The sequence below is a fragment of the Eleginops maclovinus genome, chromosome 6 (assembly GCF_036324505.1).
Source record: "Eleginops maclovinus isolate JMC-PN-2008 ecotype Puerto Natales chromosome 6, JC_Emac_rtc_rv5, whole genome shotgun sequence".
Lineage (NCBI taxonomy): Eukaryota > Metazoa > Chordata > Actinopteri > Perciformes > Eleginopidae > Eleginops > Eleginops maclovinus.
In genome coordinates, this window is record NC_086354.1 from 2,519,015 (window position 1) to 2,650,781 (window position 131,767).

The following is a 131,767-nucleotide window of genomic DNA, read 5'->3' on the forward strand; positions in this document are numbered from 1 at the left end:
TGGGTACCACGTGACGTCACTGTATAGAAATTGGTAAAAATGCACAATGTAAGTGAATAATAATAAGGTTAAGTAACTAGCAAGTGATTTTGTTCAATAAATGTGGTAAAAAGTACGGGAAAAATATGGGCTTGTAAAATGTAGTGGAGTAGAAGTATAAAGTAACATAACATAGAAATAGTCAAATAGTACCCCAAAATTGTACTAGAGTACAGTACTTGAGTAAATGTACTTCAATACATTACATCAAAGCTAACAGCTAGCGTTAATCCTTTCCTTTAGAAACGTATTTATTGCATCCGGCACATTATTGGCTGAAGAAATGTTCCATTGTTTATGAAACTGTTGCCAAAGTCAAACATGAATGACAGTTTGAAGGATCTATTATAACCATTTATTTTGGACAGAGTACAGTTGATCAAGAGTTTACATTCATTCAGTTTTTTGTAGATACTACTCATATTTTTAAGATTTGTACAATATAATATTCAAATGTGAAGTTTGAACATGCACAATAGAAGTATATAACAATACGAAACAATGACAGATGTGCAGTAAAGCATTTCATCATGTGACAAAGTGATTTGAGGCCGTGGTGCCTGGATCACGGAGTGAGATTAGCACGTTAGCTATCTTTGGCTAGCAGGTTTCCGGCTATTGTGAAATTGTTACAGATAGATCACCATGGTAACCAATGATACACAGCTAGCACCGATGAAGATTCAGTTCAGAGGATCCGATTGGAATACTGACCAATCAGATCACGAGCAACGTCCACAGGATCTTGACAAGGACAAAAATGCTGCATATAAAGTATTTACAGGCAAAAGGTACAGGTTTTGATATCTCAGTGTTTGACAATCCAAAAGAAAACTGTAACTGTGTGTCCTATGGTGGGGAGACAGATGACTGCAGGAAGTGAGTCATTATTTCTTGCGTGGCACCTTGTCACCCAGCGGTTCTTCATCCATCAGTTTCTGCAGAGACACCACAAAGGATGTTAGTGTCACTGCTTCATAGATGAAATACGAATAAACAGAACAGATCAGAGCGACAAACAGGATCTAAATACATTTGTGAAATAGATAAGGATGGTTTGTTTCATCTGGGGAGAAAAAGATATTACACAAGCTAATCAGATGAACTGCTGATCATGACTGATGGTATTGGTACCATTGGTACATTTCTCAGAATCAAAGTTATTCAGTAAAAGACATCTAATAGTTGTGTCTAAGAGGGGGGGTGTTTTGCTGTATGTCTTTAAAATAATGTGAATATGAGAGGGGGGGAAAAAGAGTGTAATGCAGTTTCACCATATAAACTCTATTTGTTCTCATATCAACGCTGAAGACTTCTCTGTTTCCCACTGCCTTTTAAATCAAATATCTATTCATGTCTTACATTGCACTGTGACTTTTATTCTTCTACTTTATTCAGTTATATTTGCATTTTATTTACCCTCTAAGGCAGCGGTTCCCAACCTGTGGTCCAAATCATTTGCAAACATTTTTTTTTCAAAACTCAAATTGAAAGTTGATGGTAGGAACTTTCCTACGGGACCACATTGATAATGCACCTGATTGGTTGGTTTTGGTAAAAAAAACAAACATCCACAGCTAAAACTATCCAAGTGTATAAGTAAGGGATGATGTGCAGCGAGGCGGTCATTACGGGGAAAAGAACACCTGACAGGCCGATCAGGGAGCCTGACGTGATCTCTTGCTCCTGGCTGAGCCTACATGCTGCATTTACAGCATTTTTTTATGCCTATTCATTTAATGCACTTGCTTTGGCTTGTTGTGATGTTTGGGTTTTTTCTGCACCATTGTATGTGTGATTTACCTCACTACATCTGATGCGTGTAACATATGTGCAACTGTTATGTTTAAAAATGTATTTCTCAATTTCTGAATGAAATCTTATTAATTTGCCCACTGCAGACAGCCCCTCACTTTTTAGTTTCTTGTTTCTGTTTATTACTGATGGCCAGCTCCTTTTAGAAATGAAAAAAAAGTAATTTGAGAACTTTATTTAGCCTCCGTATAGTTAATGGTTGAATGTGGGCCGTGGACATTGTTTTTAACTGGTAGGTAAAGGTAACTGCTGCTCTAAGGGCTGTTTTTAAAATGAATTTAAATGCACTTTGAATTGTCGTTGAATAGTGCTTTATAAATGAACTCACCACTGACATAGCCTCAGATTGTAATCCCAACCCTCCAAACAAGACATACAACTCAGATGCAACATGCACCTCATGGTGGCGCTAGAGATAAAGTATTCCAGAGCTGTGTCACTAGCGTGGCTAAAAAAAGGAACTAAACTCTTATTTATCAGTGAAACACACACACACACACACACACACACACACACACACACACACACACACACACACACACACACACACACACACACACACCTGGATGATATTTTACATACAGTAGCAAATGAAAACAGGTAAAAAATGAATAAAACAAGGTGTTTTCGCTTGTAATAAGTTAACAAATCTGCAGTCGGCGAGCTGAATCCCCTCCGCAGCAGCTCTGTGTGTCTGTGTGTTCAGCAGGATGTCTGCAGGAGGGACTTAGAGTTGTTGTTTATATAATACATATAATGTCTCTGTTCTAGTGGTAAACACTGAGAAGTGTTTCAGAAATAATGCTGGATGTGGTTTGGAACATAATATGGCGTTTAATCACGGCAGCGTTTAGCTGAGTTTCTCCCGGTAGAAAACTCTCTTCAGAGGAGAGATCATGACGCTCCAAAGGGGCGTGGCCAGCAGCAGCTCCAAAGGGGCGTGGCCAGCAGCAGCTAGTTAATTTAAAGCTACAGTCACAGAATCAGCACTTCAGGAACAGGGCTGAAATAGAGGGGGGTGAGGCATGCTACAATGGGGGATCTGTTTGGTATTTTGAGCAAAACACTTCACAGACATGTTGTGTATAGATATGACCCTACAATATATTGTTCAAATATAGCATAATAGGAGACCTTTAAGATTAAAACAAGACCCTATATCTCACTGCATTGTATGTTATTAAATAATCAGGTCAAGTGTGAATACATATTCTGACTAGATTTTAGACAAATAAAATTGGCATGATTTCAATTTTTTGCAGCGTGTATCATCTAATAATATTGATCAAAAACACGCACGCCCGCACGCCCGAACGCCTGCACGCAAGCACACACACACACACACACACGGACCTGTAGCAGTCTGCTGAAGTAGGTGAAGCTCTCCTCCCCCTCCCTGCGGGTGTCCTCCACCTTGTACCTCCTGCAGGCCAGCAGCAGCTCGTTGGAGCTGTAGAGGGGGGCGGGGTCGATGGAGTGGCTGTTGATCAGGCTCACCAGGTACTCCCGGTAGTGCTTCCTGGAAAACACACCAAAACGTGTTAGCACCACACGGCAGAGCGTCCTGCTCGCCTGAGTATAACATATTCTGATGTTATCGGTTCACTTTTTTACAGCCTGCCTCTTTTTCCAGATTATCAAAGATCCCCACCACCCCGGCAACAAACTGATCCGTCTGCTGGCGGTACCGCAGCATCAGGACTAAAACCACCAGACTCAGAGGACAGGTTCATCCCACAGGCCATGAGACTGCTAAACACCTGAGCTTGCACTATTTTTATTGCAGTTGTTTTATTATTTGTTTTATGTCTTGTTTATATTTATTTGCATTGTTGGGGAACCTGGAACCCAAGTGTTTTATGTCATGTGACATTAAACCTTTGAATCTTCCTGAATCTTAAATTGTCTTCTTTTTTTAAAAGGTAAAGAAATGGTTATCAAATATTTTGGGTCATCCCCCCCCACACACACATCCTGTTTCATGGGGGTCAACTTGTTCCTTCAAATTAAATGTAATCCCATTTTTGCTTGCAGTCATTTTGCACTGATTGAAATCTGCTTTAAGTTATATCTACAAAACCAATATTTGTCATGTTTCAGAACTGTTTTGGGTCAGATCACATGGGTAAGTAAAGCACACAGCTTGGTATTGCAAAGGCAGGTGAACCCATGAGGGGTTAAAGGTCTGACTGGAGAAAGCCCAGGACCACCCAGTACATGAAACATGATGATGATGATGATGATGATGATGATGATGATGATGATGATGATGAGGAAGATGGTAGAGACAAAGGAAGAGCAAATAATGAAGTCATACTCGCACAGTCCAGCGTGTCCAGGCTGAGTCTGAGCAGCACAGTCTGAGTCTGGCTGTTGCCCCCCCTCATCCTTTTGCTCGATCACTCCACACAGACCTGAAACAGGAGGAGGGGTAAACATAGAGAAAGAGTGACGAAGAGGAGAGGGGGGAATAGCAACAGACAACTTTGCTTGAGTCAACAAAACAAGAACCAAACGTTGATTTTTTAAATGTTGACACTATCAGACCTAAATTAAATTATTCAGTAAAGGAGTATCAAGTAAAAAAAAATGAGGTGTAAAATGTATAGTCACAGTCTTAATAAACAATAGACAGGATAATACATCAGAGGACAAACAATAAAGAATTGACAATATAAGCAATTGGGATTTCTTCCATATTCTTCATAGCTTTCCGTTATTAAGACATCCTCCTGTCTGAGTTAGGAGGTATGTGATCGATCCATTTTGCGTATCATAATCAAATAGCATGTAAAATGGCCTCTTTTATGGCAACATGCACAAAGCCTGATGAAGATAAAAGGGTTAACAAGTTGATTACCACCGTGGGGGTTTATTTTTGGAACCAGGAACGCAAAAAAAGCCCGACTCTGTTTGGTAGCTCATCCCTCTGACCCACCTGTCTGTGTTCCAGGGGGGGGCTCAGTGTTGAAGGTCACTCCATTATTCTGTAAGTCACAAAGACAAGGAGAACACGCTGTACTCAAAAGATTCAGTTTATGTACGTCAGCCTACACCTAATGCACCTGAATCTGTCTCGTCTCATTAGTCATTTCCTCATTAGTCATCCATCCATCCATCCATCCATCTTCTCCCGCTTCACAGAGGTAACAGCTCCAGCAGAGAGCCCCAAATTTTCCTTTCCCTGGCCACATCAACCAGCTCTGACTGGGGGATTCCAAGACGCTCCCAGGCCAGCGAAGAGATATAATCCCTCCACCTGGTCCTAGGTCTACCCCTCGGTCTCTTCCCAGCTGGACGTGCCTGGAACACCTCCCTAGGGAGGCGCCCAGGTGGCATCCTTAGTAGGTGCCTGAACCACCTCAACTGGCTCCTTTCAACGCGAAGGAGCAGCGGTTCTACTCCGAGTCCCTCCCGGATGACAGAACTTCTCAGCTTATCCCTAAGGGAGATGCCAGCCACCCTGCGGAGAAATCCCATTTCGGCCGCTTGTATCCGCGATCTCGTTCTTTCGGTCATGACCCATCCATGGCCTCAGATTTGGAGGTGCTGATCCTCATCCCAGCCGCTTCACACTCGGCCGCGAACCAATCCAGAGTGCTGAAGGTCACAGACCGATGAAGCCATTAGGACCACATCATCTGCAAAAAGCAGTGGTGCAATCCTTAGCCCACCGAACTGCAGACCCCCTCCCCCACGACTACGCCTCGAAATCCTGTTTATGAATATCACAAACAGGATTGGAGACAAAGCGCAGCCCTGGCGGAGGCCAACCCTCACCGGAAATCGGCCCGACATGCTACCGAGAACCCGGACACAGCTCTCGCTTTGGGAGTACAGAGATTGGATGGCCCTGAGTAGAGACCCCCTCACCCCATACTCCCGCAGCACCTCCCACAGTATTTCCCTGGGAACCCGGTCATACGCCTTCTCCAAATCCACAAAGCACATGTAGACTGGATGAGCGTACTCCCAGGCCCCCTCCAGGATCCTTGCGAGAGTGAAAAGCTGGTCAGTAAAGTTTCCTGGGGAGGCTGAGTAGTGTGATGGCTCTGTAATTGGCACACACCCTCTGATCCCCCTTTTTAAAAAGGTCGAACCACCACCCTGGTCTGTCACTCCTTCGGTACTTTTTCCAACTTCCACGCAATGTTGATGAGACGTGTCAACCATGACAGTCCCTCAACACCCAGAGCCTTCAGGAAATCTGGGTGGATCTCATCCACCCCCGGGGCTTTGCCACTATGGAGTTGTTTGACTACCTCAGTGACTTCCCTCCGTGAGATTGGAGTTGATCCCTCCATACTCCAGCTCCGCCTCTAACATAGAGGGCGGAGTTGCCGGGTTCAGGAGTTCCTCAAAGTGTTCCTTCCATCAGTTGAGGTCAACAGCGTCCCATCCTTAATGTACACAGCTTGGATGGTTCCCTGCTTTCTCCTCCTGAGGTGTCGGTTTTCCAGAACAACTCTGGTGCCGACCGAAAGTCCTTCTCCATGGGCTCTCCGAACTTCTCCCACACCCGCTGCTTTGCCTCGGCCACGGCTGAGGCTGCTGCCCTTCGGGCCTCTCGATACCTTGCAACTGCGTCAGGAGTACCCAGGGATAACATATCCCGGAAGGCCTCCTTCTTCAGTTGGATGGCTTTCCTGACCACCGGTGTCCACCAGGAGGTTCGAGGGTTACCGCCCTTTGAGGCACCTACGACCTTAAGACCACAGCTCCCCGCCGCAGCTTCGGCAATAAAGGCTTTGAACACCGCCCACTCTGGTTCAATGTCCCCAGCCTCCACAGGGATGCCTGAAAAACTCTGCCGGAGGTGTGAGTTGAAGGCCTCCTGGACTTGTGATTCCTCCAGACGTTCCCAGTTCACCCGCACTATACGTTTGGGCTTACCAGGTCTGTCCAGAGGCTTTCCCTGCCACTCGACCCAACTCACCACCAGATGGTGATCAGTTGACAACTCCGCCCCTCTCTTCACCCGAGTGTCCAAAACATGCAGGCTCAGGTCCGATGATACGATAACAAAATCGATCATGGACCTTCTGCCTAGGGTGCTCTGGTACCACGTACACTTATGAGCATCCTTATATTCGAACATGGTGTTTGTTATGACTAGCACAGAAGTCCAGTAACAAACCACCGCTCCGGTTCAGATCAGGGGGGCCGATCCTCCCAATCATGCCCCTCCAGGTGTCTCCATCATTGCCAACGTGTGCATTGAGTCCCCTTCAGGAGCCCCATACAGGACTCTTTTCAGGATTTTCAAGAAGGCCAAATACTCTGAACTGCTGTTTGGTGCCTAAGCACACACAACAGTCAGAGTCCCCCCCCCCCCCCCCATAACCCGCAGGCGTAGGGAGGCGACCCTCTCGTCCACTGGGGTAAACTCCAACAAAGCGGAACTTAACCGGGGGCTTGTGAGTATCCCCACACCCGCTCGGCGCCTCACACCTTGGGCAACTCCGGAGAAGAATAGATTCCAACTGCTATCAAGAAGTAAGGTTCCAGAGCCGACGCTGTGCATAGAGGTGAGCCCCACCAGATCCAACTGGTAACACTCCACCTCCCGCACAAGCTCCGGCTCCTTCCTCCCCAGAGAGGTGACGTTCAAACGTCCCCAAAGCCAGCTTCTGCCGCCTGAGTCTGGTCCGTCGAGACCCTCTGCTTTTACTGCCACCCTTCTGGCAGTGCACCCGACCCCATCGCTGTTTCCCGTAGGTGGTGGGCCCGCGGGACGGGAAAGCGGAGGTGTTGCCCACGTTTCCCTCCTTGGAAAACCTGGCCATCAGACGCTCGCCGACGAGTCCTCCTTCTGGGCCTGGCTCCAGAAGGGGACCCCGGGCTTCCTCCGGGCCGGGTATCCTCGCTTTCTTATTCAGTTTTCATGAGGTCTTTTGAACCAATCTTAGTCTGGCCCCTTACTTGAGACCAATTTGCCATGGGAGACCCTACCAGGAACAAAAGGTTCCGGACAACACAGCCCCCAGGTTCATCAGGGCACACAAACCTCTCCACCACAATAAGGTGCTGGTTCTCAGAAAGGCTGCTGGTTCATTAGTCATTAAATATGTAATCAGTTTACTGAGTTGACTGTGTGTGTGTTTGTGTGTGTGTGTGTGTGTGTGTGTGTGTGTGTGTGTACCTGCAGTAAGGTCTTCAGTCTGGCAGGTTCCCAGTCCCTCAGATAGAAAAGGCAGTCTCTGGGATGGTGGGCGTGTAACCCCGACACGCTGCACTCGTCCACTGCACAGGTCTGAAGAGGACAGGATTAGAGGACACATGTTCAGGTGTGTCTATGTTACTCACGTGTATGTAACCTAAAGCTACCGGACGCCACAACAATGGTAGTGAGGTTAGCTTAGATGCTATGGACTGGTGCAGTGATGATGTATTTCTGTAGGTTGTTAGCATCGCAAGGGCTCTCCCAACAAAAAGCATTCTTCATTAGGTTTTAGAATATTGCAGATAATAAGATATTTGGCAAAAACACATACAAGATGCTTACACGTTTGTTCAGCAGGATGAAGATACTTTTTGGAAGCATTAAATGCAATCGGCAAAAGTCAAAGACTAATGTAACAAAGTATTGCCAACTCCATAGTGAGGAAAGTAGCTGTTGGCTATTGACTAAAAGTCGATAGAAGTCGCTAAAGGCGTCATCACCTAATTTGCATAATTTACAATATGCATCTAATTGTAATGGACGCTAAAGGATAGGGGAAGGATAGGGGAATAACGTTGTGGGAGGGGCAAAAAGTCAGTAAAAAACACCTTCTTAAAATGACTTTTAATGCTTTGATCTATATTAAATAAATTAATGTTGTCTATGTATTGTTACCTTTTAGAATAATACATTTAATCAGAAGACCGTAATGCGGGTTTGAATTACTGGATCTACGTCCAACCCTCCTCCTTTATCTGAGCTTGGGACAGGCAAAGTGGCCCTGTAAGCCAGAGCGAGCAGAAAAGTGTCAAATAACACCAGAAAAAGTCTTTAGATTTCTCGCTAGTAGCTTTTGACGAAAAGAAAAAGAAAGACACCAGATTTAGCGAGAAAGTCAACAAGTTGGCCACACTGAGTACATCACGGTCACAGGATTTCACGTCGCCACTGAGCTAAAGGCAGCGGGATGATTTGTAGTCGTCTCATTTAGACACTCGTTAGCAACCGCCATTTTTATGAAACACTGAAGCTTCAGACATTCACCAGTGGAGTATTTACTGACATATTTTATGTCTTAGAACAAAACATGACTATCTCTTGACCACAGACATTATTTCAGGCTTCTAAGAAAAAACATGTTGAAAAAACTTTGAGACGAGGCAACCAGAAGTGCTCAAATGTTGACTAATATCCAGGTTTTAAGACTCATTCCTGGACCAGTTATATCAGAACTGGGGAGTATTTCTATATAAAGGCCTACCAGGCAAAGTTCACTTTCTACAATCTTTAAAAAAAAATGGAATAAAAGGTATTTATGAAAAATCATCTTTTGACTAGTATTTAAGATTTTAACTTGAATTGAAGACTGAATCTCATTTGATCATTTTAAGTATTTTAAAAGGAAGTTGTAGGATAGTAACAGTAATATGTGGACCAGCGTTCCATCAGACCCACCGTGTGGAAGGGGTTGTTGCAGCCGCTGCAGAACTGGTAGCGGCACTGAGAGCAGCAGAAATGCATGCAGCCTCCTTTAGACAGCGCATACTGGAAGCGACAGTTAGGACAGGCTGGGGGGGGGGGGGGGGAACAGAGAGAAGAGAAAGGTAGTGTCAGTAGATAAGGGACATTTTTTAGATATAATGTACAAAGAAGCAGACAGTTTGCAGGTTATTTATTATATGAATAAATGTCTTGAACCACTCTGACATTACACTTCACTTGAGCACCACCAGATCTGACTATCAAGCACATCCTTCAAAACCATAGTGACAAAACACTTTTCTTTAGAAATATTCATTATTAACAATTTAGTAATTTCTCAGGACTGAATGATGACGCTTTTCTTTATATTTAAATATTACTATATATTTCCCAAAATAGATATTTCAAACACATTAATGCTCATGCTTTAACTAAAAATAGCAGTTAGGTTTACAGAGGGATTAAACTGATTAAGTATGTTATGCATGTGTTCCCATGTGTTCCTATAACACGTGGTGTAACCATAGGAGCACATGTGTCACAACCTCGACACAAAGCAGGAGAACCCAAATGCACAACCCAGAGACACAGGCTTGAATGTAACAAAAAGATCTTTTAATAAAGATGAACAAAAATCCTTCAACCAGAGTAAGTATAACGGTGTAACAAAAAGCGCTCACAAGGAGGAAAAACAAAACGTAACAAAAAGAGAACTTCAAGATGAAGTCTACACTAGAGATGAATCTGAGCTTGACTTGAGCAGCACGACAACTCACTTGACTTGAATATTACTTTCTCTAACCTGAGGCCTGACATGACTGGACGAGTACACTAACAAGACGAACTGACACTGGGCAGGGGAGACAGGACTATTTATACATCAGGTGAGAGGGAACAGGTGGAAACAATCAGGGGCGGGGCAGATGCTGACGATGGTGGGAAAACACACAAAGGGAGTAAGTAACAGGGCCTAAAATGAGAGATAAGAGGTAAGTACAAAATAAAACAGGAAATGGAAAACGAGACATGTCATGACAGAAATGCTTAGACAGACATGAGATGACGTGAATACATGAAAACCTGACTTGACATGACCTAAATACGTGGTTAAATGTGAAATTACAGACATAATAGATAAACATACTACAGTTGACGTGACACAACATCATGCATGCACATGTCATTGCATCAGAACATGGTTCACGCTCCAAAACATAAAGATTTTGTTATTATGTTTTTATTTTATTATTATCCTGATTGATTGTTGGTCCCTACACTTTGTGACAAATTGGTGGAAAAAAACAAAATACCCACTAAGTTTCTTTTCACAGTATGTTACAATAGAAAGAGGCCTCGCTGCAGCCCCCCACTCCCTCTGGAACTCTTTCCCCAGACACATTCGAAATACCACTACCATCCAAAAAAGCCCTCAAAACTCTTTCAATTTATACTCCTCTACTCCAGCCCCCTTCTTCTTCTTAGCTCAGTCGGGGAGAGTAGGGGAGAGTGGGGTAAGATGAGCCAACATTTACTTATGTTGTTCTCTAGTCAATGAAAACAACAACCTTCATGTCAGGATGAATTTATGGTCAGATGACAACAAATGTGTAGTTCCTTAGAAAAAGGGTGTGGGTCAACTTACCCACTGGCTCATCTTACCCCATCCCCCCTATTGTTTTTGGAGGTTTTTTTTCTTCTCAGATTTTCTTGTAAAGCGTCTTCGAGAACTGGGAAAAGTGCTTGATACATTTTATCTATGATGTATTATGTATTATTATTATTCATTTATTTTGATGTGGTGGAGGAAAAACACCTTTAAGAACTGCAGCTGATATATGATACTGCCAAAAAGTGCGTGTGTGCGTGGGTGCTTACTGATGCCGTTGTCTCGCAGGTATCCAGCCAGGCCCTGTCTCTGGTACTCTGGATCGTTTTCTCTCTTCCAGGACTGGTACTGTTCACAGGACAGGCCAGCATGCTGAGACTCCCACTGCAGAGACAACACATACACACATGTACGGTAACCACCCGTCCTCTTCCTGGGTGAATCCACGCTTGAAAAGGAAAGACAGATGTTCCTCTGCTTTTCCTCTGTGCTGCTTGGTAAGATTCCAACACGGCCCAGAAGATCAAACCCAACTAGAGCCTAGGAGTCTTTAACTCAATTAAACTGACGGGAACAACATCTTAATAATAATACTTATATTTTTATTTTTGTTCACTTTGTATACAGTAACAAATATTTCAGAACATGAACTTCATATTCTTTACAGCGTAATCAGAAATACTTTTAATTATCCCGGGGGGAAATTGGTTGTTTTGTGACAGTTGTTCCATTTTATAATTAATAATGTAGAAGAAAACAAAATAAACAAAAGAAGTAAGAAAGTGTGAAAAAGACAAAATAAAGTAAAATGACCAATAAAACATCAAATAAAATAATGCATCAAGACATCATACTATTATTACATGTAATATTTGTTATCATACAAATCCTCATGCATTACATTAACACCATAGATAATTGAAAGGCTATTAATAATAATCTTACATATTAAACTACAAGTAAAAGGAGCTCTTTAAATAACCCTAAGCAGAAACTTTAATAAGTGTCTGTAAGAAACATAGGCAAGACATAATGGGTACTTTTAGTACTTAAAGTATATTTTGATGCTAAGACATTTGTACTTTTACTAAAGTACGATTTTGAAAGAATGCAGGACTTTTACTTGTAACTGAGTATAGTTTTACACTGTAGTATTGCTACTTATACTTTAGTCAATAATCTGAGTACTTTTTCTGCCTCTGGTCCAGACATTGTTACCTTGTCTTACATCATGTAAACATGTTTAGGGTCGAACTTCAATGATGCGGGGGAGAAGAGAAGATAACACATTTGACAGAGAAAGAAAAGAAGGACACCAGAGAGTGGGACACATAATACTCACAGGCTTCTTACACTGAGCACAGAAACTGTTGCGACACTGGAAACAGGTGACTTTCAGCTGGTCTCCATCATAGATGAACCCGTACGAACACTGAGGAGAGGAGAGAGGCAAGGATTAGAGAAGATGGCTGCAGGGATTCTCATACAGTATAAAGCCCCAGTGGACATCAGGTAAACATCAGCTATTTTAAATGTATAGACCACTGCAGACTGATTTACTGATATTGCATCAAACACATCTTTTGCAGCCAAGTCACACGCCTTTGTTTTAAATAACCGTGATAGGAGTAAAAGACCAAACTGTTAGAGTGCTAATTGTGCAGACACAAAAATAGAGCTCAGGCCTCGCTGAGTGTAGCCGTTATGTGTGTCTGTTGTTTTTTGTGTTATGCTTTGTTGTTTGTATATTGTATGTATACTGTGTACAGTGCTGTGAAAATGAATTTCCCCCTGGGGACAATCAAACTAAAAATATCTATAATCTATAAACAGAGGTTTTCTCATTCAGAACAATAATCAAATGTGTTAGATATAGGATTTTGGCTCCAGGGAATTGGATAAGGCCTTGTCTATAAAAACAGGGTGGAGAGGCTACAAGCCAAAGCTAAAGGCTAACATATTCTCAGCTTTTTACTCCTACACTTCAAGTAGGAAAACAAAAGGACCCTGTGATTAAAACCAGTAAAACACAGAATACAGCAATTTCACATTAATAATCAGTGTTTCCTCAGTGGACATAAGCCAGAAGTGCTACAAGCTAAAGGCTAAGTTTGCTCAGCTTGTTTCTCTGGAAACTTCATTTGGTTAAAAGTTGATTTAAAAACTACCGAGATCTTAAAGGTGTAGAGCCAAAATGTTACTAGAACTGAATAACAAGTCAATGTATGACAGCTTCTGGCAGACAACCAGAGAAAACTTATATTTGGGATAATGTAAGTACACAACTCATCAAAATATGTAACAATAAGTTATCTGTTTTTAGCCAGTAAACGTTACACAGTGTCTTTAATGTTATCAAGGCTTTCATTGTCTTCAAAAGTGACTCTCTGGGACTCACATGACAGCACCACAGGAACTTAGGGTCCTTGATGAGAGCCTGTTCCGTCAGCTTCTTGTGGAACAGCTCATAGACCTCTGGCTCCAGACACTCCCGCAGCTGAAGCACAAAACACAACAACAGAAGGTACAAACCAATCACTGGAGCTAGCAACAACCAAAGAGATGTAAAAGCAGATGAGCTGAAATATGCAGAAACACAGGGCTGATCTTTTGAAAAGGAACACCAGTCAAGTTTATCTCTACTCAGAAAACAACTGCATAATGTCTCCTGTGTCTGTGGAGCAGCTTCGTTAACTCATGTCAGAGTGATGTCATCATGTTTTTACATTTTGTCTCAGAGATACATTTCATAACTGGAAGCCTGCGTTACAAACTGGGGGTATGGGGGTTTTACAGTTCAAGGTAGCAAAGACCTAAGGAAAGATTCCATCAAGAAGCATTATGGGAAGTGTAGTGTTGAGTTTTTTCTCTAGGGACTTAAATTATGGATATTTACTATTTGCTGCTTCTACCTTGAACTCTTTTGAAGTCTTGTACAATTGTCTCGCTATCATTACAGTATGAAATATGTGACAAGTCATGACGACCAGAGTCTGCTATGACAAACGGTACACATTATAAAATAAATAAAAGTAATTTCAGAGCCCTAAACTGTACATACAGTAAGTCCTGGAGATTCCCCCTGCTGCCAGGACTGAAATATTATTAAGCAAGTTCCAGCTTCACGGCAGTATCAGTAACCTGAATGTTAACACTGACCCAGAACAAGCTCTCCAAAGCACTCTGAGTACGGGTGCAGCAGAAAGACAGAACTTATTGATGCAAGAAGCTGTTAATCATTACAGATAAATATATGAATCATCTATCGCTGAGCTCCCAGAGACACGTTGCTGCCTCTTGAGCTCATCAGTCTAAAGCTGTGTTTGATTTACATCCAGTTCTGATTGAAATTTGAGCTGCACATTAATCTTCCTTTTCTCTGTCACTTAAAAAAAGCTCTGTGGGAGTTTCACGTTAATAGGACTCCAAATGTCAATCACAAATAAAGAAACTGTGTCTGAGTTACATATTTACAGTAATTGGCAGAGGTGGGACCAAGTCACTGTTTGGCAAGTCACAAGTCAGTCCCAAGTTTTAGCAGTCAAGTCCAAGTCAAGTCCCAAGTAAAGACAGAGAAGGGCAAGTCGAGTCCAAGTCCAAGTCCCGAACTTTTTCAAGTCCTGAACAAGTCATCATGTACTCTTCACTCGATATTGCAATTATTAGACTATCGATCATCATTTTAACATCAATCTAATCTACAGTCTAATTTTATAAATACAGATTGAAATATGTTCAATGTTTCTGTATTGAAATCTTTTACAATATACACATGCACCCTAAGACCTTCAAAGTATCTCAGAGAAGAAGTGAGAGGGAATATTGGGTTTGAATTGTATTAGCACGGAAGGCACCAATGTGACCATAAAGTTAGTAAAGCGCCTTGACCAGTGAGGCATATGAGCTGAGTGGATGTCTGAAAGCAGTGCTTGAGCATGTTACAGTACGTAAACATGTTCCTTTAATTACAGTGAGAACTAACATGTGCCACAGTAATGTGGCAATGAGAAGGTTGTTTTTCTCTCAGGTGTTGCCTCTGTGAGTGTGTGTGTGTGTGTGTGTGTGTGTGTGTGTGTGTGTGTGTGTGTGTGTGTGTGTGTGTGTGTGTGTGTGTGTGTGTGTGTGTGTGTGTGTGTGTGTGTCAGTGTTAATTTTGGCAGCTATTTTAGATTTAGTCTTAGTCTTTGGACGAAAATGGTTATTAGTTTTAGTCACATTTTAGTCCTTTTTATCATTCATAGGTGTAGTCTAGTTTTAGTCGACGGCAACTCAAAACGTTTTAGTCTAAATGTTTTTCTCTCTATAAACTAATTCATTTAGGCAAATACAGGTATCTGAAATTGGAATCAAAGTGACAGTATTAAGTGTTGAAATGTGTAAAGCAAGAGAGAGAGAGAGAGAGAGACAGAGAGAGACAGAGAGAGAGACGCAGACCAGACGGACAGCTCTCGACTAGGCTTCCCTTCCGCGGCGCAATTGCATCTTTTCCGTAGATGAAATCCGGGAAAATCGTGAATATTAATGAGGGGAAAACCGGGGATTATCCAATCACGCTGGTTAGGTCCCTGATCCAATCCAAAAAGGCCAAAATCCGCCACATGATTGCATTGCTCGCGCTTGCCTGCCGGCTCTCGCACTTTACGGTCTTTGGGGCTTCGCAGGTTCGCATTGCAGGGAAGGATGTCCATGATCAGGAAATTTAGCTTTTGACTCGAGGCATGTCAAGTCATTACAATTAAAAGAGGCAAAGTCCGAGTCAAGTCTCGAGTTAATAGTATTCAAGTCGAGTCGTAAGTCATGCCGAATTTGATCAAGTCAAGTCTGAAGTCATTAAAATCATGACTCGAGTCCAAGTCATGTGACTCGAGTCCACATGTCTTGAATTGGTGACATTTCTAAAACCTGGTGGCAGGACATGATACATAATTAACATCTACTAATGCGTTTGTACCTAGGGTTGTAACGGTTTGGGACCTTAACAAAAAAACCATGGTACTACCTTATAAAACTTTATAAACACAAACACACGTCTACACAAACTCTGTAGTATAACGCAATTTCGGTGAACCGTTACAACCCTACCCGTGCAATTAACTCAAACGTTTTTTCTACGACACAATATGAATGGAAACCGATTAGCTCCCAAAGCTAAAACACATTCAATGTAGTTCAATATTGTCATAAAATAGCAGATGAAAACACTGTCAAAACCTTCATCAGCATTATTATTATTTTGGTAGTCCCAGCCTTAATAATGATAATTATATCTTTATTTGTCTAGCACCTTTCATGCAAAGATGTAGCTGAAAATGCTTAACAGAACAAGATGAGAAGCAGAGAAACAAAACAATCAATTAAAATAGGTAAATATTAGTTACAAAAACAAAACAAGCCAAATGAAAGATTGGTCCTTAATTCATTTTTTTTTAATCCTAGGGGTTAGCTGTTGAAAGATCCAAGCAAAGGCTGTTCCACAGTGTAAGGCCATAAAAACAGTAGCCATCCTCCCCAGATTTCTTGTGTTACACCATTGGGAACGTCTAGTGGAAGATCCGAGTGTTCATTCTGGGAATCACAATTATATTCAGTCACTGTTATATGAAGGTGCTTGATTATGCAAGGCTTTGTAGGTCAGTAAAATAACTTAAAGATGATTTCTAACTTCTTCAGGACACAGGTATCCAGTGCAGGGATGCCAGCAGAGGGGAAAACTGATCTATTTTTGTTGTATTGGATAAAATCCTGGCTGCAGCATTCTGAACTGATAAAAAAAGGTCACTGGGAAGAGTGGATTTACTCCTGTATTTACTTGGTTACTTGCTACATTCTCTGCAACATTTAGCTTATTGTATTTATTTATTTTTCTTACACGTATATCATTGACTTTGTTCTTGCACTATTTATTATTATTATTTATTTATTGATTTTGAATTTGTATTGCTTTATCTGTTATATATATTTATGTTGCATTGTTGGAGGAGATATTTCCATATCTACACTGTGGCTGTGCATATGATAATAAAGACTTTGAATCTTGAATCTTCATTTGTAAAATATCTCTAAAGTAGGTGTGAAGTTTTGAATGAATGCTGACCCAAGCAAACAGTTTTGACACTGAAAACCTGCTGATGACATCATAGAGGAAGCTATCATCATATCAGTGTTAAACCTCCCTCGCTCCGCTGGAGAATTACACCCCACATGATAGTCATGGCCTGCCGTCATTCATCTACTCATGGAATATCATACCTGAATGTCCAGGGTGGAGAAGTAGCTGTTGAGGTGCTCAGGGTCGTTGATGTTGGGCTCCCAGCAGACGGGACACACCATGTCTCTGATGTGTTTGTCCCTCACAGCAATGGTGAAGTGCTGCTGGAAACAGCCGCAGCACACGGAACACTGACATGACGTCAGGGACTGCATCTGAAGGGGGGGCGGGGGAAGGAGGAAATGACTGACAGTAACGCTGCAACACTCATACAGTCAGTGTCCAGCGGCGGTTCTGGACTAATTTTACTGCGGGGGGCCGGGATAGGGCCAATCATTTAATGAGCGGTGCATATATATATATATATATATAATATTAATGCAGCCAAACTTTGTTTCTATTTTATTTCTTAATATTTTTTGGCATTTCTTTAGTCACAAAATTTGTTTCAGCCACTTAGTTTCAATTTATTAATGAAACTAAGTGGCTGAAACCCAGCAACTTAAGCCCAGTTTACAGCACAGAATAGGTTGCAACATTTACATAAATTGCATTTTCATCGATTTGTTCTTTTGGAGGGGGGCCAGGGGTCCAAACTCAGTGTTACAGGGGCACTGGCCAATGTAGCCCCTCTCCTAGAACCACCCATAACAGCCCATGTGTCAATACCTTGCTGTGGGGGAACACAGAGAGGCAGATGGGACACTCTTTAGCCAGCACTCTCCGGATGAACTCCCTGTCGTGGGACTCTCTCACAGCCTGCACCACGTCCTCCAGGGAGTAGGTGGCGCTGTGCTCCAGCAGCAGGGACAGAGCCAGCTCACAGCGGCCCCAGCTGGGGAGATTGTACACTGCCAGTAACCTCCGACATATGCGCTGGAACAGAATAATTATTTTAAAAGAACACAAGAAGTTCAGACACTAGACAGCTTTCCAAGAATGTCAAATATTATATTGCAAAGTATTAGCACATAGCAATACCAGATAAATTCCATGATTCCTGAACCAAAGCAATAAATCACATTCACCACACACTTCCCTTATACTGTTTTGCATACTGTATTTTATAAGGAAGATTCCAAAGAAAAACTGATTCATCAGACCTGAAATGTCTGAGCTCTCTTAGCTGTCAAAGTATTTAGAGATACGGACCTAAAACATATAGCAGCTTGCATTGAATTGTCAACAAGACTGGTGGCACTGACTCTTAAGGTATAACTGCAAACTTCTGTACTTGAAACAATTATACATGGTGACATTTTAACAAACTAGCAAAGCGAGCATTAGCTAATGATAGGCCAGTGGGGCTCGGGTTAAATGGGAGCCTACCAGCAGAATTCACGTTTATTTGGGGGACAGAGACAGTTCCATTGCTGCCCCCTCCCTCTGGAAATCTGTCATTGAACACATCCGGGACTGCATTGAATGGTCTTTATTCGGATCTCAAATCAAAACTCACCCTTTCCAAGCAGTGTTTATTGTGTAATGAATACTGTGTGATTTATATTTCAAGTAAGCTGCACTCAAAAAACGGATTCTCGGCCCACATATATATGATGAAATATGGTGTTTCAACCTACACTCGAACGACGGACTTTAGGTGAGTGTTACTGTTTAATATTCCGCTGCTTAACAACACATAACTGAAGAAGAAAAGTTGTTTTAACGTGTTTATGCTGTACATACACGAATAGTATTGTAAGTAAATCTACTTATGTACTCAGTATTCATACGGGTTCATAATAATATTATTGTGTATATTCTTAGGTTTGCACTTCACAATGCTGACTAGTTAGTCTGTTGCTGCTCTAACAGTTACTTAATTATTTCACACTTCAACGTAATGGAAAAACATAACATTGAATGTAAGTGTTTACATAAAACAAACGTTATAAAATTGAACGTAAAATGTGCATGTAATTAAAATACTTAAAGTATTTGGTTTTGGCTTAATTCTTTTTTAAAGTGCGTTTTTTTTCATAAATTGATTTATGAACTTTACCCTGTTAATATTAGTGTCGTTGAGTTCCTTTGGGCTCTATAAACAGGACATATTGTTATTGTTGTTGTCATTGGGACTGTGGGTCCGGCCTACTGTCGGTGTCCGTTTGCAGGCTGAGGCTTCTCCTGTGCTCACCTGTTTGTCAGGGTGATGGATGTCTACAGGAGGCTCGGGCTTGTCACTCCAAATGTGTTTGTGGAAGGGCTCCAAAAGGGGCCTCTGCAACAGGGCCAGGGCCCCCCTCACCTCACCCCCACTCTGCCTCAGAGCCTCATTACAAGGAGCCTCATCGCTGAAGCCCAGTGCACTCAGCTCCTTCACCTGAGGGCGGAGAAGAAGCAAAATGATGCCATGTCTAGACAAAGGACTGATGAAATATTACCTCTCAGCATCATGTGAGTCACCTTGGAGAGTCGGTCTCTCAGAGCCTGTCTGGCTGCTCTCTCAGTGTCCCCCCCTGCTGTCAGCCAGGCCTGCTTGGCCTCTGCTCGAGACAACTGGACGACACCTTCTTTTTCTGCACCCTCCACCTCTTTCCCATCATCCTTAGTGTCACGGGACCTGCTCTGTATCAGAGAAGAGTCAATCACTACCAGGAAACAGAGGAACCAAAAAAATAGAGCTCAATTTTCCATCCGTTTCAGAGAAACAAAGATCTGGACTGGCCTTCCAATGATGACAAAAATCTATACCTAGCTGGATTGATTTAAAAAAATACCTATGTTACTTTATCTAACTGTTGCACTGTTTACCATTTGTTATCTGTTATGTTTGTGTGTTTTTATATTGTGCAAAACCATTAACCCATAAACAGGATGTAAAAGACTCCTATTGTAGAGGGAGAGGCGTACTGACTGAGAGGGGAGATGTTGTCACCAGCGTGCTGATCTGGTCCAGCAGCAGAGGAAGCTCCGTCTTTAACCACTTGCAGGGCAGGATGCTGCTGTCTCCTGCTACCCTCATGCTTGTGTACACCTCTTCTGGACTCACTCCTTTCTTCTCCCCATCCTGACACACACAGAGAAGGACAGAACACTACAATACAGACACCAATTCCATGCCAACCACTTCCCTCTCTTCCTTCCCTCTCACACTCTGTTTGCTCTTTGAACTTAGGTGTTAAGGACGTTTAAAACCAAGTAGTGTGAGTGGCTAAATCTACTGCCCTGATGGATATAAAAAGCAAAGTGGATACATTGGTGGAGGTGGGGCCACGTTCATTCCTATGAAAATTTCTCATTGTCTCAAGAAGCCAAAATGGCCTGACTCTGGAGTACAGAATTGCCAGGATAATCCAGGAAATTAACTTTGGATTCAACTTTTAGTGCTTTTTACAACTTTTAGGATTTAAAGTGCTATGTAATGCCATTTTCCACCAAACTGGTTCCAGTTCAAGAACTGTTCTTGTGCTTTTCTGGTGCTTACAGTGGGGCAAAAAAGTATTTAGTCAGCCACCAATTGTGCATGTTCTCCCATTTAAAAAGATGAGAGAGGCCTGTAATTTTTATCATAGGTATACCTCAACTATGAGAGACAGAATGAGGAAAAAAAATCCAGGAAATCACATTGTAGGATTTTTAATGAATTTATTTCCAAATGATTGTGGAAAATAAGTATTTGGTCAATAACAAAAGTTCATCTCAATACTTTGTTATATACCCTTTGTTGGCAATGACAGAGGTCAAACGTTTTCTGTAAGTCTTCACAAGGTTTTCACACACTGTTGCTGGTATTTTAGCCCATTCCTCCATGCAGATCTCCTCTAAAGCAGTGATGTTTTGGGGCTGTCGCTGGGCAACACGGACTTTCAACTCCCTCCAAAGATTTTCTATGGGGTTGAGATCTGGAGACTTGCTAGGCCACTCCAGGACCTTGAAATGCTTCTTACGAAGCCACTCCTTCGTTGCCCTGGCGGTGTGTTTGGGATCATTGTCATGCTGAAAGACCCAGCCACGCTTCATCTTCAGTGCCCTTGCTGATGGAAGGAGGTTTTCACTCAAAATCTCACGATACATGGCCCCATTCATTCTTTCCTTTACACGGATCAGTCGTCCTGGTCCCTTTGCAGAAAAGCAGCCCCAAAGCATGATGTTTCCACCCCCATGCTTCACAGTAGGTATGGTGTTCTTTGGATGCAACTCTGCATTCTTTCTCCTCCAAACACGACGAGTTGAGTTTTCACCAAAAAGTTCTATTTTGGTTTCATCTGACCATATGACATTCTCCCAATCCTCTTCTGGATCATCCAAATGCCCTCTAGCAAACTTCAGACGGGCCTGGACATGTACTGGCTTAAGCAGGGGGACACGTCTGGAACTGCAGGATTTAAGTCCCTGGCGGCGTAGTGTGTTACTGATGGTAGCCTCTGTTACTTTGGTCCCAGCTCTCTGCAGGTCATTCACTAGGTCCCCCCGTGTGGTTCTGGGATTTTTGCTCACCGTTCTTATGATCATTTTGACCCCACGGGGTGAGATCTTGCGTGGAGCCCCAGATCGAGGGAGATTAGCAGTGGTCTTGTATGTCTTCCATTTTCTAATAATTGCTCCCACAGTTGATTTCTTCACACCAAGCTGCTTACCTATTGCAGGTTCAGTTTTCCCAGCCTGGTGCAGGTCTACAATTTTGTCTCTGGTCTCCTTTGACAGCTCTTTGGTCTTGGCCATAGTGGAGTTTGGAGTATGACTGTTTGAGGTTGTGGACAGGTGTCTTTTATACTGATAACGAGTTCAAAAAGGTGCCATTAATACAGGTAACAAGTGGAGGACAGAGGAGCCTCTTAAAGAAGAAGTTACAGGTCTGTGAGAGCCAGAAATCTTGCTTGTTTGTAGGTGACCAAATACTTATTTTATCGAGGAATTTACCAATTAATTCATTAAAAATCCTACAATGTGATTTTCTGGATTGTTTCCCCCATTCTGTCTCTCATAGTTGAAGTGTACCTATGATAAAAATTACAGGCCTCTCTCATCTTTTTAAATGGGAGAACTTGCACAATTGGTGGCTGACTAAATACTTTTTTGCCCCACTGTATATGGTTCTACTCTGTAGCACCACTTGTGTTTCCACTGGTGGAGCTGCGCCATTGCGTCATCGTTTGCGTAATGACATAACCGTTTACGTGGCTGCTTATGACTAACAACAACAATGGCAGATTGTGACGAAGCGCTGCTCCTGTTGCTCTTGCTTTGTCGAGCCCACCTGGAAAGACAAGCACCACTTCTTCAAAAGAGTCTACAGCGAGGTTCAATGTTCGTCTACAATTTCAGCAACAATTACGCTTGAGAAAGAAGGTAAATCTAGGTATTTATGTTGTTGTTGATCAGGATAAATCGACTGCCGCCTCCGATGTAAGCGTGACGTATTGGTTCCTGGTTCTTGCCGGGCAGCTAAGAACCGGTTTTCGGTGCTTACAGCTGGCCCCGCTGCGGTGGAAAGAGGAAGAACCAGAGATTTATCAGGCTCGAGCCCGGAACCGGCCCTGGAACCGGTTTGGTGGAAAAGAGGCATACATGTCCAGACTGGGAAGTTAATTTACCTGATAAGCGATGATATGCTGATCTGCTTTCAAATGTAACTCAATGGGCCCAATGTCGTTGAGATTTGCGTCAACACTCAGCTCACCTCTTGGGGGCTCGGCTGCCCAACTTGATTATGACGAATGCGGTTTGTGTCCCTCATGGAACAACCTGTCTACTGAAAGTTAGGTGCTAACCAGTACTTGTAAACTGTGCAAACTAAGCAACACTTTCAAAATGTTGATATAGAAGTAAGTCTGGAAACAGTGAAACAGTGTCTTCATTTGACTTACAGTTATGTGTATGTACAGGGACGGTTGCAAAAACCAACCCGCTCACAAAGAACAAAGTTAAAAGTAGATGAGGTTTACAGAAGAAGGAAATGGCGCTAAAGAATTTCGAGAGTTTCAGTGTTATTGTTTTTTTTCTTCTGAGGGATGATGATTTGAATCCATGGTTTCATAAAAGCTATGACTTTTTTAGAGAGGTAAGTCTGTTGTTTTCAAAGCTTTGTGCTGTATTCACACCCTCCACCTTAAAGAAGGGCACTCAGAGTGATTTGAGTGAAGGGGAGGGTAGTGTAGGTGTTTGTTTTAAATGTGTTCTGGATCAAAGGACAATGAAAGATGATGAACTTGCTCTGATCAGTTGGATCAGCTTCAGTCCCTCTTCTTTCATCAGCCTCTGCCTCCAGGAGTCCAGGTCTTCAGGAGCGGGGCCCTTGGGTTTGATTGGCAAGGCTGGCACCCGTCTGACAGGAGAGGGGGGGCGCAGCCTCACAGGGAGGGGGGCCGGCTCCGGACGAGCCAGGTCACACATCTCACACACTGTCGCAGGAGAGTAGTTCAGGTAGGTACAGAACTGACACACCCACTGAGGGAGAGAGGGAAGGAGAGACTTAGTAACAAAAACAAAACATTTATCATCCATTTCAAAACTGTGCCTAAAACTGTGTATGAACATTATTCGCAAAGATCTGAATACTCACAGATCCAATTCATCAATATTTTCTTATCTGAATTGATTGGTTCACTTGTACTTCATAATATAAAGATGACGAAGGCCGGGCTATTAGAAAATGTTAACACACAGCGTTTGTAGACGTCGTCTCTCTATTCGAATTACATTTTTGGATAATTTGACTCCGAACAATGGACCGCTGCACAGAAGGGAAGATACTGCCTATTGCCGCAGATATAATGATGGATTTTAATTGGTTTAAGTTGATAAGCAGTTTCTTTTGTACTTCTACTTCTGAAACCAGAGCCCAGTCTGCTCTGATTGGTTCGCGGTTGTGATCGGTCAAGTCCTAGCCCATCACGTACAATGAGTCGGAGAGCTAGCCAATAGAAACGGATTGTTACATAGTACATAGTGACGTCACCATGTTACAGAAGTAAACAAAGGAGTCCAGTGGAGGAGTTTCAGGCTGGGGGGGGAGATTGCTTGCTGTAAACTTCCCTCTTGTTCAATCGGACAGTCAGTTATTACATATTTTAAAAGTAAATAGTATAAATATTAATTTAGTTGTGAAAATGCATTCTCACGTGACGTCATATGTTAGAGTTTATACTAGCATATGATGAATCACTTCAAAGGGTATCATTGGGATATACTGTACATACATACAGTGGAGGAAATAAGTATTTGATCACCTGCTGATTTAGTCAGTTTACCCACTTACAAAGAAATGAATAGTCTGTATGTTTTATGGTAGGTTTATTTTAACAGTGAGAGACAGAATTAAAAAAAAATCCATACATTTACATTAAAAAAAAGATGTAAATTGATTTGCGTTTCATTGGGGGAAATAAGTATAAGGTCCCCTTGCAACCAACAAGGATTCAGGTTAAATAAGTCCTCTCGCTTTAAGAAAGTACTCCTGATGTCCACTCTTTACCTGGATAAAAGACACCTGTCCACAGTCAATAAATCAGATTACAACCTCTCCACCGAGGGCCAGACCATAGACAGCTCTTGTGATCATGGTGGAACTAATGTTTAAGGACATCAGGGACAAGATTGTAGACCAGCATCAGGCTGAAATAGAAGACAACACCACCAGCAAGCATCTTGGAGAGAAAGAGACAACTGGTTTGATTATTAGAAAACGGAAGAAGCACAAAATGAGCATCAATCGCCCTCGGTCTGGGGCTCCACCATCAATGATCATGAGAAAGGTGAGGGGTCAGCCAATAACTACACAGGAATGTCACCTTTTAGTTTTTCTGAAGCCCTTACAGACTTTTTCTATTTAGTTTGTCTCAGCTCAGCTGGCTGGTACTCATTTATCTCTGCTGCATATACTTCCTATTTCTTGGCTTTTCTTTAAACAGCTAAGGTACCCGACAACTAACACACTGGAGAACAACATCTGGACTCACAGGATCATGCATATCTTGGCTCAGAGTCATTGGAAGCCCACATTTTCCAAGTGTTAAAATGTTATTAATCTTGCAACACGATCTGAATGGGGTCTGAAGACCTTTGTTCTTCAAGGAACCTTTGAAGAAGCTGGTCAGCAGAAAGCTTTAATCAGAGGTCGATATGATTATCCTGTAGCACTCATGAACACAGATCAAGTGAAGTGAGGATTCATTTCCTGAGTGTTGCTGCAGAGCAGGATCACTCTGTGTTGCTTCAACTCACTCTGCAGGCTATGTAAGACATTGATTTTATACGACTTGTTCTCGGAAAGACAGCTTCTCTGGTTATATTCCCATGGTATTTTGCTGTGCTCCCTTAAATAAGCAGATTTAATTACTGTATTGTTTTGAATATGGCGCTGACATGGCTAAAACCAAACATGATAAACACCACATCCACACTGGCTTTTATTTAAACTGGGGACCGAGTTTCTGATCATCACTTGTGGGGACCACACACACACACACACAGTTTTGTATTTTACATGGGGACCAAGTTTCTCATAATCACTTGCAGGGATCATTAAAACACACACACTGTTTTCTATTTGCAATTTGGACCAGGTCTGATCAAATATAACACAATGGTTTTGATTCAAATTGGGGACCAAGTTTCTGATCCTCACCTGCAGGGACCACAAACACGCATACTGTTTTTGATCTGCTATGGGGACCAAGTTTCTGATCCTCACCTGCAGGGACCACAAACACGCATACTGTTTTTTATCTTCTATGGGGACCAAGTTTCTGATCCTCATCTGCAGGGACCACAAACACGCATACTGTTTTTTATCTTCTATGGGGACCAAGTTTCTGATCCTCATCTGCAGGGACCACAAACACACATACTGTTTTTGATCTGCTATGGGGACCAAGTTTCTGATCCTGACCTGCAGGGACCATAAACACGCATACTGTTTTTTATTTGCTATGGGGAGCAGGTTTCTGATCATCACTTGCAGGGAACACACACACACACACACACACTTGACTGACCTGGCTGTCGGGGTCACCGGGCATGCCCAGTACTGGTGCTGGAGGTCTGGGGGGCGTGATTGGCGGGTGCGACGGGGTCACTGGAGGTCGTGTGGCTAAGCGCGGTCTCTCACACACTTCACACAAAATACTGCTGGCTGCATTCACCATGGTGCAGCTCTTACACTGCCACTCTGAGCAGAACACAAGAACACACAACCAAATGTCAGTTTTCAGAATCGGATGTTAAAGCCACTCCTTAATAAAAATTGGCTGTCAATAAAACTCAACACTTTCTGCAGGAGTCAATATTAAAATAGAGTATTACTTTCATCATTTCAATTACAAACAGCATTAATACATTAAACATTTTTGAAGGCAACAAAGCTAACTTTTACATGACCGCAGAAGAAGAAAGTAAAGGATAGATGCAATAGATTTATGTGTTCATCTTAGTTTATGAAGTAGCAGAATATGGGCGGTGGGATTGGATATTGGAGCTGTACGATGCACCAGGAGGAGAAACAGACCAGTGATGGTGGCAGGCTGAGATTCATCGGCTTTAGAGCTGATCAACTCCAAGCGAGGGCGCTCACACTCCTCACACAGCACACAGTGGACAGGGTTGACTTTAGTGCAGTGCAGGCAACGCCAGGTGGAAGAACTGAAACAGAAGGAGGGACTGTAAGCCCAGTGTACTCTTTGGTAGAAAGTGAATATACAGAGCATCCCCACACATTGGTTCTGTTCACTCACTTATCAGTCACTAAGTTTTAGCGCTTTGACTTTCATTCTGTTTGAATTGTAACTCAACTTTGCTGTGGTCAGCGTTTACTGACAGTGTTCTACAGAATTGTATGGGTTGAGCTTTTTTAGGGCATTATAAACCCCGAGAGCAAGAACATACTTGGCAGATAAATGGAAAACAGTATGTAGAATTTAAGAAAACATCCTTTCCCTTTATTCCTATCTAAAATGATGACATCATTTAATAAACAAACTCCTGTCTAATCCACAGGAAAGACACACTTAAAATAAGATAAGGTACTTTATTAATTAAAGCACCTTTATTGCGTTAACCACGGCTGAGCAGCACTTAAAGTGACATAAAGTGACTGACAAATACATTTGTTGATACCTTTAAATTAAAGTTTAAATATTTCTATGAATCCTGATGAGAAAAGTTACAGATTATTTTGTTTATTTTGAAATGATCAGACAAATAATCTTAAACAATAGACCTCAGAATGCTTTGATTGGCCACTCAGAATGTATTATTCATGGGTAATAATTGATCTAGAGTAAAAGAAGTAGCACATATTCGATATTGCTGACCTGTGATTGTTCTTATTTTGGGATGATGAAGATGACGAGGAAGAGACAACTGTCCGTCGGTGGTGGGCCCTCTCTGGGTAGGAGTGGTACAGCCGGTCACACTCTGAGCACAACCCCAGCAGGCAGGTGACGCAGTGGGCAGAGATCCGGAATATTCCACAGATAGTGCAGTTCTCTGAAACAGAAATAGCACTTTACTGACCAAACAAAGTGTACTGTCTACTGTAATCTGTAATTTTTCTGAAGAATATTTGTTTGAGTAACCATATTCCTACTATCTGCTAAGGTTGAGCTAGGCACAGGTACCGGTCAAATAAAATGCTCATGAAGTAATATTCTACAATTAATTATTACAACAGTAATTACTACAACAGTTTGTCTATAAATACAATAAACAAGCACGTCCCAAAAATGTATAAAATAGGAAGGAAATAATAAAACAAAACAGCACATTAAAATAGTCTTTTTTTTTATTGGTCAGTCACATCAGAACTTGTGAAACTTTAGCCAAAGATATTAACAATTATTACATGGCCTAGTTGAATACTCGATTCTGATTGGTCAATTCAGAACATGTGACAATTGTTAATCCTGTAGTACAGACCGCTGCAAGGAATAAAATGACCGTTGTTAAGGAGGATCAAGAAAGAGAAAGAGGTTAAAAGATGGAGCGCTGGACGTCAGATAAATCACCAGAAGAATACATACAGGAAGTAAACACCAACAGGAACACGGTCGGGGCTCTGCAGGGTTTAAGGACTTGTTAGTGGATCAGAAACTGTGAACAGACTTGAACAGTTACAGAAAAACCTCGATCAGTGCTGCCGTAAAGTTGTTGTTGTCGCAGATCCAGCCGTTGGTGCGCCGTGGAACTGAGTTGTTTTTTTTCTTAGCAGAAGAAATACGATCATTTTTGAGTCAATAAAATAATTTCAATTAATATTGGGAGTCGAGTCGTTAGTTTGTTTAGTATCAGGCCGTGTGATAAGCAGCGTCGGACTCCCTGTTCAGCCTGTTGGGTGTTCTTTTCCCCATAACAACCGCCTCGCTGCACATTATCCCACTTAAGTGTCATTTAAGCAGCAGTGCTCATAAAATGAATATAGGTGCCACACAGGACAGATTTTAAAGTCAGGGTAACAAAAGACCTGCAGTAAGATAATAACTTCTCCACCATATTGTATATACCGTACTTATTTTTACGCAAGAAAAGGTATCTCTAAGCTGTAATTGTTGTCCATCGTAACATGACAAGCGATCTGCATTCCAAAAGTTGAACTATTTTTAACTCTGGGAGCCCTGGTCGCGCATCCTAATTGAAAGCAAGTGAAACGAACGTGCATCAAACGCTCATGTGTATGGAGAAGAGCTTTGTATCTTACCTGGGTGTTTGTTTGAGGAGGTGGAACAGACCTGGATGTTCCTGAGACTCTGATGGGTGGTTGACAGGGACTGGTTGCCCCCCCTGGAGGAGTGATGGTGGAGGGGGAGGGCCAGAGACTTAGTCTGACCGTCTGAGTGGCAGGAGGAGGAGAAGTGGCAGACCACAGCGTCAGTGTTGAGACCCACATCCTGAGAGGAGTGGAGAGAGAGAGCAGTATCTGACACCACAGGTCTTCATAAACTGCAACTAAGAGATGGTTGCCTTCAGAGTAAAGTAACAACAAAAAACATTTCAACAAGTGCAATGGCTGTCTTAGATGAAGCTCCCATTACCCATACAGGTAACCAGTAGCTCTATATTTCCATCTGTCAGTCCCTCCACAGTTATGGCTTTGAGCTCATGTGTTTGTTAATGAAGGGATGACAGAGCTGATGGCAGATTGGTGGACTGTACCTTGTGTCTGAGTGTAGGGATGATTCTCTCATAGAACTCAGGGTGGGGATGAGCCTCCTGGGATCAAAACAACGGAAAATTGTTACTGTGCTTTTAGTTTTCACGCCAAGTAAAAGGTACCATGAGTGTCGATATATGGCTACAGAAACGTCATATACTGTCCAACGATTACAATTATTAGTATTTCACAATAACACTGACATCGATATCACTAAGTGGGTAGTTCCATCTGCAAGATTGCTAATGTTGAGGCTCAACACTAAATAAATGATATCAAGATGGCTGAAATGAAACAGCGACACACACACACACACACACACACACACACACACAGACACACACACACAGACACACACACACACCTTGGTAAGCATTTCTAGTTCCATCCTCAGACTCATCACTTCCAGCGTCACTGCAGCAACTCGACCAACATCAGGATCTGTGACATCATCGGGGAAGCTGAGCCCGTCCTGCTGCTGATTGGAGTAACCATAGAGACAAAGCACTGCTCGTCCTCCCTGAGAGCAGAAAAACAAATCAATATTTTCCCAAACAGCAAGGTAAGAGGGTGGACAGTCCCAGGCTCTATATGTAGAAGTTCTGTCAGTCAGCACAGGAGAGGGACAGGAGAGAGAGACAACTGCAGCAGTCTCAGAGCAGGATAAAGACACATTCAGGACAGGATCAGTGTGAGCATGGGACAGGTCCAGGAACATCTAACGGCTCAGTGTTAATTTCGTCAACGAAAACGATGACGAAAAATGTTCGACAACAACCTTTTTAACATGACTAAGACGAGGCAATGACGAGCTAAAATTATACTTTTGATAATAAAAACTATGGCGAAATCTATATTTTGTTTTCGTTGATGAGACAGGACTAAAGTGTTAATGGTGGACTATCGGACATTCAAAATGCAGGATATTTTATTTTCCCCAAATTCTCCGTCTTGTCTGTCAAAATACATCCCTGTCATTGGTTAAATTAGTTGGCATTCGGGGAATCTGCACACGTCACTCACATCCCTCAGCTAAAGTGATGATGTCCAAACAGTGAGAAAATAACCAGATGATGGCTTCAGCGGAAAAAGGTTTTGGTCGGAAAAAAAAAGTACTAGATATATGGACACAATTTATTTATGAAAGGAAGACACACTGCGCTGTTACTGCGGGAAAAGGAAGACGTCATGTGGCTACAAATTAGTTGGGAAGAATACGACCAACCTGAAGAGACACTTGAAGGCGCACCATCGTAGGACGCTGAAGTTAGCATCCGATTCAGAGCTTCCGATTTGGCAGTTAAGGGGAAATTTAAGGGATATTTAATTTACTAAGTATAGTGGTTTTACATCAGGACCTGGTCCAATGTGGTCTATATAAAACAAAAGCAGCGAAATCTCCCTTTTTTGTATTTTCACAAATCCAAAACTGTGTTATAAAGAATGTTAAAACTCTCTGGGATAATGTAGTCCAGATATGATGAGTTTAGGTATAGTGGTTTTAGATCAGCAACTTGTCTAATGTGGTCTGGTCCTTAAAAAACGGAGGATTGGTCGATCAGCGCTGTAAATTAAATATCCCTTCACTGCCGAATTAGAAGCTCTGAATCGGATGCTAACTTCAGTGTCGTCACCATCCTACTATTTATGCCACGGTACGCTAGCTAACTGTAAACTGTAACAATACATGATAAGTCGTAATGCTGACAAAGTGTATCATTTCGCTAACGTTAAGTCAATATTACTGGGCAGTCGGCAACTATTGGCAAATGTGCTAGTTAGCCATGTTGGCTTAGCCTTTGTTGCAAAAAAGTTTTCAGTTGGCGGTAGCATAGGAATGAGCCTGGCTTCCAGGCTAATTTTGGCTGGGCTTGCATTGCAGTAACTATCCAGTCACGCTGCAGTCATGTTTTTTAAGATTACACTTCAATTTATTTGGAAGATATTTGGGTATGGTTTCTTATCTCTAAGGCCAGGTAGACATATATAATAGGCTAGTTGTATTGTGTTATAACATAATTTGAATCTTCGAAATCTGAACTTGATATACTATATTTTAATGATAATATTATTATATCAGTATATATAGATAGTATGCACCTTAGCGGATCAGCAAGGACAGCACAGCAGCATCGCATCAATGTGAGAGTCTAGAGATATCCCACTAAGGAAAGGAATCCAGATATTACACCAAGTGTTAAGAGAGGGAAATGTTGCTTTGCCAATTTCAACACTTGATACTGTCACCTTGATTCCAATTTCAGATACCTGTATTTGCCTAACTGAATTAGTTTATAGAGAGAAAAACATTTTGACTAAAACTGGACTAAAACGTTTTGAGTTGTCGTCGACTAAAACTAGACTAAAACAATGAAGGATAAAAAGGACTAAAATGTGACTAAAACTAATAACCATTTTCGTGTAAAGACTAAGTCTAAATCTAAAATAGCAGCCAAAATTAACGGCTAATGTTTGGCACGATGACGTTAGTAGTCTCATTTAGTCACTTGTGATCAACCTATGTTTATGTGACACACAGAAACTTCAGACAGTCACCAGTTGGATATTTATTCACGTATTTTATGTCATAGAATTAAAAATTCCAAATCTCTTCAGCTTGTGTTAACCACAGACCTTATAGCAGGCAGCTAATAAAAAAATGTTGGTTTCAAAACTGACAAACAGGAAGTGTAAAAATGCTTTCTGGGTTAACAACGTTTTCCTGCATCAGTCTATGTGTCATGAGGCATGTACAGTACATAAAGATGTCTTTGTATTTTGTTGTTCAAAATTAATTCAAATCCCTAGTTTATTGTTTTGTAACTATACTGTATAATGTGTGTTGTTACCTGAATAGCATCAACAGTGGCCCTGAACACTGGGTTGTTGTGCTTCACAGTCCTCCAGTACTTCGGCCTGTTGGGATTTGTCAGATTACAGCCATACTTCTCTAGGATGTTCAACGCTGTAGACAAGCGCTGGAGAGAGGCGAGGGTCTGAGGAAGAAACACAGAGAAAAGAGAACAAAGGTTAAAAAGCTTTCAGGTTCAAGTTCAATTAGTAGAAACCTACAATCCAAATCTCACATCCACAGAGCTGAGAATGAAACACTTAGAAAGAGACGACCAATTTTGTCAGCCAGACCTCTTTTTTCTTACCTTCAGGGTGTAAGCTTTTAGCATTCAAAACTTTACAAACATTAGGTATTGCAGTAGTGGGGAGGCATTTGCATCCCTGGTCTCTATGTTATCTTCATGCTAATGCCTCTCCTGCTTTCCTACAGATAAAGTGTTTGCTTTATACATGAAGAGGAAGTTGTGGTTTTATGATGAGCTGAGGGCTACCCTGCTAGCAGTAGCGTCGGTGCGTCCCTAATGTTCATGTGTACATGTTCATCTTTGTGCGCTTGTTTCTCTCACCTCCTTCCGGTTGCTTCCGAAGCTGTTTTCTATGGCCATGGTCTCTGCGGTGATGTGGCAGTATTTGGAGCAGGGCGGTAAAGGCAGATTTGCCATAGCCATCACCCCCACCCGCACCTCCGCCACCCTCCCCCCAGAGTACAGACACACTTCAGCCCGACTGCGGACCTCCTGCAGCTGCTCCGACAGAGACGGCATTCTGAACACACACACACACACACACACACACACACACACACACACACACACACACACACACACACACACACACACACACACACACACACACACACACACACACACATTTCTGTTATTGTGACATCAGAGAAAGAAGCTACATTTCCGCATAGCAGGTTAATGTGCTCAATATAGCAATTGCAGCATGCTGCTGTATAGCAGGTATACTGTTAGCCAGTTAGACTCAGTTTGTTAGCATGCTATCATTTATGCTTAAATAAACATGAAGACAATTGATGATGCAGGTTAATGGAAATGTCATTCATTTTGCAGGCATTTACACCCAAAAAACTGACATATCGATCTAAGCATGGACTAGATTAAGAGTACAAGCATCCCCGAATGTCCCGAATGTATGTAGGGTATTGATGTATAAATAATGTATTCATTTATGGATATTATTTAGTTCTTTCTGAGGGCAACATCCATGTTTGTATCAAATGTCACAGCAATCCATTCAACCGTCTTACTATTTTTATCAGATATTGCTAACTGCTGCAGCTTATAAAGGTAGGAATATTTAGTTGTATTTTTCATGTTTTGCCTGCTTAGTATTTAAAGCTTTGCAACATGGCCATTAGAAAAACTTGTATTCTTTTAACAGCAGGGTAGGAAAGACAGAAGTACACTTTCTCAAGCAGTGTATTATACTTGTGTACAATTTTGAGAATATAGTAAATCTACATTTGTATATAAACATTTAAACTTAGATTCATGAACATCCAGGACAATGTGCAAAGGGACCATGTAAGTCTCCTATGCAATCTTTGAATCTTTGGTCAAATATGCACTGCTGTTGACACTGGCAGCGACACTATTAAACTGCTTCTAATAATATCTCTGATATGTTTTATAATGATTGATCATTAAAGTGTTCTCAGAGCTGGTAAAGGTGCAGCTAGTTTGAATGGCTTTGTATACTGCAGGGTAGCTGCTGGATTTACTGCAGGTGAACTAAAGTCTGATTTAAGGGCTGATTATATTTACCATCATTCATCCAGATCTGTAACTAAAGGGATTAATTAATGTAGTGGAGTAAAAGTACACTGTTAACCTTTGAGTAAAAAATAGCAAAACATTGAAATACTTAGTACTTAGTAAGGACGTACTTAAGCAGTACTGAGTAAATGTACTTAGTTACTTTCCATCACTGTTCTAAAGCAATATGAAGATGTAGCTAGCTAGACATCTGAATGTAACGTTAGCTTCTGAATGTAGCCAAACACCGTCACGTCGTTCCCCGTCAGAAACACACAGCCATTCTCAGTGGACATCCGTGCAGTCTGCGGTGTGACGGGGGACGGCCGCCTACCTCGGGGCTACAGGAACACGGTCCCGGTGTTGCTCCTCACGGTGCTCCTTCAGCACGCCGCCTCCATTCACTCTCTGCTACGGGGAGCTAGTCTCTTTATCGCAGAATGAAAGGTGGTTATCGGTGGTGCACAGTAACGTATTACCAGTGGCGTTTAAAGTACGGTGAACACACCATCGCAGGGAATAATGTGCAGTGCAGTGCTCGACCAATGAAAACACCGGGCTCTGTCTCGAGCTAGAGCAAAACATGGTAGCAGCGTAGGTGACGTCATCCACCAGTTTCTGAACCGACGTTTTAGATAAGATAAGATATACTTTAGTGATCCCAATTTGGGAAATATTTTCTTCACAGCAGCATGTAAATAAGAAAATACACATGCATTAGAAGTAAGATAAAATAAATAATACAATTAAAACCTGTAAAGGTACAGAGATACATATCAGCAGTAGAAAACAAAACAAAAAACAATGAATCTTTACAGTAATGAAGGGTATATATCGAGTATATATTGGAAACACAATGTATACAATGTATACAAATATACAGGATTGAATAAAGTGTACATAATCATAGGCCTATTAAACCCCCAAAATGTATTGAATACAATATAAATTATACATTTGAGTAAGCAGAATAATAACAGTTTTACTTTAAATGTATATCCTCAAGGGACCACCTGAAAACAATATGTACAAATGAGTAAGACCTGGTTAAGCAAAGTTTTGTAGCTATGTGTGTCATTTATAAACAATATTAGCTTTTTATATTTGAATGATCTGTCAACCATCTATGCACACTTATAATATGTAGTTATAATATATTAATTTATAGTATATAAGCTATCATTTCTAATATTTTACACGTGATCTTTATCTTAAGGTAATGACGGTGATTTACATATTCTTTCCTGGTATCTTCATTAAGATAATCACTATAGTTTTAAAGTAAAGACTTGTCATTATTTGTGCTTTTTAGTTCAATTAAATTAAATTAAATGATATGTTGGGATTTTTAATAAGTTTTGCATCCCTATCTATACCCTTTAGAAAGTTCCTGAAACCCCCAAAGTTCAACTGTAATGTAATGAGGTCATTATGGCCCTAACATTAACTCATGCATACTGTAGTAGTTCTTAAGAGTGTGTCATTGACTCATCTTAGGTCATCTTTGAAAGAGCTCGACCCATAACATGAAGTGAAGAATAAAGTACACACTTACAAATAACACAACATGAACAATTAGGTCACATACACCTTTATTGGTCTTGCATATTGGTAACAGAATCAAAAGTCCCTATCATTCACTATCATTATGTTGACTTACAAATAAAGAAACTGACTAATCAATACACAGGCTACTGATAAAGAAACAAAGTAGATGATGAAATAGTGAAACATTAAAGAAACAATACATGGAGTACAGATAGAAGAAACAGGTTATTAGAGCAACATGAGTTTGGTTTGCATGATTGTATGTTTTTCTAACTGTACAAAACCCAAATGATCACAACAACAAATACAAATGGAGATTTAGTGACATTTTTCATATGATTGTGATGAGATGAGGCTGTGCATAGGAGGGTAAAAGCAGTGTGCATGTGGTTCCTGAAAGAGCCGCATCTGATCAAAACCGATACGCGTTTCTTCCGCAAAGGATAGAGATGAACCAGGGATATACAGTGACAGCTTTAAATTCAACATGAGCAGCATTGTGCTTTGCAATCTCAAAATATAATGAAAAGCCTATACTGGCCGGCGTGGACTCCCTGAAATGAAGACATTTCAAACACAAGATCAAAAAATGTTGTCACATGTCATGTTTTTTTGTCTCATACTGCATCTCTAAAGCTAATGTACAGAAGTTGATGTGGTTGTCACATGACCTAATTGTGATAATTTCATCATCAGTTCTGTGTTGTGGTTAACCAACACCTATTAAAAGTCACTCTCCATTTAGTACAGTGCTGCAGTTTAAATAAACAGTATACAGTACTCCTGCAGCACCAAATTGATTGCAGTCCCTACTGAACAAAAATAAAGCTACTGCTTTCCACAAAAAGCTTCATTTCCTGAATAAAAATGACATTGTGGCACAATGAGGTTAGAACTATCTTGCATGAAAACTAGGTGACTGACTGGAGTTGATCAGACAACACAAAGCAAACGTATGCAAAACCTGAGAAACTGAGGGGTTTGCATATCAATATATCCTTATTAACAGAGAAAAAACAAGGGAAACAACAACTATAAACTCTGGGCATATTGTACATGTTTTTTTCACCTTCTCATAAATAGTCTATTTATGAAAAGGCACCCATTTTTTTTAAATATACTGAGATGTTAACATCAACATAGCTCCAAGTACCTTTTATAAAAATGCAATGAATTAGTTTTAACTGCAAAGATCATTATGACATCTTTATCTAGAAAGAGTAAGTAAACTTGGTAACACTGTGACAGTCCCATCACTACACTCACTGTGTGTGAGTAATCCATTGTGCACACAATTAAATGTGCGTGTCAGCATGCATTCAAACGAATGCAAATCTGAACTAATCCAAATATATATATGTTAAATAAGATTACACAAGAGGCATCGTCCTTTCATTCAAGTGCCTTAAGACCGCCTGTAGAGGGCACTCTCATACTACATTCACAATACAGCAGCCATTGCCAAAACAAATCACAAAGACACATGCCCTTTCTCTTCACCCTCCCCCAGCCATTACTTGTGAATTTGCCTGGGAAGAGCAGAATACAGTTAGTGGAGTCTCATGAGTTCCGAGGCCCCTCCTTCAGTGAGCTTCAATGGGGTAGCCTGAGCAGTCTTGAAGGGCAATCGGGTGAACCTGCACCTCCTCCCTCATAGGATAGCTCATTAGTTTATTACATCTTGGTCTTATTTCTGTTGTTTTGCCATACTTTCAAATTGGTCATGATAACAGAATGAACAAGTTAATTGCTGAGGTCTGGGGGCAAGTCAAGAAAAACACAGTAGGATGTCTGACAGGTTACACATTAAACAAAGTTTTAATTCCTTTATCTCAGCCCTTTTATTTGGAGGGAAAACTAAACAGGTTAGTATGCTAAAAAGAAACTTGTTTATATATGTTTTTGTTCACACTTATAGGCATGAGGGAAAGCCTGATCTCTCTTCATAACTCTTTCTCTCTGTGGTCTTTCTGAAATTTAATATGCTAAAGTACAAAGCATTAACGGAGTAATAACACACTTTCAAACATGAATGAAACAAGAGTGAAAAGAGGAAGCTGGAGAGAGAAGTTTGAACCACCTCTTCACTCCTAGCCATTCACTGTGAAAATAACGATTTGGAAAACCTAACAACATTTTCGGATGCAGCCTTTTAACCACTTTTAAAGCTCCCCGTTAATTAGGTTGAATCGTGCCGAGGGCTTAAGTGAATCGGTGGCTTTGTCATGTGTGATTGAAGTTTGGCTGATCATGTTTCTCGAACTGGTTGGTCTTTTTGATGTCAACGAGTCCCCAGAGCTCAACTATTAAACTGTTGAGCATTGAGTCATTATAACTGATAGGAAATGAAGGTCAAAACTATAAAACAGGACAGAAGTTGTATTAAACCAGAATTATCTTTACATAAGCAAGAAGTCTCACAGAGACTAAAAAAGATTCTTTGTTTGGGCACTCTTCATCATCTTCCTGAGTTTAGGAGGACTGACGGAACACACCAAGTGGCCAGCCAATTCAGAAAAGGGATGGGAAAGGATGATCACATCCCTCAGCCATATTTGGAGGTTTCTTCTGAATGGACCAGCCACATTGGCCTGTTATGAAACATTCAGTAGAGAAAAGCGTGACACTGAAGGAGGAGCTCCTGCTGTAGGACACAGGCAATGTGAGCTGACCCGCATATGAGTCATCTGTGAACTTGTCCGCGGTCCTTGTGTGCTTTCCTTTCTGCCCCCTATGTGTAAAAGTGATGTTGAATTTATTTATTTTTTAGATTTTTTATTCTAGAAGTGTGTGAAATCAGTGGTGTAGCAGTAAAACAAGAGCCTTTGCATCCGTATTCTATTCACCTTTGACCTTCAAGACTCTCCTTCAGCTATCATAGAAAAATTACTGTTCGAATTACTGTTTGACCTTCTTTGTTGCTTGTTTTTAATTATGCTCTGTAAGGTGTCCTTGAGAGCTTTGAAAGGCGCCCATAAATAAAATGAATTATTATTATTATTATTATTAATAATAAAAAGGAGAGAAAAAATTCAAACAAAAAACTGAAAGATACATAAAATGTACTTTTTTTTTTAGGAGAGTGCCATGTGCTTCCGTTCGATCTGGATACCGTTACAATAACGGAACACCTGCACTAATCACGATGAGTATGTGAGACCCATACATAAAGACTTCATCACTTTTACAAGTCTTTTTTTAAAGTTCTGTCTTTCCTAAGTGTTCATAAGACTGAAAATATGAACTGTAATTCACACAGCTTGAGTTGTAAGCAAAAACTCTCTTTGTAGAACCGTCTACATTCTCTTATTCACACAAGGCTTTGATTATGCTCACATCTGAGCCCTAAAAGATGGATTGGATGACACTGTTTTGCAGCATATCAGTCTGGTGTTCAAATAATTTATCATAAACACTGACATGACACAGTGTCTTCCAGATTGTACCCAGACAGTGGGCATGTGCTACTGACTTTCCTCAAAGCCAAGATACAGCTCTGCGGAAACGTCTTCATCTGGACAGCAGTGCTTGTCGAAAAAGAGATGAGAGTCCAAAAGTCTTGCGGGGTAAGACAGGTGCATCGATTCCAGAAAAACTACAACTGTTTTGATAGTCTTCTTAACATTTTTTGTGTTTCCACATTGTCTTTGTCAACAGGTGCAGAACACACACCTGGAAATACTTGTTCTGGTTTATTCTGGGTTGTTGCTGCCACTGATCCTGTCAACCTTTTCCCCACCCGTTTGGCTTCTATGTCTCTAAACTTTTCTCTCGTTTTTGGCTCACATGCTTGTTTCACAGGGTGGTGTTGCACTTCTGCCCTGAACAATGTGATTTTCTTGTTTCTCCCCACTCTGTTCTGCTTCTTCCCTTCCTCCTCCCTGCTCACTTCCTTCCAAAGTCCCTTGCTCCATGGTACAGTTGAGCGGGCTGAGTTTGGACGATAGAGGGCTTACATTAGAGCCTGAGCCGACAGCAGACCTTTCCGTATGATTCCTCCCCTGGTGGCTTAAGCCTGTTAGCGGCCCTTCACCTTCTAAGCTCCTGGCTGCTGAGCCCTCACCTCCCCCTTGGGAGTTGCTTGGACTGACAGACTGCTGGGCCAGAGACGGAGATTTCAGGAATGCCAACGGAGACTTAGCTTCAATGGTTGAGGAGCTGGAAGTGGGAGAGAACCTTGAAACCATGTCGTCAGAAAGCAGCTGGGCAAGCTTGGCAGACCCAATGGGGGCGGAGGTTGCTACAGGTGTCATCACCGCCATAAGCACATCATCTTGAGCTCCAATGAAGTCAACCTTGAGGGCTCTATTTTGATTGGAGCTGCAGATGTTATCATAGGTCGTCCCAAAGCTGTCGACGCCCATATCTCCAGGCTCAGTCCCTCTGGGGGTGGACACGAACTCATACAAACCCTCCTTAATGACGGTCATTTTCTGATTGCTGTCAGGGCCCGTATTGCCTTCTATGGTGCTGATCTGACTTAGATCCAAGGGAGGAGGGACGCGCTGGTTTCTAGCACTAGTTGGACCCCCTTCAGCGCAAACTTCAGGCAAAGTTTGTCGGCCTTTAGTGGAGGTTAAGGTTTTCATCTCCATCTGCTCCTCCAAAATGATTTCCTTCGCCTTAATTGTTGATGTCTTGTTTAGAGTTTCTTCCAGCAGATTAACACTGAGCAGTTGAGTCGTAGTTTTGTTAGGCAAAGGCTTGACTCGTTCAGGGGAGCCCTGCTGGGCCACTTCCTGGTAATGGGACTTGCCTGTGCTACACGACTCATCATTGGAGTAGTGTTTGTGGTAGCTCCATCGGCTGGGTGACATATGATTATCCAAGGGATTCTTATTGTCCTCTTTCTTCTCCACCAACACATCTGAGAGTTCCATACTGCGTGCAAAAGCATCCTTGAGGTTAATAGAAATAATACTTCCACTCCGTTTTGCCCGTTCAAGGGCTTCCCTCCTCTTGATGGCCTTCTCCTGCCGCTTTTGTTCTCGGTAGAACTCAGAGAAGTTGTTGACAATGATTGGGATGGGAAGGGCTATGACCAACACACCTGCTATGCAGCAGAGCCCTCCAACAATCTTGCCCAGTAGGGTTTGTGGGTAAATATCTCCATAACCAACAGTGGTCATGGTAATAGTAGCCCACCAGAAGGAGGCAGGAATACTAGTGAATTTGGTAGCATCCTCGTCCTTCTCAGCAAAGAACACCAAGCTAGAGAAGATCATAATGCCCATGGCTAAGAAGAGAATCAGAAGACCCAACTCGTTATAGCTCCTTCGCAAAGTGAAGCCCAAAGACTGGAGTCCTGTCGAGTGCCTGGCCAGCTTCAGAATCCTCAGGATCCTCATGATTCGGAAGATCTGTACCACACGCCTCACGTTCTGGAACTGCATAACGTTCTTGTTGGACTCAGTTAGGCAGAGGGTCACATAGTAAGGCATGATTGCCAGCAAATCAATGATGTTCAGTGGGGCTTTGATGAAATCCCACTTATTAGGTGCTGAGAGAAGGCGCAGCATGTACTCCATGGTGAACCAGGCAATGCAGACAGCTTCTACATGGGCTAGGCTGGGGTTGTCATTGAACTGGCCAAATTCATCCACCACCTGAAGCTCCGGCAGGGTGTTTAGGGACAATGAGATGGTGGAAATGATGATGAAGATGATGGAGACGAAAGCCAGGAACTGCAAGAAAAAGACAACATCGTAGGTTACTGTATAAGCTGAACATATTTTGGGTTCACACTGTACATAATAGTGAGCTCACTGTATTTGGCCATATCCATTGCCCCAGTATGTCATCCAACAAGTAAGTCCTGCAACCTCTGAGATTTTGATTTTAATGTCCCAACAACTACCGTAGCCTTTTTACAAATGTTGCCAGATCTGAGTGACATCCAGTCACAGTCACAATGACCAAATCTCAGTTAAAGTAAAGTAAAGTAGGCAAAGATTCATTCAGTCATACTGCGCACGTACTTTATTGATCCCAATCTGGGAAATGTTTGTATTGCAGCAGCTCAATAAAAATAAAATGGCAAAACAAATGTATAAAACATACATACAAAATGTACTCAAAATATAAACACATATGAAGTAGGATATTGTATATACATTAAGTGTTTGAGGAATGGAGTATTAAATAAGATCTAAATGTGAAATGTACAGCGTGGGTTCAAGTCCAATAATGCGATAGAAGCTGTGGATAAGACAGTTGTCTGCCAGTCAGAGGTGAATTGCTATAGAATGTTATGGCCGTAGGCAGGAAAGTTTTCCTGAAACTGTCCTTGTGACAGTCGAGCTCAGCTTAGGCCAATTTTCAGAATTGAAACGTATGTTTGTGTGTACATAAGGACAAAAAACTCTGAAGATGTACTACCCATTCAACAATATCCTGATGATTTTGTTAGAGCCTCAAACAAAACAAAATTTGCCTTGAGAAGATTCTAATAATAATGGAAGCGACAGTTTAACAATATTGTACTTGGACCATGGAAACTAAATTTACAGCATTGATAGTCGCAGCCTGACACGTCTCATAAATTGTCTTAACCATAAATGCTTTGCCTGTTTGACAGTTCAATGAGTGCACATTAAAAAATATCTCCAACTTGTTCACATAAATTAAGATTTAGGAGCCCTCCTAATAATAAGATCGTTTTGAAATGTTGTTTCGGTTCTCTGTTTATAGTTAGTCCAGTCCCAGCCAGTAAAAACAGTCTTATAGGTGTTTTTCTGTGTCTTTGTCAAGTCGGAAAAATAATCCTGAAGTTGTCATGGGGATATCTACAGGCTACACACATACTGCATTGAATCAGAATCAGAACTAGTAATACTTTCATAATCCCATGGGCAAATTGATTTTCATGCCCTATCCATCTAGACTGAATAAAACAGATACAAAACAAAGTTAAACTTTGCAATTTAAGATACAATAAGATATACATATAAACATGAGAGACTGAAATAATATGTCCAATGAAGATACAATTAAATTAAAAGAATATAATACGGCCATAAGCAATGGAGAGAAGATCTAATGAATGAATTTGCATAAAGGGAACGATAGTACAATACTTCCTTCACAATCCCTTAAATCCTGTTAAAATGCAATTTACAAATGTTGGTAACCAGGACCAACAAACATTTAAGAATGAATATTATACAAGTTGCTTAGTAGAATGTGAAGTGAATGATTATATATGTTCCCCCATATGTAAGTTCACAGGGGATTTCTCAACCTTTGAGACAATGTTTGCCCCCAGCCCCCATTCATCCCTGCTCTTGGGTAATCTGAAGCCTCTTCTCACGGTATTGCTCACATATAACATAGACTTAGGGGATTCAACACTCCCCCCTGAGACTTCTGTTCAAAAAACTCATATGTCCTTTCTGAGTGAGGTAATCGAAGCATGTGCAGTCGGAGTCTTCTCCCTGCAGCCCTTGCTAGGACATGTCAGGATAATTGTAATAGGATTGTGTTGCTATCTATAGAAAGGATAGAGGGGAGGTTAGAAGTATTTACTCATTCTTTCTTCCCCCAGCAGGAAGAGTCAAGCATACGTCGGACACCCACAAGAAAAGACTTATACCAAAACAGAATCATAAAGAAAGGTCAGAGAAAAGTATAAATGTGGACAGATGATAATGACTGACAGGAAACACAGAGGGATGTTTCTCAATCCACAGATGGTGCCTCATGTTCTGTTTACTGCTTTATAATTGGTCATTATGAAAAAGCTGTAAAATATCATTGCAAATGTATTCTGAAATAGAGGAAACAAGTATAAGAATGAAAATAAGCATCAACCTGGAGATGCAGGAACATGTAATAAGTAGCAGCTATACTGTACAGGATGATTATGTAACATTTTCCAAACAACTAGTAGGATAATTGTAGTTGAGTAGTAATACAAATTGTATTTATAATATCATACAATATCATCTATGCATTTCTGCAATGTAGAAACGTTTTGTGTGAGGCAATATTCACAAATTCTCTGCAAACATCATTTTTATCATATTATATAACAGAAACTGTGTAATCATGTGAAATGGTCATGGCTCTGTTACTACAGAGGTACAAATAATAATGAGTTAATTATGAGTTATAATTCAAGACCTATGTAAGTCAAAGCTTGATTGCAATTATATAACCTTCAACTGCGAAGTCTTGAATCCAAAGACATTCTCAGTATGCTAATTAACAATCAGAAGATAGTTTCATGTACCAATGGAACTACTATATTATTTTATTATTCTGGTTTTTGACTTGTAATATTTTCTATCATAAAACATATCTTTCTAATAAAAATGTATACATTTTAAAATGGACAGTAAACGTATTTATTTGAAAACATGCATATGTTCCCCTTTGCTATTCCACTTGCTCATCTGTCATTTTATCATATTTGTTTGCATAATTTATTTATTTAATCTCCATTTTAACCTTTACATTTTATTTCATGTTGACTTTGATATTAAGATAATTGTAGCAGATCAGATGAGAATGAATCCAAAAGATTAAAAAAACTATACAAATTGTTTATTTTTTAGTAAAATAAGTGTGATTTAGTGTTTACATTATAGCTGCATTTTAGTTTCCTCTGCTATGAAAACTGTCACTTACACTGAGGACAGTTTTCCTAAAGGGCACATGTGACGAGAGGATTGTCTAATCCGGTGCGGATGATGCACCGTCCGGACTATGAGTACAGACGCAGCGCATTACTGCAAAACACCCTGAACACTGTTCCTGCTGCTTCATCACCCTCATTCAGAAAGAGTGATTGTTTTTAGACAAAACTGCACAGCAAGCAAGAAAAATAAAACAGAGAGGAGCAGGAGCAAGAAGACAGAGGGAAAGCCAGAGAGAGACAGGGTGAAGAGAAGTGTAGGGCAGGTGTATTAAAGTGTGTCCAGCCCCCGCGTCTTAATGGATTAATGGCTGCCAAATGCTGTGACCTTGGCACCCAGGGCAGATTTAAAGCCGTACCAGAAAAACACAAGCTGCTTTAGAAGCTGCACAGTACAGGGGGAATTAATGCAGGCTCCATATTGAAGATGCTACTGTTCAATAGAGTGGTGCAGAATGAGTACTTAAACCCAGAAATTAGTTAGTATTTTTGTTTTCCTCTTCTGGGAGTCAATGCTTTTTTTGTGTTTTTGGTTAGTTACCTGAAATAAGGTCTGTGGTTAACACAAGCTGAAGATATTTCAGTTAATACCACACTGGTGAATGTCTTAAATACAGCGGATGCTAACTAAACGTAGAAATGAGACTACTCAACATCATCACACCAAACATTAGCCACCTTTAGCTTAGCGGTAGTGACATGAAGTCATGTGACCGTGAAGTGCCTTGTTTATAGCCTAATGTTAGTTTTTTACTTCTGGAGATTGCATTTATGCTTTAAAAATCCTAAAGTTGTAAATATGATTTTTGGGGATTTTTTTTATAATATAGCTAAAAAACAATGGAAAAATCCCATTGATTTTTGTCAAGGAAGCTCTTGCAATTCTAACTGCTGCCTTAGTCTACAGAAATACGCCATCACTGCACCACTCTATAACTATTTAAATTAACATTAACATAAAAAGTGAGTCATTTAGAAAGAAACACTTGGGGGCATTCCTCTCACTGTTGTGTGATTGTGATCAAAATCTAATATCGACTTCTCAGTTGCTTTTATCTTCTTACTAAATACTGAGATATTCTAATTCTAACTCTGAGGCGTATTTGAAATGTAAAGGCTCCATTGACTCGAAAGCATGACAGTGTTTGTTATTGATATTAAGTATCCACCTCTGAACGCTATGAATCAATGAAGAGAAAGTGTCCCTATCATGAGTGAAGATGAATAAACTATTAGACGTCAGACATAAGGCGCAGCAGAACATCAGAGGATTGGACAGGGAAATAAAACGATGAAGGGTGTGTGCATAGAAACCCAAGCCCTGATCAATATGTGGAGGTATTTCTGGAAGTCCAGGGACAGGATGTGTTGGACCGCAGCTGTTTCCCAACACAACCCATTTAGAAAGCTCCAGCAGCTACCATGCATACCGTTTCCATCAGTTTTGAAACTGTAGCCATGCTGATTTTCATTCATTCGTTCCTGTTATTAATCCAGATGTTCCATAATTGCAATGGTGTAAAGTTACTCAGTACAATAACTCAAGTTCTGAACTGAACTTGAGCATATCCATATAAGGCTAGCTAATAATGTCTTTAGTTCTACTACATTTTCTTTAGAGCTGTAGTTTATTTCAGATTAAGATTAAGATTCCGCAATTAAAAAACTTTGACATAATGTGTCTCTAATGCGTTTGAAGAACAAAAAGGTTGAATTATTTTTCCAAACATTAATAACTAAGATAGATTTTTTTTTATGCGATTATATGTGCTATTGCGGATAAGTGAGTCTAGTTTGATAAAAATCTGTTGTAATACAGTTTAGGCCAAATAAGATCTTGCATAGCATAAAAGAGGTTTTATTAAGTGAAATATGATTTAAAGAGGAATGAAGCAATTTCTATATGCTGTCCCCAACTTACACAAATTGGAAAGTCTTTTTTGGCCTTGCACCACCCCGTACTTTAATGTCAGTTTATATTCAGCACATATTCAAAGCCTAATGCGGAAAGTGCTGCAGCAAAAGGCTTCCTATACTAAGCAGGCTATGATAATAGAAATGTTATTATAAATAATAAATGATATTATATTTGACAAGTCAATCATAGCATGGAAAGAGATGGATCTGAGATGGAGGGGGGTTGCTTGGCAGAAGAGTCAGCAATGGTGAAGTAGCTTAAATAAGTCTTGTTTCAGGTTTCCCAACAGATACAGGGTTAGGGTTAGGGGTTGCTGTTCACTCAGCTTATGTAGCTTCAATCTGCACAAATAGCCTTATGTTTAAAATTGCGCCCGAAACCAGGTGTATACCTATACCTGGCTGCTATACCTATCTATTTTTGTGTATTTTGTAAATATGTGTATTTTTTGTATATATTTTTGTATCTGGGTTTGATATTAAGCTGTCTCTTTTTTGCTGTAACTAATAAACATTTCCCCTCTGTGGAACAAATAAAGGTGTTCTGATTCTGAAAATATATCTAGTTCAGAAAATATACTGGACAAACTGAAACGTTGACTTTAATGAAATGTATTATGTCAACAGATTTCACTTAACTGTATTGGGTTAGATGAAGGCAATAATATTAAGTTTAAAACAAAGATATTAGGTTTAACTAAATATTATTGCTTTCACTCAACCTAATACAGTTAAGTGAAATTAGTTGACATAATACATTTATTCTAATAAGGGAAGCAGTTCAGTTATGGGAATGAAATTTAGACAGGTTATCATATAACTGGTTTTATTGCTACTGAGCCAATAAGAGACTAAATCTACATATAAAAAAATGAGATGTGAGTCAGTGCTTAACAAGATAAACTCTGTGAATCATTTTGTTCTGAATGCTGCTACAATGTCCTGTAAAGACAGACGGAAGGAAGAGAGTCAGAATTATAGTAATTACTCCAAAGAGAAGCTTCTGACTGCTCTCTGTGACACACTGGGCTGTAATCACTCACAACCGCTGTGTTATTAGCTGTGAAGGCGGGGGGGGGGTTAGGGTTAGGGGGGGTACCACCTACACTGAATCACAATGACCTGTGGATGTGTTTGGTTTAACGTCATTTAATGAAACTCTGAGGCTTTGTCATAGGAAAACGTTTTTTTTTGTTGTGATCTTTGTAACAATGTTTGATTCCAAAGACTTGTCTGGGGGTTCCACAGGACGATAATCAATGTTATTATTAACATGCTCCAAAATGCTTAAAAATGCATAAACAATCCCCCAATACCCACACTGGAGGATGATGCAACAGAATAAAACATCAATTGAGATCAATTTATTATAAAGTGAAAGAAGGGGAAATCTGAGTTGTACATTACCATGTTGAGTAATTTACATTCTTTGTTTTTTAAAATAGGACGAGATATTAAATAATATACAGTACATTACTAAAATGAACAAAATCGTTTTAAAAACGATTAACAATTTTCCATCAACATTTTCCAACTACAGCTTAACAGAGAGGAGTATAAACGTAGTCTACCACTGGTCTAAAATAAACCTATTAACTCCAGGTTCAACACTACACAAATATTCAAGTTTTTACAATGGTGCATTTCAGAACAATGGATTATAAAGTTCTATCACACAGTAAAAAATCTATAAAAAGTAATAACAGCAAAGGTTGTGTTAAAGCAATCTAAGTTATATACTTCTAATGTTATTCCCGATGTTTCTCCAAGCAAGTGTCTAAATATGTTCAGCATCTGTTCTAAACTCTCGGATCCATGACAGTTGCTTTAGTAACGAAGGGCTGACTTTGGCGTATTCTGCTGATAACTAACTTCAACCTCATGAGAAAAATGCATTATCATGCTCGCAAATATTATTCATTCCTATGCACAAAGAAAGACAATACAGGGCCACAGTTACAGGCATTGTCAAACTAAACATCTGTCTTCACCATCCAGCTTTTACTGGAACAGCTAGGGCTTCGAACAAAACTGTTTTTCAGAATTACCATTTCTGAAACTTTTCCGCATTTATCGCTTAAAATCACAGAAATGGTTGTAAATCGCACAACAAATGTGTACCATTTTTAATGGTAGAAATACATTGTTTTCACAAAGTCTATTTGGTTGAAAAATCCTCAAATGCAAGCTCCGATTCAGAATAGGATAACGGAGTAAAACATATGTGTAAGGGTTTGTGAAATATATAGAGACTTGTCATTCTTATATTGGCTTAATCCAAGCAGAACCTCAATAAGATGCTCAGCTGCTCAAAACAAACTTTAAAAAAACATCCAGTGACCTTATTGCACTGTGACTCAGTGACCTCCTTATCTGCGGAAATCCACATTATTAAATAAAAGTTTTTTTGCAATTGGGGCTTTACTGGTTATTTGTGTTGTATTACACAAGAGAGATTTCTTTATAATCTGCTCTGTATGTCCCTGTATAACCCATGTCAGCTCCTTAACTGGACAAAAGCTTAGCTAGAATATACATAAAGTATGTTGCCACATAAAAAGATGCAGGAATGAGACCGCTTAACTTCCTCACAGCAAACGTTAGCCACCTTTAGCTTAGTGGTTGTGCGCAGCCATGTAACCATGATGTACTATAGTTACTTGATAGCTTTTGTGTTAGCTTTTTACTTTTGATGATGTATGTGATGTATATGTGTGAAGAGTATCCTGCTTTATAAAATCTGTAGGTATCATAAACATGTTTTTGCAATAATCTTGTTTTCTGCAATATTCCCAAATCCAATTGAAAAATCACAATTCTTTTTGTCGAAGGAGCCCTTGTAATGTTAACTTCCATGTCAGCCTACAAAAATACGTCATCACTACACCACTCTATTAAATAACACTGCTGTGAGTCAGTGACCCCCCCCTCCCAATCATCTGCGGAAATCACAATGCAGTTGGGGGTTTTACTGTGCTGTATTAGAGAGAGATTCCTTTATAATGGGATTCTGCTCCTACTTCCCTCCCAACCACACGTCAAAAAGGTTGAATGAGTTGAATATTCATATATATAGCTCTATGTGTAAGTCTTCACCTTACCCAGTTTAATGAGTAATATTGAATTAGCTGCAGAAAATATCAATGATGTCTCTCCTAAACTGAAAAGAAGTGAAGTCATGAACAAAAGACAGCAGCTTGTATGCTGAGGTACACTCAAACTCACTGGGCAGACTCAAAGGGAGACGTTTGCCAACAAAACATTTACAGTCAACAAGATGAACTTTACTGTAGACGGCAAAACCACTCTGAAACAGCCTCTACTGAATCACTCTGGTTTGAATGGAAGCATTCGATACTGGAGAGCTACATTACTGAATAAACATCCTTCTACTCTCTATGAAGGCACAGTGCCAAGCTGTCTGTTGATACACACACACACTTGTGGGGACCATGCACACACATACATACATAAAATTTGCAATGGGGACCAAGTTTCTGATCAAGCATTCTAAATAATACAACCACACTGTTTTTTATTCATATTGGGGACCAGGTTTCTGATCACCATTTCCAGGGAACACACACACACACACACACACACGCATGCACACACACACACACACACACACACACACACACACACACACACACACACACACACACACACACACTCACTCACTCACACACACACACACACACACACACACACACACACACACACACACACACACACACACACACACACACACACACACACACACACACACACACACACACACACACACACACACACACACCCACGCACTTAATCAATTGTTGACTTTTATGATGTCTTGAATTTGACAATACATTTCACAATGATTTTTAAAACTCATGCAAGTGTTAAACTGATTCTTCAACAAAAAGATGCCAATTTGGGCAAACTTTCCTTTGAAGACACAGTGCTGGACATAAGGCAAATCAAAAACCTGCTCAACAGAATCATTATCATTGACAATATCTAATTAAAAAACGTTTCAAAACTACAGCGGTAAAGTTGAAAAGTGGTGTTAACAGTACTTTTTGTTTAACTTAATCTGAAGCCAGATTTAGAGCCTCATTTCATCGTCACAGTTTAACAGGGCAGATACTTACACTAATCCCCTAATTTAACCATATTACATAAACTACTTAAGCAGAGATGGAAACACAAGTAAACATTATAATCACCCATTGTGCATGAAAAGTAAACAGCGCAAAATCATAGTTGAAAGTCAAAGGTGAAGCAGGAAGTAGCCTGGGTATTTTAAAAAGCTATTGGTTGGGAAATAACTTTAATAATCCTGTTAGTTTAAATATATAGTGGTTTAGATAAATATTGTTCATCTGCTGGATTATTAATGCATTTATTTCTTTTTCTTTTGTCATGTCTGACTTTCAGTTTATTTCCTTTTCTCTTTTTGATTTAAGTGTGATAATTTTTTTATATATTAATCAATTATATTTATTTATTTATTTATAAAGCTGTTTTTTGGGATTAGAGTTAGGGTTAGTCCCTCAGTTCCCGGACTGCAGCAATATGGCTGATAGGTATAGAAGAATAATTCATAGAGACTGGATAATACCATAAAAATAAGTCCCAAGTTGTTTCAAGTATTATTTTTAAATATACTGTCGTTTCAGTAAAATGTTATGTTCATCTCCTATGGTAAAACTGAGTGCTGGTTGGGAGATCAGAATAAATAATAATCCATATAATTTAAAAATACATTCATGACATTTATAAACAGTACACATTACAGCTGTATTGCCAGCGACTGCAACTTGTAAATATGCAACATTACAATGAGGCACTCACAGAATGCAACACAGTACTTTTACTTAAGTTATTAAAATACTGTACCAAATACTTTAATTTTAAGCTATTTTACATTTCCTCTTCACGACATCTTGGAAACCAAATTTGTACTTTATACTCTACTACATTTATCTGACAGCTGTAGTTGCTTTACAGACAGTTAATAGCTTACACTAAATGTAAATCAACTAACAGATGAAAATGTTTACACATAAATATAGGTTAAAATACTTAGCAACAGTGTAAGTAATACAAATTAGCTTGACCTTTACCAACTGTGATGAACACATTAATGCACCTTAATATAATATATTATTAATACAAAATAATATAGTTTACTGCACTCTACACACACAGGAGTAATGGTATGATGGGATAGATAGACACACATTGACATGGTGTCACATCTGTAACCCATATATAATTACTTTTTAGAGCTTAAGCTTAATACTCTTATACTTAATTTGATAACGATATTGCACTGATTTTTTTTATTTCTAACAGACTGGTAACAAGAAGTGTATTTCATTAAGATTTGTCCTACCAAAAAGATATTGTACAAAAGAGATGTAGAGTATATTGTTCTTGGAATGTCAAAGTGAATAAGCAGGAAATGGATAGAAGATTGTATATCTGAACATAAGCAACTGATTGAAGTCATTGCATAAAGAAACACCATCTTTTTTATCATGATTGGACATTTAAAACACTTTAAGAATGGAGTGATAAGTTGGCAGAGTGTTATCTCCTCAACTATTAGTCGGCCTTGTTGGTTAAATCGAATACACTTCATAAAAACTCATCGAACCTAAAGTGAATGTGAAAGTTAGAGAATCTGAATTTTCTTTTTTCTTTACCCTTAAACAGGAATACAAACACAAATCAGCTTCGTATTTGACTGCTTTTTATTAACAGTTATACTAGTGAATGCTGGATTCTGATAGGTGTAAAGTGTTTGAAAACTAATGCCATTTTGCAGGCTCAAAGTTGTTCTAAACTTAACTGAAAACATATAATAAAAGAGTAGAGGAGAAAAAAGATGTGTCGTTTTTTTGGGGCGGGGCTCATGTTTATCCGAGGGGATTCTATATTACTGTGACATAATGTTAAAGTATGGTTGGTTTCTGTCCTGTGTACTTGGAAACTTTACAATTTGGACCAATTTCTTTGAATTTCTTTGGCTGAGCATGCACAGCTGATCACTGTGAGAATGGCCCTCTGCAGGAGTCTCTGACCTACTGTACGTAAGTAAGTACCATTTTAATGCACTATGCCCCCCCCCACTTCCATAGGTCAGACGGTGGACAGGACAGACTTTTCAACCTGCCAACAGTTAGTCTATTTGCAGCAGCAGCAGCAGCAGTCCTGGTAAAAGCTCCAAAGGAGATTAAGCCAAACTCCTAAGTCATTCTGTGTGGGCGTGTGTGTGTCCACTATGAACAGGTGACCGTGCATGCAGACCTGCATACCTCACTTTATTGTAATATACTGTGTAAAAGAAAAGAGTAAATAAACAGTTTCCCGTATGTATGTTGTATAATATGTCTGGGAACAATGGAGACAATATTATCAGGTCTAGCCGGAAATATTAATATAACAATCCTGTTTGTGTGTGTCTGTGTGAGCGTCATAACAAAAGGGACCATGTCAAAAAAATATAATCGGAGCCACAAATAAGAAGATTACACGGATTATCTAAAGTGTACCAAAGTAATCTCTATTATTGGAATTTTTAATACTCATATTATCCAATAAAACACCCAACTATCATGTCCATCTGGACTCTGAACTGCTGTGTGTGACTGTGTGTGTAACTGAGACCAACAGAACATGTGTGTGTGTGTGTGTGTGTGTGTGTGTGTGTGTGTGTGTGTGTGTGTGTGTGTGTGTGTGTGTGTGTGTGTGTGTGTGTGTGTGTGTGTGTGTGTGTGCTTGCCCTTCAATTTGCCAGCCATGTTTTCCAAATGGACAGGTAATGCTCCTGTTCTAATCAGCAGTAGCACTGAGCTGCACATGTGACCAGGAATAGGCTTTCCTATTGGTTGAGAGCGAGCTGAATCACTGTCAGTGTCATACGCTTCCAACAGTCACATGGACTTCTGAAGGTTGTATTTATAGAGTTAAACGCTTAACGTGACTTTAATATTAAAGACTACAAAGAAATCTCCAAAGGTGTACAGCACCTTGCCTGCATTTCATAAGAGGTAATCCAAAAGTATGGAAAGTAATCAGGTTACATTACTTTACTATTGTGATTTTTTTCTACATGTAACTAGAAGCAGAATACAATTTTAAAGTACCTCTGTGTAACTCGTCAGCCATTACTGGTCAGATCGTAATTCAGACAGCATGATTTAAATGTAGCCTCAGAGAAATCAGATCTCAGTAAGCCTGTTTCTGTCCCTCTGAGATCCAGCTCCCATGCTGGATGAGCTTGTGTTGAAGGAGCCATTACATCAGGTCTGACCTCTGCACATAATCAGTCCTGTCTCCTCAAGCTGCTGACTGCTGAACCTGCTCCCCAACCCCCTCAAACTTTCTGATGCTCAACATTTTTTGTTACATGAAGTTTTCAGATGATCTGCTGACCTCCACATTATACTGTTTCCTCTTCAACACACAAGGAACACACTACTTCCCTCATCTCCTTCTTATTTCGGTGACTCAAAGGTATTCCAGTGAACACAGTATTGATCCCTTCTCGTAATAAAGATGAACCATCAGTAAAGAGAACAGGTAAATGTTCTTCATCTGTCAGATGATTAGTGATGGAGCGATGCTCTGCTCGGTTCTGTTTTCAGGAGACTCGTCTCTGCTCCGCTGCAGACAGTCCAAGCAGCTCACTGTGGTTAACAAACTGTATAATTATTTTTTAAGCCTGCAGTGTGTCTGCTACACACAGCTTAGTACACAAACACACACAACTGAGCTAGCTGAAAATCCAAACTTAGTTTTAAAGAAAACACACATCATGTTTTCATCAAGTATTGGATCACATGACTACTGACAGCTATTTGAAAAAGAACCTGTTGGTAACAAAACATTTTTGCAGGATTTAATACGTAGTGCTTGGATTTTGTACACACGCTGGGGGTTACTGCCATGTATTGTTTCATGCTTTCCTTTTTTGTTTTTTAAATACATTGCTTGATTTTTGAGGCACAAATCAAAAAGGTGGTGAATCAGTATAGTAACTTAAATTTATAAAACTATTTTGGCTTGTTTTGACAATCTATGTTACATACTTTGATTAAAGAAGAATCGTTTAATACTTTAGGGGGACTACTTCTTGTACAAAACTTTCTGCACAAATACACATTTTTTTGTTTAACTCACAATACTGAGCAGGCAGATACGAATGCCCCCTGCTTTCATAGAACACCCTTCTTCTGGACAATTTGAGAAACTCGCCATGAAACAGGAGGTTGGGCATACATTCTCCAAAATGCTCAAAAAAAACTTTACAGGTCATATTGAATCAAATTATAGTGCCACTTACTGGCATCAGGAAGTCAGCCTTACATGACAAACATCATCCAAATAAAATGACAAAAATCAATATCATGTTTCTTGTTGAGCGTGTTTTTTAGCGCAGTAAAGTGAACACAGGAAGTGATGCAAGAACATTAAGGGCCGTCTACAGTCCGATAAAGTGCTAACACACCGGAACACAGCAGACTTTGGCGCAGTAATCCTCCTCCTCCTCATGTTCTGTTCCTGCAGGTGTAGGAGGATTACGCTCCTGATGGCCCCATGATGGCCTCTGATGCTCCACGGTACGTAGATCTGCCTGAGGCGGCTAATCTCACAGGGAGACTCATGTTTCCCCCCCAGTTTGACACTGTGCCTTCAACACGCACAAACAACTAAACCCTACGGCTGATGAATATGCAGTGATTTCAAAATTTGACATGCAAAATATTCAATCTGTTATCATGGCCCTAATACTACTGCTGCTGGGAAAATCACTGGCGAAATACCTACATAGTTATAATTGGTTATGATGGTTAAGATGTATTTAAATAGTTAAAAGAAATAGTTTTCATTATGCACCCTTTTGTCGTGCTATTATTAACATTTTATATTATTAACTGATTATTATAACAGTGTAAGCAGTAAATGTTGGAGATGGTACTAATTCTATATTGTAGTTTAATTCATAATAATGCACACTTGATAATTCAAAGATAACAGTGGAACTAATAGTAAGATAAGATAAGATCAGATAAGATAATATAAGATAAGATGTACCTTTATTAATCCCCGTGGGGAAATTCAAGTGTTTATGCAGCAACAGAGAAGAGGAAAAACAGTACAGGTTCACACAGGGATATGAAACACACATTTAAAATTAAAATTCTGAAAATCTAAAAAATATATACAGATAAGTAACGAAGAATTGTTAAAAATAAACACATGTTTGTGTTCAGAAAGAGAGTGCAGGTCAAAGTTATTGTGCAAAAGTGCAAGAGTGCAGGCTTGATGTGCAGTCCGGGTTACTGTCAGTGAGTCGCATGGTTAACCCCTTGTTGTGCAGCATGATGGCTACAGGCACAAAGGAGTTTCCCAGGCGCTTAGTGCTGTGCAGAGGTGGGATGAGTCTGTGGCTGAACGTGTGGCTGAAGACTTCGATAATAAAATACTGTGTTTGCAGCTTTAACTTATCAACCAATAGAAGTGAATTTAATAAATGTTGTTCCTTTACCTCATTAATTAGGATATTATAATACATAACTATAACAAAGCTAAGGGATTCACAAGAGACTCATTAACATGAGTAATATTTTCATTAGAGGTGTACAAAGACTTCATCCAACAGAATTATCTGTCACTGTGTAAGGGAACAGGAAGTTCAGCACGTTTCATACAAATCTGGTTTAATTGAGCAAATGTTGTATTTTTCCAACCTTATTTTTAATATATATTAACACATAATAATATTCAAATCATCATAATGTTCTTTTCATCTCTCTCTCTCTCGCTCTCTTTTTAGAAAAGCTTTTTTAACAATACTCATTTCTAGGGAATAGTATGTTAGAATTTAAAATCAGGTAAATGTCAAAAGAACACACAGCGATATCCTGATTTATAGTGTCTGATATGCATCCTAAATTCCAATTTAGTTTTCCCTATTTGTTCTCCTTTTATGATTTGTGGATAGCTATTAATTTAATTCATGTATTTTAGGTTTAACTAAAAAAATAATTAACATCCAACCTCCAATATGCAATTCAATTTCCCTTCTGATTACTTCCTATCTAAATAAATACCTACATCTTCCAAACCCCACACCCCCAGTTTGTAAAGCTTCATGGTATTAATGTATCAGTATAAGTATAAAATAGTCTCCAAGCTCATTGCCAGGTTTTCCCAGACTTCAAAAACATAGAAGGAACAGAACATGACTGATTGCTATCAATGTTTTCAATCCTGGACCATGTCATTATCTGATAGCAAAAGGTCATCTCTTTAGTAGCATGTTAACTGTGTGTGTGAGTGTGTGTGCAGTGTGTGTTACCTTGGCAGCCAGAGATGAGCTGGGTTTCTCCAGCAGGTCCCACAGCTTCTGCCTCTTGTCTCCGCAGCAGCCCAGCTCCTCCACCTCCCCCTCCTTCTCCCGGAGCGTGTCCGCCTCCCGCCGCAGCTCCTCGTTCATCTGCTCCTTCTTCTGGTGGTAACGCGCCTGGCAGCAGGACTCCAGGTAGATTTCGTCGATCCCCCAGTAGTCCAGCTCCTGGCCAAAGGACAGGGCGCACATCTCCTCCATCATGTGCAGCTTGCCCGTTCTGTAGAAGTTGAGGATGGAGGAGAAGGCTACCGGGTGCCGGTCGAAGAAGTACTCATTCTCTGTCAGGCTGTAGTCGTCGCAGATCTCCAGCAGGGACTCGTGGGTGTTGCAGTCTCTGAGGCGGCCCAGCCGGGTCCTAGGCAGCCGGTCCAGAGTCCTCCATAGAACCTCGTGTGTGAGCCCCCCCACGTTGAGCCTGACCCTCCGGCATCGCGCCTTGATGCGGATGATGTCGATGGGCTCAGGGGGGAGCATAGGGCCCGCAGGGGGCCGCGGGGTGACCTTAGGGGTGCTGGAGTTCAACTTGTCTGACATGTTGCCTCTGTGTGTGTCTTACTGTGTGTCTCTTACTGTTGGGTGTGTGTGTGAGTCTGGAGCTTGTGGGGCTCAGTTAGAGGAAGGTGGGGGTCGGTTGGAGACGGTTGCCCAGGCCCACCAAGCTCACCTGGCTGGGTTCAGACTCTACTCCTAACTCCGGGTTAGATCCATGGCTGCAACACAAATCAGAACAGAGTCAGTTATTTTTATATAAACACATAACAATATTTAGATATTTCTACTGTGAGTTGCACCTCGCTCCCTCTTTTTTCATTTTTAAACTATACTAAGTTTTATGAAACAGCATGTTAGAATTTAAAAGCAACTGTTTCTCATTTTGTTATGTACGGTACATAGCTGCAAAATCCGAGCAGAGTCAGTGATTTTATATGAATATTCTAAATGAGGTCTAGAGTCCCATGGCTGTGGCTCAGAAGCTGGATCGTGGTCCTTCAATCACAAGGTTGGTGGTTCAATCCCCAGGCCCTGCAGTCAACATACCAATGTGTCTTTGGGAAATACCTAAACCCAATTTGGGTCCTGGCGGCCTACAGTGTGTGTGAATGTTAGTCTCACTGAGCAGGTGCACCTTGTATGGCAGGCTCTGTATGGATGACTGGGTAAATGCTTCACAGTTAAGAGACTGGAACAGCCCTACATGAATGCAGACCATTTACCATCAATATATAATATTAAAAGATAATGAGTTATACAATCCCTGTTTCATCAGCACTATTGTAAATGGTGAATGGATTACATTGATATAGCTCCCAGTGTGACTCACATTACCTCACTGCATTTAGATATATATTATTTAATGTAACTGAAAATATTTTATATTTTTTGTTTTAGTTGATTCAAGTATTATAACTTATTCTGTATATTGTGTACTTTTAATTTCCTAACTTCCTAATGATATACACCTGTTCTCCTGTGTATGTCAACAGGTGCCCAGCAGCTCATTTCTGCAGGTTAATCTAGCCATGCCCACTGGATGCTTAAAAGGGACGGACGGATCTAATCTACTAAATATCATTATCAGTGTGCTAAGTTCACAGCCTGCATGTGAGGCTGGATTTACCGCAGGGAAATGGATGCCACGTCTTTATGTGGCACACACACACACTCACACACACACACCAGCTATCTACAGTTTAGCTAAAAGTTTAGAGTCAAATATAGAAAAATATTGGACTTGAATGTGTGTGAATGGGTGACTTGAATTAAATGCATTATGTCAACAACTTTCACATTATTGTATTAGGTTAGTTGAAAGCAAAAATATGAAGTTTAAATACAAAATATAAGGTAAAACTTAATATTATTGCTTTCAACTAACAAATTAAGTGTAATCTGTTGACAAAATTCCCATCATTTTTTTTTTCAGTGTATCTTGTAAACCCAGGAGTCTCATCATACCTCAGGAAACGTTGGTATTTTTAATTATAAGGAATCCTCTACCTAAATCATCTTAACACAGACCAGATGTTCTTATGTAATGAATACCAATTGTAACACGTGGAATCTAAACTGCACATTTATTTTCCTTTTTTTTTTAACTTGGAAGCCGTTCTCCTATTGGACTAAGGGCTTACGTTGCCATTAGAAGTCCTGTGACTGCAGGACCTTTATCTGATTGTGTAATGGAGTTCCACTAAATCCCAGTAGCGGTATTAGGCTTCGTCTCCCCTGGCTCAAGTCTGCCTTAGTTAATTATAGACTGTCTATCTCCTCCTGGGACACTCACAGGACACGGCCACGTAAGGATCCAAGCTGCTCAATCACCTCTGAAAAATCCCTCATCCAGAAGTTCACCTCTAAGGAAATGACACATTCATTTTGGTAGCATGAAGACTTAGATCATCATACATAAATGTAATTTACACTTCTCTTTACTGGGTTTTTAAAACCATAATTGACTTAATTTTTATAAATAATTGTGTGTAAAAATAACATAGCTGATTTGTTTTAACTTTCTTTTTCATGAAACCAGACCACATGCAGAGATAAGTTAAATCATTAAGAATAAGAGTCCAAAGTGAGAGCTTCCACTTAGTGGTGAAGGGATTAGGAGACTCAGGCTTAACCCCTCATTAAGCACCTGAGCCCAAAGCACAAATAAAAAGTACATAGAAAGTGACCACAATTATAATCATTTTACTACAATTAACGTCCTTAATAAAAGCCAACTTCTTATACTTAATTTTAAACATTTAAAAAGGTGTGTAAAGTAAAAGAAAATCGCCCACCTGTGTAAAACGCGCTGGTATTTGGGAGAACTCTTGCACCTCCAGGGGGTCCCACCATAGCACCCGTTAGTTACCCCAGCCGCTGCGCCTCCCCTCCGGCTGCTGATGCGTGAATCCCCCCGAGAGCTCGCAGGGCGCTGGAGATCCACATTTCGGAGAACAAAAAAAAGAGTAAATTTCAGAGTGGAAGTGTCCTGGAGAAAGTGACTGCAAAACTGCGCGCCATGAGGGAAACACAGCAGAGACAGGAGAGACACCGACCGGCCGCGAGGGAGAGAGGAATAAAGGGATGAGAGAGGGAGAGGGAGAGAGAGAGAGGGAGGAGGGGGTAATTGGATTGAGGCGTTCAGCACCGAGGACAGCTCCGCACCAACAGCTTGATTCCACAAAACTCTCCTGCTCCGCGCAAAGCAATTTAACTCACTGAAAGAAAAATATGTCTTAAGAACAGAACAAACTACTCCGTTCATTATACTAAAGTATTTGACTAGCCCTCTGGAGAATGGGATCTTTATTTATGGTGTAAAAAATCCTACAAATAAAGATTTATGGATGTTTTCTGTGTTGTTTCCACTTTTTAAGAGGATTCATCATGTTTCAGATCCACATTTGTACTGTATCGTTAAGAAGGGATTGTTCACAAGAGAATTAGACCTCCGTTTCTACGGCAGCTCCCACAGCTCCACACAGCGGCTGCAACCGTCCCAGCTCCTCCAAGCCCCGCCCCCTGTCCTCTGGAGGTGTCAATCCAACCTCAAGCACAGAGGATTTAAATATGACTCCAAAGCACTCTTTTAAAAAGTTGTTTTTATTTGTAGACCTTAAATGTTTCCCATAGTATTCATGTTTAAGAGAATGAGCACATATTAAGCTCTTAAAATGATAAATCTCAAAATTAAAAGTAATTTAACTCTCCTGACGTCTGACACATTATTGGTGCTCTCTTTTAACCAATCAGATTTCATCACAATCTCCAGCAGCCAATCATCATGCTGCAGTCAAGCTTTAAAATTGTTCTCCTTTCTACTGCAGTCAGCTGTGATTTCAGGTGTTCATGATGTGACCTGCCTCCCCCCCATCCATCTCCATTCATCATGTCCAAGGCCAGGAGAGCTAATCCAAAGACCACACCTCAACAGACCTCTTCTTCATCCCACCTCCTCATCAAATCCAGATCTTCAACATCACCACCAGGTCTAGACCCACCAAAGGAAGTCTCTCCTGATTCAACTATCACATTCTCTATCTCCCCCCAGAGTATCTCACACCGTTCCAAGGTTAACACCCCGTATAGCACTCTGTTTCACACTTACAATGATCTTCATCAGCACTTTACAAATAAATACAGTATAAGGAAATATAATATGTCAATAATAATCCAAAGAAAACAGATCAATCAGGAGAATCTTAGTTTTGGTTAAATGGTTTTAGACATGTTTGCGAGGGTTACTTAAACAAATGTATTCTGTTACATGTTACCTGTTAAAAACTGTAATCAGTAACTTAATCTGAGTATCAAAAATATAAAAGTTATGTCATTTGATTACTCCTTTTACAAAAACAGAATATGCTATTTCTAGTATGTACTATATGCATTAAGAGCATCCATAGTTTTCTTTATCAAATCAGCTGTTCACCTACCGAACTGTAAAAAATAAGAAAACCAGCAAAATAAATCACTACAGGCCCCAGGATTTCAGAGTCATTCTGAATGTTGATCATTCTGTCAGACCTAGCTAAATACTTGGGACTGGGGGAGCTTCAGAATTGGTTAGGCAGGAGCTGTGTCACTTCGTTGCTGCAATAAATCTTCAGTTTCTGACATCAAGTCAAGCTCTCCTGTGTTCTCCTTCTGGTCCGAGTCCCTGCTCCAACAGTTTCATCATCTATGATCAGAAGGGGATAACTTACAGTATTCAAATATTTAAATACATTAAAAAAATTATATATGAGTCAGCAAATACACACATGTAAACACACACTCCTAAAACAGCCTTATTCTGCAGGCCTATAGCCTAAACATGACAAGACATAACAAACAGAGCACTCCAGGCAAAGAGAATATGTGCCAAAGGGGAGACACGTCCCCGATAAGAGGGACTACCAGATGTCCCTAGAATGCAAAACAAAGCCTCTCTTGAAGAGACTTGCATCCCAAGGTTGCAGGCCTGTGCTTTGCATGAGGAGTAAAGAGTGATAAACTGGGTCAAAGGTCAGGGCCTAAGTAACTGTTTCAAATTATACCTGCAGTAAGGTGCATTTATTTTCTGACGCGATTGAGGTCATTTGGAAGCAACACATATTCTGTCGTTATCATTCAATCTAACAGAGTGAAGCTTTTGCCTGCAGTATGAGTTAGCTGCATGCACCTAATGTTGTCTCTGGCTAGTAACATAACAAACCCTCCCAAATATAATTTTGCAAACAAACATCAGATTAAGAGTCCCACTGGTTTGACTGTACATTGCACAAAGCTGGTCTGATTGCCTCTTCTATTCTTTTTGTGATTTTAAGGTCCCCTATTATGCAAAATGCACTTTTTATGTCTTTTATACATAAATATGTGTCCCCGGTGTGTAAGGAGACTCACAAAGTGTCAGAATATACAACCATCTCTCTTTTCCTCCTTACCCACATCTCTAAAAATGGGGGTACAAACGAGCTGATCCAGATTGGCTGTCTTTATGACGTTATAAGGACAGCAACCCACATGACACCCCCCCCCCCCCCCCCCCCAGCCGTGTGTCTGTGTATTCAGCAGGAGGGACTTAGAGTAAAGTTGTTATATGCATAAACATATAATGTCACTGGGGTAGTTAAACAGCTCCACAGTGGCAAAGCCCCGGGGGTGGATGAGATCCGCCCAGAAATGCTGAAGGCTCTGGGTGTTGAGGGACTGTCATGGTTGACACGTTTCATCAACATTGCGTGGAAGTCGGAAACAGTACCGAAGGAGTGGCAGACCGGGGTGGTGGTTCCCCTTTTTAAAAAGGGGGATCAGAGGGTGTGTGCCAATTACAGAGGCATCACATTACTCAGCCTCCCCGGGAAAGTTTACTCTAAGGTGCTGGAAAGGAGGGTCCTGCCGATTGTCGAACCTCAGATTGAAGAGGAACAATGCGGTTTGCGTCCTGGTCGTGGAACGACGGACCAGCTTTTCACTCTTGCAAGGATCCTGGAGGGGGCGTGGGAGTACGCTCATCCGGTCTACATGTGCTTTGTGGATTTGGAGAAGGCGTATGACCGGGTTCCCAGGGAGATACTGTGGGAGGTGCTGCAGGAGTATGGGGTGAGGGGGGTCTCTACTCAGGGCCCTCCAATCTCTGTACTCCCAAAGCGAGAGCTGTGTCCGGATCCTGGGTAGCACGTCGGACTGATTTCCGGTGAGGGTTGGCCTCCGCCAGGGCTGCGCTTTGTCACCAATCCTGTTTGTGATATTCATGGACAGGATTTCGAGGCGTAGTCGTGAGGGAGGGGGTCTGCAGTTCGGTGGGCTAAGGATTGCACCACTGCTTTTTGCAGATGATGTTGTCCTAATGGCTTCATCGGTCTGTGACCTTCAGCACTCACTGGATCGGTTCACGGCCGAGTGTGAAGCGGCTGGGATGAGGATCAGCACCTCCAAATCTGAGGCCATGGTTCTCAGCAGGAAACCGATGGACTGTCCACTCCAGGTAGGGAATGAAGCCTTACCCCAAGTGAAGGAGTTCAAGTATCTCGGGTCTGGTTCTCGAGTGAGGGAACAATGGAGCGTGAGATGGGCCGGAGAATCGGAGCAGCGGGAGAGGTACTGCAGTCGCTTTACCGCACCGTTGTGACGAAAAGAGAGCTGAGCCAGAAGGCAAAGCTCTCTGTCTACCGGGCCATCTTCGTTCTTACCCTCACCTATGGTCATGAAGGATGGGTCATGACCGAAAGAACGACCTGCGGATACAAGCGGCCGAAATGGGATTTCTCCTCAGGGTGGCTGGCATCTCCCTTAGGGATAAGGTGAGAAGTTCAGTCATCCGGGAGGGACTCGGAGTAGAACCGCTGCTCCTTTGCGTTGAAAGGAGCCAGTTGAGGTGGTTCGGGCACCTAGTGAGGATGCCACCTGGGCGCCTCTCTAGGGAGGTGTTCCACGCACGTCCAGCTGGGAAGAGACCGAGGGGTAGACCTAGGACCAGGTGGAGGGATTATATCTCTTCGCTGGCCTGGGAGCACCTTGGAATCCCCCAGTCAGAGCTGGTTGATGTGGCCAGGGAAAGGAAAGTTTGGGGCTCTCTGCTGGAGCTGTTACCTCTGCGACCCTGACGGAAAAGCAGGAGAAGATGGATGGATGGATGGATAATGTCACTGATCTAGTGATAAACACTGAGAAAGAACAAGCTATGTGCTGTATCAGAAACAATGCGCCATGTGTTCTGGAAGTATTATGGTCTGCGTTTACATTAGCAAGCATCGCTAACACTCAGAGGTAACACTGTTCTGGAGAGACTGTGTGTAATATAAAGGTCCTGTGCTTGTGGTAAACCGAGAGAGAGAAACGTTTGAGCTCCATACTGTTTCAGAAATAATGCTGGATGTGGTTTGAACATAATAAGGCGTTTAACCACAGCAGCGTTTAGCTGAGTTTCTCCCAGTAGAAAACTCTCTTCAGAGGAGAGATCGTGACGCTCCAAAGGGGCGTGGCCAGCAGCAGCTCCAAAGGGGCGGGGCCAGCAGCAGCTCCAAAGGGGCGTGGCCAGCAGCAGCTAGTTCATTTAAAGCTACAGCACAGAATCAGCACTTCAGGAACAGGGCTGAGATAGAGGGGGATGAGGCATGCTACAATGGGGGATCTGTTTGGTATTTTGAGCAAAACACGTCACAGACAAGTTTGGTATAGATATTGCCCAACAATATATTGTTCAATATAGTATAATAGGAGACCTTTAAGTCACAATTCTAAGAACCTGCAGAGATGTACTTTAGCTGTGCGCACAGAGGAGAGCCGCCATGTTGGAGCATCCTGAAAACAGAATGTAATTGAGATTTATTGGTTTAACAAAGTACACAAAATTCCTTCTATATCCATATATCATTTATAGAATGCCTTCCATTATTTGTGCATCATAATGCAGCTTTAACATTAAGACTCAACATTGACAGGTGTACATGCATAATTAAATAAACAGAAAACACATTGGTATTAGAACATATAAAATTGCATAACTCATCCTACCAGCTTTTTTTTTTTTTTTAATAAAAAAGAATTATTACTAAGAGGTTAGACTAGCAGTAAACAGAGAGGGGTGGGGGTGGGGGGTGGGTCAGTCGTTTTTACCAACTTTTTAAAATCAAATTTTCTTTTCTACTTTTCAGATGAAGAAGCAAAGTCATGCCTTGTTTTCTGAACATAGTGGAGTGCATACAGAAAGTAACATGGGGGCGGGGCGAGGGGGGGGGGGTGGTCATCATATATCAGAATAACACTGTGGTCCCAAACACGGAAACAATAACACCACCCTGAGCCAAAAAAATAAACACAACTCCAATTGAAAAACACATGAACGAAATGCATAGAAAAGTCTGCATCCAAATCCTCCAGAGAGTCAGCGGCGGGGTGGGGGGGGGGGGACATGAGAGGGGGGGGAATAACCTAAGTATGTACATCCAAACAACAGTAGAGACTATTATTACATCGGTTTGTTGCTCTTTTTTTTCTCCTTCTGCGTCAAGCTCAAGTTTGTTGGTGTGTTTGTGCTGAGGTAACACTCCTCCTCCTCCTCCTCCTCCTCCTCCTCCTCCTCTTCACTTGTGTTCCAGTCGCAGCAGCTGCTCCTTCCCGTTAACGGTGAGTGACCGCAGCTGGCCGTCCTCCTCCACCTCCACCCGCTCCTGACCATTCTCTATAATTCTGCAAGAGAGGACGACGTAAGCAGAGATGGCAACAGCACACACATCCTTCAAGTGCAGATACTCAGGTTTAAAACACTCTTTACAAGTTCAAGTAAAGACACACACACACACACACTTCCTCCGGTAGAAGAAGTATGGGCTTTGAAATGTAGTTTTAGTCTACTCGGCAGCACTGTGACCCTGGAAATGTTGAGTACCCTGAAGTTTTATGTTAGAATTGTGTAGTACAGGTCCCCAGCACATAGAAACTGCCGGATGCTAACTTGCATATGTTGGGCATTTTGAACAACTGGCATGAGGTGCAATAATGAGCACATGCATACAGTAGCTAAAGATTGGCCTGTCTGATTTAGACTGATTCGGAGTGGTTTTGGAGTCTATTAAGGATGTTGAATCAATTTCTGACATTTTTAGGATAAAAATCAGCCCACCAGGAGTATAAATATGGCCACTTTCTGGTTAAAACTGCCAATTTGGATCAACTGAAAGACATCCTCAATAACCCCCGAAACCACTTCAAAAGTGTCCAAATAGGCCAAGCCATTTCTTAGCTCGTCTGCATATGCTAATTCATGCTAATTAACGAGCTGTTCTGAAAATACAGGTATTTGCGTTAAAAATGTAAGGAGTAAAAGGTTGTCAAAAAAATAAAGAGTGACAGTACAGTAACAAAGTATGTGTACTTCCCAGCTCTGGATGTGTGGGACTGAGAGGCTCTGAGCTCAAGCCGCTCAGACGTTTAAAGGACTGCTGTTTGGTTCAGACAGAGCGCTCCGCTGGGAGAATGTTCCGCTATGGCTTCGTTAGATCATGTCAGAACGGCAGCAGGAGGATGCTTGTGTAGTATTTTTTCTGTGCCATAACTGTTGGAGAACAGCTGTACACTGCTGCCCCCCCTGCTGTTTTAAATCAGTCAAATGTCCTTAATATTTATCTAAATATATTGAACAAGTCAGGCATTTAAGGCCAGCCGAAAACAATCAATGTGTAATTTTAGTCAACCTTATTGCACATCAGAGTCCAACTTATTCTCTAATGAAAACCAAACGTATTCATTTTGGTTTTCATTTACAAAACAAATAATGTAAGATTTTTTATTTCCAGTGAAATGTCTAAGATTCAGAAAACTGAATCCCAGCAGCTTTATTGATCCGTTGTAAGGGTTACCTCTTAGTGGTGATCTTCCTGCCGTTGATGATCTTAGTGGAGGTGGACACAGAGCGGAAGTTTCCCATGCCTCCTCCACCCCCTCCTCCTCCTCCTCCTCCGAAGGAACTGGAGGAAAACGAGGTGAAGCCTCCACCCCCCAGGCTGCCCATGGTTGTCATGTGACCCATGGGAGCCATATGACCCATGGGGCTCATAGAGCCGAAAGAACCGAAGCCTTAGATGAACAGGAGAGAGAGAGTTTTGTTTGAACAGGGGCAAGCAACAGGGGCTGTCTGTGATTGAATCACTGGTGCAGGTCCTACCTGGGTCAAAAGGTGAGAAGCCAGCACCGAAGGGAGGGAAACCAACAAAGCCCCCGAAAAACGAGCCGCCTGTCCGGCTGCGATGTCGCTGGCTGTGGTGGTGCCGCCGACCACTGCCAAAAAATGGATCCTCACTAAACGGATCTGCACCTGAGAGACGGACAGGAAGCAGCAGGAGTGAGAGGGTTACAGGAGGGGAGGGATAACTCAGAGTGGGGCAGGAATGAGTCCCAAAAGCGGGAAATGAGTTAGCATTTCAGCAATTCTTAAGGATTTTAAGGTTCAAAGCCAGAAATTAGATCTGTGGTTAACACAGGCTTAAGAGATTTTCATGTTTAATTTATACAATATAAAATCAGCAAGTAAACACCCCACTGGTGAATGTCTGAAGCTTCTATGCGTCATAAAACAGTTACTGCTAACAAGGGACTAAATGAAACTACTAAACATAATCAGGTCAAACATTAGCCACCTTTAGCTTAGCGGTAGTGATGTGCAGTCATGTGTTCAGGATGAGGTTGGTTTATAGCCTTACGTTAGCTTTTTACTTCTGGAGATTGCATTTAGGCTTCAAAGATAAAAAAAATATTGTCAATTTGTAGAGATTATCATGCAGAACAAAATTTGTAAGTATCATAAACATGTGTCTGCCACAGATCTATTTTACAGCAAAAATCCAATAGAAAAATCCCATAGCTTTTTGTCAAGGGAACAGTGAAACTGAAGAGCTGGCTGTGTGTTAGCGCTACTAAAGGGGAGATTTATGTCTAAGAGAAAAAAACTATTATAAAAAAAGGTTTGTTTTGAAATGACATTTTTACTACAGCTGAACAGGGCAAAGCTTAAGATGAAGAACATTTTTCTTTGTGTATTACAGTAGATGTTTTCTCGACATGTTGACAAATGTGTACATAAGGCATCATGTCATGCTAGCTTTCAGGGAATTCAGGAGAAATCCTCAGATACACACAGTTTGTAAAATAAACACATTGATGTGTAATTTAATGTATACTGGAATGTTATGGAAGCAAACTCTTCAGATTGACTGGGTGAAGGTGTCTTCACCTCAGGGGCTCCATTTTAAATAAATCGCAGGGGAAGAGGAGGATTCTGATCCAGGCTGAAAATGTTCTGATCTAACGTAGAGGTGTAGAATGGGACTTACCAAAAAAGTCTGCAAACGGGTCTCTGCCTCCGAAGAATTCCCTGAAGACGTCGTCTGGGTTTCGGAATGTGAACGGTTCTTGGAAATGATTTCCATTGTGGAAATGCCCTCCTGAAAAATGTCAGAGAAAACCCCTGTAAACAGTTGGAACAGAGCTAGACGAAAAATTATAAAATACGTTCGACACAGCCAGGTCAGCGTTTATATTCAGCATTCTGACCCATCCAACGTCAAACGAACATTTGCACCTTATATATTTGCAGTGCACTCTGAAGAACAGTTCCTCCCAGAATAATTACCAGGATCTAAAATACTCAGGGGAGTCAAAGAAACAGACATGCTATGCTATGAGTGTGTGCTTACTAACACAGAACACATACTATATTCATTTATTTATGAATAATAACCCTTTTACTATTACATGGGAAAACAACAGAGGAAATCTAAAATAAAAATCTTGTAATAAGAGCCACAATTATTAAACGTAAGTAACAAGGAACTGGTTTGAAGATAAAAACGTAACACATTCAAAAGGAAGAATCTGGTATATGAAATGTATGCAATGGAAATAAATAACCATCAGTATAAGAAATCAAGATCATATTTTAATGATAGATGATAAAATGGGTGAGTTTAGAGTATGGACATTAATGATATATCAGTTAGTTGTGACCTTTATCCTGTAGGTTATTGTTAATCTGTTTATTTGTATGATTTGTGAATTGTTATTTAGTCATTTAATGCTTTTTTTGTTTAAACTGTATCTCATTTAGTTGCGTTTGCAATAAACATGACATCATCACTAAATACCTTCAGATACTTTACCGTTTGGGCTGTAGTAACCTGGAAATGATTCATTATTTAGTCTAATGTCATGCTTTTTATCATAATCAGAATTCTTTATTTATCCAGGGAAATGTGGGTTTGTTTCTATATGTTTGAATAAAATGAAGAGAGATACATTTTAAAAATAATAATAAAATGATTAAAACAAGAAGGGTAAGAATGTGCAATAGGAAGATACAATAAAATAAATATAATACAATAAAAATAAGCAGTTCAAGTTTGGCCAATACAAACATAATAAAAGATAATAACATTTATATAAACTTAACTAAGTAAAAATGTGCACATTGTCTGCATTGATTGATTAGTATTAAAAAGATGTGAATATGTTCCCTGGTTGTTTCCACACACACACAGGACAGGATGTATGGATGATATGTTTTACCTCTTCCTCCATTGTTCCCTGTCAGCCCCTCTTTGCCATAGCGATCATATAAGCTCCTCTTGTTGACTGGAAGGGGAAATGAAAAGTATTAAAATAGAAAAAACAACAGTGAAAAGAAGTCAGACACAGGAAGAGCAGATGAGGAGGGAGAGGAACTCCTCAGTGTAAGCGGTGTTTCCTCAGTGTGTTTGCAAATGGGTTCAGAGTTGTGTACGAACCGTCTGAGAGCACTTCGTAGGCCTCTGACAGTTCCTTGAACTTCCTCTCGGCCTCCTCCTTGTTCTCTGGGTTTTTGTCAGGGTGCCACTTCAAGGCCAGCTTTCTGTAGCTACGCCAAGACAGACAGAAGATAACAGCTTAATAAAGATCCACTGAAAAATTAAACACAGAGTTTTCTGTGCCTTTATCCAGACATCATGACACCTCGTTACCCTTTCCTCCGCTGAAGTATTTGTGTCATTTCATTGAGTTATTACTGTTGATACGCACATGTGTGAAACATTGCCATTCAATAATTACATGAATTTGTTTCTAATATTACTAAATCACATTGTAGATACTAATTAAAAGATTTCCTAGACATACATGAGAAAATGCAGCATGTACTCCAGGATGTGTAACTTTTAGGCCTGTCAATCGATACAAATATTTAATCCCGATTAATTGGATGATCGTTCATAGTTAACTCACGATGAATCACAAATTATTTGCACACTTTTATCTATTCTAAATGTACCTTAAATGGATATTTTACGAGTGGACAAGTATGATTGGTTAATAATAAATTCTGTATTTATTCTAAATAAACAATGCTCATTTATTAAAATGTATGTATTTATTATAAATTATAATATTATAATTATTTATTTATTATAAATATTAATTGTTTAATTATTATACATTATTAAGTATGTTTATTATAAATAATTTTTATTCAATACATGATTGTTATTGCAACAATCAGCAACAAAATAAATATTCTCCTGAAGTTATGAATCTTGCTTACATCGCTGCGATGCAAATTATTTCTAGCAGAGCCTCATCCTCCTCAGTGTTTATTGGCCTTAATAATAACACGTTAACTTTGACAGCTCTAGTAACTTTATTTTGCCATTGATAGTAATGCTTAAAACAATGTAACAGTAAGATAATATTATATATGTGATGAATGATTCTATTATAGAAAATCTAGAATGCAGACAAACATCTACTCACTGACCATTCAGAGTCATGTGTACATTCTAACTTTGTTTGTTGAAAGACATTAAAGTTGTGCAGAATGCGAAGGAAAAGTTGCAGCGATTGATGAGGAGCAAAAATATCAACACAAAGGCTGAAAAAGGAAACAAGGTGGTTGAATACTCCAAATTTAGCATTTTACTGGGTAAAAAGCAGGGAACTAAATGATTCACTAATGAACATGAAATAAGCATTAAACCTTCTGCAAATACAGATCTGAGAGCACACAGGAACACCTTTCACCTGCAGGATAATGGGCCCATATCAGTGTGGTAAACTCAGCAGGTAAAGCAGATGCAACACACTGAGAAGAGTCGTAAGAAGATGTACTCCTCAGACTCGTTACAGTGCAGCGAGGACGGCCCAAAACAAAGCCATCAGGAGAACGCACTGCAGCTTCAGAAAAGATGCAAATATAAAAACACAAATGTACCTAATCACATGCAAATGAAGAAACATCTTTATCAACACGTGCAGTGTAGAAAACATTCACCAATAAGCACAGCATTTACTGAAAGCGCTGCATAAACAAAATGCTACAAATACAATATGCTGCAAGAAGCTCAAAACAGTTGTCCAGCTTTATAATCCTGAATGGCACAAACACTCCGGTCCCAGCTGTGCAGTGCCCACTTTTTAGTGTCCCCTGTTATCCGTTGTGTTTTAATACGTTTGTGCAGCTTCTTTATTTGCAGTGTGTTTGTTTTTGCAGAGTTTTATGCAGCGCTTTTAGTTAACGCTGTGTTTCCTCAGGTTGAAGACTTTTCTTCATTTGCATGTGATTTGGCACATTTGTGTTTTCCTATTTGCATCGTTTTTGAGAATGTTTTGGGCCGTTGAGGTACATTGGCACCTGCCACCGTAAAAAATTCATCACAGCTGAAAAACAACATTTTAAACACGATCCGACTCACGCTTTCTTTATGTCATCTGCAGACGATTCTCTCCGTACTCCTAACACCTGGTAGTACTCCACCATGATGAGGGGGTAAAGGGAGAAACTTCAGGGAGCTGAAACAGAGAGATTATTGGTGCATTAGATTAATAGAGCCACTATGGTCCTGGATTTAACATTCAAAACATGACCTGTGTTGAATCAGAAGGGACAATTATATCTTCATTAAATATTTACAGTGGGAATACATACTGTATTTTATGTTTTACTTAATAAATATTAATACATTGATTGTGTCAAACAGGGTTGAAATATGGTGAGGATTAGGGCCATGCGTGAAAAACCTATTTGAAATACACATTTGTATTTATTCTCATAATTTGGAAAAGAAAGGAAGAATTTAGAAGCTGGAATAAATCTGAAATCAATTCCATTCTAAAATAAAATGTAAAAGTATTTTGAATTCTATATTTATTTTCAGAAGTCTGACTTTTTTTTAATAAAGTCAGACTTCTGAAAATAAATATAGAATTTAAATTTTAAAAAATGGTATTTGGCCCTAATCCTCATAAGAGAAAATTAAGAAATCAACAAAATGCCAACAATGTTATAATATAATAACAAAGCAGCACTTTTGACACTTTCTTTTGGATTGGAATTATGGGTGACTTGCTAATGTGGACCATTGCCTAACACATTTTATATTTAAAAACGTATTTTGGTGGATATTTTCCCTATTTATCAGTTTATTTGACAATGCATAGTAACAGGTTACAGAAACTCAACACAGATGTGGTGCTTGTAGAGTTTCTTATTTGAGACCCCTGTCCATGGTTAGACTTACCAACTACCATTAATTCTGGTTTCAAACATAAAAGTACCACTAGCCTTACATTACAGTTACAAAATTGATGTTTTAAGTAAAGCCACATTTTGGGTTGTGACCGTTTGATAAAGGAATGTCTCTGTGCACCACCTATCAGAGCACCCTTTGTCTCAGAACTGTGAACACTGCTCTCTTCTCAGATTAATTCTAAAATGCATTCACATGGTTTTGTGTGGTTATGTTTAAACAAAGGCTCCTTTGTAGTGCTGGTATATAACAGAGCCTCAGCCAAAACCCTGCAGGATTATGTTAATTAGTTTAACTCTATTTTAAAGATGTGACGTGAAAAACTGAATTACTTTACAAGTAAAACAAAGTTATAAAAACTTTGAACACTAACAACAAAACTCTATAACATTTGAAAATTACATTGCACACTGTTCAAAAAATTACATTGCACACTGTTCAACTGCATATGCTGTTCTTAAAAGTTATTATAGATTTGGTAATGATTTAAATTCTATGGAAGCCTACTCACTCACTTTGTATTTGATATATTTATAAATGCAGTCAATATAAGGTTCTAATGAAAAGGCTCAGCAGTGCACAATGGTCATTCTACACATTAGCTCATTTAAACATACAAGTTTGAAGAGTTTAGCACTGAGACTAGGGCTGTGCAGTTATTTGAAATGGAATCAAACTCCAATATGGGCTGGTGCAATATGAAAACTGCAGGAAGCACAGTATTTGTTACGGCTAAATATGTAAAAATAGTAATCCGAATGTTGGTGCTGTCGTAGATGTTAGATGATAAAACATACATGTTTGCTATATACTCTGTTAGAAAACAAACATATTTTTCTTCATATTTTCCTGCTTAGCAACGGTCATTATAGTCCTTGACAGCGGTCTGTACTATTGTATAAACAACGTGTCACATGTTCTGAATTGACCAATCAGAATCGAGTATTCAACTAAGTCACACAATAAAATATTAAATTACATTTACATAATTTAATGCAAGAAACCGGCAACAGTCATTCCACAATATAAACACCAATAACATGGAGTAAGTACAGGAAATTATTCTCTCTAAACCTTTCGTTTTTCTTTCTTACTATAGCAGGTTTTAATCCATCCCGCACTCTGCAGGGAGGATGCTCCGTTTTATACTGTGTACCAACCGCTGTTAATGACCATGGTAGTGCTGCTGGCAATTGGAACCTCAATGCTTGTGAATGAGAAGTGAACTCCGTCTCTGTGTCATGGTGCATCACCACAGCATCCCATTGGGGTCAGATACCTCGTTAGCATTAGGACTTAACGCCTCAACCGTGTAGCTGTAAACTAACGGCCACACAGCGCGGTGCAGCCGGATGAGAGGCTAGCTGTTTATCTCTCCGTGACCCTGGCTGCTGCTACCTGGCAAACAATAAAGAAAGAGCCAGGAACCGTGGCGTTCACGGGGAATATGTATTTAAAGGGAATGTATAGTATGTCCAAAATTTCCAAGTGATGCATCTTTTCTCGCTGAAGCTGTTTTTGTTTGACGTAGCGTATGTTAGCTGCTCACCTTAGCGAGCCTAACGTAAACTGGTTACAGAGGTATTTTAGCACGGTAAACATCATTAGCCACATTAGCTCCGCTGTCAAACACTCTTACCCAACTCAAGTCCAGCTGTCCGTGAATTCAGAAGATGTGCAGGTCAGCCAGTTTGTCATTTAGGTTGAGTCAGATGCTAAACAGGTTTATTCATGTTCAGCAGTCTGCAGGTTTTCAGATTAGACGCAACGTCCTGTTTCTGAATGCATCTTCTTCTTCTACTCTTGGTTTAACGGTAGCTTTGCCTCATGTGTGTTGCGTTGCTGCCACCTAATGGAGCTGGTCAGCTACTACATCACTCACTCTTGGATACCTTTCCGCTATTTAAATTAAACCCAACCGCATTTCGAATAGTAATACCTCTGCCCTACCCAAATAATTTATATTTTCAGGAAACAAGAATTAATAAATATATATATATATATATATGTTTTGTGGAATTCATTTGCATATTATTATTTATTATTATTACGGTATCATTGTGTACTTGTGTATTTGATGGTTTGGCAACACTGTTACCTGAAATGTCCATGCCAATAAACCCTGATTGAACTAACTAGCACCAATGAGCTGACAGTGCTGTATAACGTAAAGCAAAAATAAGATAAAAGGCAAAACTTTACTGAATTAATTTTAGCTGATGACATGAAGCCATTATTCAGTCTAAATATGACATGAATACCTTGGACAGCTCCCACAAATGTGACTGACCCAGGATCAGAACCTTGGACAGCAAATATAAAATATGTAGATTGATTTGCCATATCTGCAGCAGTAACTGCAAAAAGTGTAATGTCATGTAGAGTCGGACTACATACCACATTTATATTTACAGAGACGCCGCATAGTTTACTTATAGCTTATCAACATTTGCATATTCTGTTAACATTTGCATTACAGTTTTTATGACTGGTCATATCAATTTAGGTACTCAAAATGTAACAATGATTCAAATTCAGTACATTATTTAAAATGTTGTACAGCTTTACATATGTGATTTTGGGTGAAATAGATCAAATATGACTTTTTGAATTGTATTTTTGCAAATGAAATCTGTGTTTTGAAGATTAAAAGCAAAATAAATTGTATTATGTTTATACTTTGTTCCACCTTTTTACCATGTTAATGCCTGAACGCACTGCTGCTGTAACACAATAAGAAAACAATTTTCCTTACAGAAAAAGTTAATGAATTTCACATGTCCAAAAACACATAGGATCACATGTGAAAACATATACAGTACATGTGACTTTGCACACATGTTATTTTACGTGTAAGAACACATGAAATATGTAGAACACATTTGCTTGGCACATGGGAAACCCATGGGAACACATGTGCAAAGTGTTCTCGAGCACATCCCAAAGATTCTCAATCAGGTTCAGGTCTGGACTCTGTGGGGGCCAATCCATGTGTGAAAATGATGTCTCACGCTCCCTGAACCACTCTTTCACAGTTTGAGCCCGATGGATCCTGCCATTGTCATCTTGGAACATGCCCGTGCCATCAGGGAAGAAAAAGTCCATTGATGGAATAACCTGGTCCTTCAGTATATTCCGGTAGTCAGCTGACCTCATTCTTTGGGCACGTTGCTGAACCTAGACCAGACCAACTGCAGCAACCCCAGATTGTACGTCCTATGGCCACCATGGCCGTTGTGCCCTGATACTGTTAAAATCTCGAAGTTGCTTTAAAAGTGTCAGAGTGGTGGTCTGGGCTCTGGACTGCATTAGTCCTTGTAGCTTGGATTGGTTACGCGCACCTCACGTGTCATCATCGCATCATTCAATCATCATTGCAGCGTCTCGCTTTAAGAATACAAGGAGGCCTCGTGTCTCCTTTTGTCCGTGAGTTTATTCACTTCTGAGACAGGTTACTGTCGTCCGGAACCACGCCAAAACAACAAAGAAGAACGTTAATTATTACTCGCACACATATATACTGTTAGCTCTCCCATAGCATTCCCCCGTCGCTCTCTCTCTCTAGGAACCTCCTTTCCCCTCACCCAGTGGCGTGATGCCTCAGCATGAAAACACCAGACTATAGGAAAACACAGACACTCATCACCGTGGTTACAATAGCAATCGATCCATCGATACTTAAACTATACTTCCGCTCACCAAAGCTCCAGTAGATGGTTAACTTCTTTCATGTTCTGTTTGTATTATTTAACCCTGGTGATGTAGTCTAAGCCCTCTTGTCTCCTCTTCATAACTACACTTTTCGCACACACACCTACAGCCAATCAGCTCTGACTTATGAGATGATGTTTCCGTGGGGCTGCAAGTGCTTTGCTCCACTTGTGATTTATTTTTTGCCACACACATTGAATGAACAACTACTCTATTCAATGCGCAGTGTAGTAAAAAAGTAATTTGTTTTCCATGTCATTCATGTGTTTTTATGATCAGAAAGTTAAGTCGTTTATTTGTAAGCTCCAAATCCACATTTTTCCCCATATGGCCTTTGTGCCCTAAACAAATTCGTGACACAAAAGGTCAAATGGCTTTGCCCCTAAAATGACGAAATTCCAAGCCTGCTTGTGATTTTTTTTTGGCCGGGCAGTGTATATATATGTATAGTAAATGACCTCCATAGTAGGCTGTCTTTCATTTTCACCCCCAGAACAATGGGGGCTATCTAACCTTATTCACAATCTAAAGTGATTCACACAGCCGCTCTCCTCTCTCTCTCCTCTCTGTGAGGAGCAGCTGCAGCTGGCAGAACAAAGTAACAAAAGATAAATGGCATTAAATATTATTAAATATGTCGGGTAATAATAGATGTATTTATTTTCTTCTCAGAGTGTACCAGAATGCATAGTTTAAATGTTAGTATTTCAAAATATCTTGTTCCCAGGATTGGCTCCAAGTCTGTCTTTTTATTTAATAGAAAAAAGATGTGGAGCTGGAGCTTGTGCGGGAGGTGGAGCGTTACCAGTTGGATCTGGTGGGGCTCACCTCTACGCACAGTGTCGGCTCTGGAACCTTACTTCTTGATAGGGGTTGGAATCTATTCTTCTCCGGAGTTGCCCAAGGTGTGAGGCGCCGAGCGGGTGTGGGGATACTCACAAGCTCCCGGTTGAGTGCCGCTTTGTTGGAGTTTACCCCAGTGGAAGAGAGGGTCGCCTCCCTACGCCTGCGGATCATGGGGGGGAAAACTCTGACTGTTGTGTGTGCTTATGCACCAAACAGCAGTTCAGAGTAATCGGCCTTCTTGGAGACCCTGAAAGAAGTCCTGTATGGGGCTCCTGAAGGGGACTCCTTAGTCTTGCTTGGAGACTTCAATGCACACGTTGGCAATGATGGAGACACTTGGAGGGGCATGATTGGGAGGAACGGCCCCCCCGATCTGAACAAGAGTGGTGGTTTGTTACTGGACTTCTGTGCTAGTCATGGATTGGCCATAACAAACACCATGTTCGAACATAAGGATGCTCATAAGTGTACGTGGTACCAGAGCACCCTAGGCAGAAGGTCCATGATCGATTTTGTTATCGTATCATCGGACCTGAGGCCGCATGTTTTGGACACTCGGGTGAAGAGAGGGGCGGAGTTGTCAACTGATCACCATCTGGTAGTGAGTTGGGTCGAGTGGCGGGGGAAGCCTCTGGACAGACCTGGTAAGCCCAAACGTGTAGTGCAGGTGAACTGGAAACGTCTGGAGGAGTCCCAAGGCCTTCAACTCACACCTCCGGTGGAGCTTTTCAGGCATCCCTGTGGAGGCTGGGGACATTGAACCAGAGTGGGCGGTGTTCAAAGCCTCCATTGCCGAAGCTGCGGCGGGGAGCTGTGGTCTCAAGGTCTAAGGTGCCTCAAGGGGCGGTAACCCTCGAACCTCCTGGTGGACACCGGTGGTCAGGGAAGCCGTCCGACTGAAGAAGGAGGCCTTCCGGGATATGTTATCCATGGGTACTCCTGACGCATTTGCAAGGTATCGACGGGCCCGAAGGGCAGCAGCCTCAGCCGTGGCCGAGGCAAAGTAGCGGGTATGTGGGAGAAGTTCGGAGAAGCCATGGAGAAGGACTTTCGGTCGGCACCAAAGTTGTTCTGGAGAACCGTCCAACACCTCAGGAGGGGGAAGCAGGGAACCTTCCAAGCTGTGTACAGTAAAGATGGGACGCTGTTGACCTCAACTGATAGTGTGTTAGGGCGGTGGAAGGAACACTTTGAGGAACTCCTGAATCCAACAACTTCGCCCTCTATGTTAGAGGCGGAGCTGGAGTATGAAGGGGGATCAATTCCAATCTCACGGGGGGAAGTCACTGATGTAGTCAAACAGCTCCACAGTGGCAAAGCCCCAGGGATGGATGAGATCCACCCAGAAATGCTGATGGCTCTGGGTGTTGAGGGACTGTCATGGTTGACACATCTCATCAACATTGCGTGGAAGTCGGAAACAGTACCGAAGGAGTGGCAGACCGGGGTGGTGGTTCCCCTTTTTAAAAAGGGGGATCAGAGGGTGTGTGCCAATTACAGAGGCATCACATTACTCAGCCTCCCCGGGAAAGTTTACTCTAAGGTGCTGGAAAGGAGGGTCTGGCCAATTGTCGAACCTCAGATTGAAGAGGAACAATGCGGTTTGCGTCCTGGTCATGGAACGACGGACCAGCTTTTCACTCTTGCAAGGATCCTGGAGGGGGCCTGGGAGTACGCTCATCTGGTCTACATGTGCTTTGTGGATTCGGAGAAGGCGTATGACCAGGTTCCCAGGGAGATACTGTAGGAGGTGCTGTGGGAGTATGGGGTGAGGGGGTCTCTACTCAGGGCCATCCAATCTCTGTACTCTCAAAGCGAGAGCTGTGTCCGGGTCCTCGGTAGCACGTCGGACCGATTTCCGGTGAGGGTTGGCCTCCGCCAGGGCTGCGCTTTGTCACCAATCCTGTTTGTGATATTCATGGACAGGATTTCTAGGCGTAGTCGTGGGGGAGGGGGTCTGCAGTTCGGTGGGCTAAGGATTGCACCTCTGCTTTTTGCAGATGATGTGGTCCTAATGGCTTCATCGGTCTGTGACCTTCAGCACTCACTGGATCGGTTCGCGACCGAGTGTGTAGCGGCTGGGATGAGGATCAGCACCTCCAAATCTGAGGCCATGGTTCTCAGCAGGAAACCGATGGACTGTCCACTCCAGGTAGGGAATGAGGCCTTTCCCCAAGTGAAGGAGTTCAAGTATCTCGGGGTCTTGTTCTCGAGTGAGGGAGCAATGGAGCGAGAGATGGGCCGGAGGGCAAAGCTCTCTGTCGACCGGGCCATCTTCATTCCTACCCTCACCTATGGTCATGAAGGATGGGTCATGACCAAAAGAACGAGATTGCGGATACAAGCGGCCGAAATGGGATTTCTCCGCAGGGTGGCTGGCATCTCCCTTAGGGATATGGTGAGAAGTTCAGTCATCCGGGAGGGACTCGGAGTAGAACCGCTGCTCCTTCACGTTGAAAGGAGCCAGTTGAGGTGGTCCGGGCACCTAGTGAGGATGCCACCTGGGAACCTCCCTAGGGAGGTGTTCCAGGCACGTCCAGCTGGGAAGAGACCGAGGGGTAGACCTAGGACCAGGTGGAGGGATTATATCTCTTCGCTGGCCTGGGAGCGTCTTGGAATCCCCCAGTCAGAGCTGGTTGATGTGGCCAGGGAAAGGAAAGTTTGGGGCTCTCTGCTGGAGCTATTACCTCCGCAACCCTGACGGAAAAGCGGGAGAAGATGGGTGGATGGATGGATGGATGGATGGATGGATGGATGGATGGATGGATGGATGGATGGATGGATGGATGGATGGATGGATGGATGGATGGATGGATGGATGGATGGATGGATGGATGGAGAAAAAAGATGTGCCTTTTTTATTTCATAAAGTTCAATTCTGATTCTAGAAAACTTCATGACCATCACCAGTTTAAAATTGTTTAAAAGCATACTTTGGTTCTGTCTAGGGATATAATCTGCCTTGCATGGCACTAAAGTTGAGGATGTGGGTTTGTTCCCATGGACATATACTGAAAATGTATTAACTGTAATTCACTTTACTTAAAAGTATATGCAGAGAAATATATATACTGTATATATATAACTGCAGTGGTTCAAAACTTGGAAAATCCTGAGGCTTGACCAGTTGAGAACCACTGCTTTAAAACACATTACTGCATTACTTTGGAAAGTCTGCATCTGATTTCTTTATTTTCCACTTTGGTATTCAAAAGTGGGAGTTGAAAATGCCAAGGGGAAAATCTGGTAAAATGTGTTCCACATGGGCTCTACATGGTATCACATGTGACATTTTCCATTATTACCTGTGGTAGGGTTAGGGTTAGGGAAACAGACATGTTTCTTTCTGTAAGGGTTAATATGGTGATAAGTTCATATTCACAACCATGTTTAATGCAACACTAAAGCACATTGGAATGGCACGGAACTTTGGAATTGTAGAACGGGACCTCATACGGACGCTTTAGAACTAATTTCTTAGGTAGGGTCGGCTCTCTGTCCTTTGGTCATCCGACTGCACACAAACTCTAAGCTGATACCGGTAAGTGATTCCCCTCATGTAGGACATGTGGGAGGAGTTTATTCATTAAATGATAAACCAATCTGTAGAACAGCTAAAGTCACTACCTCATTTAGTGTATGTTTAATATGTCTGTTCGCCGTGTAAGTATCTCTATTTATGTGTTATTTAACGTTTTTTAAAGAGACAGGCACAAAGACTGACAGATTTACAGCTATATTCAGACTGAAAGAATGAGAAAAATGTTGTGTTTTTTGTTTACTAAAGCAAACATGTAAACATGCTCTAGTAGAAACAGCAAATACATGTATAAACCGAGGGGGGAAATACGTCCCCTTTAAAATTGACTCATTAAATAGTTCTAGATTATTCTAGATAACATGTTTATAACAAACACAGAGAGTGAGGAGTGAGTGAGTTTTGAAAATACGTATGAGTACGCAAACGATTAATTGATAGGTAGATATGTGTTCAACATGACAGGGTGACCTGTTCTTCTCTTTCACTTTAGGAAAAATGTTAATGATGGGATGTACTAACAGTCACCTCCCCAGCCTGTTCCCCCCAAACTATGAACCACTGACAATTCTGGGCAAGGGAGGCTTTGGAAAGGTGGTCAAATATGTCAAGAAGGACACAAACAAGACTGTTGCAGTAAAGGTCCATCATAGAAAAGGCGACGGCGGCTATGAAGTAGTTCCCTATATGCATCATTCATATTTAATGAGGTCTTTATGTAATAATGTTTCCATAAGTTTAGTTGGTCAACTGTGTGTCAACAACTAAGCGTCACGCTGCTCGGTGTTATCTCCAGGAGACTCTGCTGCACTTCTTTAAGTGGAAGAGAATGCAAGAGCATAATATTGTCAGGTTCATTGAATCGTTCCCGCTGAGCGACGGCAGAACTGCTCTGGCCTTTGAGATGTTCGATATGGCTCTGGGTGACTTCATACTGGAGAAGAGAAACCTGTCCCCTCTGGATTTACACGAAGTCCGGAGCGTCGTCCAACAGGTATGGATACCGTAGCATCACACCTGACACTGGATTCAGAGAGCTGTCTATTTCATAACGGATATTTTGACTTGCAGATGGCGACAGCACTAAAAACCCTGAAGGACATCGGAGTGATCCATGCAGATACAGTGCTAGACAACATCATGGTGGTGGACTGCGAAGCTAATTCCCACAGGGTGAAGCTCCCTGACTTTGGATGTGCATTTCCGACCTGCAGAGCAAAGCAGGGAGATATTCACCAACTGTTTTCTACATTTGTTAATATTCAGGGCTCCAGAAAAAATTTTTGGGACTTCCTTTTTCCGAGGCCATCGACATGTGGTCTCTGGGTGTTTTGATGCCATTCCTTTTGCTCTGCAAGATGCTCTTTCTAGGGAACAGTGATGATGAAGTGGTAAGTCATTGACTGCTTCCTCTCTCCTCCTAAAAGATCTAGTAATGTAAGAAGAAGAAGAAGCACAGGTAACAATGAATCAAACATTTCACTTTTTAATTGTTACCCGTTGCTATTGCCACATTTCATTTCAGTCCCAAAACTTATTGAGGTTTGATACCAAGCCAAAGCTCCACAGACTGCTTTGCATCATGAAACACTGCCATTTCGTAGGAAACAGTTTATCTTAAATAATAACATAAGATCTAATCATGATCATTCGGTAACACTATTGCATGAAACAACATTTGGTGTGCTATCTTATCTTAGTGTTGACTGTTGGAAATGAGTAGCATCTTGTTGCATATGTAGATGTGATTCTGTGGTTTAAAAACAGGTGCGATACATGGTGGAGCTACTGGGTGTTCCTCCGGACCATCTTCTAAAAATGGGTGAACACAGCCGCCTACATTTTGTAAATTCAGATTCCGTCTGGAGACTCATGGTACAACCACACTACAAAACAAATATCTGCTATAGTTGAGAATACATTTTCTTGAAGTTAAGAACATAATTCTGTATCTAAAACTGTTTAACCTTCTTTCAGTCATCAGAAGAGAACTGGCTAACTCTGAAACCCCACGAAAAGAGGCGCTACCGATTCCACAACCTGGACGATTTGAACAAAGTATGTGTTTGAGTAGATCCGGCTGTAGCTTTTGAGAAATGTACAATAATTGACTATCCTTTAACGAATCGGAAAGCTTAATTTATTGCTGCTGGATTTGCCCTTTGTTTTTAGTGTCATCTGAAAAAACTGAGAGTCTTGGAGGCTGATGAAAGGAAGGAGTGCATCGATCTGCTGAAGGCGATGCTTCACGTGGATGCCAATAAGAGGATCACCCCCAGTGAAGTTCTCCAACATCCAATCATCGGAAGGGGCCGACTCCTCTGTAGCTCAGAGTAAGTGTCTGAGCTTTAAGAGGCTCTATTTTCTCCCATAGAAGTATAAAGATTACAGAATTCAGATTATTACCAATAACCTTTTATGTAACGTGAATTTAACCGCCAAATCAATTTTGACTTGTCGACAGTCAAATTCAAGATACCTGCAGTTCTGAAATCACTCTGTTCTGTTCACCTAAAAAAAACACCTGCTTAATAATATTTTAATCATCTCTTTGGATATTTAGTGTACTGTACTAGATGTATCCAAAACGTTTTTTTTGTATATTTTGGGTTTTATTATTATGATTCATTTAATTATAAATCTGTTCTATTACTGTGCTGAGTCATACCCATAATAAATAGAATATGAATAAATGATAATATGGGATTAGGACATCTATCACAAGAAACATCAATAGATCTTTCTGAGTTGGCGTAATCAAACTATAATTTGTCCTAATAAGATTTTTCAGAATGCAATAAGGGATACTCGTAGATTGCAGATTTTAATACTTTCATATTACTTTTCTCTGGCCATGAATATTAAAGTGTGATATTTCCTTCGACAGCAATGAAACTCAGGAGCTAGGTACCAGTCACACAACCGAAGCAGAGATCATGGAGATCAAGGACATTGAAGATTGGTAGGTTTAGACTAATACATTTCTATATTTGATTCTTCATTAAAGTCAGTGTCTCTCACCTCTGGGTAACAAGGTCTGGCTTCTACCAGTGCTATCTACTGTATGTGGTTATTGATCATGTCTTCATTCAACAGCTCAATTGAATCCCTGAAAACACATTCGTCACTTCCACCAGGAGTTATCTTTGTCCGTCCTGCAGAAACAACTATAAAGTTCAACACTTTGAAAGTCCTTGTGCTATTATTTTCAAGCGTGTTTAGTTATGTTTATGATCATTAGCATGTTGTTGGATTTAGAACATTAAAGCTTTTCTGAAAGCCTTGAAACAATAATTCACAAGAGCTTACCCTTCATCCACTTCCACAAAATGACTGCAGCCCCTCATTGAACCCCCAATCTAAGTAATACCAGTTCCTCTCCTTATATCAGCCATGTTTAGTTTGGCTACATTTTCCAGTTATTAAAAGCAGCGTTTCTGCTCAGCTGGGATGAAACCTTATTTGATGAACTTCTTGTGTTTTATTTCCACAGCATGAGCGACACCAGTAGAATTTATGAGGTCATACTGCCCCCTGGTGGTTTCAAAGTCCAGCCTGCACCAGATAAAACATTTGGAGACACAGAGCCAGAGGAGAAGAAGGAGAAAAAAAGGAAAAATTGCTTCAAGCGTTTCTCATCCTGGACCAAGAAGACATCCAGCAGCTGTCGCAGAACTAAAGTTGTCTTTACTGACCTTTGAGAAGGGGAAACACTTCACCTCTTATAACTTATAATAACCATATTCATATTCTGTAAACTCCACTGAAACAAATGTAAAATGTGTGATACCGGGCTATATGGGTCATTCCAGAATTGGATCAAAACTTTAAAAAAATGAATCCTTCATTTTCTATTTTTGTGTTATGTATTTGATAAAAACAGGTAGTAAAGCATCACAACAAATGACTTGGCCAGCTCAAAATCAATAGCAATCAACTTTAAATAAACAAAAGAGGAATTCATAATCTGGGAAAATGTTAAAACATGTACAGTGGGGCAAAAAAGTATTTAGTCAGCCACCAATTGTGCAAGTTCTCCCATTTAAAAAGATGAGAGAGGCCTGTAATTGTTATCATAGGTATACCTCAACTATGAGAGACAAAATGAGGGAAAAAAATCCAGAAAATCACATTGTAGGATTTTTAAAGAATTTATTGGTAAACTCCTCGGTAAAATAAGTATTTGGTCACCTACAAACAAGCAAGATTTCTGGCTCTCACAGACCTGTAACTTCTTCTTTAAGAGGCTCCTCTGTCCTCCACTCGTTACCTGTATTAATGGCACCTTTTTGAACTCGTTATCAGTATAAAAGACACCTGTCCACAACCTCAAACAGTCATACTCCAAACTCCACTATGGCCAAGACCAAAGAGCTGTCAAAGGAGACCAGAGACAAAATTGTAGACCTGCACCAGGCTGGGAAAACTGAATCTGCAATAGGTAAGCAGCTTGGTGTGAAGAAATCAACTGTGGGAGCAATTATTAGAAAATGGAAGACATACAAGACCACTGCTAATCTCCCTCCATCTGGGGCTCCACGCAAGATCTCACCCCGTGGGGTCAAAATGATCACAAGAACGGTGAGCAAAAATCCCAGAACCACACGGGGGGACCTAGTGAATGACCTGCAGAGAGCTGGGACCAAAGTAACAGAGGCTACCATCAGTAACACACTACGCCGCCAGGGACTTAAATCCTGCAGTTCCAGACGTGTCCCCCTGCTTAAGCCAGTACATGTCCAGGCCCGTCTGAAGTTTGCTAGAGGGCATTTGGATGATCCAGAAGAGGATTGGGAGAATGTCATATGGTCAGATGAAACCAAAATAGAACTTTTTGGTAAAAACTCAACTCGTCGTGTTTGGAGGAGAAAGAATGCAGAGTTGCATCCAAAGAACACCATACCTACTGTGAAGCATGGGGGTGGAAACATCATGCTTTGGGGCTGTTTTTCTGCAAAGGGACCAGGACGACTCATCCGTGTAAAGGAAAGAATGAATGGGGCCATGTATCGTGAGATTTTGAGTGAAAACCTCCTTCCATCAGCAAGGGCACTGAAGATGAAGCGTGGCTGGGTCTTTCAGCATGACAATGATCCCAAACACACCGCCAGGGCAACGAAGGAGTGGCTTCGTAAGAAGCATTTCAAGGTCCTGGAGTGGCCTAGCCAGTCTCCAGATCTCAACCCCATAGAAAATCTTTGGAGGGAGTTGAAAGTCCATGTTGTCCAGCGACAGCCCCAAAACATCACTGCTTTAGAGGAGATCTGCATGGAGGAATGGGCCAAAATACCAGCAACAGTGTGTGAAAACCTTGTTAAGACTTACAGAAAACGTTTGACCTCTGTCATTGCCAACAAAGGGTATATAACAAAGTATTGAGATGAACTTTTGTTATTGACCAAATACTTATTTTCCACAATCATTTGAAAATAAATCCTTTAAAAATCCTACAATGTGATTTCCTGGATTTTTTTTTCTCATTCTGTCTCTCATAGTTGAAGTATACCTATGATAAAAATGACAGGCCTCTCTCATCTTTTTAAATGGGAGAACTTGCACAATTGGTGGCTGACTAAATACTTTTTTGCCCCACTGTATATTATGCTAAATTATATACTATAAACATGTAATGTTTCTAAAAATAATAAATTCTACTACTATTGTGCAACCCTGTGTCTGTCATTTCCTATTGATTGAGTTATAGGAACAGGGTTGCTTATTTTAGCTTTATCATTTAGGAATTCACGCTAACTGCAGAATGTAATGCTTCTTTCAAAGTAAGGACACACTTAGTTATTTACCTAAAAAAAGATAACTTTGAATTGAATGTGTCTTATTTTGATAATATGAGTAACAGGGTTGAGCGGGTTAGAGTGCCACACGTGTTCTAGACTGAAAGAATACGATAAATATGAAAAATAAAAGAGAGGACTGAGCTTTGGTCTACCCATGGCTTGATAATGTTATTTCCTCTGTGTCATGTGACTGCAGTTTTTTAAACTTCCTCTGCCAAGGTTAATTGGTTCGGGTAACAGGGTTGCACGCAGGGCCGGCTCTAGGTATAGGCGAACTAGGCGCCTGCCTAGGGTGCCGAATTGGTCGGGCGTGTCCTCTAGTGGCGCCCTCTAGTGGCGTCCTTAAGCATACATCTTTCTCTTAACAACATTTATTAACGAAAAAAATGAAATAAAACCCTGGTGAAATAAAACCTCATTAAAACAAAAGAACATGGTAGAAGCTAGCTATCACTGCATCGTGCTCAGCTAGCCTAGAATAGCTTTCTAGCATTATTCTATTCCTAGTAAGCTTGCTTGGTAAATGGAGCTAGCTAGCCTGATAAAAATGTATTCAAGAATGTTTGACAGATTACTAATATTTGGAAGCACGTACTCATGTCATGTGTCACCATTTCTCCAAGCAGTATCACTAGTTATAAACATACAGAATATTTTTTAAATATTCTGAACCCATGGGGGGAGTTTGCTAGTAGTAGCACTAGCAGCACGGAGGTAGAACTAGTAGCTTGCTAGAGCTAGCTTTCCAACCTGTCTAAAGCAGTGGTAGCTAGACTAACATCAACTTTCAGAAGCTGAACAGACTGACACAAGATGACACATAGCTTTAAGTTCATTTTAACTATGTCACATAGGATGCTTTGGATAAACACTTTGGTTGTGGGCTATCGTTTACATGGGTGTTATATTATGCTACTATTATTTTATATTTGAAATTGTCCAGATACACTCCAGACATTTTTGCTGAGACCCTCCCCTCCTGAAGAAAGCTCAGCTGATCCCCCAGGTTCACCTCTCTCTGAACTTTGTATGTTTGTTTAATCATTATTTATTGGTGGTAGAAATAGTATTAGTTTTAGTAGTAGAAGTAGTAGTGGGCTATCAATGCATATGGTCTAACTTTATTTGTACAATGTTCTTATGTGGTAGGAGTATACATTTGACCAAATACAATGGTGTAACTAACACCATGGATGGATTCTATGCTTGAATTCCGCTGCAGGTGAAGGGACATCTAGGACATCTAGTACTTCAGCAACCAGTGAAACACAGACCAGGGACACAGAGCCTGCCGCAGGTAAGTCTATTTAATAATCTTTATTTTACTTTACACTTAAAAGCTTACAAAACAATAATTTATTTACACCTAATGCCAACTTCAAATGTTTTAATAAGTGTTCACTCCATTAAACACCACTGATCTAGTTAAAAAATTAGGATTTAGATGTATTTACTGCCTGTCATATTATGACTCACAAGATCAGTGATAAATCTAAACATATGAACAAGAGAGAAAATCTGTCAGTGTATTGCCTATTGCCACAATGTATCTGTATTAAAAGATTAACATCAATTGTATGTATTTGCCTTCAGGTGAAGGAGCAACAGACACAACCGGCCCTGCTTCTACACTACAGCCTGCAGACACCCTATCCCCCACAACAAGTTCTGATATCCATGAGTCCGTCAGGGGAGCATCTATTGATCCTACTGACTGGCCAACCCTGTCTGACACGGTGAGGACTGAATTAGTCAATAGAGGACCATATCAAAACAATCCAGATTTCACCTTTCTCAAACGACAGGATGGACGAAGTTGCCATCACCAGTACTTTTACCGAAAGTTAGTGAATGGAGAAAAAATTAGGAGAAGCTGGTTGGTGTACTCAAAGAACAAAAATAGTCTTTACTGTTTCTGCTGCAAGCTCTTCTCAATGAAAAGCTTTACCCTGATCAGCAGTGGGAATTGCGACCAAGTCCTAAAAACTCATGAGACTAGTCCAGAATATTCGCAGCACAGGAACTGGAGACCAGTCTCGAAAAAGGCCAGACAATTGATAAAGTTGAAATGATACTTCTTCAGGCTGAAAGGAGGAGATGGCGTGAGGTCCTGACTAGGTTGGTGGCCATCATTCATTCATTGGCAGAGCACAATATTCCACTAGGGGAGGGTCAGACAGGCTTTACCAGCCAAACAATGGGAACTTCCTCAAAGAGGTTGAGCTCTTGGTCAAGTTTCACCCATTCCTCAGACAACATGTTGCTGCGGCTGAAAGAGGAGGACTGCACACAACATACTTAGGGAAAATTATTCAGAACGAGTTGATTGATTGTATTGGTGACAAAATTGTGCAGCATATGATTAGGGAAATAAAACAATCAAAATATTTCTCAGTCATTTTGGATTGTACTCCTGACGTGAGCCACCAAGAGCAACTGTCGGTTGTACTTCGAACCGTCGCGATACAAGAAACACCAGCAGTAAAAGAGTACTTAATGGGGTTCCTTGAAGTAGAATCATCCACTGGAGAAAGCCTCTCAATCCTCATTTTGAGAGAACTGGAGGTGTTTAACATTCCCTTTGAGGACTGTCGGGGACAATCATATGACAATGGTGCAAATATGAAAGGAAAGTCAAAGGGAGTCCAAGCCAGACTCCTGAGAGTAAACCCTCAGGCTTTATTTGTTCCATGTGGAGCCCATACTCTAAACTTGGTGGTAGCAGATGCATCAAAAAGCTCAACCGAGGCCAAAAATTACTTTGACTACTTACAAAGCTACTCACACTATTCTCTGCTTCCACACAAAGATGGAACATTTTGAAGCAGCATGTTAAGACAACTCTGAAATCTTGGTCCGACACCAGATGGGAAAGCCGGATAAATAGTGTCCAGGCTGTAAGATTTCAGACAGCAGAAGTCAGAGAGGCTCTGCTAGAGGTGAGGAATACAGCCACAGATGCAGTTATTGGAACTGAGGCACAGTCCTTGGCTGAAGAGGTAGGATCATACAGATTTTGCATTTGCAGTGGGGTTTGGTATGATATTCTTGCCAAAATTCAGCATGTCAGCAAAATGTTGCAGTCTGTGTCCATGCAATTGGATGTGGCTCTTCAGCTCCTTAAGACTGCAGAAGCCTTTCTCAACACCTATAGAGGAAATGGATTTAGTTCAGCCCAGGTATCAGCCAGAGAACTCTGTGATAAGATGAATGTGGAAACTGCTCTGAAGCAGAAGAGGCTGCGAAAGACAAAGAGACAGTACTCCTATGAATCACCGCGCAAATCTCAGTATTGCCTAGGGCAGCCAGTGGGCTAGGGCCGGCCCTGGTTGCGCGCATGTTAGGGACACACTTTCAGTTTAAAATGACTGTTATTTAAAATGGTTTATGATTTAACAAACTGCTTTGAGATTTGCAAAAGACATGTATTAACACAAACATTGCAAACAAATATAAGTTAAAAGACATGCAAGTTGGTCACCAAGAAGTAGGGACAAGAGAAAAAAGCCATTTTAGAGCTATTTGATATTTTAAATAATATTTTGAAACCACTTCTTCTACAACTGATTTTACATTTTGTCTAAGGACAAGTATATTTAACACAACAAGTGTATGTTTTAGAATTTTGGGCATGGATTATTTATAATTTTACAGGTGGGACAGGAAATATCCTCCAATTCTGGAATGACCCATATACATCAACTTTAAAGGTCTCCTATTATGCTCTTTTATGGCATATATTATAGGTCTCAAATATAAAAAATTTAAAAAACATGTCTCTGACGTGTTTTGCTCAAAATACCAAACAGATCACGCATTTTAGCCAAGGGGCAACCTCCGGGGTTGAACAGTGAAACACATACAGAAGTGCCAAAAACTGCAGTTGGCCGCGTGGCCTGGCAAAGAGCAATTTACATAGATCCCCCATGTTAAAATGCCAATTTTTACAGCAGAAATAAACATGTTTACAGTGTGGTACAAAAATTGCTTTTGGTCTTTATAGCTAATTTCCCTATTCATGACAACTGTGAGGAGGGTGAATTTCTATATAACTCTCCCGTTTTAATTATATTAAGGCTTAAATGTATGCATAATTAAGGGCGTGGTCGCTTTGATTGACAGGTTAGCGCCGTCAGTGGGCGCTAGCCGCTAGTTGTCTGCTCTGCTAGCTCCGCTAACAGTCACTGCACTTGACCTGTTGGACATGTTGGTGGTGTTGGTGCCTTTTGAATGCAAATATCAGACATAATATGGCTTGCTGTGCGATTGACTGTACTAACAGACCGTCCAAGAAGTCTGGTCTCCAGCTTTTTTGGTAAGTGAACTTTTATTATTAGCACCGTTAGCACTAATTATCAGTGTCTGCTCCATGGAATGTATAAAGTATCGTGCAGTCGCTTGTTAGATTAGCTCGTTAGCTAGCTAGTTAGCCGTTGGGTTAGCCTTCGAGCAAGACGCCCACGATGCTAAACGGGAGCGTATGATAGCCACCCTGCCGCTGGAGAAAATACTACCGCATGAGAGTAGCATACGGTAGCCACGCCCGCTTCAGCTCAACCCTATGTCCATATTTGGATTAGCCGGGAGTGGGCGGGAGGTAGACTGAGAAGATGTTGACGGTGGGAGTCGCCCACTTTAAGCTTCATTACGGCTCTTCATAAACCTATGAATGACGTCACAGATACTATGTCCATTATTTATACAGTCTATGATTTTAGCATGTCCGCTATCCCTGTTTTAGCCCTGTTTTCGAAAGTGCTGATTCTGTGACAGTTGCTTTAAATTTGAGCTGAAGCTGGCAAGTATAAAGCCTTGTGTGCAATAGCAACAATGAAAGTGTGTTGAACTTATGCAACTCAGACCACACTTTATGATTGTGAACTCTTAAAGAAAGGAATGACAATAAAGTGACAAGTTATACAATTAACTAAAATACATAATATGGGAAATGTAAAATATGTTATCAAATATTTTCAATAAAGAAAGAAGGTGTACCTCTATGCCTCACTGAAGCATGGCCTTTAATGTGGTACTCAAGCATCATTTGTGCACCCTTTAATGTGCAGAAGGGGCAGTGATAGAGACCGCTGCTGCAGGTCTTTATTTGGGGAGTCTCGCCCTCCAATATTAAACTAACGTGTCTCTATACGTCAGAGAAAATATTGCATACACATAAAAAGCATGATTATTACAAATGCATAAAATAAGCAATATGCATTTCATTTGATAACTGTATACAGTGTGTAGACTAAACTTGCAACGTGCAAATAATGGCTGTGGACAAATACAACAAGGCATACATTGAAGCAACAAAGCAAATTCAAATTCAAATGATTAGATATCTAAACATGTAGACCAGGGGTTTTCAACTGGTTTTGTCCCAGGAACCACCATTCGGACTAGAAAGCAATCCGCGGCCCACTGATGTGCCTGCGCGTGCGCGTGTGTATTTGGTGTTACATGCATAGCTCAATGCATGAAACATGAAAGAGAGGCCACGCAGATTTTATAATAATAAAAGTAGATTTATTAAATTAAATTAAATTAAAGATTATTTTAAAGAAAGAATAAAGAATAATAAAGTGTTGTGCAATTCAGTATTGGGAAAAGTAACTAAAAATGTCATGCAAAGTCAGTCTAGGTGTGTGACAAAACAACAACGGAGAACAAAAATCCAACAACACCGGAGAACCAAAATCCAACAAATGAAGACCAAGGCAGCCTCAACTGCTGGCTGGTCAGGGCTTTTATAACCCAGCCAGGACAGACCTGTCACCAATCACCTGCTGTAGAGACAGAGAGATTGAGAAAAGCAGAGAGAGATTGAGAAAAGCAGGGAGAGAGAACAGGCTTACCATTAACACAGGGCGGGGCCTAAACCCGCCAGGGTCGTAACAGTGAAAACATGGGAGAATTAGGCCTACCTGTCAGTGTGATATCTGGGCGTGGTGAAGTCCACACAGCCTGTCTATTCGTGGCGAAATGGTAGACAGAGACAGTCTCATGTCATTCTCTGGATCAAGCCTAGCCCTGTACTTATTCTTTAAGTACGCCAGTGTAGAAAAACCACTCTCACACAGGTATGTGGTTGGAAAGGGCAAAAGACACCTCATTGCTTTTGCAGCAAGCTGTGGAAATTCTGTCTGGCAACTTATCCAGAATTTAACAAGGGGCTGTGTGTCGTACATATGCCTCCTGACAGAGTCTGTGGACATCTCAATCAGCTTATCCTCTTCCACAGCCGTCAGACTTGACCCTACTGATGCATCGTCACTGAATGGGAGCAGGATCCACTTGCTGTCACGGCGCCACTCTTCCGAATCAGTGAAGTACTTTGCGAATTGACGCACAAGCTTCCTCAAATGCTCACATATAGTGTCGTTGATGTCAGTGCTGTCAGGGTATTCCTCAACTGAAGGAAACATCGCCAAGTTATTGCTCTCCACTCGTTCGATCCACTTTGACATTTTTTTCACAAATGCGTCGAGCTTCTCGTAGAGCTGCATGACGTTTGCATCTCTCCCTTGCATGGAGCTGTTCAACTTGTTCAGCTCTGCAAAAACATCTGTGAGGTACGCCAGCTTAGTTAACCAGTAACTATCGTTGAAATTGGAAGCCAGATCAGAATGCTTCTCGCACAAGAACTCGTAGATAGCTCCGCGTAGTTCAAACACACGGGCGAGCACAGCGCCGCGAGACAGCCAACGCACCTCTGAATGATAAAGGAGAGAGCTGTGTTCACTTCCCAAGTCATGGCATAGGGATGAAAACAGGCGTGTATTCAATGCGTTTCGTTTTATGAAGTTGACCGTCTTGACAACGACATCAAACACACCACTGAGCTCAACACTGAGATCTTTGGAGGCGAGAGCCTCTCTATGAATCAGGCAGTGTGTCCAAATTACCCCCGGAGCCACCCTCCTTACATGCGCAAACAGTCCAGTCTTGCTGCCACTCATGGCTCGGGCCCCATCGCTGCATAATGCAACGCACCTCTGCCACGAGATATTGTGCTCCGTGAAAAAATCGTCCAGTGCTTTAAATATTTCTACACCGGTAGTTCGCCCGGGCAGTGGTTTGCAAAAAAGAAATTCCTCGCACATAGTGCCACTGTCCTCGTATCGCACAAATGTTAACAGTTGCGCATCATTAGTAACATCTGTCGTCTCGTCGATTTGAAGGGAAAACAGAACTGTCTGAAGTTTTGCCATCAGCTGGTCTTTGACATCATTTGCCATTTCCCCAATTCGTCTTCCGATTGTGTTGTCTGACAACGGAATAGTTTTTAATTTGTTGGCACATTCTTCGCTTACCATAGCTCTGCACATATCTATGGCTGCTGGCAATATAAGCTGCTCTGCAATGGTATGGGGCTTCTTACTTTTTGCAACCCTGAGAGCGACCAGATACGATGCTTTCAGTGCGTTTTCATTTATTTTTGCACTCTTCCTCATGGTAGCCTGCTGTCCTTTGAAATCACGCAACATCTGTTGCATGTACTCAACGGGTTTGGCCTTCAAGTGGACGTGATGCGTCTCCATATGCCGCGTAAGTTTCGACGGCTTCATAGCTTCATTACAGAGAATTGTTGAACATACGAAACACAGTGGTACCTCCTCTCCTGCTCTGTCTGTCGTCACTGTGAATCCATATTTAACATATTCCTCATTGTATTTTCTTTTTCGTCTTTTTTGCGAAGTTGACGCTTCGGAAGCCTGTCCTTGCCCTATCGTGGCGGCCTGTCCCTCTGTCGTGGCAGCCTGACCCTCTGTCATGGCAGCCTGTCCCTCTGGCACTTTCCTCACTACAAAACGATCCATTGGTGCTAGATATATAGCTAGACTAGTACATATGTAACAAATGTTTGCTGTACTACAACCTATCTTAAAATACTCTCGTCGGCTATGCTTATAAATGTGTGTCAACTTTGCTCGCAAGACTGTACGTAATGAATAATAAGTGAGGTTAGCGACGCAACTCATTACCATTAGCGAATCACAGGCTACCATAGACTGGATAGGCGCAAGGCTACATTCTGTCAGCTTGAATTTCCTTTATATTATTTTAAACATATTTTTCACGATATGTAACGGTATTCTGGAAATGTGTTGAAATATCAAAGCGAATTTATATTAAAAAAAAACAATGGTGAACTGATCAACATAGGCTCTTGTCACGGACCACATGCAATGCCGCCGCGGACCACCAGGGGTCCGCGGACCACCGGTTGAAAACCCCTGATGTAGACCTAGACTTAAGGTCACAGCTCCTGTTACGTGTGTAAGGAACGGTCACACACGGAATTTGACTTTAATTGGTCATTTCCAAATATACCACTGCACTGCTCTAGCATTGTATTACAATGACATTTGTGTATATTGGCAGGCTCACTTACTTCCATGTTTTATATTTTAATGTCGGCTTCGTCTAAGATGGAGAAGTGTGACTGCACTGGCGAACGAACATGCATCCATGTTGACATTATGTGACCTGGGGTCGGTGATCAACCTGGGGAGGAGTCAAACGTTTGAATCCCCAGGTTGATCACCGCCCCGATCTGCGGCCTGCAGTCAGGGGCTTCTCGAAGCTGGCCACGCCCCTTTGGAGCGTCATCATCGGTGTTGGGTGTAACGCGTTACTAATGTATTACTTTTTGCTGTAACGCAGTAATATAACGCTTTACTTCTGAAATGTGGGTAATATAATACCCGTTACAATTCTCAGTAACGCAGTTACAACACATTTTAACCCGAAATGATGTGGTGTTTAGTTTCTAAGAATTCACAAACATCGCGAGACATTCCGACACCAGAGAAATAACTGTGCAGGTAGAATAGTAACTCAGTAAGCCTGTTTACTATTGGTTAAGATGACTGCAGGAACAGATTCACAATGCAGAGCTGCAGGCTCACAATGCAGAGCTGCAGGCTCGGAGAAAGGAACAGAGAAAGACAGGAGTGCGCGCAGGACAAAGCAACAGAAGGTCACTTTCTCTCGGTCTGCTGCTTGAACCCAGAGAAGTTCAGAGACTCGTGGAGAGTGTTGAAGATCTGCAGCCTCTGTCCTCTGTGGAATCGCTGGCTTTTAGAAATCTTGTCAGCCAAATCCCCGTTAACAAACCAATGACAAGGTGAGCTAATGCTGCCATAGAGACTCGTTCATATACAGCAGGTTACAGGGCCGTGCAGAGGCTCCACTAACATGTTATTAATAACACACAGAGACGTCATGTTACCGGTATCACATATTATTCAGCCCACTTAAACGGAGCATGAGTTTAATGTTCAGCATACTGCCATAGATTAATTAATGAGCTGCAATAAACTACATTTTAGCATTTAAAGACTTACTTTAGCGGTTATTTTGGTGAAAGTAACTCAAAGTAACGCAAAAGTAGTGTAACGCATTACAGTTCAGAGACAGTAATAATGTAATGTAACTTATTACTTTTAAAAAACAGTAATAAGTAATATAGCCTACTGTATTATATTTTGGAAGTAACTTGTCCAACACTGGTCATCAGTGCCGCTGCTAGCCATTTTGGTGCCCTAAGCATAATTCCTTCATGATGCCCTCCCCCCCCCCCCCAATAAAAAAACATTCGCGGAAAAGTTTAACTTTTTTATTACCAAACATATAAAACAATAGCAGCAGCAAACACACAGCAAAACAACAAACTTTTGACATTTGAAAGTGCAAACTTTCCTTCAGTAACTTTGAATAAATTACACTAAATAACATCAATAAGTACAATCAATAAAATCTTAAATAAAACAAAGATTTAGAGGACGAAAAGTCACAACTTTACTTACTTTGTAAACAGTAAGGCTTTGTAGAACAGCTAAAACACATTCAAGTAAAGTGCAAAAAAGTGTTATCAAAATAAATCAAGGACATCCTTTTTGAGAGAGCATAATGCTATTCTTTAACAATCAAGCATTTCTCTATAAAGACTCTATAGAGGAACACGTCTGCATTTCCTCGCTGCAAAGTCATTAATTAAGTCATCATAGGACAGCCTCTGAGCCACTTCACCATTAATGCTGATGACAGCAAGACCACTTAGACGTTCCTGCCCCATTGTTGAACGTAAGTAAGTTTTGATGAGCTTCAGTTTCGAAAAACTTCGCTCAGCAGAGGCAACTGTAACAGGGAGAGTCAATGCGATTCGAAGAGCAACCCAGAGATTTGGATACACCACTTGAAGGCGATTCTCATGGAGAAATGAGAGCAACTCCAAGGCAGTTGTTTGTGGTGGCAGTTGAGGAAGGTTGATGATTTCCTGAACCATCTCAAGTCCATCAATATCCGAATTTCCTTTCTCAGTCAGTGTCTTCTGCACTTCGATGCAGTTTTTTTGCAGGTTCTCCTTGGACATTCCGTGCACTCTGCTGAAATCAAGCAGCACTCCAAATTTGTCTCTGACCTGGGTCATGGTCTCAAAACGCTCCTGCAGTGACATCAAAGCGGAGTCCACAACACTGTTGAAAAAGGATACCTCAAGCCTTTTGAGGGCATCACTGAAGGGCTCGTCTGCAGCCTCATATGCAAACTGCTTTCTTGTGTTCCTGAGCCTTTTCTCCTTGAGCTCTGGCTCTATGTTCATCGCCTCGCAAAGGTCCTTGGCAGTTGACACTGCCTGAGCAAACCCAGAGTGCCTGTATCTGGAGAGGGAGGTTTTGGCATTGTCAATGAGCCCGACGGCAATGTCAAGCTGCATTGAACTTGTCTGCAGGAGCTTGTTTACCTGGTTAGTGGTTGTAAGAATTTCACACCAGACAACAGAACAGATCAGAAATCTGAAAGAGGCCACTTCTTCTGCCAGGGCTTGAGCCTCTATTTTTGCAACAGAGTCATTGACAGTTTCCCTAGCCTCGATGAGCGCATTTTGGATTTCTTTGATTTGACTTCTGACAGCTGTGACACTCCTAAGCCTGCTCTCCCACCTCACATCACTCCATGATTTCACAGTTAGGTTGATGTGTTTTGTCAAGATGCTCCACTGCTTTGTAGCTCCTGAGAAGAAACAAAATAGCTTCTGCAAATAGCCAAAAAAGCCAGTGGCATCCCTGGATGACTTCGCAGCATCAGCTATGACAAGGTTCATAGAATGAGCTGCGCAAGGAACAAACAACGCCCTCGAATTCAACTGTAGCAGTCGGGCCTGAACTCCTTGCTTTTTCCCCTTCATGTTCGCACCATTGTCGTAGGCCTGTCCGTGGCAATCATCAAATGGAATGTCGAGTTCCTTTAATTTGTCTAAAAGGACAGTAGACAGGTTCAGGCCAGTTGGTTCAACCACCTCCATATACCCAAGGAAATACTCCTTGATATTTGGCTTTGGCTCCAATTCAACAATGCGCACGATGAGGGACATTTGCTCCTTGTGGCTTATATCAGGTGTACAGTCAAGAATTATGGAGAAATATTTCGCTTCCTGAATCTGTGTGTGGATTGTTTGCAATGTTTTGTTGGAGACGATCTGGATCAGCTCATTTTGTGTCTGCTGACCAAGATAATGTGTTCGGGAGCTTTCATCGGTTATCTTGGTCAGGTGGTTCTCCATCACAGGATCAAAACTGCCTAAAAGTTCCACTTCTTTTAAGAAGTTGCCATTGTCTGGTTCATACAGACACTGTGAAGAGCCTCTAAATGACAAATTCCTTGAGGCAAGAGATAGGGTTATTTTCAGTAAGCGTTTGAGAACATCTCGCCACCTTCTTTTTTCTGCCTCCAGCAATGTCTGTTCCTGGTAGTCTATTGTCGTATTTGTCTGTAAACGTGTGTCCAGTTCTCTCCATTTAAACATGCACTGGGCATGGTCTGAGCTACATTCATGACTTATCAAATTATTGTTAATGTTGGACCAGTCACCGTTGCCCTCTGCAGTGAGCTTTATAGCTTTCAAACTGAAAAGCTTACACGCAAAACAGAATGCAGCATTGTTCTGTTTCGAGTAAACAAGCCAACTTCTCTTGACTTTCTCTCCATTTGAGAGCGTTTTGAAATGCAGGCTACTATGAAACGCCCTGCCATCTAGTCCCTTTGGAAAATTAAAATCTGATGGGACTCTAAATGGACCTCTTCGTACGATCTCAACACGATCCGCATCTAAAATCCGTAATGGCCAGAGAGCAGGATCAGTTGGAGAGGGCAAACCCGTTTCTACCTTGTCACCTTCTGACGGACTCTCAGTGACAGGACTTTCAGAGGTGGTGGTTATCTGCTGTGTATCTGTGGTGGTTGAGGGTGGTTGATCAGGGCTTAGTACTGTTGCGGGGTGTACAGACCTGCTTGCTGGCTGGGGTTGATTGGGTGAACTTGTCGATGGTTCTTCCTCATCTGTGTCCTCTTCTTGGCCTCGTGCTCCCGCTTGAACGTATTTCAGCATTGACCCTGCATTAATTTAGAAATACGAAGAAAAAAGATCAGTATAGAAAGAGACAAAATATTCAAATAAAGAATCTTATACCAAAAAAGAAAATAAAGATTTAAAACTGAAAGCATGCAACCAAGGAGCTCTCCCCCTTTATTACTTATATATCAACTATTTGATCAATCTTATCTAATCTAATATAAAAACATTATAGAATGAGTTGCAATATTGTACACAATTTAATAATAATGTTTGCTTTATATCATTCATAATGGATATTTTATATTTATATCTTAACAACAGGAATAAAAGGAATAAAAGCAAAATGATACACCTTACACAAGACTATTAAACTCTACATTTAATTGAATACAATATGGTTAGGAGGGCATTTTGTTTACTACAAAACGTTTTTCTATTTCACCGACAGATGTCGTCCATGCCTTTGCATGATATAAATGCAATCAAAACGCCAGTTAATTTAGTCATGTATCTTCTGTCACTCTCAGATATAGCTAAGCTAGCTGTAGCAGTAGCTACAGGCTTCACATTATCACGAACCCTTTTCTGTCCCATTGCACATAGAACACCTAACCTTATTTATGTGAGACTGTAGCCTATTTTGCTGAATTCTACCGAATGACAATCCTAAAGATGGCCGTGGGTTTATTATGCATTGGCATTGCAAACTCCAAAATAAAATATACTTTCTCAAATGCTATGTAAACTTTTCTAAATGCCTGGCTAAACACTATTAATTTCACGCCACACAGTGATAAATGGTCTGAAGCCAGAATTGTTAGCCTACCTAGTGCAATGACTGCTAACTGTTACTGAGAAAGTATTGGCCACCGTCACGTCAAAATAAACCATAAACTGTCTACTATTCAATATCTAAAGTAAAGTAACGGCTAACTGGCATCAGTTACTTGCAAAATGCAGTTATAATTTTTAACAGCAAAATCTCAATTTAGCTTGCGCCTAAGTTATAACACATATTTGAGTTTGCTAACATTAGCAATAACGTCAGCTAGTTCAAGGTGTATGCATAGGCTAAGCTTTACACTAGCTGCACATATTTCCCGTATTTAAGAAAGATTAAACGTGGACACTTACCTGCAAGTGATGCACGGGCATCATCTCGCTGTTTCCTCTTTTTTCTTTTTTCTGCTCCTGACTCCTGTTGCCTTTTCATTTCCAAAAATGTCGAGTAATCCAAAAGACCACTGACAGCAAGGGCACCCACAGGGCGCTTGGGACGCAGATTGTGCAGATTGTGTTTTCGTTTGTGTTTGTGTGAGTGGGGAGGGGAGGGGGGAGGGGAGAGGGGGGCACCATCGGTACCTTTGAGTAGTATGCCTAAAAAGTGCCTCATATTTCTATAGTCTACTGAAATAATTTCGGCCTTATAATTATTATGACGATTTTTCATTAGGCTATTTTTGGTGGTGCCCCCTCGACACTTGGTGCCCTACGCACAGCGCGTAATGCGCGTTATGGGAGCGGCGGCACTGCTGGTCATGATCTCTCTGAAGAGAGTTTTCTACCGGGAGAAACTCAGCTAAACGCTGCCGTGATTAAACGCCATATGATGTTCCAAACCACATCCAGCATTATTTCTGAAACACTTCTCAGTGTTTACCACTAGAACAGAGACATTATATGTATTATATTAACAACATCTCTAAGTCCCTCCTGCAGACATCCTGCTGAACACAGACACACAAAGTGCTGCGGAGGGGATTCAGCTCACGACTGTATATGGGGGACGATAGGTTTGTAGACACTTTGTGGGTCTCCTTACACACCGGGGACACATATTTATGTGTAAAAGACAGCAAAAAGTGCATTTTGCATTAAAGGGGACCTTTAATTAACTGATTGATTTCATCAGGGTGATATGTTAACAGTAAAACTGTGATAGTAAGCAGCAATTATTTATTGTTGTCTTGTAAGAAATCAGCTAAGCCAGAAAAAGGCCCTAGTTTTGCTGCTATAGGCTTAGACTGTCGGGGGACGCCTTACTTCTTTTTTCTCTTTCTCTGTACCTAAATACTTTCTTTTCCCAAATATGTATGCTACTAACCCAGCCTCCCCGGAGTTTTTTGTGTCTGTGACCTGGCAGGTTATCAGCATTAAAGGGCTGAGTCGTGGATCCTGAGTCTTGGCTGTCCCTGTTGCTGTGTTCCTGCCTGACGCTCACCTTACTACTTCTTTGATGACACCCAGAGGATTGTTGACACCCACCTGGATCCATCCTCAGCTCCTTCTTAAATAGACAGATGATGTTTTCTAGCATTAGGATTACCTATGTTGTAAATGTATTATCTCTTTAATTTACACACCACATCTGTTGCATGTCTGTCCGTCCTGGCAGAGGGATCACTCCTCTTTTGCTCTCCCCAAGGTTTCTTCCATTTTTCCCCATCAACTGGGGGGCTGAGGGTCCAAGGACTGAGGGTGTCGTATTGGTGTTCTGTACAATCTGTAAAGTCCACTGATGCAAATGTAAAATGTAATAAATAAACTTTAATTAATTAATTGTATCAAGGTGATATGTTTAATAGAAGTCAAACTTTAATAGTAAGGAGGAATTTATTATTAATGGCTGACAGATTTCTTACTGGTAAGAAATCTGTCAGCCAAGCCAAAAATAATAATGTTGGACCCTTGGTTGATGAGAGACTCTAAACCTCTAAGCTCTGACATTCTGTCTGATCTAATTCAGCACTACAGGCAGAGGGCATTAGACCTTCCGAACTGCATAAAAAAAGAAAATACCAATTGTTTAATAATCAAACAATCTGTCACCAACAATTTCACAAATCTGTGTCATGACTTCTAAATAAGCAAGGAAACCTTAATATATTTAACAACAACTCTCTTTTAATGCCCGTCAGAAATCGTTGCAGTTTACATAATGTAGAAAAGAAACACACATACAATTACAATAATCCATCTTTATGGTTGGGATAGAAGATGAAATGCTGATTTCAGATAAAGTTATATACAGTATTGAAATAATTGATGCATGATAATTGAACACAATTTGAATGCATCAGCTGCAAAGCAAGAACAGAAAAGAAAATCTATCTTCAAAAGGCTTTGAATTTGAACGGTGTATAAAATAAACAGCAGTGTCATTAGCATATCCAGTCTGTAAAAGAGCACTGATGAAAAGAGCCTGAAATAAATCCTTGTGTCCATGGAGAAGAAAACAAGTAAAGAGAGGTTTGAGACATGAGTAAGCAGAATTATCATGTTATTGTTATAATGGTAACAGTAATATGTAATGCTTTGGATGGCTATATCAACATTCAGCCAGTGTCTGGTAGCCTGTTAGCTGTCTGTGTCAGCCTGTTAAACCTCTGTGTTAGCCTGTTAGCCGTCTCTGTTAGCCCTCTGTGTTAGCCTGTTAGCCCTCTGTGTTAGCCTGTTAAACCTCTGTGTTAGCCTGTTAAACCTCTGTGTTAGCCTGTTAGCCCTCTGTGTTAGCATGTTAGCCCTCTGTGTTAGCATGTTAAAATGGTTAATAAGTAAAGCTAAGCATGGAGTATGAACCGTGAATAATACTTTCAAAGTTTCTAATATTTCAAATCATTCCCCAAGACATTTTGTAAAAAAATATTTCTGATCTGTTACTTAAAAAAAAGATTAATATCACAGTGTTCAGAGGGTGAATATAAATGGATTACTATGAATAGATACGTTAACTTGAAAAACCTACAACGTTATGCACAGTGCACAATAAGTCACCAGAACATGCTACATTGCAACAAAAAAAGCAGTTTTACATTACATGTCATTCGTTCATCTGATCCAAATCCACTTACAATAAGTGCATTCAACCATAAAGACACAAACTCAGAAAGGGAGAATCCTGCAGAGACATTTGCTGATATGCCATGTAAGCCAAACCTTTCTGAGTGCTACGTACAGGAGGAGTTTCCATTAATGAACATAGATATTTCTCTCTGGAATACAATCCTACTGAAGATGCCATCGCTACAGACAGGCTTATTGAGATATAACACTGTACACTTTATATCAGTGGTGTAAAGTAACCAAGTACATTTACTCAAATACTGTAATTAAGTAGAACTTGTACTTCTACCCCACTACAATTCAGAGTTCGGTTAATATTGTACTTTTACTCGGCTACTACTAATTTTTTATTAAGTACAAGATCTGAGTACTTCTCCACCTCTGACTGTTAAATGTTAACTTAATAACATATGTAATTGTTAGCTGCGGTATTATGATGTGGTCAAGGTCTATTGAGTAAAAATAAGTATTAGATGTGTAAATTATATCATTTTTAAAATGATGTACAGTATTATATTTTAAGTATAACTCCTGGCCTGGCTGTGATCCAGCCTTTACAGATGTTATGCTCTTTTTATCTCAGAACATTTGGATGTGATGGGGAAGTCCTCCTCCCAGCTGAGCCTGTTAACATCTAAGCATTATGGTGTGCACCTGTGAGTAACCTGTGTGGAAAGTTAATCAGATGGTGTGTGAAAGGGGAGGCACATTTAAATGCATGCTGACTGGGGTGGCTTAGTTGTAGTGGCTCCAAAAGTCATAAATATTAATATTAAATAAAGGTGGATGAAATGATGTTCAAAATTCCCAAATAAATATATTTTTTAACCAATGTTTGCATGTTTCCTTTTGAAAACCCGGTTTCACAAAAGGAAACATGCAACATAATGGGCATCAATTTATGAGCACCATAAATGACACCCATAAGGTCATCAGACAGAAAATCTAATCATTTTGTTAGGATGACTACATCATAAATATGAAAATTGAAATAAAAAACTTCATTCAAAAACATGAATATGAAGCTCTGAATGCCTAACATAATTTAAAATCCTTTAGAAAAAAAATTACAGACAGGATCATCCTCTGGGATAATTCCAAGTTGCAGCATAGTGATAGTTATTAAAATACAGTTTATGTTATATATGCATTTGTTTGCTGCTGTTTGAAGAGTGAACTTCCTACGACACTCCCTTAGCTTCTTCACAGCAGAGTTGGTCCGAACAGTTCAAGATTCAAAGATGTATTATCATGTCATATACACAACTACGGTGTAGTGATGCTATTAATGAAAACGTAGGTCACAGGTTCCTCAACCGTGTCTAACAATTCATAGATTTTTATAAAAAGAAAAGAAAATAGTAAAAAAAAAAAGCTCAGGTGTTTAATAGTCTTATTGCCTGAGGAATGAAACTGTACAGCAAGCTGTTTTGGTGATGGTGTTAGTGTGATGAGTCCATTTCAGGTCCTCAGCGATGTGGACACCGAGCAAGCTGAAGCTGCTGACTCTCTCTTAAGTAGTCCTGTTGATGGTGATGGGGGCGTGTTCCTCTCTCTGCTTCTTCTTGTGATCCAAATCAGCTCCTTGGTTTGGCTGACGTTGAGATGGAGGTTGTTGTCCTGGCACCAAGATGTCAGGGCTCTGACCTCCTCTCTGTATGCCGCCTCGTCGCCGTCGGTGATCAGGCCGATGACGGTCGTGTCGTCAGCAAATTTGATGGTGTTGGAGCTGTGTGTGGCCACGTAGTCTTGTGTGAACAGGGAGTAGAGGAGAGGGCTGAGCACACAACCCTGAGGGGCTCCGGTGTTGATCATCACGGGGGACGATGTGATGTTTCCCAACCAAACTTCCTGGTGTCTGCCAATCAGGAAGTTTAGGATCTAATCACAGAGGGCGCTGCTGAGCCCGAGATCCTTCAGCTTGATGACGAGCTTGGAGGGAACAATGTTTTGATAACTGAACTGTAGTCAATGAATTGCATTCTCCCACGTGTGTTCCTCTGGTCCAGTCTGGTGAAGGAGATGCACTGTAAAAACTTGGTTCTACTTAAAACCATAAGTTAAGCAGCTGCCTCAAAATTTCAAGTAAAAACAAAATGGATTAATGAATTGTTTTAACTCATTATTTTGAGTCTAGTTAAGCTTTGAATTGCCTTCTGTGAGTCAACATGATTGTACAGTTATTGTTGTTTCAACTTTGCTATGCAAGTTCAAAATAAAGTGAACTCATTTATGTGCATTCTGTTCACTTATCCCCATTAGTGGCTTCAACTTTGTAATTTTAATTAAAGAAAGTGTTTAATTCACCAATATGCATTCCATACTCTTATCCTCAGTGGGTTCAACCTTGTAATTTCAATTTAATAATGTCTTTGAATTAGCTTATCAAGTTAAGATTATCCAAAGGATTGTCCTGTCACACTTAACAATTAGCAATAAAAACACTAATTTGAGTACAGAAAACATTTTTTATTAAAACCATGTTAAGCCAATAAAAGCTACACAAACATTTATGAACAGGACAGCAGTAGTTTCCCACTCCGGGTGTTTGCCTGCATGAACATACACACTCCAGCATTGGAGCAATCAAACCTCAAACTTGTATCAATACTTTTGTAGATAAACACTGTACTAAACACTATTCATATTCACCCAATAGAAAATGCATTCCTGTTAAAGCAAAACATTTAAATATTGAACAGGTTTTTGATGTAAACATGTAAAAAACCTATTAACAGTAATGTCACACAATTCCAGCAGACTTATACTTTGAAATGTATTATTTGTCTCTATCAAAATTCTAGTTCAACAAAGTCATTCTACTCATTTGGATGCAAAAGCTGTGCTGAATCTGATTCAGCCCAAAAACCATCAAACAAACAAACTCAAACTTCAGACTTTAGCTGGTGGTTTTCAAATACCTGAAACTTGATTACATAAAGTGTAATTTGACCCCGACCCCATTATTTGAACAATATTCAGCTTTAAATGTATTCAGTCCAACAAAAGTAAATGTATCAAGTCTAACACATATCAGGGCTTTTCCTCTCCTGTTTGCTTAAGTGCTTTTGCCTTCAACTTTGGTATACATGTCAACAGAAACAAATGAAATATGCATTCCAACCCCATTCGCGGGTGGGGGCATGGTTTACAGATTATACCTCAGGAGCTTGTTTCGGACACCGTGGACTCTGGCAGAGGCTTGATCTGGTTTGATCTTCATCACTACCCTCTGAAAGAACTCAAAGGAATACTTCATGGCTCGTGGATACTCAAGGTTAACGCAGTAGATGATCCCCAGAAGCATGGCGAAGCTGGATGGGACATCCTTGAAATTGTGTAGCACAACGGTCTCCTCGACCACAACTGCCACATTGAAGACGTGGAAAGGCATCCTGGTTGTCACTTTCATAGCCTATCAGTAGGCCAAGTTGCATCCCCTTCATGGCTGCAGCCAGAGTCTCACCATGGGCCTTGAAAAGCAGAAAAAAATAGTGTGAATGTTTGGGTCTAGAAGTACATGCTCTGCAAAGCTACTTAAGTCTCAGTCATCATAAACCTTGACATGTTTTCAGGCTAATAAAAGAGTATCCCTGGGCTTTCCGTTGTGCATGTGCATTGTAGGTGCAATGTCGGGAGGTTACCGCAGGGGTGATGGATTAAAAAAAAACTTCAGTGTCCGCTCAGATCTGGGGATGTGCATGTTGCACTGGGTCCTCCCCCATCACTATTCTACCCCTTCCTTCTCCTCCCCCATCATTGTTCTACCCCTCCCATCACCACTATTCTAACCATCCGTCCTCCTCCTCGCATCACCACTATTCTGCTGCCACAGGACTTTATCACTCCCCATGAGTGGATCTAATCCAATCTCTATGTTAAAGGTTGTGTGTGTGGGGTGTGTGTCTGTGCAAGTGTATATGTGGGTGGGTGTGCGCGTATGTGGGCAGTTGCATGACAAAGAAAGAGGTTATGTCACACATCCTGATGATTTCTGATGGCTCTTCGGATAGGTAATGTAGCAGACCCAGCAGAGCAGCAGTCCTTCTCCTTTCTTTTGTGTCCTACAAGACAAAATTAAGCAGTGATGAGATTTCATTGCAAACCTGGTGCCCAATTTTACAATTCTTAGCTCATCCACTCACATCTTTCTTCAGACAATCCAAAATGGCTTTCAGTGCAGGCTTCTTCCGGACTCGCAGGTTTGTACATTTCTAGCAGTCCTGGTACCAGGTCATCAAGTCCGTCGAGGAACGACTCGAGAACGTCTGTGCTTACGATTCTTTTGAACTCTGCACGAACCTGAGGAGACAAACAAAAAGACAAAAAGGTTAAGCGCTTAGAGAACAGATATACAAAGCATAGCGTCACCATCTAGTAAGCTAAGGTTGTCTGTTGTCAAAGGCTTTCGTCCACTCAGTTAAACTAGACACAATCCTCTCACTTATCCGTATGCACATTCACGACATCATTCGGACTAAGACAACATTTCTGACCGGACTCCAGTACAGTATCCGACATGCTCTCTGTGGAAATAATGTACAAAAAGACACAGTGCAAAATGTAATCCAGCGCTAGTACTTCCTGGAGAGAAGCTAGGCCTGTTCGATTAATCGATTTTAAATCGTAATCGCGATTATTTAGTAAGGACGATGTTAAAAACGTGTAAATCGTTAAAAACGAGTTTTCACTTTAACCAGGGTAATTACAGTACAGCCCCCGTTCATGTATCTGGGCTGCGCTGGGTTGCCATAGTGACTTCCGCCTCCGTCCTCCCATCGCGCTCCCCCCACACAATGTAAACAAACATGTCGGCGTTGGATTTCGTAGCCAAAAAGAAGAGTAGGTCCGTTGTGTGGAAGTGGTACAGCTTCGACGCTTCGGATGAAGAGCAAAGTACTCCGCGTTGTAAAGTCTGTCTTAAGTCCGTGGCAGTTAAAGACCACAGCACGACTAACTTATTTCAACACCTCCAGAAAAACCATGTACCAGAATGGCAGCAGTGTGTTGCAGCGCGGACCGCACAAGAGAACGCGGATGCTGCTAAAACACCACCACCAACTCCGAAGCAAGTAACTCTGCCGGTTTCGTTTTCACGCGTTGCACCATACGACAAGACCGAAAGGAGGTGGAAAAATATTACGGATGCAGTCGCATTTCACATCGCAACAGACATGGCCCCAATATACACAGTAGAAAAGTCTGGCTTCATACATAAAAAAATCGTAATCAGAAATCGGGTTTTGAGAGAAGAAAATCAGGATTTTATTTTTGGGCAAAATCGAACAGCCCTAAAAGAAGCTCACACATTGATTTCCGGTCAAACATAATTGGATTAAGTGATTAATCTCAGGGTGAGTATTGTCTATTGTGATACCTGTCTCTCACATGGCCGGCCATCTGCTCATGACATCCCTGATGAGAGGTTGATCCCCTACGATCTCCTTTCTCCGCTTGGAGAACGTGGCAGACATCAGCTGCTCTATCTGCTGGTGATCCAGGTCTTTTTTCAGCTTTTCCACCTGGATTGGATTGTACAAGCACAAAGGACACATACTAAGACAAAATAGTAGGCTTCACAGACACAAAAGCAAAGTGTAAGCAGTCAGCATAATATAGGCAGGTATGTATGCAGTAATATTAGACAGGTATGATGTGTATGTGCATGTGTGTGTATGATGTACCTCAATCATCCTCCGCTTTTCTTCCGTGTCTTCAGCACTCAGTCCTTCAGGGGGATCTGGACAGTAGTGGACCTTGCCCTTCTTTGACTTCTTCACACGTGGTCCCTTGGCATATTCTCCTTTCCTTTTGTTGACTCTCACCTCTGGGCATCCAGCTGCACTTAACTTCTGCCGCTAGTTTCCGAGCTTAAACTTCAAGCTGTGGAACCAGCCGTACCAACCCTTTCCAGACCCTGTTTCTTTGAGACTGGGATGCTTCTCCACGAGCGCTTTTGCAACATTCTCGTAGTGATGCCTCTCAGGATAAGGACTAATCTTTGACATGCTGTCTGCAAGTGTGTCCAGGATATCAGTTTTCATACCTTTAGGAATCACCATCACAGATCCATCTTTTGCATATCTTCCATTTGCTTCTTGCAGCGTGTGTTCAACATCATGTGAAAACTCTGGAATCGGGAAGGGCTCAGGCCATTGCTGGGCGTCAGATTCCCCACTACCGAGAGATGTAAGAGTGGCTGTATCCAATGTGGAATCCGAGAGAGCAGCATCAGCTGTGAACAACACTTTCAATGTTGCTCGCTCCCCAGGAAGGTCTCGGATGTCGGTCAGGTTGGTCAGCTGATCCTTGAACGCAGGGTCTTCAAATTGTAAAATAAATCCACCTCTCAGGCCAACGTTTGCACGCAACACCTGGCACAGTTCCTCAACTCTCGGCGAGGGGTGTTTTCGATGGGAGGCGCCTGATATCCATTTCAGAGAGGACAACTCGCAACAGCATCGTGGATCACTTCGACCTGAAATTGGAGAAGAAAAAGGTTTAATCCATTGTATACATTCAAAACAAATGGTTACTAGATTTTGAAAACACGGCAAGAAGGTTAATTCTAAAGAATCAGTGTGGCAAGTGTAAACGAACATCTGGATTACTCCTGGAAAGATTTGGTAAACACTGCAAGAGGGTTAATTATTTTGGATCAGACTGTTAAATGTTATATTGCTGGACACCCAACACCTGGGTTGCTCCTAGAGAGATTTGGGAAACATTGCAAGAGGCTTAATTCTTCTAGATCAGGGTAACAAGTGTTGTCTTGTGACACCAACATCTTGGTTACTCCTGAAAAGATCACAGCGACGACTTGTCTCAGGACACAATTTATGATACTGAAAAGTATAAGTTATACACCACACCACCCCAAAAATACTTACAGCAGCCTTAATTCAGCAAGAATGTTCTGGGAGTGGCTAACAGGCACCCCTGGACGAAGTATGACACAAGTGGCATGTAGTCATTGAGATACTCTGGTTTCACCAAGAGACACTCAGCAGGACTTTTCTTCACGAGATGGTAACTCCTCAAATGCTCCACATAGTAAGTCGTAAAAGCTTCAACGAAGAAGCAAACATGACCAGCCAGCACAATGCATATTTCCAAAATCCTTCCAAAGTCCGGTAGTCCACTTGTACTTCCAACAGAGTATCATTCCCTTTGAATACTGCGTTCCATTTAAGAAGACATTAGAGGTCAGTCCAACTGTGTCAACATCACTGAATCTATTCAAGATTGCTAGTCTAACACCACCATCTAAGACTTCCCGGCACACATCAGTCACATTTGCTGTCTCAATCTCAGGCTTGAAAATGCTGGGCATTTCAAGATGATATGCGTCTTGTCCAACGGTCTAACGAAAACGATCTCCGTTGACGTTAGTTTGAATGGAAAACACTTTGAATTGCCTTGTGTTGAAAGGCGCTATATAAATAAACGTGCCTTGTCTTGCCTAAGTAAATAAAGCCCCCGGCCATAATTTAAGGAATTACAGTACCTACAAAATAAGAACACTTACCAAAAGCGAAGCTAACGTTAGCGGCTGCAAATGTGCCTCGCTAAAATGATATCACAGTTGTTGAACATATCAAATGATAATGACAGCTAACGTTAATCACGTTATTGGCTTCAGTGACGCACATTCTAAATAAATACAAAACACGAACACTTACCAAAAGCGAAATTGTTCAAGCCCGACTGAAGTTTGGTTGCTTGCTGGCGGCTGGCACGTAAACTTCAAATTGCCATCGTCTCGAGCAGTGGCAGCTGGTGGAGTTTTCTCCAAGGGGGGCTGTCACTCCAAAATGTATAAAAAAAAAAAAAAGCATGCATACATGTACTAAGGTATCAAACGAGTGTATTTACATCAATGAAAACAACAAAAACTACATTATAGATAGATAGATAGATAGATAGAAGTGCAAAGAGAAACAAGTGCGATATATATAGAGTATGTACAGTATGCAGTTAAGAGTGATTATGTAAAGATAAGGGCAGTATAAAGAGGTGGGAATAATGGGCATAGTATAAACAGATGTAGTATGAACAAATATACAGATGTGCTATATTACTATACAGAGGGCCAATATACATATAATATCTATCTATCTCTATATCTATCTCTATATCTATCTCTCTATCTATATATTTAAATAATATATATCATATATAACATGGACAATACACATACTTTATGACAGAAGGCTGTGACGTCAGCCCCAGCGCCAAATCCAGCTGCATTCAGCTCGAGGCGCAGGAGAGGTGCGCCCCAACATCGTCCTATCTCTTGTATTGAAGAGGAGCTACTGCGCATGTACAACTTTTAACGAGAGTCAGGTCAGTCCAGGGCGGAAATACGTCACCAATCAGACAATGTCAACGAACGAAACAACTTTAGTCATCATTAACTATGAAATATTTATCTTGCACATCTAAAAAAATATATACATATATTTCGAAATATTTTTATTTTATTATTTCATTTTTATTTCATTTTTTTTAATGTCTTATTCAAGGAAATGTGGTGAGAGGTGAGTGCCCTCTATTGGCCAGCCGCCACTGGTCTCAAGGCTTGGTCTGTCACGCCTCCTCTGTCTCAAGTTTGAGCCTCGCGACTCGCACATGCGCGAAGAGCTGTCCTCCACTCAATTTTCAACACGCCAAAGAGTTGTACTAACCTGGCTCCGCCCTCCTACGTACTTTCGCTCTATTTTGTTACGGCAGATCCAGAGTGGCACTGGGCAGATCCAATAGTTTTAATCTTCAACAGAGTACCCGCCTTCAAGTAAGTTAACACTTGTCAATGGAGAGTGGCCAGACCCTCTGTACAAATGAAATGTGGTACGAGAGTCTAGTAGGACCGGGCTAGAGTTGTACCCCACTCAATTTAAAATGTCAACTTCATTCAAGCACCTGGAATTTGTGATTCATTGAAGTAACTTAGGAACCTAAATTGGAAGATTGAAAACTCATACAATTGAATTGAAATTTCATAAAACATTATTTTATGCAGTGCTCGAATTACGTGGGAGCCAGAGGGAGCCGAGCTCCCATAGAGTGATGACTGGCTCCCATGAAAGCAACAAAGTCAAATTTTTGAGGGGGTCTCTCATATCTGAAGGTGTCTGCCATATATTGCATTGTAATTTAATCGTAAACAACACTCATTATCCATCCCTTTGCGGTCTCCAACCATTAAAGACGTTACATTAAAATAGGCTAATACCGGACGTGCTTATACGCTCAAGAGCGCAGCATACTGCACTTCACCACCACACCACTAGGCTACGTGAGCAAACTGGATAAGATCGATTTGACAGCACTCGCAAGTCCGAAGAAGTCACATAAAAATGTGCTTTTGAGGTAAAGACCAACAACACATCTTAAATTTAAATGTAATTGCCAGTTATGCCGCCGAAAAAAAGGCCACCTGCACCGAATTCATATTCGGCCCTGACCAGTTTCGGTTTTACCACTAAAAAAACAAAAATAGTTGCAGATTTAGAATCAGAAAATGGCCTAGCAACAGCTAGTTCTAGCCAGGCGCCTAACTCTACTGAGCCAGAGGACGTTGTGGCTACAACCAGTCATCATGATGTTTTAGCTGGGACACTTACCAATGACGATGAGGACGTTGAGGAGGAATTGGACGGAGAAGAGGCTGCGGAGACGGGGTCGGGGTCCGGGACCGATATGGAACTGAAGCACCTGCGCCACCTGCCTCAGAACTGGGGGCTCACACAGTGGCGATCGTGGAAGGAGAGAAATCCATGGTTGTGTACAAGTGAGAGTGGCCTTGGGTGCGCTCCCTGCCAGGCAGCAAAAACTCTCTTGCTCCATGAAAAAAAGACTGGGGTGCACCTTTCGGATGCATGGGTTAATGGGACCGTCAGTAGCTCATTGCAAAAGCAATTACGTAAGAAGATTTACCTGCACCGGGACAGCCTTGCTCATAAAAGAGCAGTGGAGATAGCAGAATTAAAACAAAAAGATGTTCTGCCCACCAAAGTTGTAGAGCTGAGTTTGGCTGCCATCGACGTTACATCAAGCTCATTTAGGGCGGCGTACACTATAGCCAAAGAGAGATTGCCATACACCAAAATGACGCCGATCATGACAGTTAATGAGCTTAATGGTGCAACAGTGGGCCCTGCACACCGCTCCGATCACTCCTGTGCTGCTATTGTGAAACATATAGCAGATGAAATGAAAAGAAGACTTGTTTCCCATGTCTTGAAACTCGACTCACGTATCAGCATAACGTTGGATGAAAGCACTGTGCATGGACGCTCCTATATGATTATCTACATGAGGTGCGATGTAACAGGTAATGGAGACGTAGAGAACGTGTTTTTGGACATTGTTGAGTTGGAAAAAGGAGATGCGGTGAAAAGATTTTCCTGTTTTGGCACAGCACTTTACAATGGCCAGCGAAGATGCCTCGCGCAACGGTGTGGAGAGGGCGAAGTATGGTGGCCTACTCAAGCATCTGACATCTACTGGCTTCCTCTCCGATTTGGCAGTGATGAAAGATGTGCTTCGTGAACTGCAGGGGCTCTCATTGAGACTACAGAGAAGGGACACGTCTCTGGTGGATGGCAGCAGACAAATCCATCAAACCATCGAGATACTGTCTGCTATGAAAGAAGATGCCGGTAAAACGGAATCCAAGATTCGCGCAGGCATAGCAAGTGGTCGGTTCAAAGGCGTTGTGCTTAGGGAAACGCAGCCTAAGATTAATAAACCCCAGTTTTATCAGTCCATCCTTGATAATCTCAGATCACGTCTTCCTGACAGTGAACTTATTGCCATGCTCAAGCCTCTAGATCAGCACTTTTGGCCTGCAGAGAGGTCAGACCTAATGCTATTTGGAGAGCGCGAAGTGGGGAGATTCGCAAAACTCCTCTGTGAATCTTCTACCGAGGCTATCGAGGAATTCCGAGATTGGAAGCTTCAAGGTTCTCAGGGGAATACTCTTAAGAAACTTATCGTCGCATGCCGCACTATACTCCCGACCTCAGCGGAGTGTGAAAGGGGTTTCTCGGCTTGCAATGACACAGACGATAAAACTAGGAACGGACTGCGTGCAGCGAGCCTCACTGCCCTGCTATTCATTGACTTGAATGGACCTCCTATTGAGAAATTCAACCCCGTGCCGTTTGTCCACTCATGGATTAAGAGTGGCCACCGGACATCAGCATCATGGATTCCTGGGCGCAGGCCCCAGCCAGCTGAGAGCAGGGCAGTTTGGTCTCTTTTGTCTCCGTAAAGCCCAACAAACATGATCAGAGCATCGAACTGAATTGTTACATGATGGGTGAGTTTTGTCTATATATGCGTTCATTGGGTTACATTATTTGACAAGTCCTGAGAATGTCATGTTTGCTGTTGAACTTGTGCTTTCTTCTATGTTGTTTGACAAAGCCATAGGCTACATAATGCATAACAGTTCACAGTCTAGCCTGTCCCTAAACTGAAATTCAAAAGAATATGTTTAATCTATTTCCGTAAAGCCCAACACGGTCAAACATGATCAGAGCATCGAACTGAATTGTTAGGCCTACATGATGCGAGTGTTTTGTCTATATATGCGTTCATTGGGTTACATGATTTGACAAGTGCTGAGAATGTCTGTTGAAGTTGCGCTTTCTTCTATGTTGTTTGACAAAGCCAATATAGGCTACATAATGCATAAGTTCACAGTCTAGCTAAACTGAAATTCAAAAGAATATGTTTAATCTATGTATTTGTATGTATTGCGATATTGGAATGAAATATGGACAATCAATAATATGTTTAAATTAAATGGAACCGATTTCTGTAAAACAAACCCCAAAAAATCTGTCTGTTGTGTAAACTGTTGTGCGTGTGTTACGTGTGTAAGTTGTGTCTACCGTGCGCAAAAGCGCCATTCGCACCTATTCGCGGCTATTTAATTGACATGTTAGGTTATGGGGGGGGGGCGGGGAGTCCAACTTGTTTTTATAAAATAGAGAGACCCCCTTGAAGACAAAAACATAATTCGAGCACTGATTTTATGTTAGAGTTGATGATATAAATAAGTTGTCATAACTTATTGATCAGATTTTTTTTACAGTGTGGCATTGTCTGTGGAACTGTTTGCCCTGCAGGCGAACTGTAGGGAAAGAAGTTGAAAGTGTACAAGCTACAAGACAGGCTTAAGTATGGAAGCTGATCAAGCTTTCCAAATCAAGATCTCCCACAAAAGGTAAAATATTTCATATGGACAGCTGTTAACATTATCCAACCATTTCCCTCATTACAACCTGCATGTATGTCGCTGTTACTGTGACACCATATCCCAATCAGTGCAAGGCCCGCAATCATAAACATATTTACATGTTTAGAAGTAATGAATCCTCTTCTCTTTAATCTCTTCTTCAAAATGCAGGAGGAACATAATCATCAGGCAGAAATGTATCACTGTATCATTGCCATTGTTCCATTTCTGTTTCTACTTTTGGAAGTGGATATTTGAGCTTGTTCATGTGGACTGAGGACAGCTCTCAGTTCCTCATGCACTCAGCTGAGCTGTGAGGAGTAACAGAGCTCAAGGCTGTGGCATAATTTCTTCTGCTCTGAAGCATATCTTACGTAATATAGTGAAATTAATATGAGATCACTTTGATTTGATACCATCTTCAATCTATGATACTGGCCTGTGCTGAGGTTTTATTCCCAATCTCATTCACTTGAGCTTCCTGTATTGGAACCATTCAAACTATGACTCTAAACTGCATATCCTACCAAACCTTCATCATCAAAGAGCAGATTTGCCGGTTGTCCCTTTCCTGTAGTGTGTTCTATAGGTTTGTGTGCATGTAAAGGGTCTGCAAAGGCTGAAATCCCTGTGTTCTCTCGCACATATTGCCCCCCCAGTGGCGCATCACAACAACTGATTTAGCCAGCTCAGGCATCAATGGGACACTTTTTATAAGATGTGTTGCTTTTCAACAGCTCTCAATGGTGGGCTATACCTTTGAAATCAATAGAAATCAGCAAAAAAAAAGACGTTGTTTAAACATGTAGATTATGCTAATGATTATAAACATTACATTTTACTAAACAAAATACATTGTACTACAGGAAATGCAACACTGTTACTAATTACTATTGATTGATTGAATTAAAGTAACAGGGTTGCAAATCAATGTAGCTTTTACATTAGGAATTCATGCTAGCTGCAGAATGTAATGCTCCTTTCAAGGCAAGGACAAACTTAGTTATTTACCTAAAGAAAGATAACTTTGAATTGAATGTGTCTTATTTTGATAATATGAGTAACAGGCTAGAGTGGGTTAGAGTGCCACAGTTGTTTTAGACTGAAAGAATACGATAAATATGAAAAGTGACAGAGAGGACTGAGCTTTGGTCTACCCATGGCAGTAGCACATGGCTTGATAATGTTATTTCCTCTGTGTCATGTGACTGCAGTCTTTTCACTTCCTGTGCCATGGTTAACAGGGTTGGGCGCATGTTTAGGGAAATGACTGTTATTTAAAATAGGTTGATGATTTAACAAACAGCTTTGACCATGGATATATATATATATAAACAAAAAAGGTAATCAATAAGCCCATTTTAAACGTTATATTAGACATGTAACTTGGTCACCAAAAACGAGGGACAAGAGAAAAATGCCATTTTAGAGCTATTTGATATTTTAAATAATATTTTGAAACCCTTTTTCTACAACTGTATTTACAAGAACAAGTTTATTTATTACAACAAGTGTATGTTTTAACATTGTGGGCCTGGAGTATTTATAATTTTACAGGTGGGACAGAAAATGTCCTCCAATTCTGGAATGACCCATGTAACACTTGGCTTCTATTGGCTAGCGCTCCAACACATTTTAAGTGATAGGCTTCTTTTTTTTCTAGTATTCTTGTAAAAAGTGGACAGTGGACCCTCTACAACCACATATGTAAACATTAGAGTACACATACTTTAGGTATGGGTCTTTTTTCTTGGAAGAATAGCATTTCATATCATAGTATAAGAGTTGAAGGAGAGGTACTGCCTGTGAGAGGGCGTTTGGCTTGACAAATAAAGTGTTGTGATGATAAATTACATGATAAAACGTGTGGTTCAAGTGCAAGTTTGCCGAGTAACAGTGTAACTGTCCATGGTGCTGGAACCAGAGGACGAGAGAGGGAGGGGCAGAGAGAGTGAGGGGGGTGATGTCATAGTTTTTATTCTGTGCCATAGAGGAAGCTGGGTGCAGGCTTCCTCCTTTACCTTCGCTCCTGTCTCCATCATCCAGCCAACATCAGGCTCAGCATGAGAACTCACCGCGGATAAAATAAGCAGAAAAAGAATAGATCCGTGTCTGCAGGTGGAGGAAGCAAAGCCTGCTCTCTGCTGCATGTAAGCGCATCATCACCGGAGAAGTCCGCCTATAAGACGCGATATGGGCCAAAATATGGGTGCCAGCCCCGGGTCAGTGCTCAGTTCTCTCTTTATTCTGTATTATGAGCAGGCGGCTGTGTAGAGGAGCTAGTTCCTGTCCAGAGAGGAGGCGGAGGAGGCGGAGGAGGAGGAGAGACACACAGAAGGGTGTCGACGGAGAGAGGCAGGGGTAGAGGAGAAGAGGTGGGGTGGAAGAATAATAGAGTAATATTACAAGCTTCCAATAATGGCGGCTAAATCGGACGGGGTCCTGAAGATAAAGAAGAGCGATGTGGCCTTTACCCCGCTGCAGAACTCGGAGCACTCCGGCTCGGTGCAGGGGCTCCACCCGGGAGCCCAGCCCGACTCTGCGGGCACCGGGGATTTTGCGAACGGGGAGTCGCGGTGCTGCGGCGGGGGAGGCTCCAGTTCGACGTGTCTCCGCCTGGTGAGGGAGCAGCAGAGGTATACAGTGTGGGACTGTCTGTGGATAGTAGCCGCAGTTGCAGTGTATCTGGCGGATGTTGGCACCGATGTGTGGCTGTCGGCGGACTACTACCTTCGCGGCGAATACTGGTGGTTCGGCCTGACGCTCTTCTTCGTGGTGCTGGGCTCCTTCTCCGTGCAGCTCTTCAGCTTCAGATGGTTCGTCCACGATTTCAGCACCGAGGACGGCTCGGAGTCCTCCGTGGATTGCTCCAACATGGACGGGAACAAGCTGCTGAGCGGCTCCGCCTCACACGGGGATGTGACCGCGCAGCACCACCCGGCCACGCCGCAGAGACAGGCGTCGACCGCCAGCAAGAACACCACCACCAACAGCACCAGCAGCACCGCAGCGGGCCGGGGCAGGAAGCGGCCGGCATACTACTCCTTTTGCGTGTGGAGCACCCAGTCCTTCATCCACATCTTTCAGCTGGGTCAGATATGGAGGTATTTGGGCCTTGGGATGGGTAACAATTATATGTTGTTTTTTTTTTGCAGTACTTGTGAGGACCGGCTATTGATATGAAACCCAGTGTGTGTGTGTGTGTGTGTGTGTGTGTGTGTGTGTGTGTGTGTGTGTGTGTGTGTGTGTGTGTGTGTGTGTGTGTGTGTGTGTGTGTACGTGCATGTGTGTGTAAATGAATGAATGAGCATGGTGGCCTCTGAATGATGCCTGCTCTTACAGTCTCTCTGCTCTGCTGCATTTCACAGATCAGTTATGAAGAGCAGGTCTACCGATCTTGTAATTAGGGCTGGGCGATATGATACCCCAATATCAATATTGAAACGATATTGCAGGGTTGACCAATGAGGCCTTCACAAAATATAAACACAATGAGAATTTTGATAAATGATCATCATTTGTGGATTTTTGCGGATAAAGTCAAATAATATAATAGATAATAAATAAGCCGAAATAAGCCAATATCTAGTCTCATATCACAATATCAATACATTTATTTCAAAGCCCTACTTGGAAACCAATAGCCATCATTCTGATGGTGAAATGCCGGGGGGGCTACAGCTAATAGCTGCAGTTACAGATGTAGAGATGGAGTTTATTGATTGTTTCACAAGTTAACCAGCTAATTATGAGCTAATAAAAACTTCAGTTGTCATCCGATGACAGAACGTCTGAGGTTACTTTTCAGCCAATGTGTTCCACCACTTTTGCTCTTCATATAAACGGTTTCCCTGCATGCAATCAAATCATATTTAGCATGTTTCATAGAGTGGTGCGGTGATGATGTCTTTTTTTAGGCCGACCTGGAAATCAGCATCACAAGGGCTCCCTCGACCAAAAAGCAATGGGATATTTCCATTGGATTTCAGAATATAATATCTGTGGCAAACGCATGTATGCTCACATGATTTGTTCAGCAGGCTAATCTCCACATAGTAATACCACTTTTATCATTGTTAAAGCATACATCTAATCGAAGTTAGGTAAATAGTTAACTTAATGCTATAAAGGACAGATGACTCCACGTCACTACCGCTAAGCTAAAAGTGGCTAATGTTTGGCATGATGACATTTGGTAGTCTCATTTAGACACTTGTTAGCAACTGCCATTTTAAAGAGGCCTAAAAACTTCAGACATTCAACAGCGGGGTATTTACTGACTGTCATATGCTGTGGAACAAAAAGATATTTAGTATTTGTTTTGGTATGAACAACATACCTTTTTTCAGGCATCTAAAAAAACTCATTAAGGACCAATCACCAATCACAACAGAGCCGGCCAGCTAAGCAGAGCAGACTGGGTTCTGGTTTCAGACAGAGGGTCAAAAGAGGTGCTGCAGCACAGGCAGTATGAGAAAAATAAAGAGCTTTCTGAACATTAAAGCATGGAATGCACATGCACAAAAACATGAATTATATGGAGGGGTGTCGGAGGAAGTGAATAAATAACATGTACTTGGATATACGCTCTCTTTAAATCAGCTAATCATTTCGAAAGTGTTCTTAACAGTAAGGTTTGTTGACAATATTGTTGCTTGCAGCAGGAAGTATCACACAGCACTGTTTTTATTTACATTTTAGCACAATGGTTATGTTAGTGTTGGTTGGGTTAGGGGCGAGGGAATGCATCATGCCAACAGATGCCCCGTCTGCCTCTGCATTACTCACAGAGTTCCTCCAGAGGACAGTGAGACAGTCGAGCAGGACACTGTACTGTAATGACTCTCCGATTCCTTCTTTATGCGTTACGCAGCACGGATGCAGGTGGAGCTGTACAGCAGAGTACCTTCTCTATGACTCTACTGTCACAGAACCAATAAAAGTGCCCAAGGCAGATATGTATTTTGGGAATAGCTACGGTAGAGGAGTACTGACCTCTTCAACCAATCAAAGTACTGTATCTTTATAACTAATCCAAAAAACCCACAACACAACACAGCAGTTTATCAGTTCACAGACTCTGAATGAGATATAAATAGAAAATAGACCAGACTTTGGCAGAGTGCAAAATGTCAAATGAGAAATAGAAACACATCTGCTGAAGCCCTCTTGGTTATCTTTGAAGCACCTTTGAAACAAATAAATCAACATTATTTTTATAATTTTACCAGTGACCGTTTATTGTTAGGTCTACATTGTTCTTACAATAGTCCCTAATATTTCGTATTATTTCTCTAACCTTGGGAAGCAATTTATGGCTATTGCTTGAAAGTGCTTTACAAATAAAACATTATTATTATTACTATTTAGATAATAATAATAACTACAATAATAATTTATTATTATTATTGTAGTCTGATGGTGTGTCATTTTCAGATGCTTTTGCACCTGACTGAACATTTCTTTGAAAGTAAAATGTCTATGCCATTGTTATGCCAAAAAACACATTGTTTATGCTTTTGCCACATAGAATATTGCAAAAGGATGCAAAAAAAGGGCAACTGCATTCTTGAGTAATAATGGGCATTAAATGGACATTGAAATTGAAATATTAATATTATCATGAAGTGTTCAAAATTAAGTTTACAAAGTGCCTTAAAGACAGAACCATAACAGTGCAATTACATCTTAGAAAGTTAAGCGCAGCTAGTAAATAAAACATAGACATCTTAATTATAAATCGATGAACAACAAGCTTTTCACATCTATAGGAATATTTCTCATTTCATTTGATTATTAGATGTTTCATTAGGTAATGGATTGAAATGACGATATCAATTGAAAGCTGCTTGACTACTTGACTGTGTCATTCCCTCTCTTGAAATCCGGTGTCCCATAGAGCAGTCAGTAACCAGCAGAGTAGCTGCTAGTGCTACCTGACTAATGAAGTTGTAATGTTGTGCAAGGAGAAATTTTATGTTTTCCCAAAGAAAGTATGTGTTAATCATGAGCCAAATTGAGGTCAGTCAGTATGAATCAGTTTAACATCATGCACTCACATTTCGCTTGGGTCTTTTGAGGATGCCCATCTTCTTAATTTTGCTAATTTAACCAACAATGAATGTATCCTACTCACAGTGTGTGTGAAATGTATAACAAATATGAAGAATTAGGTGAAATTAATTGTTTTTGTCAATAATGTGGGGAGTGGATGAGTTAAAGAAACAGAACAAAAGCCACAACACAGAAGTGTTTGGGGAAATATCATTATGTACACCCTATGTAAATGTGACTTTATTTAGCATAACAGGCAAGTTATGAAAGAACATGTTGCATATAAAATATCTTGAACAGTGAGGAGAACAGGTACTTGTTTTTAAGCTGGACAAATGGCGCAGTCAATAAATATCCTAATATGGATATAACATCAGGGTCTGGAATCATTTGGCATCCATGATAAAAAAAATATTATATAGAAAAATAACCTCACATCACCTAAATAACTAGATTGCATTGGAATGAAACATTTATTCTATGAAAAGGAGCATTTCAATGTAAATTCTAGCAGTAATGATGGTGGCAGTGGCCTCGCTTGAAGGCCAAATCAGACTGAATGACTTTCCTTTCTGTGGATGTGAGTGAAGCAGTCAGAACTGGGACACCTTCAGCAACAGTATGAATGTAGCCCGGGTGGCAGGTTAACAAGGCTGATTTGTGTGTGTACACTTAGATAGACTAACACACACACACATGCACGCACGCACGCATATATGCCCTCTTCTAGCTACTTGGTCCTCACAAGTAAAGCAAAACACGCACACACACACACACACACACACACACACACACACACACACACACACACACACACACACACACACACACACACACACACACACACACACACACAGTTAGAAAATGTGTTAGGTTGATCTGTCCCGGTTCGGTCTTCAGCTTTAGCCTTAGATTTAATTTTTCAAATTCTTTATTGAAAATGGAACTTCATTTCACGGCCTATTAGCCTGCTGCTAAATGACCACCATGTATTGGTGATGTTTCAGATACAGAGCGGGAGAGAAAGGCAATGAATGACGGACGCTGACGGAGAGGGACACATTTAAATCTAGGCCACAGAGTGAAAAGTAATAATGAAATCACTAAATTAAATGAGCTCGTCTCTCAGGTCTGCAGAGGTACAGTTGGAATTGGATTGCCAAGAGCAGAAATGTGTTTGCTGGTCATGCAATGTCCGTGTTGCAATCCAGGCTTTTCCAAAAGACGATGTGGAGAAACTATTATATCAACAATTGAATCTTGAAGGAAGGGACAGGTTTTTTATACTATGGTCCGATACGCCATTACACACATAAAACCTAAATTCAAAATGTTACTTCAGTAGAAGAACAGAAATATTATCAGCTAAATTTACTCAAAATATTGAGTAATTAATTGCTCAGTATGCAGAATGGCTCACAGTAATATATTGTCATAAACTATTATAATATCCTGTTTTTATCATCAACATTTAAACGGAAGAGAATTTGGTTATTGTAGTTTACCAATAAGGAGCTAGTTTTGGATACTCATTAGGCCATTTTTTTTTAATATATTGGTAGTTCATTACATTATTCTGAGATGTTATCTTATAAGTTTAGTATCATATGTTTTTGTATGTTTAAAGCAACTAGTAACAGTACAATATTATCTCAGAAATGTAGTGGATGACTTGTCAAAAGTAGCCTACAATGTAAATACTCAAGTCAAGTACAATTATGGCTAAATAGGACTAGAGTTAATGTACTTAGTTACTTTACACCACTGGTAAGAACACAGTGTAAGAGGAATACATTAACTTTTACTCTGATTAATGAAATACCAGGATAAGCAACCAAAACAATTGTTTCCCTTAAATCCCCTTCTCAATTATTTATAGAGAGGTTTGGAGGGATGAGGGGTGGTCCGAATAAAGACCAACAATTCATCTGAGATAATTCAGATTCAACATTCCCCATCTCGATTCCCGTTAGGGCTCGATGCTGTCTTAAACTAATAGCAAGAGGCTTGAGTGGTAATATAAGCACTTGTCCTCTGCTTGAGGTTAAAATAATGACCTATTACCATGAGTATGAATAACAGATGAGGGACCGCGTCTAATAATGTGACCTAGATACATTTCTTTTGGTTAATATTAACCATAAAAATGGGACTTGGTTACATAATATCTCAGTTTCCAACACCACTTCAAGAAGTTCATTAGCCATGACGACAACATGTGTCTCAGACTTATGCATCAATTGTTGGTGTCCTCCGGGAACAGTTCTTGCAGTGTATTTCTGTATTGATTTGTGTATTTTCAGTGTGTTGTGTCTTTGTCCTTCTTATGTTCCGTATATAGTTCTTCCTGTCTGGTTGATGTTAAAGAAATATATATTTTCCCTCCGTTTTCCTTCAAGGTATTTTCACACCATCTACCTGGGCGTTCGGAGTCGTCAGAGTTCCGAAACGGAGCACTGGCGCTACTACTGGAGGATGGTGTATGAGTTTGCAGATGTGAGCATGCTGCATCTCTTGGCCACCTTTCTGGAGAGCGCTCCACAACTGGTGTTGCAGCTGTGCATCATTATACAGACACACAAGCTCCAGGCTGTGCAAGGTAATACACTCACGAGCACACACAAATACACATGTCTCTCTAGACTTGTGAGTACTCTGAATGTCTTAAAGCATTATTCTAACAAAACCATCACTACTAAAGGCTTATCTCCAACTCTTTTCCCGTCCCGCCCCGTAGCCGACCTCGCATCATTTTATTATCTGATTATATGATTTATATCACTTTTACACTTTGAGATATTTTACTTGTGACCATGCACCATCTGCTGGATGTAGACTGCCTCCCTTAACCTAAACGTCATTCTAACCTTAAAGTCTTAACCTTCAAACAACCAATTTGAAGTAGGGAGAACAGGCCAAAGCAAAGAATCTTTCTGACTGCATCCATCCACGGCAAGGATGATTAAATACCTTGAAATGCACTGGGATGACAGGCAAGAGGGGGGAAACATGAAAGGGCACTAACAAGCTAAGTTGGTGACCATAGAACATTGTCACTCACTTCCACTCTGTCAGACTGTGTACCTCAGTAGACTTGAAGACTTCTAAGGTCTTACAGGCCTTGCTACCATCATTTGACATTTTTTAAAGGCATTTTTTGACTGCAGCACTAGGATTCTAGCTTGAAATCAACAGTTTAATCAGATGGACTGTGGCTGGAGAGATGCCTGGAAATGACCAAGGTGTTCGTGTGCACTCAACATCCAAATGCTGTGGGCACCATCCTATTAGGCATCCCCCCAGCTCTGACCTGCTTTAATGCATGTGTATGCAAAGAGTTTGTTTCCCCACGAGGGATTCAGATATGCCTCTTTATTAACTTTTGACAGTGCCATACAAGATGCAATGATGACCAGCTCGCTGCACATTATCAGGCTGATTATACCGCTCCTTACCAAATTAATCAATAGTTATAACTCAAAATATTGATTGAAAAATGGAGTATAGTAATTTAATAATGCTTCTTTTGCTTCATCTAAGAAAAATAGTCTTAATGCTACTTTGTTAGCAACCTTTCCTTGTAGTATTCTTTGGTTTTAGCAAACATCTTATGTAATCGGGTATGAATAGCACTTACAATTTATGATAAACATTTAAAAGTTTGCTTAGCCAAATTAGCTCATAAATATGTGACAGATACATGTTAATACCAGCTTCTTAGTGTTACATTTAATTATGTAATAAAAACCATGTATTTAGACATTTCTAATCTTGGTATTATATATCGTTGCAGTAATATTGCATATGAGACATAACATGGGTATTTAAGTAAATCGTTTGCCCTCGACCATAACAAAAATACCATAATGGGTTCATTTGTGGTGTTTGTGCTATGCTAACACTTACCGACTTACTTAACCAGTCTCTAGTTGTAGCGCCGAGAAGAAACTCGTCATTGAGGATATTCATCTTCTCATCTGACTGTGTTTCTGATGGCACATTTCACTAACTGTTTTTGTTCTGCACTTCTCCCAGGGATGACAGCTGCAGCCTCCCTGGTCTCTCTGGCCTGGGCCCTGGCCTCCTACCAGAAGGCCCTACGAGATTCTCGGGACGACAAAAAGCCCATCAGCTACCTGGCTGTCATCATCCAGTTCTGCTGGCACTTCTTCACCATCGCTGCCAGGGTCATCACCTTCGCCCTGTTCGCCTCTGTGTTTCAACTCTACTTCGGCATCTTCATCGTGCTGCACTGGTGCATCATGACCTTCTGGATTGTCCACTGCGAGACAGACTTCTGCATCAGCAAGTGGGAGGAAATTGTGTTTGACATGGTGGTGGGCATTATCTACATCTTCTCCTGGTTCAACGTCAAGGAGGGTCGGACAAGGTGAGGATGCTCAACTCCATAAAGTTTGATGTGAAAACATATTCTGTCGCTTGATTGTTTTAATGGAATGTAAGGTCCTTTTTTATTCTGTGTTGTAGTCCAATGAAATTGTATTTGACTACAACACAGAATAAAAAAATGTGCGATTAAAATAACTTGTGGTAAAGAAATAACCTTGTACGGTTAGGGTTGGGGTTACCGTTAGGATTTGCATATACACCAAATCAAACCACCATGAATGGGCTTACAAAGGTTAGTGTTAGAAAGATGATCCTAATGAATGAAATCAAAAAAACGTCAAATGCCCAACTCCAAACACACACTTACCAATCACGCATTGCTAACTGTTCCTTTGCACCATGTCTCTGTGCAGGTGTCGGCTTTTCATATACTACCTGGTGATTCTGGTGGAGAATGCTGCTCTCAGTGCGTTGTGGTACCTCTACCGGTCGCCTTACACCACTGACGCCTTCGCAGTGCCAGCACTCTGCGTCATCTTCAGCAGTTTCCTCACCGGAGTGGTTTTCATGCTCATGTACTATGCCTTTTTCCATCCCAACGGGCCTCGCTTTGGCCGCTCACCGAGTGGCCAGGCACTGGACCTGGACCCCACTGCTCAGTTCTCCACTCTACCCTCTGAAGGTGCCACCAACTCGCTACGTTCCAACCGGGGTGCCACCACAACTCTGGAGCGCGACATGGGGAAGTATTCCGAGCGGGACGGCTGCATGCCAGTTTTTCAGGTCCGACCCACAGTGCCATCCACGCCATCGTCCCGTGCTCCGCGCCTCGATGAGACCGTCATTAAGATCGACCTTTGCAGGAACCGCTACCCTGCGTGGGAGCGCCATGTCCTCGACCGCAGTATACGCAGGGCGATCCTGGCCATAGACTCCTCGCCCACTCCTCCGCGGCTGCAGTACAAAGATGACGCTCTGGTGCAGGAGCGTTTGGAATATGAGACCACGTTGTAGTTCCGCTGCTCTCAGAACCTAAAGGGGGTGCTGCAATCAGAGGATTCTCCTGATATCACATGAACAGCAACAAGGTCTGTGGCAATAAGAATTTGTTACTACCAACAATCTCACGTTCCATCTCTCGATACCCCTTTTCTTTTTCTATTCCATAGCGCCACAAAGAGCATTCAGCCCTGTTGTTAGTGATCAGAGGAGCAATTTGGCAAGGGCAGTTGATATCACCAGAATTGTTTGATTTCTTTGAAAAGTAATTGCTTTTATTTTTACTTCCACTCATCAGGGAAATGTCATTTGGTACAAACTAAATGCGGATCAACAGAGTTCTTGGATTTTAGGTTGGAGATCTAATGTCAAATGTCCATTCAGACAAGCTTTTGGAAACTCCACCTTAACCTAAATTATATCTGAAATACCTTCAAAATCCTCTAATGTGATGAAGAACATAAAAGTTCCCTTCATCAGCATAAGGAGGAACTGCAAACAGTCATCTGTCTTCATGTGTTGGTGCCCTACTGATTGGAATTCTGATACGATCCAATGGCAGCCACAGATGTTGGGTACTTCCATCAGTACATGATAACACTCATCGCCCTTGTTCTCTTAGTGCCAAAAAGGTTTCTTGGAAATGCCATCCAGATTCTGAAGAGCTGGAACACCTCATGTTGGTTTCAAACTGAACAACATTAGCCTGATTATAGCCCGATCTGGCAGACATGGGGCATCCTTTCCGATCGGCAAAGACAATGTGCGTTGGGTGCAACAACCAAGCATTTTATCTTGTGTAGCGCGTCATCATGGGTGACGACTGATACTGCATCTCACAACTTTCCAATAGAAAGATAAGCATGTGAGGACTTCTTTTTGCCTTCCACGATGTGAAGAGCACTTTTTAAAGTAACAATGTAAACGTGGCAAAGGGAACGAGGAATAATGTTGTGCAAAAAAGGACAGGTCAGTTGTGTTTTTCCCCAAACACTAGACAGCCAACATCCTAAACATCGCCATTGATTGTGTCTGTTGTTGAAAGACGGTAAGCTTTGATTGGTTGGGGACCAACGTGTAGTAGTTTTGACCATGGCAAGAAACGATTAGTCTATAGACCGTTTCGACTGAATTACATTGCTAGGCTACAGCTCTATGGTCACTTCCTGTCAGGTGATGATATTCACTTACACTACAACAGGAAATAAACTGGGACTCATTTAGAATGTTTATGTTTACAACTGTGAAAGGGTCTATAATTGCCCAAAGTGACACAGTGACCATAAAGATTCTGTGTTCCAAACGAACGTTTTCTTCTTTGGCCTAGACATTTAATTCTTGTGGGATAATGATGGTCTACACTGGAAAAAGGTCATAAAGAACTGAACTAGTAGCATCTATACTCAGTCATTGTGTTACGTTTGGGTAAAATGAACCTAAAGTGGCAGGAGGGAAGGATGGGAAGCGAAAAAGAAGAGGGGAAGCTCGACAGACACAACCTCACACAATGCCAAGAAAAAAATCTTCCTGGCAGCTCAACTCAACTACTTGCCGGCCTCATAAACATGGCTTTGCGATAACCTGTGTGGAGGTGATTGTGTGGGAGGGGGATCAGGAGACACAAGCAAAAGCGCTGAAGGAAGACACATAACAGCCATCTCAAAAAGAACACCAACCACCGGGAGTTCTCTGATGCTACAAGCAGCATTTTTTTTTAAACTTTAGAGATGACGTAGAGGGTACTGAAGTCATTGTTTGTGGTGTGAGTGTCCAGAGTCTGCTTGTTCTTTCATAAACACATGTCCCCTTCTGGGCAAACTGTTCCAGCAGCTTTCAAAATTGATACACCGAGCCACATAACACAGGTTAGCATGGTGCTGGCTTTAGGAATGCTAACAAAGTGTTTTTTGATTAGCTGGCGTGCCACATTAAGAGCTTGATATAAGACCACCATTATACTACATATTGTCATCAGGAAAGGGTCTCTGATGGAATCCAGATATTTTCAGAGAGGGAAGCCTAGTGCAGGAAAAAAGACCACAGACAAAAAGCAACAATTGCAGGTGGGTGAAAGTAACTAAGTGAACCTGCACCAAATTAGACTAGATTTGTTTACAACAAATCCAACTTAGGTGAAGTATTAAAGGAGAAATAGCATATCTTAATGGAAGTTGAGATGATGCTAGCATAGATGCTAAACTCCACAGAGAGGGCTGTGGGAGACTTTCTTGTGTACATACATAAGGTTCTTTATATGGCATTCACAATATTAGTATAGTAGCAAAGTACTATGCAATGATAGAGTGGATACTGTGTGTTGTAATTCGAGCCCCTTCCTGCTTTCATGAGGAGCCAGTCCGGCAGGGTGTGCATGCTAGCGAATGTGAGTCCTGTGCTTGGCTAGCTAATGGTCACTATTCTGTTCTGCTCTGCGCTTACACGGAGCCTGGCTGTTACATTTTCTAAACATCCTCGTCCTTACCCTCAGGATTGTTGCAAAAACTCAGAAATCAGCCACCATTCGTTTATCCCTCAGGTTAACACTGTTAGCTCTGTTAGCTTTCCCTGCTAGCACCGTTAGCTTAACCCTCACCATGTTGAGAGCTGTGTAGCGGCTATCCCAGAATCACGAATATACTCTGAATTCCATATTGACAACCTTTAATGAGATTGAGGTGGCGCCCGCTGAAGACATGTTGAAGTAGACGACAACATAATAGTAATGCAGCCACTAAGTTATACTAAAATTCCTACCATGATGTTTACCCATAAAATGAAAACCTGGGTGACTGAATTGTTGAGGTTCCATCAGATCAGCAGCGTGATATGGATGTCCTGGATCAGGGCAAGATGTTTGTTAATGATAAGGAAACAAAACTTAAGTTTCAACCCACCGCTATTGGCACAGAGAGACAAGGTCCTGCCATATTGCGTCAGAGGAAAGCTCAGGGTCAGGTGGAAAAACTTCAGTCAATAGCACATTTCAATAAAATCCTGACATTTATGATGGTTCAAAATGTTTGTCAAATTACAATGTTTACTGAATGGTGGCGTTTAAGCAAAAACAATGCCACGATGACCCTTACCTTGAGTTCTGATCAAAGTTTCGGACAGATACTGTCCATAACTTAGGCCTCACTGGTACCAGTGCCAGTACCAGTCAAATTGTCACAGTGTCCTCCTAACATTCTGGGCTTCATGAAAAACCAACCCTCAAATGTCACAGTGATATGAATCAGAGTGCAAAGAGACAGCTAGAGACTGCAGACAATGGAGAGCACCACCATCAACGCTACACCCCCAATTATAACTGCTTGACTTCAGGGAATGCTGCAAGGCAAGAGGAGATTACGTCATCACATATTTCAAATAAGCTGCCAAATTCACCATGTTTAGGAATTTCAGCTCCCTCACTTGACTTCAGATTCAAGGCAATGATATCTACGGTAACAGTGTGACTTTTACATTTTAAAGTGTCTGCACAAAATAAACTTTGTGGTTCTTTTTTTTTAATTGACTTACGTCACAAGTGCAATGTTTGTTTGTTTTTTACTACGGATGGCAAGAAGAGAGAAAAAGCACAACATGAGTCAAAGGGATAATCACAGCATAAACTAAAACCCTCTCCATCCTGCTGGGACCAGCAGCCCCTGGCAGTCAGTTGTTCTGACCTTATCCGGTTTAACCATTCATCTGTGAAGTCTGAATTCTGTTGCTGATCTTATTATTTTGGTTATAGTTCATTACTAAAACGAAAAAGTGTGTAAAGCCCACAGAGGGTTTCCATGATCTATTTTCCCTTCAGATGTTATCATATTCCAGCTATTATTTGTTGTTAAATCAATTGAAATAAGTTGAAATGCCTAAAGTTTGTTTTTACAATTGTGTTTTGTTGGTGGTGGCCAGTCCAAAGTGTAACCTTTTAGTATCTTAAATGATTTGAACACATTTTTGACTTGGACATCAATCTGCTATGTTCTGAGACACAACTTAAAGAACCATACCAGCGGTTAGCATGTTGTAGTCATGTCACATTTAATTTATGAAAGCCAATCATTTCAGTTTTAGAAAGCTTCTGTACTTTTTGACGTTTAAAGAGGCCATTATTTTTCCTGCAATTTTTATTTAGCATAAAAAACATTTGCCTAAATGAAGATCATCGATATTGAGTATTGTCAAAGTTATAGTAAGCTTAAAGATGATGCAGAGTGCGTTTATAGCCAGGCAAACCAATGGAAACCAATGGAGGCTGTAGGCAATATAGATTTTAAAAAAACCACAATGTTACTGAAGTCAGTGATGTGAAGCTAGATCTAAAAACTGTGAACAGGGTGTTATGGTTCTTTAAAATGTGTATGTTTGATTTATTTTTTAGGTCTGCCTTTTTAACATGTTTTCAAGTGTCTTATTATTTTAGTTTACAATGTGACTAATGAAATAGTCACATAACTTATATATTCATTGTTATTTTGCCTTGTTGTCACTCCTGTGTGTGAGTGTCTGTTCTCATCAGTGTGTGCCCTTTCTTTTGCCTTCATTTTGAACTTTTGGTACATTTCAAATTTACACTTTTTAGGCTGTCCACAGGATTTGGGGTGTAATTGTGAATTTGAGTTCATAGGTTGTATAAAGCCTTTTGTGGCTCAAAAGAAAGCCACTTGAAATTGTATTAATTGCCTAATTTGATGTCATTTGAGTCAGTGTTGGTTAGGGTGAAAGACTACAAGTTTGACAGAAAATAAATCTGCAGGTGTTGAGATAAAAGTAATGACTTTAATAACAATACACTCTAGAATTTCCTGCATTTGTTGTTTGTAGACACCAGGTCCTGTCAACTAGAGTAAAAAAAGCACATGTTTCAGGATGACACAATCTGTTTAGAATTAGAGCATGGCACACAGTGTACAAGGAGCAAGTTCAGCTGTTCTTTTGGGCATACGAGGAACGAAAACTAACTTGTATTTGATTTCAGAAGCAGTGAAATCCAAGTCAAATAATCAGTTCAGAGGTTGAAAGGCTCTGAGCCTGGAGCAGCTTCTCTTTAGAAGAAAGCTTCTCTATGGAGTTGTGCAGAAATTACATATTATTTTGGCCGACCTGGAAGTTTATATTGCAAGGGCTCCCTCAACAAACTGCAATGGGATTTTTCTAAAAAGAAATCCTTGAAAAATCAATGCAATGAAGGTCAAGTCACTGAAAGCATTGCCAATTATTTGACCCAATCAGACAAGATTTCACAACAGCTGTTGACTGCTGAATGATTGATTTTTGGAGAGAAAAATTGGAAAGAATCATCATGGACTGATAAGGAAGTGTTCCTTAAGATTGGAAAGTATGTCTTCTCTGTAGCTTACTCTTTGTAAATGCAGCTTCCATTATTTCCAAGGGGTGTGAAAACATCTCATGTAAGTTCATTTGCAGTGGTAATCCAGTGTATCCTTTGTTTACTCATCACCATCCCATGAGCTAACATATATGTATACTGATATGTTAGATGTGTACTGATATATACTGAACATAAAGCTACCTCAGTTTGTTTCATGGACAGAATACCCCCCACCTTCACATCGGCAATACAACTCCTCCTGTAACACAGAACAAATGGACTCCGTAAGTCTGGAAAAGTCATTTCTGTAATTAGAAAGAGAAAACTCCATGTGTGCCAAACTGAAAAAAGAACATGTTTACCTTAATTGAAACCTGTTTTTCCAGATACTCTGAAAAAAGTCAATCTGATCCTAATTGGCTTTTTTTGGCAGTCATTTTTAAACCTGTCAATCTAAATTGTATTTTGTTAGTAAACTGAAGTTAATGGGGTCACTCAGCAGGAGAGTATCACTCTGCCCTGAGATCAGTTGAAATTAGGTGCTGTGTGAAAAGCAGGAATCCTCCATTCATACAGGTGGGGGTATCCTGCTCACTGCAGGAAGTGTATCAAAAACGGGACATCCACACACTC

General features: G+C 41.0%; 5 protein-coding genes and 1 long non-coding RNA gene across 8 annotated transcripts; 1 reads left to right on the forward strand and 5 right to left on the reverse strand.

Moving 5' to 3' along the window:
- Nucleotides 1–414: 414 nt before the first annotated feature.
- On the reverse strand, nt 415–34,586 carry rnf31 (ring finger protein 31). The gene is made up of 24 exons (XM_063886319.1): nt 34,370–34,586; nt 32,821–33,019; nt 32,251–32,397; nt 29,766–29,921; nt 29,404–29,460; nt 28,949–29,138; nt 27,567–27,741; nt 26,762–26,895; nt 26,253–26,425; nt 23,470–23,703; nt 20,171–20,323; nt 19,720–19,881; nt 19,451–19,636; nt 17,983–18,189; nt 17,355–17,528; nt 13,504–13,602; nt 12,448–12,537; nt 11,375–11,489; nt 9,473–9,585; nt 7,997–8,107; nt 4,793–4,841; nt 4,172–4,268; nt 3,208–3,373; nt 415–977 (listed from the first exon to the last, which is right to left on the reverse strand). Exons 2-24 carry the CDS (start codon nt 33,016–33,018, stop codon nt 927–929), a joined length of 3,237 nt encoding a protein of 1,078 aa, XP_063742389.1. The 5' UTR covers nt 33,019; nt 34,370–34,586; the 3' UTR covers nt 415–926.
- A 1,034-nt stretch (nt 34,587–35,620) lies between these two features.
- Nucleotides 35,621–59,588, reverse strand: LOC134865482 (potassium voltage-gated channel subfamily B member 2-like). The gene is made up of 3 exons (XM_063885021.1): nt 59,330–59,588; nt 56,493–57,253; nt 35,621–41,267 (listed from the first exon to the last, which is right to left on the reverse strand). Exons 2-3 carry the CDS (start codon nt 57,075–57,077, stop codon nt 39,366–39,368), a joined length of 2,487 nt encoding a protein of 828 aa, XP_063741091.1. The 5' UTR covers nt 57,078–57,253; nt 59,330–59,588; the 3' UTR covers nt 35,621–39,365.
- Nucleotides 59,589–64,309: 4,721 nt separating this feature from the next.
- Nucleotides 64,310–73,888, reverse strand: dnajb6a (DnaJ heat shock protein family (Hsp40) member B6a). Its single transcript, XM_063885219.1, has 8 exons — nt 73,704–73,888; nt 71,231–71,327; nt 69,296–69,405; nt 69,078–69,143; nt 67,847–67,957; nt 66,682–66,831; nt 66,377–66,593; nt 64,310–65,207 (listed from the first exon to the last, which is right to left on the reverse strand). Exons 2-8 carry the CDS (start codon nt 71,293–71,295, stop codon nt 65,102–65,104), a joined length of 825 nt encoding a protein of 274 aa, XP_063741289.1. The 5' UTR covers nt 71,296–71,327; nt 73,704–73,888; the 3' UTR covers nt 64,310–65,101.
- Nucleotides 73,889–91,361: 17,473 nt separating this feature from the next.
- LOC134865636 (protein FAM200A-like) lies at nt 91,362–94,187 on the reverse strand. Its single transcript, XM_063885295.1, has 2 exons — nt 91,879–94,187; nt 91,362–91,740 (listed from the first exon to the last, which is right to left on the reverse strand). Exon 1 carries the CDS (start codon nt 93,961–93,963, stop codon nt 91,882–91,884), a length of 2,082 nt encoding a protein of 693 aa, XP_063741365.1. The 5' UTR covers nt 93,964–94,187; the 3' UTR covers nt 91,362–91,740; nt 91,879–91,881.
- Nucleotides 94,188–104,716: 10,529 nt separating this feature from the next.
- On the reverse strand, nt 104,717–109,969 carry LOC134866482 (uncharacterized). The gene is made up of 6 exons (XR_010166044.1): nt 109,838–109,969; nt 107,840–108,633; nt 107,533–107,677; nt 106,301–106,457; nt 106,137–106,219; nt 104,717–105,628 (listed from the first exon to the last, which is right to left on the reverse strand). It is a non-coding gene; the product is annotated as an uncharacterized LOC134866482 (long non-coding RNA).
- Nucleotides 109,970–116,823: 6,854 nt separating this feature from the next.
- xkr4 (XK related 4) lies at nt 116,824–125,823 on the forward strand. Of its 3 annotated transcripts, none has more exons than XM_063886452.1 (4): nt 116,824–117,509; nt 122,859–123,058; nt 124,495–124,849; nt 125,223–125,823. In XM_063886452.1, exons 1-4 carry the CDS (start codon nt 116,824–116,826, stop codon nt 125,821–125,823), a joined length of 1,842 nt encoding a protein of 613 aa, XP_063742522.1. The 3 variants fall into 3 exon arrangements, with proteins under 3 accessions (XP_063742522.1, XP_063742521.1, XP_063742523.1); XM_063886451.1 differs by having other exon boundaries at nt 122,859–123,032; nt 124,466–124,849; XM_063886453.1 differs by lacking the exon at nt 124,495–124,849 and having other exon boundaries at nt 125,222–125,823.
- Nucleotides 125,824–131,767: the final 5,944 nt, after the last annotated feature.

Excerpts from the sequence above, each read along its gene's own strand:
- xkr4 (XM_063886451.1), top strand. The coding sequence starts at position 116,824 with ATGGCGGCTAAATCGGACGGGGTCCTGAAGATAAAGAAGAGCGATGTG. Across the intron at positions 117,510-122,858 it reads CAGCTGGGTCAGATATGGAG|GTATTTTCACACCATCTACC; the intron begins GTATTTGGGCCT and ends TTTTCCTTCAAG. Across the intron at positions 123,033-124,465 it reads CAGCTGTGCATCATTATACA|TAACTGTTTTTGTTCTGCAC; the intron begins GACACACAAGCT and ends GGCACATTTCAC.
- LOC134865482 (XM_063885021.1), bottom strand. The coding sequence starts at position 57,077 with ATGTCAGACAAGTTGAACTCCAGCACCCCTAAGGTCACCCCGCGGCCC. Across the intron at positions 41,268-56,492 it reads GCTCATCTCTGGCTGCCAAG|TTCCTGGCTTTCGTCTCCAT; the intron begins GTAACACACACT and ends TTTTTCTTGCAG.
- rnf31 (XM_063886319.1), bottom strand. The coding sequence starts at position 33,018 with ATGCCGTCTCTGTCGGAGCAGCTGCAGGAGGTCCGCAGTCGGGCTGAA. Across the intron at positions 29,461-29,765 it reads AACTAGAAATGCTTACCAAG|GAGGCTCATCCCCACCCTGA; the intron begins GTGTGTGTGTGT and ends TTTTGATCCCAG. Across the intron at positions 26,896-27,566 it reads CAAAATAAGAACAATCACAG|TTCTTCCACCTGGCGTTGCC; the intron begins GTCAGCAATATC and ends CTTCTGTTTCAG.
- dnajb6a (XM_063885219.1), bottom strand. The coding sequence starts at position 71,295 with ATGGTGGAGTACTACCAGGTGTTAGGAGTACGGAGAGAATCGTCTGCA. Across the intron at positions 69,406-71,230 it reads GCAGATGACATAAAGAAAGC|CTACAGAAAGCTGGCCTTGA; the intron begins GTGAGTCGGATC and ends GTCTTGGCGTAG. Across the intron at positions 66,832-67,846 it reads CCCGTTTGCAGACTTTTTTG|GTGCAGATCCGTTTAGTGAG; the intron begins GTAAGTCCCATT and ends TCCGTCTCTCAG.
- LOC134865636 (XM_063885295.1), bottom strand. The coding sequence starts at position 93,963 with ATGGTAGCCTGTGATTCGCTAATGGTAATGAGTTGCGTCGCTAACCTC.